Raw genomic sequence first — 144179 nt, 5'->3', positions numbered from 1 at the left:
TGGCTCAGTGCAGAGATGTTCCAATTATAGTTGCAATTATATTTTATCTGCGTCACAAAGGATGGAAGGCAGCGATGGGATAGTTTTCTGTGTTTACTTCTTGTGAACTTTGATGGCATTAGACAACCTGAGGCTTTTGGACATCGATCAAACACCGACAAGTGACGCAAATAACACCGATCATCTTGTAACAGTGCAATGTTCATCTGGAAAAGGGTCCTTATGAATGTAAGTCTGACATCTAGTATCTTTCTAAACTAGGAAAAGGCAACAGTGTCCTACTCTGAGACAATAGAATTAAAATAAAGAACTTCCAAGATCCCCGTCCTTTGAGTATCCATGAGCTGTGCTGCAAGCTCATCCAAGCAACCAACATCCTGTTACCAGGGACGTCCATGACCTGATGGGTTGGACCTTGGTTGGTGGAGTCAGGGAGACCTACACGACATTAGATAGAAAAACGAAACGTTGTGAATGACCGTTAAGGCTCTGACCAAATGGTGGATTCAAACCCAGAATCTTCTTACTGGCAGGCAACAGTGCAAACCACTGTTGCACTATGCTCCCCAGAGATATAATTATGACTTAGAATACTGCAGGAGTGCGGCGCAGCTTTAGGTGCTACAGACCACAACTTCTGAGATGATGTTGATGGAAAGGGGGAAAAATACACAAGGTTGAACTCTAAAGACTTTGTGGTTTGAGTTCTTGTGTCTATCTCAGCTGACGTCTTTATTTATTTAACTTTTTTCCCCTCCTTAGATTACCTGAAGACCTGTTTGTTCAGGATATCCCCCATGTTTTTCAGGTAGAGATTAACATTTAAGTGTCTTTCCTTTGAAATCTTTTACAATTTTTCTGCCCAAAATCTGTGTTGAGCTCACTCTGAATACATTTTTCATGTTGCTATATTATGTTGTTGTTCCACAGACGTTTGTAGCCATGCCCGTGAATGGTGTGGGCCAAACATGAGAGTTTGTTCATATCGCAGCGTGAGACCTGTTTTTTTTGTTCGACGCTTCCACTGCGAGTAGCGCTTTTAGCTCCCGTTAGTGTGGATGAAAGCCCAACATGAAGAAAAATATGCAATTTTAAATTTATCCACATTAGTGTGGACATAGCCTCAGAGACAGAATGACAGCGGGGGAGAAAATCAGACAGTGAGGTGCTGAAATCTCCCTGGAGACTGATAGAGAGGAGACAGTTTCTACTTATTCCTCCTTGTCTGACCTTTCCTTCACCCTCTTGTCCCCACACCCCCCGCCACCCTCTTTGTCTTACTCGGCAGAGCACACACACTTTCTGTCCACACACAACTCCAGCATGCAGTGACACATAGCCTACAGCACACTGGGTAAATACATGACAACCACACAATAGACTGAGGGAAAGGATGCAAACATGCCGTTTTGTCAGCAATTGTTTGTGTATGTTTGGATGCAGTTATTGTGTTGCCAGCTGGTTTTCGTAGCTGCCAGGTTTCTCACAGCTGGCTGAGCTCGTTTTCAGCTGCGACCCACACCAGTGGTTCCACTTTGCAATCACCACCTCTAAAGGACTTCATGAAGCCCCATTAGATGGACTGGGAGTGCATGTCTTTATAAGGGTTTCATAAAACAAAACAATGATTTCTCTACACGATCCATTTTTTATTACTCGTTTTTCATCTTTATGCTCTGTTGAGGCCTAAAACTAAAATCATAGACATCCAGAGATACAGACAAGGAACTGTGTCACAGAGGATTGAATGGTTGGCACTGTTTCTGTTGACTGTCATATCTATTTTTTTCAATAGTCTATAGCACATTTAAACAACAGCAGTTGACCCAAACTGATTTAGATGATTTTTGTTTTGTTGTGTGTTAACTAAGTACTGTGGAAAGTAAAACTTGCAGGGATTAGTGGTGCAAATTGATGATCCATTCATAAACCATGACACACTGCTCTCGCCTACGTAAGCTGCCTTTATAGGTTAAAATATTAGTATCGTTAATGACACTAGCAATACTGCAACACCAGTATATGTATATGTCAGGAGGGATTTTGGCCCACTCTTCACAGAAACTCGCTTTTTTTGCTGCTTGGCAACTAAAAAGCTGCAGCTTCCTCCACAGATTTTTGATGGGACTGAGGTCTGGAAACTGGTTACCCAACACCATGACCTTAATGTGATTCTTCTATAGCCGCTCCTTTGTTGCCTTTGTTGTCGCCTACTTTGTTTGGCAGTATGTTTTAGGTCATTGTCATGCTGGAAAACCCCTTCACAACTCATCTTCAGTGTTATGAGTGAGGGAAGGAAGCTCTTGTCCAAGACTTTACAGAACATGGTCCTGTCCATTGGCCCCTCAATGCGGTGAAGTCGTCCTGTAACCTTAGCAGAAAACAGCTGAAATGCATAATGTTTCCACCACAGTGCTTGACTGTGAGGATGGTGTTCTTTGGATCATACTCAGCATTTCTCTTACTCATAACATGGTGGGTCAAGTTGATGCCAAAGAGCTTTATTTTGGCTTCATCTGACCACAGCACTTTCTCCCAAATCTTCTCTGAATCATTTAGATCTTTATCGGCAAACTTAAGACAGGCTGGTAAATGTGCAAATGATTATTATCAGATACTTATTTCCTGCAGAGTACAATCTAAAAGTGACTTACCATGAGCAAACATTCGTCCATCTTTCAAAGCTAATTGAATGTGCTTAGTCCATCCAAAACAATGTAATCAGTGGTAGAAATTCAAACCCTGAGGAAGTTAGTGAAGGCAGAAATTTTTGTAGAAATAAAAATGACAAACTTGATGAAAACTGTGTAAGATGTTTTCATTTCGACAGACTTGCAGTGAAGCCCACATAGATCTGCACCACACAGTGTGCACGGCTTGACTTTGCAGGCTGTCATTATTTATTTATTTTTGTTTTATTCCTTATTCATGGCCCTGAGAGGATGATTCCAAATGATTTCAGTTAACTCACGTCTATCGCATCATCAGGCTATGGATAATCTAACAACCTGAAGATATCACTTTGTGAATTTAATGTTTTAACCTGCAATCAAAATATTCAGCTGCCGACTATTCATTGGCTATTTATGGCTGGTTAACTTAGAATATGTGTACGGTTTTCCTCGAGTCTCTTTTGTTTTACTTTTGTCTGACTTTTTCCTGCACTGCATCTGAATGCATTTTTAATTACTGTGGTTGCATCTTAGCATGACTCCTACAGCACTTGTGATTTTATTTGGGGTATGCAACACTTTCATATTATCAAACAAAATGAACATAAAAGCCTGACTTAACTTTAGTTTGTAAAAAGCAAAGTGGTCACAGTGCTATCCTCAAGCATGACCAGTGCACGCAGTGTCTTTTGAAAAGCTTCATTTTTATTCCACAGCCTGGTAATAAGGTCTGCATAAGCTGCGTTTCACTCATGCTGACTGCATCATTGACTTTCTGCTCCCACATTTCCCCCACTGTTCAGCTCCTGAGATATACTCTGGAACAGTTGATTGTCTTTCCTTCCTTCTCTCCCCCTCTCCTCCGTGATCTCGCTTCATTCATTCCCCACCTCCCCCTCTTCCTGTTCGCTCTCCTTGGCCTTGATATCAAATAAAGATGAAGGTGTTGGTCTAATCGACATTGTTGCCAATGAATCATTTAGCAGTGTTAGTCTAACATTCCTGATTCCAGGTCAGTGCTTTTCAATACACATCCCTCTGCCAGCAGGGTTTAGCCTGGTTCAGCCTGTAGGCTGCAGACTGGCAGTGCTGCGTCTCTGCTGCCGCTGCCAACCGGCAAACCCCGACTGTCCCTCAGGCACTGACCCCCCGATGTGTGCAGGCATTTCCCCGCTGGAGCACAGAAACGCTGACGGGGGTGGGATGTTTTGGAAAGAAACATGCATTTACCCCTCTGGTTTGTTTGGGTCAGATTAATGCTTTTGTGCAAATCACATCTCCAGTTATTTAGTTCCACCCACAAGCAAAGTTAGAATCTGTAGCTGTCATTGCAGCTTGTTTTTCAGGGATGTTAGATGTGTTATATGCTTTGTGTGTGCTGTGTTACACTACAGTACTTTTCATTCTTAGGTTACACACACTTGCTATAAAGATGTTTCCCTTTTATTCCACTGGACTGTACAGGAAGCTGTGAGCTTGTCTGTGACTTTACAATGTGTGTATCCATGCTTTTTGGCAAATTGAAAGGGTTTTGCACAGAGTAGGCGTAATGAGCTATAGCTTCAGCCAACTCTGTTTTCACATTTTGGATCTTTCAGTTGAGTTGCACTGTTTTCTGCATTTTCTTTCTTTCTTTTTTTAACTCATGTCTTCTGTGGATGTTTTCTTTTGGGACAAAACATTTTCAAATTAAAATTGGCATACCAAATTTTGAAGAATAGCAGTTGTGATTTATTTATTATTTTACACACACAGTGAAAATATAGTGGCTAAATTCCTCAATAGCTTTTCTTAGTCTTACATATTCGTGTAATTTTCAAAGTAGTAAATGAAAGAAGTGGATCATGAAATTGTGCTTTCATTAGTGCTCCATACCTGTCTGTTACTGCCTCACTGTTTACATTTAATCTAGTTATTATACAGCTTTGTGCATACAAATAGAATTAGCGATTCAATTATGTTGTGTATTTGAGTTTGTGCGTTTGTGGTCTTGTGTGAGAGTGTGTTTTTTGCAAGTGCGCTGCAGTGTAGCAGCCAGAGAAAGTAGGTCAGGAGAGAAGGCCTCCTTAGAAGACGATGTGAACTTGTCACCTTGAATTGCGTTAGTGGCTGCTGAGGGAAGAGAGGGAGAAAGACAGTCACATGTGCATGTGTCCTCAATGGCTTCATTTAGTTTAAACATGCCATCATATACTGCCACTGAAAAATACACCTTAGCATCATTTCTGCCTACAAGCTGGTCGTTAATATTTGTTAAATGTCTTTAGCAAGAGTTTCAGTTAACAAAGTGTCACTGCTGGTTAGAACACAGTCTAAACTCTGTCACAAAGTAATAACCTGAACATAGTCAGTGTTGGAGAATGTGCCTCATTCATGTTTTTCTTGGACACTCCTGTATTTTCTTCCTATTGGTTTTGGTAAAAGAGATAAAGTCAATAATCCGTCCACTGATAAAGTTTAACTGATTAACTGAGTTTAGTGTTGTTTATTTGGGGAATGTGCCGACCTCAGCAATCTTTCAACAGATAAAAACAGTTCAGAGAAACTGAAATGGAGCAGCTGACCTTCTCTCTGAGACTTGAGAGTATATGGTTTTAAAAGTGCCAGGAAAATCGATATCAGGAGTTTATGAAACATAATTTATTTTTTAAAAAAGTACTTTCGTTTGTCTGTTTTTTATGACTGCAAACACTAACTGAGACCTGGGACAACCCCTAAATTTGATAACTGGAAGAAAATAGATTGTTACTGTTGGATGTTTAATTGTGCACAACTGATGAAAAATTGTTAGCTTCACACCAAAACAGACTTTTTGTTTTTATCAGTGACGCTTAAGGAATATGTTAAATGGATTTTCCTCCCAATGAAATGCTTGTTGACCCACGATTTGCTTCTTTTTTTAAAAATTCTTTTAGTCCTGTATTGTTTAGCAGCTAGCAGGCATCTTTCCTGGTGCAAAGCTATGTTATTGGTGAACTGCGGCCAACTGAAATCATTGGATGAACAGTTGAACAGGTTTGTTCAACTTTTTGCCTCTTATAGGTCATTATGGCTCCCAACTACTTTCTATAGATAACATTTTTTTTATTCATTTCAGTAATGTCAGTTTGAGTTATAGTTAAAAAAACATTTCAACAAATCAGTTACTTTGTAACAAAATTCTTTTTACAACTCAGTGTTCTACTTTATCTAATAGCAACCTTAAATTTTTATCAGCTACAGTATGATCTACATGTACAGTGAGTTTGAGAGGTCAAATGCACTGCAACTTACAACTGCTTCAAAAACTGTCACACAGGCACACACACACACACACACACACACACACACACACACACACACACACACACACACCAACCAAAGTTGGATTATACACAACAGGAATGAAATAAATGCCACAAAAACCAACCAAAAACTGTTTTGGGGAGACAGGACTGTGACAGAATAGCTGAAGAAGAGACAAGCTCACAGTAAATGGCTAACAGCAAGCATGTAACTACAGTATTACATGAATCATGCGATTAGAACGCAGATTATCTGCATCTTTTTTCTCCCTGCTAATACAAATTTGTTTTCTTCTTTAAACACATCTTAAGGAATCCTTTGTATCTTTTGGTTTCTTTCACTTAAGCAGCTCTTCCTTCGTCCATCATCGTCTACTCAAGAACACTTCCGTTGGGTTTTGTGAGATTCTGTTTTTTTCTGGCTTTCATGTAGATTTATTCAAATTCCATTGTGTGTTTTTTCTATTTGCTGGTGTTGCAGTGCATTTGAACTCTCGGCCACCATACTAATTACCTTTTAGATGAATGTTTCAGGGATTTAGCCTTCAGATATCCAGACTACAATATCCTGTTCTGCATTTTAAGCCTTGCATTAATAGTGCACTTAGAGAATAATTTACTCTGAATGCAGATACATTATAAACTCTAAGTCATCTTCAGATAAGCTGATAGTTCTGAGGCTGCATTTCAATCAGGGTGTTCCTCATTTGTTCATCACTGGGACTATTTACCTGCATGCAGCCAAACATGATGGATCATTAGTTGTCAGCTCAGACAACTAATGGACAACAAACAAACACTCAGCATCAAAATCTAACTCCATTAACAGGTTTAGTCTTGTAGTTTTAGCAAAGTTTAAACAAAATACATAATGATGTGATGACTGTTGAATCATTTTAATGGGAACACAAAGAAAAATACTCACCATATTATAGTATAATAACATATTAACACCGATTGCATCGGATACTATGTGATTGCTGTGTGTCTGATGCATTTATATATTTGGGCGGAAATTATTACAAGAAATAAAGAGAAGGTAATATTTTGAAAATGAAGGAAAAAAGAATGATGGCGCTACAAATATTGGAAAATTAGGAAGTAACGTGAGATCTTTGGATGCTGAAAGTACAGATGTGCAGAAAGTGGATACAGATCAAGGAAAGAAAATAGAATTGGCAAGATGAGGAGGGGCACATGCTCATCTCATGCCCCACATAAGCACACTAAAGGAAATGTTTGAACTTTTCGGTGAGTGAATGTCCCATGTTCATCGTGTGTAACGAGAGTCCCTGTGCATAGCTGACTTGGTTTTGTCATCAGGATATGAACATGGTAAATCCATTAAAGTAAAGGTCACTAGGTAATGGACATCCTGCAAGTGAGCTCAGTGCAGCTGAACAGGATTGGAGAAAAGCACCAGAATCTTCATGATCTCTCGATGGTTCCATTTTAAAACATAAGTGTATGGCACTAATCTTAATAGATACCTTTAGATGCAAGCTGAAGCTGATGTGCTGATGATGAGACCTTCTTCCTTCTATTGTTTGTGATTGTTTTTTTAACATAGTAAGAGATCTAAGGAGCTTTGAAAGAAAAGCGCCAGGACTTCCTTCAGTTTCTTAAAGATGTTTCACTTCTCATCCGAGAAGCTTCTTCAGTTCTTCCTGTTGACAATGTCTGTGTGACTGGGGCCTTATTCACGTTATCCTGAATTGCCATATATCACATCATGGAGGACAAGTTAATGTCACATGGTTAGCTTTTTCTTTCTGTTACGAACAGAAAGACTACAAAAAATCTTCCTGTGCTATTTGCAAACTGTCCTGACAGTGTAAGAGGACTGCAAAGAATTGTGGCTTATTCATGTGTTACTAATGACCACAGTTTAATGGCATTATTTCTTTGCAGTAAATTATACACTAAGAAATAATAAATCTCAAAAGGTGTAATATTTTCCCATAAAACTATAAAAGTACGGGTGGGAGTCTAACTCAGTGCATTGAGCAGGCGACCGCATGCCATGCCTTTCCTGTCCTCTGGTCACTGTGTCTATCAAATAAAAAGCTGAAAAAGGCCAAAAAAACTAAACTATAAACGCACACACAGAAAAACAGTTGCTTGAATAACCTGTAGTTACACTTTGCTAACAAAACTGCTTTGTCCATCTATGAGCTTTTGGTGTCCTTGTTTACATAGTTTATTAGTTTGCCTTTTTTTCACTACATGAATACATGAACGTGCAGAAGCTTGAGAAACTCCAAATGCGCAAACTCTGCAGCTGAATCTTGATCTACAACAGAGTTAACTTTAGACCTATCAGCAACAAAGTCAAACTAATCTATATTTTTTAAAAATGAAAGAAAAAGGAGATGGTTTCAATTCAATTCAATTTTATAGTGCCAAACCACAACAACACTCACCTCAAGGCACTTTATACTGTAGTGTAAAGAATAACAGTGGGAAGGAAAAACTTCCTTTTAACAGGAAGAAACCTCTGACAGAACCAGGCTCAGAGAGGGACAGCCATCTGCTACAGCCGGCTGTAGGTGAGTGGAAGGAGACAGGACAAAGAGACACCGTGGACAAGAGCCAGAGTTTAACTAATGATTCAATGCCAAATGGTGTATAAATACTGAGAGTTTTTAACTAAACTAGGAGAATAAGCAATAAATATTTAGATTAAGGGTCTTATTGTTCATTAATCACAGGTTTCAGTAAACACCACTTTCTGTTCACAGAAGTATTCTTGAGCACAAAAACCAACCACAGTTATGGCTTTCTGTTACCATAGTGATTAGATTTAGACTATGATGTACTCATTTACATAGAAGCCATCAGCCATGTAAGGCATTGCTGGGTAAAAGTACTTTGCACATGGAGACCAGAGGATAAAGCCTCTCTCTGCTGGGTTTAAAAATTTGCAGTGTATGTTGAAGCTCTGGACTAAATCCTAGATTATTGAGGCTAATAAGGAGAGGGAGCTAAACCCATCCGACTTGCTCGTGCACAAAAAAACAATCAAGTCAAATTTGGTAAAAAATTTGACTTGAAAAAAGCAAAGGAGAGTGGAGAAAAATGATAAAAGGGGAAATAGAAGGGAAGGAAGAAATAGAGAATTATGTTTTCAGATAAAACTCCATTGAGAGTCCGATGCAGCTCAGCTAATCAGCGTCATGACTACAAAACAATAAGAGGTTCATGCCTGACATGCATCTCTCCGAGTTGGGGTGAAAAGATAATGAGTTTAAGGAGCATCTGGAGTGATGTGGATGCTGTACCGGTGTGTTGATGGCAAAGAGGAAGCTGAAGACGAAGGAGAGGCTGTCAATTTCCTGGTTGGCCTACACTCCTACCCTCATGGATGGATGGATGCATATGAAGATATCATTTTGAATCTTTTTTATGGTTATGCATTTTACAAATTCACAATGCTGCCAAAAACAGCTATAATTTGCAACTGTGTGACATTAACAATGTGTTTATTAATACACTGTATATGTTTATCCTTACACAAAATTATTAAACCAAAATGAATTCAGTTAAACAAAACAAAAAAATCCACCCCAATAATGGTAAACAGACACATTAATTATAGAAACTTGCTGGTTACATAAAAGGTCAGTTCAGGCAAAGGATGTCACTTCTCATTGATTTTCAGCTCTGAGCAGTGATGACATCCTATAATAAAACTGTCTGATCCTTGTCTCTTCATCAACATCTTTCACTTGCTTATAAAAGCAGAACTATAACACACATCATAAGATTTGTGTAGCATGTTTTGCAGGCATGTCAAGATAAAGATGGGGCATGATAAAATAGATAAACCAGTGGAATATAATAAATGAAATATAAGACAACAATTCATAAAATGTCAGATGCCAGGCTTTTAGTATATTTAATCAGAGATGGCAAACGAGATGAAAGCAGAACATAAAATGAAGAATAGAAAATAATACTTTATCTGGGGAAGCACAGTGCTGTAATCATTGTGTGGTGGCAAGAAGAATGTGAAACATTTTTATGAAACAAACTGCAAAACAATATAAAACTTCTCAAATTCCCAAAAAGTTAATAAAAACAGAATGAAATGATTTGTGAATATCATAAACATATTTCACAGTAAAAAGTAGAAGACATATCAAATGTTTAAACTGAGAAAATGTGCCATTATAAGAAAATCATTTTGAACTGACGACAGCATCACTCCCCAGAGAAGTTGGGACAGGGCGATGTTTACTACGGCGTAACATCCCCTCTGCTTTTAACATCAGTCTGTAGACGTCGGGGAACTGGGGAGGAGCTGCTGGACCTTTGGGAGTGAAATGTTCCCATTCTTGTCTGATATAGTATTCTAACTGCTCGGCAGTCCAGAGTCGTCTTTGTCATAATAAAATGCTTTTAATTGGTGAAAAGTCTGGACTGCAGGTCAGTCAGGTCAGCACCAACACATGAAGCCAGTATGCAGTTTAGCATGGCGAAATACTCAAGGTCTTCTCTGAAAAGGCCTTGCATATGGATGGAAGCATATGTTGCTATAAAACTTTAAACCTTTGATCATTGATGGTGCCTTTCCAGATGTGCAAGCTGGCAATTCCATAGGCACCAATGGATCTCTATATCATCAGACAGGCATTTGAGCCAAGCTCCTTAATTCAAAGATTTGGCATCCATGTTTTTCAAAAGAATTCAGATTTCAATTTGTCTGAACACAGAGCAGTTTGCCACTTCACTTCAGTCTATTTTAAACGAGCTTTAGGCCAGAAAAGACAGTAGCATGTCTGGCTATATTCATTCATATATGGCTTCTTTTTCGCATGATAGAGCTTTAACCTGCGTTTGTGGATGGCGCAGTCATCTGTTTTCACAACAGTGATTTGTGAAAGTGTTCCTGAGCCCATGCAGTGATTTCCTGGACAGAATCATTTTTAATGCAGGGCCTCCTGAGGGCCCAAACATCACAGGTGTCCAATCTTGATTTCTGGCCTTGTCTCTTGCAGACAGAGATTTCTCCAGATTCTCAAATTCTTTCGATGATATTATGTAGTGTAAATTATAAGATCGTTATAAGAATTATAAGAATTATGAGATCGTTAAAGTTTTTGCAATTTTATGTAGAGAAACAGTATTCTGAAATTTTACACAGCATCTCAGATTTTTGGGGGGTTAGAAAGATAGAAGGAAAGTAATTGGAGAAATTAAATAACTCAAAATAAAATGTTCAATTCTAATACTTGGTTGAAAACTCTTTGCTGGCAATGACAGGCTGAATTCTTGAACTTATGGAAATCACCAGATGCTTGATTTCCTCTTGTTTAATGTTATGCCAGGCCTTTACTGCAGCAGCATTCAGTTGCTGTTTATTTGCGGGCCTTGCTGTCCAAAAATGTGGCTTCAACAAGTGTAATGCTCAGTTGGGTTAAAATCAGGTGACTGACTTGGCCATTCAAAAATATTCCACTTCTTTGCTTTAATAAACTCATTGGTTGCTTTAGCTGTATGTTTTGGGTCATTCTCCATCTGTATTATAAAACGCTGCCCAATCAATTTGACTGCATTTAGCTTGATTTGAGCAGACAGTATGTCTCTGAACACTGTGCTGTGTCACATCAGCAATAAACACCAGTGTCCCAGTGCTACTGGTGGCCATGCACACCCAAGTCATCCCACTGACCTCCGCCATGTTTTACAGATGATGTGGTATGCTTTGGATCATGAGCTGTTCCACGCCTTCACCATACTATTTTCCTGCCAGTCTGGTAGATGTGGATCTTGGTTTCATCTGTCCAAAGAAAGTTTTTCCAGAACTGTCCTGACTTCTTTGACTGACAAAGTTTGACTGACTTGAGCACAGCACCTTAATCCAACTCCAGGCTTTTAATCTTTAATTGATAATGACATAATAAAGGAATTGCCCAAACCTGCACATGAAATAGCCTTTGATTCAAATGTCCAATTACCTTTGGTCCCTTTAGGGTTGCACATTTTGTGGTCTCAAACTCTCAAACCCTTCATTCAACTTAAATGTGGACACCCTCAAATGAAAACTGTGAGTCTACACATTATGTCCATGTGCATTATATAACTATAACTGGAATATGTTTTAGGAAACAAGTAAAAAAAAGCTTTAGATGCAGGTGTTGCTGTCCAAATATATATGGACCTAACTGTATAACATTAGCTGTTCTCACACATTTAGTTCACGTTTTTTTATTCCTTGTTTATCTCAGACATGCCACATCTTAAGCCTCTTAAAATGGGAAACTAAATAGTTTAAAAAATGGTTGTAACTCCTAAACATTTGATGCACAACTTGTACTTTCCCAGATCAGGTTTACACCAGGCAGCATGATGGTGGAGTCAACAATCTCGCCTTTCAGCAAAAAGCTTCCTGTTTCATATCTTCTGTGGAGTTTGCATGTAGCCCATGTGTCTGTGTGGGTTTCCTCCCACTTCCTTCCAGAGCTGAAAAACTTGCTTACTTAAAGTGTATAGAATAAAGTGCTGTATGAATGGACTGCTCAAATGTGACTTGTAGTCTAAAGCAGCGGTCCTCTGGACTGGTTTATGTCCGACAATATTTTTACGGACTGGCCTTTAAGGTGTCACGGATAAATACAACCAAATAAAACCAGTAGTGGTACCAAACAAAAGAAGATTTATTCATAACACACGGGAAAAGACCCATGGAAACCGAGCTAACAATAAAAACGATTAAAAAATAACGCTAAAAACCGATAAAACCATGAATTTCACACCCGAGCCTGAACCCTCACAGCCCGGCACCAAACAACAACAGACCGGTACCGGTCCGTGGCCCGAGGGCTGGGGACCGCTGGTCTAAAGTCAGTAAGGCTGGAAAAGAGCTCTGTAAATGTGAGTATATTACATAGTTTAAAAAAGAAAAATAGACGAAAGTTGACGGTTCTCATAGTAAATTTGAAAAACAGTGGCACTGACATTGATTTACGGGCTTACTTTACATTAACATTACCTTTGCTGCTGTATCAGTTACTGTATGGACCACTTTGTGAATTCAACTGTTTTTTGTTTGTTTTTTTGCTTCCGTACTTCATCTCATCGCATCTTAAATTGTTGTCTCTTATTCTTCCTCTCATCGCAGTCTTTCTCAGCAGCAACCCTCTGTTTAAACATCAATAACATTAAAAGGAATTCCTAATGTTGACATTCAGCTTGATCAAAGCCTGAATGAATGCTGTTCATGGCAGTCTGGATCAATTAGTGAAATTCAACACTGTTTACTCCTTCCAATTACTTCCTGGGCCCTCAGAGAGCAGTATCTCAGGAGAAAGGGTAATTTGGATCACGGGAATGAACATTAGAGCTGCTTCCCTGCTGTTGAAATCTAGGTAAAACTGCTCAGTGCCTAAAACAGTCACTTGGAAAAGTTTTTATGGTGTGAAAAGAACATACAGGCAAAACCTTATGCTGTTTACTTGCAGAAAACATCCATATGTCCTGATTCAACATTTCCTTGGTGGATACAGTTTAGGCATTCAGCACTAATGTTTTTCCCTCTGGTTCAGGAAGCACTGAGAGTCATCTGAATCAATAGGACAGAACCTGTTACTCCCCATTAGCAATGCTGTGTATGTATGAGCACTAATTAGCCTCCATTACCTTGGATAAGAGCTGCACAGAGAGGAGAGCATCAAATTTTAATGAGCCTCTTGTAGCCGCACTGAATATTTGCTGTGTTTTAAGTGCAGCATCTACTGTAACTCTCTCTCTCCGTCTCTCTTTCTCGCTCTCTCACTCACACACTGCTGCTGCTTTCAGATAAATAAGCAAGTCAGTCGATACAAGTGATATTAGGTCAAGGGAAAACATGATGTCCACTTAAGTAGGCCTGTTTGTCTCTGGCTCTAAGCCACTTGTAAGATACACGTATAAAAACACTGGTTGAGTTTGAAACAATCGTGCTTGCTCTCTGGTGCTTTTCGTATTATAATCCACTAAATGAGGAACTGGATTGGAGTCAAAAAACACAGAAATTATTCTCACCGAGCCAATCCATTTTTGGATATCTTTGGCTAACCCATGTAACAAGTGTAGAAAAGCATAAATCCAACTGTTAAAGCTGAAGAAAGTTTTGGAAACATGTAAAAGCACCTAAAAGTTTAATCTATTATCTACTAGCGAGGAGAACTGGACATCACTAAGTGTTGTATCAGGCTGATGAGCCCCAAACGTTTACTGGATGAGTCACGTTTTTATATTTTCCTGATTTTGGTTCTTACCCCTCTTCCTCTATGATACAGATTAAGTGCAGAATTCTTGCTTTTTCTTTACTCAGTGTAATCTTTCATGCTGTCAGGTGGGGGACATTTGTGACAAGGGAAGTCAAAAACAATAAATTCTTGTCTTTGTAACTTTTCTGTAGCGAGATGGATTGAAATTGCCTTTCTTTCTATTTCATGCCTTGTTGAAACACAGAATAATATAAGCATCAGTTAACAAAGCTCCGTTTCAGTCTATTAATATCAGGGTGATTTCTGGTGCTAGTGCTCATGCACCAATAACTTCTCTCTCCTGCTTAAAAAAAACAATACCATAGTTCAACTGTGCAAGGAGTTTGTCACAACATGTAGCTCCCTATGAGAGAGTCAACTAAAGTGGTGCAATCATGGGACCTTTATGTCAGCATGGAGGAGTTCTGGGTGGATAGATGGGTTAACAAAAACCAGTAGAGTTCTTTTTTTCCCAGCATTGAAGAATGAGTCAGTGTTCACTTCTAACCATGACTGTCCACTAGTCTGTGTGTTGACGAGTCATTGGGAGACCTAAAAACGACTACTGATGTGATATCTTTGCCCTCTCTCACCTCAAGCTCTCATTTTAACCCAAAGAAAACTCACCACTCCTGCTTTGCTGACTGTTTGATCTGCTAACCTGCAATAAAGCTGTTAAACTTATACCTTTCGTGGCCTGTGTTTGAGTAAAGACGCTGTCTGAGCCATAACAACGTGTTTCCTGTTTCAAGCCACAGTCAGCTTTTATTTTAACCTATGTCGTTTTATTTGAACTGTAACAATGACAACAAAGGACTTTAGTTTTAACCCACTGCTAATTTTATCCAAGTTGTTTCTGTGTTTAAGTCTATCTAAACTGAGACATAAATAAAATGCAATATCTAACTCAGAAAATACTCCTTGCTCCTCCTACCCGGCTTCCTGTTGCATTAAGCAAACAGAGTGCCATAGATTGTTTTCTTGTAATTGTCATGAGCACAATACATTTGCTAAAATTCACCAATGAGAGAAATGGTACTGTGCGATATAAGGCAGGCAGAGAATCAAGAGGCTTTAGTGGTTAAATCTAGCATGGAAAAAAAGGTTCTGCTGTTTGACAGAGTGCAAGAATCCAGGAAGCTGAATCCTTTTTAAAAAAAGAAAAAGAAAAAAGAGCCCAAGGCGACAGCTACAAATGTCATGTTTTGTCAGACTATCTAAAACAGACCAAAACACAAAGGCCATACGTGCACAATGATACAAAATAGAGAAGTCCTTGGATTTCCAAGTCAGAGATTCGGAGATCCCTTGGAGGGTTTACAGTCCCTGATAAATGATTCAGATTCTGGTGATCATTTCAGCACAGGGATAATAGTATTTTCCTTTATTTTGCCTTTTAACCTAAAGGGAAAAGTAAATACCTCCTCATTTATGAAAAATGACTAGCATTGCAGATTTGCTGAAAATAAAAAATACTGAGCACATTTTATTTTCAGCTTTTTCAAATATCTGATTGCCCAGCCATTGAATTGTACCATCTTAACCCAATTTCTCTGATTATCAGAATGTATGTGATGCAGTTAAGACTGATCAACTAAAACTCAGTTTACTTTAACTAATCTCTATAATTCCCCATCTCTAACTCTATAAGACTTGTGATATTTGAGGCCTCTGCTATGGAGACTTCTGGAGTGTTTGATGAGGATCTGATGAACCCTCACACAGAGCCACACACACTTCAGACAGACAGAGCGTCTGCCTCTTGGGTCGCTAATGGACACAGAGAGCAGCAGAGATCAATACAGCCAGACGCGCTGCTGTCGGAGAGAGAGAGGAAGAGGAAGTGGTCTAACAGGAGCAGATTAATGAGTTCTGGTGGTGGCTTTAGTTAGTATTGTATGTTGTCTCCAAGCAGCAACGTCCGCAGCTAAAAAATTATGGTAATAAGAAAATACCAAGATATGCACCCATGGTATTGATTTGAAAATACTACATCACCTCATTCTTGAGTTATAGCATTCACAAACTGTGGTGTCCACGGTGCCCAACCTTTTACAAAACTCAAAAAATTAAGAGCCATCATTTTTGTCTACATAAAGATCAAAACTATTATCACTATTACCATTTTTGAAAACACCATTTTGATTTTATCTAATGTAGTACGATTCTATTCTTAGAAACTGCAACAGGTCATCCAACTAATGAGACTGTTTTTAAGGCAAGACTCTAATCTGTACCCACCTGAATTAAGGTTTGCGAATGTGAAAATGATCAACTACGTTTGCAAACAGCATATCAGGGGCTTACTAACCAAGCTTGCTAGCCAAGTGTGCTAGCTTGGACTGTGCTAAGATAGCTAGCACAGTCAGACAACTGTGCTAGCTAGCTTAGCCGTTAAAGAAAAACAAATACAATGGCCACAGGCAAAAATCCAAACTCAGTGCTATATAACAGGAGTTAACAAACAAACACCTACATCCATCCATTGAGTGAATTGAACATAACTAAAACTTTTTAATTCTTAACCTGTATCATTAGTAATCAAGGTATAAAAATCTCATTTCAGTTGTTAACCAAGACTACTTTTTGACTCCTGTAGGTTTCTTTTTCTTTTTTTTAATTTATTTATTCATATGCCTTTAAAACATTTAATACTTAACCTACTGTCCTCCTTCAGTGCTTCCTCTTGTCATTTAGCTTTTTGCAATCAAGTAAAGTTCAACACTGCTTGTCTCTTAGAGGCCTGAAACTTGTTTTCAACATCCAATTCATCAGTGGGGGGAAAAAAGAGAGCGAGAACCTCCCAGATTAGCTTTTTAATAGCCTGCAAACCCCTTAATTTAATTTGTTTGTTGAGGAGACAGAAGCCCGTAGGAGGACTGAGGCTTTGAGCAGCAGTGACACGTACAGTTCAGCAGGAGATTTTGACCACCAAACAGTTTTCCGGGGGAACATTAATTATCTTCATATGCCAGTGCACCCTGCTTGTCTTATGTATGGCTATCAGAGAAAAAGATGAAAGTCATTACTCTGAATGATGAGTTTGTGTTCGCCTGGTTTACACAGGAGTTCAATTACAGCACATAGAGCTACTTTCAGCTAATGTTTTCTGAAGACAAACAAACCTCCAACTTAATGAGCAGCTCGCTAGAACAAATTTGAACTAAATTGAATTAGGCCTTGTGCTGATGCGGCCCGAGCTGAGCGTTGCACAGGCTCGGTCGTTCGTCAGTGCCACAGAAGTGATGACATTAACGTGACTTAAAAAACAAAACTCGCCGTGTAACAAGCTCAGGACCTAGTTATGAAATGCGCAATATAATTACGAGTCATTTTAAATCTCATGACAATTATTGTTAGCTATTATCAACCACACAAAGCAGCAGCCACTTTACAGATGGACTGGAGGCTACTTCCATTTGTCACTGTCACACACACACACAAAGAAAAACATATACACACACGCACACACACGCAAACAGACATCAATAGGCATGTACTCACAGCTAAAAGGATGTATAGTGTAATACACAAAACCTAATTTAGCGTTTTGTGTGGCAGGCTCATTTACTCTGAAGGCCAGCAACACAACAATCCTGGATTTGGAGGTGACGAAATTTTGGGAAAATTTTGGTTAAATAGTAGAAAGTTTCTTATTTTTAGGCTGGCGAAAACAAAGAATGGTAGAATTGTTGTTCTGGTCAATAATGAACTAAACAGTATTTATAGACAAGCAGAAGTCAACATAAGACCAACATTTTCATGCATACAGCAGTTTGACTGACAACCACATAAATGTAAATCTGCATGTAAAACATTTCTATTTATTTCTGATATTGTTGCGAGCCAAGCCGGCTAAACAACAGCATCTGATAATGGAGTCTGCAAAAGCTGAGTGCAGATTTGATAAAATTTGAAACTGGTTAAAAGGATACCCGTTTTTATTTTTAGTGATTCTTCTAACCATGACTGTAACAAAAGGTTTCAAATGAGGCCTTAAACCTGGTGTGTGTTCTCCTCAGTACTAGCCAATACATAAAAATGAGGCTTTCATGAAATCACTGAATAAACATGTATTTGAAAAAGAATGAATTTACAGTTCAGTATTGAATATTACATAAACTACATACATACATAAAAAGTTTAGTTGACTCTTTTTAAGGTATGCCCCAATAAATTTACTTTAGTAAGTTCATTATTTTAAGTCATAAATTGGTTTTTAAATGTTTTAAATGTAATGTTTCAAAAAGAAATAAAAGCATCAGAAAACAAACAAATAAAAAACACAATTTGTTAAATTTTGTGCACAATGTAAGTGCAAGAACAACCTGTCAGCAACTGATAAAAGACAAAGATAGTTTACTTTTTTTGTCTTTTCTTAGATTCTAAATCAGGCATTATGTCAGACTAAAGACGAATATCCTTAAAGTTGACTGCCATGTAACTGAAATAAATAAGTAAAATTAAATGATATTTTCTTAGAAGGACTTAATGTGCTATTTAAGTTAGTAGGGATGTTTTTAAATAATTAAGTTTACATTAATTAATTTATTTAATTAATTGAGTGTTTGGGTTTACAAAGAGGAAACATCTGGATAAGTGTGCCATTTGTATGGGCCTTATTTCTCCAGGGGTAGCAGGGGTGATTTTAATGTTACTGCCCTGGTCAGTCATTTTAACCAAGACTGGAGCACATATGGGTGTAAATGTCCACTTGGGAGTGATAATTAAAGCAAAGTCATAGTATTTGATCAATTTAGTCCTTTTAATTTCGTTTTTAGCCACCCTGTGTTCCTTTCTTTTTCTTAACATAATATAGTTTCCTCATGGTTGCTTTTAAGCCCACTCCAAACGAATTTGCAATTAGAGCATCTGCCTTGATTCTTTTTTTAAATGTGCAAAATGAATACAGAGAACTTGACTTTGCTAGTCCTCCTTTTATTTAAATACCATTAAGAGACGGTCTTGTTTTTTGGGGGGGGGGGGGGGTTGTAAGGCAAGAACATCCTCCTCTATTTTAGCAACCAGTGTAAAATTTGGCTTTTATGTGAACAGGAAACAGAGTTGTTCTTACCAGACCCATATAGGCTTATTTAAGGAACCAAAGAATACAACCCCCCTCCCGACAAACTCATCAAACAGGCTTTTTTAATGTCCTTTGCAGGTAAATACCGTCCTCCCCTGGCCTTAACTGTTTTTCTGAAGTGCACAGGTCCCTATAACAAAGAAGAGATAAGATTTGTGGTGGAAATATTTCAAGCCCCAGCTACTACAGAGGATGCTCGGCACAACTAAACCAATTTTCAGGTTGTTGTTCAGAAAAATCTTCGCCCAAACTGAAAAACTGGAACAAAAGGAAAGCAGATAAATCTCTTCCTTTGAATCGTATTTGATCCGTCCGGTTAAGAAGCGGGACTCGCAGTCAAGTTCCTCTGTTGATGTCAGCTCCTTCTCTCCTTCACATTCCTGCTGCCTGTCACTGTGTTTTAAAGCAGCCGGGCTCGCTATTCAGTGGCTCTCATTTACACATTTTTATGTCTGCATTATCAGACAACTTGATGAGCGAAAAAACTGTGATTAAACACAGCTCATAAATTGTATGTGTTAACCAGTCAAACAGTAAACCCCGTTCTGCTGCAGTGATGAATCAGTCAAATTGCTGCTATCATCAGAAATCATCTGACGAATCGAACCTGCAGTAAAAGAGACTTTGCGCTGATCTCCGGGTGGTCTCTTTTGGCTCCAATAATGTCAAACCATTGCATTTTCCTCTGGTCTTCTGTGTACTCTCAGCCCTGATCTCTGTCTTCATATCTGCGTTTACCTGTGTCCTGTACATTTTTACCTGTGTCCTGTACATTACCTGTGTCTTATACATTTTGTACAGGACACAGGTAAACAGAATTTGTTTCATGCAGATCTTAACACAAGCTTGTCCTCTTTATTTTGAAACCACAAAGCAAACACACGCACACACAAAAAAAACCCTCACAGACATTTATAACTGCATCCATGGATACTGTCGACTAGGTAACAGGAAAAAAGCTTGATCACTGGTTTGTTCATTACAGAGGAGAGGCATAGAAATGCTTTAAGAAATAGCATTGAGGGTTGTTTAGTCCTATTAATGTAAATTCTGGTAGTTTATTTAATGTTCTTTTTTTCAGCCCCTCCAAAAACAACAAGACCCCAGAATACATTTTTAAATAAATGAAGAGCAATCATTTTTGAAGTGATCTCTCCATCACTGGGGGCTTCCTGCAGACATCCTGTGTGTGTAGGTGTGTGTTTTGTTGGTGGATACACTCACCTTCACCCATTTCCTTGACCCAGTTTCAGCGCTGTGTCTCTGCTGAACCTTTTTTAAAGCTGAAATCCCATTTAAATCCCCTCCAACCCCAGCCCCCCAACATCACTGACCTTCTCTATTGCCCCTTCCCACACACACACACACACACACACACACACACACAGAGAGAGAGAGAGAGGGAGAGAGGGGGGGGGAAACAGGCACTGCATGTTGTCCTCGTTCTGCCTGGCTTCACCAAAGAATTTGGACAGAACACTTGAATTATTCAGTATCACCCCTCCTTCACACACACACACACACACACACACACAACGCTGCTCCATCTTCAGGTCTTCCATAGTTCTGAAGTAAATTAAACTCAGGGTAGAAAAAAATATGAATAACTCCACGGATTAAAGTGTTTTTGTCTGTTCACTTACATTTTTAAAAATCTTTTTACTCGTCCTCTTTCTCTCTCTGTTAAATGACAGAGTACATGCACGAGAGATTTTTGAGCTAAATTGTCGAGAATGTTATTTAGCTGCATTATATATGCAAAATTAGAAATATATATATGTGTGTAGCATTAAAATGCCTTCCACAGCTTGTAGAGACACAAAAATGAATGAATACATAATTCGACACAATAAAGATGCTCATTACATGCGTAATGGTGACAGTTATTTTGTAAGCCTAAAATAATGTCGAGCTGGCAGACCTTGGCAGAGAAGATATAAAACCACATGCTATGAATAACTATGAATTAACATAATTAGTCAACTGAAACTTTTTTGTTTTAGTACTTAAAGTTCCTTCTTTAGAAAGTGCTTCTCAGTTAATCAAGTATGCTTCTCCAGAGCTTTTTAAATACAGCAGCCACTCTTAAAGTGGCCCGCAGGTGCACGAGAAGATGACCTTGAAGGAGAGACGGGCCAGATTTAAATGAAACAAGCTCTTTGATTTCTTTGGACCGTTTCCCTTTAGATCACCTCTTTTGAAAAGGAGTTGAAAAAGTGCTTTGATATCTTTCTCTAAAGGAGATCACTGTTGTTCCTCCTTGATGCCCGTCCGGTTGTTTTGAACTGACATTGCTACAACAAAGAAAAAAATCCTTAAACAATCAACCTGCATGATGGCGCGTTGTGTAAGTTACAACAACTTGGTTTTCCCTGGAGTTGGAGGGGATGCTGTGAGCAGCATGTGGGGAAGGGGAACCGCGTAGCATTGAGCCTGTTTGCAAATTTGAAGATCATTGGTCGAGGCAGATGTTGGTGTGATTTATCTCTATAGGAATAGAATTGTATTGAATTAAATTCACTGTTCTATTTGTTACATCAGTGGATTCATCAGAGACAAATATAATGGAGCTAGCTGGTTAGTATGCTAACTTCACAATACGCTGAGGTCTTCAACATAAATGCAGAACTGTTCTTTCTTTAATCATTTTGGTTAAATTCTGAATGCTTACTGAAGAATCATAAAATTTGTTCTTAAACATATCGTCAGTTTTATGATTATAGATCTAGTTTATCAGCGTGTGTCACACTGCGGTCTGTTGATCGTTTGGTAGACCCCCAGAAAGATACCCTCGGAAACAAACATCAACAGTCACATAAGAAGATTCCTGTCATCCAGAGTCTGTTATTTAGCTTTTCTTGTGTGGTTAACATAGATCACACTGCTTTAAATCCCCATACTTTGAAACAACAGCGGACCCAAATGAACCAGAGAACAGGCTCTTAGTGTAGTTATTCATGGTAATCCATATTAGTGGACTAATTTTCATTTAAAGCCAAAGTGAAAATTTTGTCTTAATTTGGAAAAAAAAGGGAACATTCTCCAAGCACTTTGGGAGTTAGCTATACTCGTGCTGTTGTGCTGTCTTGTCATCTTTGTCCCTTGACATGTTTTTTTCTTTCTTTAGTGTAACTCTCTCTCTCTGTCTCTGGGTTGTTATTTTGGTTTGGTTTCTTCCCCTAGGCCAAGCTTATCAGACAGACCCTGAAGTATTGACGCCAAAATCCCAGTCTAGTTTCTATGCACTGCTCAGCAGGTGGCTACACACACACACACACACACACACACACAACACACACAGAAACAGATTTCAATGGTGATGTCCTAAGGGACAACAGCAAAAGAAAAAAATATAAAAAAATAATACCACTGCAGCCTCGCTCATATGGAATTAAAGAGCTTTCCGTCTTCTGTTTCAGATTCTTCTTTAACCTCCAGCTATCCTTCTAACAAGACAGATTTTATAGCCTGTGGTCCATCTTAACAGGCACACACACACACACACACACACACACTCACAGATACCTATTAGATTAATGTTTTGCTGTGAAAAGCTGCACTTCACCCCTGGGCTGATGAACGTTCTGCCAGCTTATGGCTCAAATATAATTACATTTACTGTAGAATATAGGAGCAAATGTTTTTAATTCTTAACACAGAACAGCTCCAAGCTACAACAATAGTTGTGTTTCATGTCAGGCTCTTATACCTTCAGAGCTCTGACATAAGCAGGGTTGTGAGGGTTAGAAGGAGAGAGCAATGAGCCAAATGTGTAAAGAAAAATTTCATGTTTGAGATTTCTTTTTGTCCGGCTTCAAATTTTCTTTCCTTTAGTTGCGTGGCATTACTTCATTTATGTGGAGTTTTCTGTTGTACAGTCATGGTAGTGGCAGTTATGTTTTAGGACATGATAAAATAATTTTAAAATCAAGTAAATACAACCTTAAATGAGTAAGAACATGACTTAATTAATACTTAAATAATAAACATTAAATATTGCAACGTCTTCATCAATTAAAAATAAAATTGTCAAAATGTAACCATTGTTAGCAGCATTACTCCTAATTACTATGAAAGTAATAAGGGTGCACTTTTTCTGCATTTTGGTTTAGTTTTGATTAATACACGAGAAATTACTGATTAATACATGAGAAGTATTGCAATATGTCATATTTTGTTGTTCTTGTGAGGTTTTATGTACCTAATTTTGAAACCTGCTATGTAATCGTTTCTGCAAGTCAAAGACATATTAGTTGTTTTTTTTTGTTTTCTTGTTTTAATCATTTTTGCTGATTTATTCAAGTCCTGAATATTAGTCATTATACAAGAAAAGCAAGTAATGTTGCCAAGCCTGCATTCAGAAAATACAATGTGTTCATATGCATCTGAGAAGCAGATGGTTTTATATCCTGATAGTGTCTTTCTTAGAGCTGTGGCAGATATTCAGGCAAAGATACCAAAATAAAAGCTAACTACCTGTGGCATTTATTCAAATGAATTACAGATGGCACAGAGGAGATAAGAAATCTGTAGAGTCTGTCTGGTGTCCTCATCTAAACACAGCAGTGTTGGCGAACAGTTCAGAGGAGATGAACTGTTTGCTTTCAGTACTGCTACAAAGGATGGTGCAGGTATCGTAACTGTCAGTACAAATCAATAAAGATTCCATATGTTAGATTTTTCTTCTCGCTTTTCTTGAAATTACAATATCAATAATATATTGTTTTCTTGTTTTGCAGAAAATGCAAGAGCCAATATAGCGTTAAGCTGAAAACATAGAAATAAATATATGTAATAAAATCAGCAGTTTAAGTGCCTGGTATAAAAACCACCCACAAGGCTCATTACTTTTAAATAGCCCCCCCCCCCCCTTTTTTGGTCCATTATGCCGCTTTTTACCACCTCTACAGCTCTGCGCCAACAAACTGTTTGGGAAATAACAATGTTACCTCTTTTACACACAGTGCTTTAGTGCAAGTAGTTTTTTTGTTGTTTTTTACAATTGCTGGATAAATGAGATTTAGTTATCTGCAGTGTTGGGCAAGTTACTTTGAAATAGTAATTCAATTATAGTTACTAGTTACTTCTACAAAAAAGTAACTGAGTTAGTAACTGAGTTACAATATTCTAAAAGTAATTAATTACTTGGAAAAGTAACTATTGCGTTACTTAAAAAAAAAACAAAGAACATTTAACCCTCTGGGGTCCAGGGTATAATTGGCCATTTTTTTTACTACTCTTGATTTTCTCTCCACATTTTACCTTTAAAAACTATTTACTTTGCCTTGTTTGGTATCATTCTTTTTAGCACAACCTCACGTGTCTGAATTTAAAGTTATGTTCTCATTTTGTCATACTGTATAACCAGAATTGATCTAAAATCAGACAAAAAACATAAAATCACAGTAGAAAAAGTTATATTTTTACTGTAACAACCATAAACATGTTTAATGAATCATATTTCATAACTTCAAATGCAAATATTAATTGTCAATTTTAAAATCATATGCACAAGTTTTGCAAACAACAAAGTTATTTGCATCTATTTACTTTTTACCCCTTTTTAAAATAACCATTTCAAACTATTTACAGAACAATCAGCTGTTCTTCGATAAGATGCCACAAATTATTTGTGCCACTCCAAAAACTAGTTTGTGTCCACTATAAAGGAGAACATCACAGCCTGATACCTGCAGGTCTGACAGCAGCAGGTGTATCACTGCTGTTTCTACCTGGAGACAGCAGTCGCCTCATTGTTCTGACACACAACACAAAAGTATCCACAACACTACACACTAACTACACAAGACAACACATTAACTACACACTCCAAACACGCTAAACGTCACAAATCTCACATCTCAAAACTCTCTCTCTCTCTTTTCCTGCTCTCTCTCTCTCTCTCTCTCTCTCTCTCTCTCTCTCTCTCTCTCTTTCTCTCGTCACTCCTAAAACTTTGTTTTGTTTTTTGCTCATAAGCAGAGAGTGCTTGCTAGCGCTAACGTGGCGAAACTATTGAGGAAAAAACGCTGCGTATATATTGTTGATCATGACTCTGGTTTTACGTGGCCTATCGACACAATTTAAAAACTGGCACCTTGTTGTTTTGTCTTTAAGTGGTCATGTGATTGACTTACCACGACTACTTTATTCTTCCTCAGTCAAACAGCAGCACACATGCGATTGTTTTGCCTCCTTAGCTCCAGGTGTTGTGCTAGACCAGTGGTTCCCAAACTTTTTTGCCAGGCCCCCCCCTTTTTACAAGAAAAATGTTCGCGCCCCCCACCACCTAACCCCCTCGCACAAACACATCCTGCAAACACACACACCCATATTTTGCTCCATTGCGGTTTATTTCACACCTCAAACATTTAGTAAACAATTAACCAAATACAAGTAAACGGCAATAAATTACAGGTAGCAATAAAATATACTACTAACTCTTTTACGCTACGTCCACACCTGCACCGGTATTTTTGAAAACGCAGCTGTTTCTATGCGTTTGGGCTTTTCGTCAACACGTAAACGGCGTTTCGATTCACCGAAAACGGAGATTATTTAAAACTCCTTTTTGCGTTTATGTGTGGACGAGGATTACAGAGTTCATCGCATAACGTCAAAGGTATGTGCCTCTTTTCACCTCACGCTGTGGGCCACGTACATTCGTACCTTATTGTTTACATGAGATGAATTGCAGAATGGCAGATAGAGACAAAATACTGTTACTGTTAATCTGACTATCTTCAGGTTTTACACGCTTACATATACACACGCAGTTACTGTCCCTCTATTTAGAAAGGCAGAGGCGTCACGGTGTAATTATTTTACGTGTAGTTGGTGTTTTTCCTGTGTAATAATTTTCAACATTGCTGTCAATACATTTTTCAAAAAATGCCTCTCTGTGCAAAATGGGTTTAAACACATAAACAGCTGTGGGATCCTGTTTGTCCGTGATTTGAACCGGGGGAACAAAGTACGGCAGGATCAGCCTGATATTATTTGTATCCCACTGTAACTTTACTGCATAAAGAGCTAACATGTCCAAAATGCCAGGAGTAGTTAGTTATTACAAGAAGTGTTTGTGAACTAAAAATCAAGAATGTGGGATCCTGTTTGTCCGTGATTTGGAGAGCACAGCGCTGCTCCCGACGCAGGGAAACTAATTCTGCAGGGGAGACCTACCTTGGCACTTGTGCAGGTGAAGCCAAAGGGAAGATATGCTTCACCATATTTTCTAGTCTTTGGCTTGGAAGGAAGTTGGTTTGGAAACATATTTGGCGATGCTTCATCTCCTGCTTTGCGTTTGTGTGGGAGCCCCGTCAAAAACCTGTCCACAGTGTCCAAGCGCTCTTTTTTTTTTTTTTCTTTTCATACCGCGCTCCCCCCCTGCAATGGCTCTGCGCCCCCCCCTAGGGGGCGGGCCCCACACTTTGGGAACCTCTGTGCTAGACAGTGATCGTGATTACCGTCCGTGCGGGAGCGCGCAGCTGCTTAAAGCTGTAGCGTCCAGATTACTTACAGCTACTTCCGTGCAGCTGATATAAGATGGGTAAACTGAACACAGCTTCAACCGTCTGTTTGTTGAAAAATAGTAACGGACCGCGTTTCCTTGTTAGTAACTGTAACGCCGTTGTAACGATAGGAATAGTAATTAGTTAGATTACTCGTTACTGAAAAAAGTAACGGCGTTAGTAACGCCGTTACTTGTAACGCCGTTATTCCCATCACTGGTTATCTGACACAGTATGAGATAATATGCAGCAAATGGTTGGATGCATCTGTTGTTTCGAAGCAGGTACAGAGGAGCCACCAAACTTTATTACATTTAAGGACACCACTCATTAATTGCTCACTGGGTCTACTACGGTCTAAAATTTAAGGGGAGATCATCAATCATCTGTCTTCCTTTACCTCGATACTGATACACCGTATGCCGCAATCAGTGCTTTCTATATTTTCTATTCCCAAGAGAGACTTCCGTGCCAGGACCTCAAGCAGCAGAGGAATTAGTAAGAGAGGAGGACGATACATGAGATATGAACCGAAAGACGGATGAGAGGATGGAAGGATAGATGGAGATGGAGTACAGACAGGAGGTGAGGAGGCGGGAAGCAGTTTGGGAGCTTTCAGACTGCACAGCGAAGAGTTTCAGAGGGGCAAATAGGCATGTGTGTTCAAGTTGTGTCTATCCATGTGGGAAGCTCAACTGTGTGTGTGTGTAGGTGCGTGTGTCTACAGTATGTGAGTGGGTGGATACAGTATGTGCAGTAAGGTTTGTGGTTCACAGAAGTCTGGAGAAAAGCTGCAGAAACACAAAACCAGAGAAAATTATTTTAGAGTATTTGAAACAAAATTGTGTGTGTGTGTTTTTTTAAATACAACCACACATGCTTTGCTTTCAGGCTGGTTTCTGCTTGACATGACCTTCAGTGAAGAGGGAAGCAAAGTCTTCCGGTAACATGATGTCATCTCTGAATAAAACATGCCGAAGCAGAGCAATAGTTCTCCACTGGAAGAATGATCTCATCGTTTTAAAGCAAAAAAAAAAAAAAAAAAAATCTTCTGCTTGACACAAAAAGATTTTAACACCACCGTCATCACACCGTATCACATCTTCAAATATACTGTGACTTCATTTAAAATGCATTTAAAATGCAATAGCAACTCGCACACACTTGGACCCATTATGCACACACATTGTAATTGCAGAATGACTCATAACCCATCATCAAAACTTAATGGTGCACTCGCTGACTGTGTCAGACATTTTTAAAGGGTTCAACAGCTGCACCCGATCTTTGAATGCATGCCCATGGGTGAAGTTAAAAAGCTAAAAATGCTGTTTCTAGTCTTCATGCTAAGCCAGACTTTTGTCCTGTATATCAATCAGACACACGTGAAACATCTGCTGGTATTATTGGAGACATGATGTTTAAATCTTGTCCACCTTCCTATCCTATACAAACAGTATTAGTTGTTTTCGCTGGCTGAATTTTGTTCGAAGGCAACTTTTTTTTCCAGTGAAACAGGCACAGATGGTGGTCGGGGTTGATGGTGGGCTTGCAAAGCCCTGAAGAGACTGGACTGCAGGTGAGTCCCTCCAGTGGTTCAGTGTTAAATAACGCATTCTGTCCCTCATCTATGTATTAAACCATTACGTCAATACATTTCTGTGAGCAGTTAAATACCATATTTTTTGGACCTTAAGGCGCACCAGATTATAAGGCGCACTGTCGATGAACGAGTCTGTTTTCATACATAAGGCGCACTGGATTATAAAGCGCATTAAGTGAAACAAAACAGTCAGATAAGTCAAACTTTACTCAACTTCGTCTTGCTTCCTCCACTTCCGTACCATTGATTGATTAATGTTGAATTCTCTCGCAGCTGCTCCATTCCCATGTTGTTGCAGTATATTAATGACTAACCTGGTATTGTGGATGGATTATCTCAGTTGTTCTCCTGACTGAAGTTTGGTCCGTTTACAGCATCCTGCCATGCGATTGCATTTGTCCCTTACCATCGGGAACCCTCATGTTAACTTTTATCGAGTGGAAAAAAGTTAGCGTTCATCCTCCAGCTTCACTGTGTTTATGTTATGCTAACATAGCTGTGTCGCTAGCGATCACGTAGCACACCATTACCAGCTAGCCCAACTTCAGTAACCCTACAAACGTCACTGCTGTTTAGGTTTCTGTCTTCATTTATGTTGGAAGTGATAGCAGAGCTGTACGTTTTCATTTTTTCAGAAATCTCTCATTCAGAACATGCTGTATCATGTTTAGGTGGAAACTAGCGAGCTAACTTCCTGCTAACTTCTAACTCCATTAAATTTAATAAATTCTATTTTCATGGATGCCTGGATGTTAAACTCAATTGTTACACCTGGTAAAGCAGCAACACTGATCATTTTATTAAAGATGAAAGAATTTAGACAGTTTTTAACTCTCAGTGATGCTGCAGTGTTCGCTTGACTTTGGGACCTGAAGAGGACGGCATTTTGGACCCAGATTACTCTGCGAGGCTCCTGACTACGCTAGCCGTAATGCTCCGACAATCCATCAAGCGGTGCAGCTTCGTAGCTTACCAAAGTCGAACTAAAACATTTTTTGACAGATTTTTGAGCGCCGTGTACCACATAAAATCGGTTCGAGGTCAGTAAGCACAACCAGAATTCATACATAAGGCCCACTGGATTATAAGGGGCATTGTCAATTTTTGAGAAAACTGAAGGATTTTAAGTGCGCCTTATAGTGCGGAAAATATGGTAATTGAAGTCACTAATAATGTGGATAATGTGCTGTGCGTATTATAAAATAGAAAAAATACATGTTCACTTGATGTATTGCAGTGTGACGGTTAGCACTGTCACCTCATAGGTTTGAATTCGCAGGCTGACTGGTGCCTTTCTGTTGCGCTGGAGTTTATATCGTCTCCTTGTGCCTGCGTGGGATCTCCAGCTTTCTCCTATAGTCCAAAGACAAGTATGTTAGGTTAGCTGATGATATGAAATTGGCTATAGGTGTGATCAGTTGCCCATGTTAGCCCTGCAATAGACTGGCAGTCTTTTCAGGTCTTACCCTGCCTTTAAAACCTCTGACAGCGGGGATATCCTCCAGCCCCACGGTTGCCCTGACCCTAATCATAGGAAAATGAGTGGGTGGATATATTGTCGATATGCTTAGTGTGAAAGTGTTTATGACTCACCTTCTGAGTACTGGAAGTGTTTCTCATTATATAAAAAAAATAACTCATGTTTGCATTTCCTTTCAATGTATTTGTTGTTCATGTTTATTTAGAAAGGGGTGACATGTGAACTGCAACTAATAAAGAACAATTTGCATGGCTTTGTTTGGGAGAATATTTGAAAGAACAGGGGAATTGCACACCAGTCCCTCTTTGTAGTACCACTCACACGCACACACAAAACCAGTAATGACCATGGAAGCATAATGTGCAGCCAGCTCGCTCATTCTTTCTGCAACAATGGCATCATAAAATTATCCATGAGTGATTTGAAATCATCCTCAAGCCCAAAACTGTGCAGGTGCAAACAGACTGAATGTTTACAGCACCACATCATAACAAATTTTAAGAAAGGGTGAAGAAAAATCATTTAAATTTTCCGAAAAAAAGTCATTTATGCTTGGAAAGTTGGCATCTACACCTTCTCAGTCATTTTCATCGCTGATCATTTTAATCAAACTAATGAGAGCAAAGAGGAGAAACTGAACATGCAGTAATTACAGGAGAACATCACGACCTCCTGCGTGCACACCCCGAGCACAGGAAGTGACACGTGAGAGCAGGCAGTGGTTAATTACTATTGGTCCTCCATTGCTGTCCCACCGGGCGTCAGCCTCTGTCGCTCCCGATGCTAAAATAATTAATGCTGTCGCCGTCATACCCGGTCCCTGTAGCCATGGCAATGAGAAGATTTTCCCCCAGGAGCCCTCCCGGTTGTCAAGCAGCAGTTAGTCAATGAGGAGAGTCAGTGAGTGTCTGAGTGAATATACCGTTCAGCAGTGATTGTTCTGAGTGATTTGAGGAATGGCTTAAAGCTGCAGGTACCAGCTGGCTTCAGTGAAGTCAGGTTCTTTGTCTTTTAGAAGGCAATTTGAAAATTTGAAACAATCTACTGCATCTTATTAGCTAAGAATCATCTTGGGATGCAGAATGAGAGTCAAAGCAAAACATCTTTCGACTCAACTCACTGAGTTTCCAACACTCAGCCGGATACTGATTGAAAACTGCTTTCGACAGTCTGTAACAGTCCTGAAATGAAATACTCCATGTAAGCACTGGATACTTTGGATTTTACTCCTGTGTTTTAGTTTTATAATGCTTCCATTATATTTACAGTGATAAAAGACAGCTTTCAGGCCAAACAGTGTAACTGTGAAACCTCCATTTAACCTGGCTTTTGACCAGCTTTGTTCTCCTTTGCTGATTAATAGTTTTTAAAGGACCTGAAATTTAAAAATTTTTGTGAGCTTTCAGTCCAAAACTTCACCACTGTGAAATATTATTGCGAAGTTAATTGGATTCTCTGTCAGTGCCAGACGAAAAGATTTTGTCTGGAAAATCTGGCCTGCATTGTTGACGATAGCTGAACACAAAGAGAAGTCTCATTCAGTGAAGTTTCTGCTAAAGTTTACAGGATCTTGTTCCTTCGCTACTGCAAATTAACACATCAGAAAGAGAAACCTTCAGGAGCAGGAACAACAGTTAGGCAAACCTAACTTTAGCTTGTTAGCTGTCTTACAGGAGCTACCCATTCATTTTCTTCTGTTTATCCATTTTGGGGTTGTAGAGAGAAGGGTGGAGGGAGGGTGGGGAGCCTGTCCCAGCTATCACGGAACAGGAGGCAGGGTAGACCCTGGACAGCTTCCCAGACAAACAATGTTCACATCCACACATAGATAGATTTATATATTTTGCTTCACCTTTTATTCTTCCTCTTCATTGCACCTGGCTCAGTTCGGCTGTCTCAGTTTCCCCATTGGTGACTCTCTGTTAACCTCCTGAGCCCCAGCGCCTCCTCCTCTTCATTACAGGCTTACCCTGTAAGCAAAAAGGCTCCTTTATACTCTTTTATTTGTTGGAAATAAAACCTTGTTTGCATGACTATTCTAGCCTTCTGTGTACCTTGTTAAGCTGTGACAATGGTGCCAGGGCGTCAGGCATAGGGAAACTACAGTAAAAGGAGGTGCAGTTATATATAGCTCCATGTTAATTGCACTCTTTTCTCATTGTGTCATGCATGTTATGGGCTTCTGCACACTACATCAAGATCACCCCACCATCAGTTACATATATATATCTGTGGTGCAACATATATATGCCGCTCAGTAGGTAAGAGATCCTGTTTCTGAACCATTACAAGATGTATTTAAACTGCTCATCTACTGTCTGCACTTGCTGTGTTACTGCCTCCAAAAGATTGTTATACGTCGTTGCTTCTGTGATCATTTTAGAGAAACTGAGCTTCTATCCTCTTAAAACCACTGCCAAGACAAAGCCTTCCCACACCAAAAGTGGACAATGGTGCCCACACTGACCGAAGACACTGCAACATGTTCTCAAGAGAGCGTCTCCAGTCTGAGTCACATTAGCAGATCTTGTTCCGTCTGTGATAATCTTGCACCATTTCAAGTCACATTGACTGTCATTCTTCTTCCCCACAGTAATCTCCTACAATCTTCCCATGATGTCCTCCATGTTGTCCTCTTCCTCCTCTGCTTTCATATCCGTCAACTGCATTAGCTTTTATGGATTGCACTGAAATGATTATACGGCCAAACAATTTGTGACAATGCACTTGAAAAAGATTATAGGATACATGACAAGCGCATGTGTGTGTGCGCATGTGCACGTGTGTGGATCAGAAGTTGTCCTGTGGTCCTCTGTTTTCTACTGGACCCTCTAATCCTTTTAAATCGGCTTTGTTAATCCCACTTTCTTCTCACAGCGGCCGTGACTTCATGCAGGCACATACAAGCGTTCTCACTCCTGTGCATGCGAGCTGTGTTTTCTTCACGTTTCAAAACGACCTTTTTAGATTTGTTAGTTTATAAATAGAGAGTTCCCTCTTTTTATATAATATACATGAAAAGTACTTGATGGAAACTTGTATGCATGTTCAAGCACCAAAGGTTTTCCAGCAGAACATTGTATTATTTAAAAAAAAGAATTACATCATTCTAAAGCACAGATCAGTCAGTTATAACACTGAACAAAAGTTTTAGGTAGTTCACCTGAGGAGGATTCTAACATATCACACAATACCAACACAAAGAGATGGATTTTTAAAAAATCTTTTTAATTTCATTTTGAAGCATGACAATCCCAGAAGTGCTGTTAAAGTCTATCTTCAGCTACATAAAATAAGAGATCTGTCAGCAGATATTATCTAACTGTCATGGACAGGAGGAGAGAGGAAATGAGACAACCTAAATCCACTGGAAGAGCTGCTAAGTGCTCCTAAACGCTTAAACTCCCTACCTGCCAAAATCTTGAAAGACTGAGCAAAGACGCACCAAAGCTGATCTGTGCTGTTTTTAAAGGGTGGCATCGAATAATGGTAAACAATCATAATTTTGTAAAAACCATTCATACCTTTATGATTAACTTTTACAAACATAGTTAATTAATGTAGGTTCAGAAACAATATACTGATTGTTAATGACCACTAGTTAATAATAACACTCAATTATGGTTCAGTCACAGTGGAGTAAAAAATTAAGATGGCAGCCTCTCTGTGCCCATGACTGAACTGATCTTTTTGGGTTTGGCTACCAATTGTAATTATCTTTTAATTACAAGGTGACTCCACAGATCGGATTACCAATCACGAGTGATTACGATCACTTTTGGACAGACTGGCGAAAGGTTTGCAAATAACTGCCTAATCTAATATACAAATGCAGACTGCCAATAAAAGATAGATAGATAGATAGATAGATAGATAGATAGATAGATAGATAGATAGATAGATAGATAGATAGATAGATAGATAGATAGATAGATAGATAAAATCAAGGTTGTTTGTGGAAGCATTTCTGTTCCAAACTTTACAAATCTGTTGCTGTTTACATTAAAATGACTTAATTTTCACCTATTTAACACAGTGAATTGAATTGCAAACAATGCACGTTATTGGCAACCCAATCAGTTGCAGACTGATTGGAGACTAATTCTGGCTTATTGCCCTTTTATCATCATCTTGATGCTCCAAAGTTACTTTTTAAAGACTGAGTGGTCGCAGACCTAGTCTACGAAGCAACCATATCAAAGGTAGTGAGATCGCAAGTTCATTGTATACGGTCACAGTAATTTTGGTCATGCTCTGCACTTCCTAGTGCATTTTGAAATAAGTTTTAATTTGTTATCTAAAATTATTCTTAGTAAGCTTATTTGCCACTGCAGCGATATCCTATACTTGATGTACTGCACCTATAAGATGATGCGATGCGATCACATGTCAGAGCCCATGTTTTTAGAGCTCTTGCCATAAAGACAAAGCATAAGAAAGAGAAGAGCAGCCATGTTTTAAGAGACAGAGAAACACTGTTTCTATGTGTGTGTGGCATCTTTTTAATTTAGAGTCTGTTAAAAGTGTTAAGACTTTGGAGGAAAGAAACTTTTTTTGGCATTGCATGTATGACATGGACTAAATGGACGCCATCACCAGCACTCACCAGAACATGCACTCACACGCCACACTTTTCCAGTGCCATGTTCAAAAGCATGCTTGAAAGTCATCCATGCAATTAGCCAGACATCTAGCCATTACGACATGTCATCAGGAGCAAGAAGAACAGCTTGTAATTATGAGCTTCTTAATATATATATATTTGCTTATTTCCCTTCTGTGAGACAGTTCTTGTGCTACCACGGGGATTTTTTACAATTTTATTTTAGTTTTTAAGTTTTGCAACTTTGCCCTGTTTCACCTTCACCAAATCACTCTCAGATATTCCCTGCAACTCACCCACCGCCCCCTTCCCAAAGATCTGTTTATGAAGGCAGAGTCTTTGAACCCCAGCAGTCTTTATAGTTCAGAGGCTGTGAGGTGGCAGCTGATAATGTCAGTGCTAATGATACTTCAACCTGGTAAACAGTCAAAACACTTCGGCACTGCCAGCTCACTGAGGCCAAGGTGGCGGCGGTACTGAATTCTAATTTCGGAGAAGTTAGGTGGGGTGAATGTTTGAAGATTGCAACGAAAGAAGGGGGTAGTGCTTTCAGAATCATAAATGTATTCATGGGAAAACAAAGATGAATCAGACAAACAGCCCAAAGTTGCGATGCTTTTGAGTTGCTGCAGAAGTGACTAGAGAGAGTGTAACCCCAGGGACAGAAACCACGGGAAGCTCCCTTTTTCCAACTCAAATCCTGAGGATTGAAATGAAGAGAGAAAGGAGATTATAATGAGAGCTGTGTTTTGGGGGGATTTCTTTGCATGCAGCTGTGTCCCGTCTCCGGCTCCTGCCCCTGTGAGGGTAGAAGCTCGCCCTTAAGGGCTGAAGGTCAGGGGGGGTGAACCTGCACGTCCCAAATTTTACAGTCTGTAGAGGATTCACTGTTATTGTCAGTTCATGCCTTGGGCCCTCTACACACAATCGGTAAAATGAGCAGTGTTCACCACAGGGTGTGTGGAGTCATTTTAGGTCACCATTGTGCGGGACTGACGCGGCGTAGTCATCCTTCAAAGATCATGTTATGAAACAAAGAAAAACCTGTTTTGTTTGTCCTGCATGACATGAACCCAGCGTCTCATTGACTGTGCATTAAAAGCTGTCTCAGATTCAGGTCAGGGGTGAAGATCACTGAACACTGAGTGCAGTGGTGAGGTGAACTTATTTGCATTGGAAAAAACAAAACAGCAGATGAACCATGAAGTAAACCTGAATCTGCACAGAGAGCATCTCAGTGAGATGTTAGATTTTTATTGGTGCTTCTTTGATTTTTTTGTAGCTAAAGCGCTGCTCAAACTTGTGACATATCCTGTATTCAGTCCTACTCCTCTTCCTCTCTGACTGCTTAGTTCAGGTTCTTTGTCTTTCGAAGGAATTCACCCTTTTCAGCTGCTTCCTTCGGTCTTCAGAGATGTCTTCCTACAGGCTGCTGCTGCGAAGCTGCTATCTAGTTATTTCAGGTTTCTGGATTCGCTGTGTGTATTTCTGCCTCATATTTATCTACAGTCAATTTATGCCACGATTTAACCTAGTTTTCTACTCCCATGTTAGTTCTACTGTTCTTCACAATTAGTGTTCAACACTAACTGGCTGTTAGTTAGCAATTAGCGTCCTCTCCCACAGTAAAACGCTCTGGTAATAACTGTTGGTGTCTTTCCTCTCTCCCATCTGAAAAAATACATAAATACATCAAAGCAATTCAATTAGATGCCCACGAAACACAAAAGAGAGATTATAAAATTAAGCAAATAAGGCTTCAGTAAATAGGCAAGTTCATCACAGGCTGGGTAATTAGGAGTATTTTTGAATGGATTTTGAATCCAACCCTCAAAGTGTTGCTGACTTGCTGCTGTCCTGCCATCCTGTTCTAAAAAATAATCAATTAAATAATACAGTGTAAATATTAAAATCCAATGTGTGATTTAAGTCATCCCTTATTTATTTTTAGGAGCATATTCAATCATGTAAAATAAGCTGTTGTTAAAGACTCAGTGTTTTATTCTTATTGGGTCTTTTGCACATTGTAAAGCAGGTTGCATGAACTCTCCAGCCTCAACCCTAAAGTGATTGTGCAGCTGTAAGGTCTACACCAGGTGTCCACATGAAGCTCTTTCCAAATGATTTTGAGCTCCATTTTTGTGAAATGTTATGTCTGTCATGTGAAAATGGTCAGACTGCAGCAGTTTCACATGCTTTCGTACTCAGATGGAGGAATTTTTCTTTGATTCCCATTTACAAAACTTAAATAGGCCGCACGCAATGCCGCCTTCAGACGGTGCTGCTTTTATGAGAGCTGCACTCATTACCCACAGACCCGATTAATAATGATTTATCTCCCGCTCCTGCTCGCAGGTTGAAGGATTCACTGTGTAGAAGAAATCTGAGAAAAGACAAATATATAAGGGCAAATAAATAACCTGCCAGAAACACACGAAACTGATAAGAGACACAGATTTAGTGTAAAAAAAGTTAAAGTTATGGGTAATAACGGTGCTTTCAGACTTTCAGAGAAGAAAATGTCAACATATTTGCAGCCTGGGGGCAAAAAACCCAGATCAAGAGCTACTGTCTTTTTATCTTCCAGTGCAAAATGCAAACACTGAAGCGGTTGGCAGTTATAGAGCAATTAGAGCGAGGATAAATCAATACCTCGCAGAATACGACACAGTGAAAAGGTTTCCTTTCACACAAGCCATGAAGTATTACGCTAGGTTAAGAAAAATATTTAGTGATGAGAGATGTGAACTGTAGGTTGGTAATTACGCTGCAGGGAGCTCACGATCAATAATCCCTGTCAGAACTGTTTATATAGCAGGAATACAAATATGTGCCAGTAACATGTTTAATGCAGAGTTCCGATCCTGGGTCAGGCCACGTGCTTATAATCAAATGCATTTGATTAACCGATCATCAGCGTGATCAGTTAATACATGTGAGCAGCTCTGTAAAAACACAGGTTTTAGCAGTTTGCTGATCTGGAGCATTCAGGTGTGTGTTAACACAAGGCCACCATCTTCCCACGAGCGGACATCCCAGCAAATACACCCCAAGGTCAGACCGTGCAACAATCAGAAAAACTACAAAACCAAATGAAAAGTCTCAATATCTCAGACTCTACAGGCCTCAGGTAGCATGTTAAGTGTTAAAGTTCATGGCAGTACTGGTTTGTTTGGAAAAGTTTCCAAGAGGACGTCTCTTCTCTCTACTGAGAAGATGGCAGCACAGCTTGGGTTTGCAAAGTTGCATCTGGACATAACAACAAGACTTCTGCAACAAATGAAACCAAAGTGGAGAGTTTTTACAATTATTGCACAGTGCACAAAACATACAGTCATATAGAAAACCATTACTTCCAGTTATTGCTGCTAAAGCTGGTTATACAAGCATTGAATCATGGGAAATACCTAGTCCTGTGACCACTGGGACTGCATAGATGACTGGCGCTCATAATGTCTTGTTTGGCAAGTGGTTACACCCACCAACCTAAAAAAAATAGATTACACCTTAATTGTTTGATTTAAAGAAGCAAAACTACAAAAATTGTGTCTTTGTTTGATAAATTATGGTCCCTAACTGTACATCAGCAGGAAACACAGTGGCACCATGTAAAAAAAAATAGTAGATGGAAAAACAAGACTTCCCATTTTCAAAGAAAAAGTAAGTCTGCAAACAGATTTTTCTTTTTTTCCACTTAGTTTTTGGACTCAGTATGAGTATAAAATGATAACGTGACCCTGCAGCCTTCACAGTGCAGTATGTTGGGGCTGGGAAATGGGGGGAGTTCTGTGGCATTTTGTTAAGTTGGTGATTGGCCACAGCGGGAGCTGATTGATTCAATTAAACCAACACCTGCTGTGACATATGAACTCCATTCTAGCTATTCCCAGCCAAATGGTAATTATGTTGCATGTGAGACACACACACACACACACACACACATTCCTTATACATCAAAATTATTTTGAGAACTTACAATATAATCTCTCTTTCATTGTTTGCACTGAAATAAATCAAGCTCATACACTCGAGTAATCCTTATAGTTGGTCCTTTTTAACCGACTGCACTGTTTCTTTCGGTTGAATTAGTCTGACAGCACAGACAGAGAAATGTTACAGCTGACAAAATTTTGCTTTTTTTGCTTTTTATTGGTGCAATGCAAATGTTAACCTTTTCCAAGCACTTGATTTATTTAATGAAGAAACATTTCCCGGCTGTACCTACTACAGTCAAATCTAAACACGTGTCTGTAGCAGGCTGATATTTCTCCCTACTTGCTTATAAAACAGGCAGTAATCATAAAGGATAAAGCCGGTATTATTTTTCTGCGTTTTCTTGCTTTTAACAGGAGCTCCTTTCATTCAAATATAATGCACCGGATGATATGTAACATTATTACGTGGATGCTAATCTGCTGCTAAAAACCCTATAGATTTTAATATTGCAATAACAGTTTATTAAAAACAGCCTATATTAGACATTAGGGCTATGTCAAACGTGGTGAGCGTGTTCTTATCCACTGCTGTGGGACTTATTCATTAGCTTGTAATGTGTTTGGGCAGTAGTTGAGCTCTGTGGCAGAATTGGGAATTAGCTATATGAGATAAGAGAAGATTACTGTATTGTCTCTGGTAGGAGAAAATCATCCTGCATTGGGCAACAAAATACACAGCAACAAATATCAAGACAAAAACTCCAAATGGGTACACTTTCATTAAAAACAGACCTTAGAATAAATAATTAATATCCAATAATTACCTTAAAGCCTCTTTACTTCTCTGTTGTTCAGTCACAGGCTGAACTCTGTTTCAGACTTTGGCTATGCAGGAAACACTCGATAACAAGATCATTGTTTAACTGTTATAAAGAGATTTGTTGATTAAAAGGGGTAGATTTCAAAATGAGTTAAAATATCACCCTGATAGCACTTGAATACTAAAAGTACTCCTTGCAATGCACATCTGGGTGTTGCTATTTTAAGCTTTAAGTGAAGTGAAGGTGGTACTTCCACCTCTGCAAATAATTTTCGCACACAGGTGAGGATTGCACCAAAGGTCTGAAAATAATGATCACCCTCTCAATATAGGCCACATTAGCATCACATTAACCTTTGGGAAGTGTGTGTGTGTGTGTGTGTGTGTGTGTGTTCAGAAAGAGTTTGAGGAGAAAGGGGTCAAATATTTTTCTCCTCCTCCTCTCTTTACATCTTCTTCTACACACATACCTTTATTACTTTCCTCTTTTCTAATTTATTTCTCTCCTCCTAATATTCCTCTTTTATATAAAGGTTGACTGAGTTAAGCCCACAGTAATGGCTGACTGACACTTCTGTGGTCAGTCATTGTGGAGCTTTGTAGAGATGAAGCTACGTAAAGTGGTTGATGAAGTTTCCAGCAGTCATGCTTTTTGGTGGTGATAATAAACTTTTGGTTCCTGGTGTTTTACATGTGATGCCATCCATGATCCAAATAAATAAACTTTTTTCCCTCCTCCTGACCCAGAAGGAAAAAAGTGTGTTTGTTTAGGTTTTTTTTTAAACATTTGTCCCTCAGGTTTTTGGACTCTCTCACACCCATTTATTACAACTATGATGATTATTGCTTATACTGAAGTAATGGCTGTTTCTCTCAATGACCCAGTCACGCACTGTGACATTAAAGTAGCTCTAATTTTCATGGTAGTTTCATTTTCAACTAAAAATCCAAAACAAACACATCACATAAAAGTTCTAAATTGATTTATATGTCAATATAAGGAAATAAGGATTTGATCCACAAGCAAAACCTGACTTGGTGGAGAGGAAAGTTTAAGCCTCATCTTAAAATCTCCTGGACCCAAATTGGGAGCCGATTCCAGCGGTTCCTCCCACTCTAGTTTTGAAAACTCTAGGAACTCCAAGTATCCCTATATCCAGATCCCATTGGGATAATATGATCCTTTGTAAGTGAGAAGAAGCATTTTTAATTCAATTGTGAATCTAACAGGAAGCCAGTGGGGGAAGAAAAAGCTATCATGGGGGAAATATGATCTCTTGTTCTAGGCTCTGTTAGTGCTCTCACTTCAGTGTTTTGAATCAACTGGAGGCATTTTAGGGAGCTTTTAGAACAGCCTGATAAATAAAAAAGGAATGCTACTGAACAACCTGAGAACAACACCTAGAAACTGTTATAGCAGTGTGTAAAATTGACTATTAATTAAAAGCAGAATATTGTACACTTCTTTAGGAAGCCTGGCATTCAGATGGGTAGATATTGCCGGTAGGCACCACAGAAGCAACATGTTTACCTCCCTGGATTTAATGAAAGCCATGCAGAGCCCTGTACCAGTCATCTTAAATGAACAACAATAACAAATAACGGCAATACCTGAAGATTTTATGTCGCAATTGTATTCATTACTTGTTTTGAAAGCTGACTAAATATAATTTGGATTCATAAAGTTTGAAGAAGCATGGCTCCACAGGTGTTCTTGATGTGTAAATACTGCTTATAATGTAAGAATCTGTTTCTCTATAGCTGTGCCAAGAAACATTATTGAAAGCAATAGTGAAAAATGTATTCCAATATCAAACCACTGTGTGTGAAAAAAGTGTCACTACTGTCAACTATTGGATCATGGCTACCAAAGCTTGTTTACTTTTGGTAGCCATGAACGACCGTGAACAACCTTCAGCCAAGAGAGGCTGAAGGTTGTTCAAACACACCATTTTTTAAGTGAAACTGTTTGCTGAATTTAAAAACACCTTTAAACCCAAATCTGAGTTTATTTTTCTTTGTTTTGTACAAAAAACTGAAAAGCTTGATTCTAAATATATCCTTGCTGCCATTTCTTTCTGGGTCTCACTTTTCTCTTCATGGAACATCTAGGGAGTGATTACACCTCCATCTCTCTCTGTCAAACTGAGACTCAAAGTCACACCCTAGTTTCACACACGCACGCATGCACACACACACACACACACACACACACACACACACAGAGGGGGATGTCAGTATGTTTCTGGTGCAATGAACTGTCCTTGTGTGTCTGACTGACAGCTATCTCACTGTCAGTAAATATGGGATTTATGGAGTACAGTAACTGGCCTCGGGCGCCACATTAGACTATATTAATCCATCACACATTTATATGGCTGCAACTGACAAAATAAGGCAACGTGTAAAATTCTTTTTTTTGCCCTCTGGCTTTAACTCAATCAATAAAATGTTCCTTTTTTGTGGAAATCGGTTTAAGGTTGATAGTTTGATTTAGAGAAAAAAAAGATTGAACATGAACTTCACACTGCAACAGCTGAACATGGTGTAACTTTGAAAAATCTCATCAGACAGTAGCATTAATTACAGTCGCATCAGTTTATCCAAGATGAGATGCGATGTGGAGTCATTTCATGTTTTTCTTTTTTTTTTTCTTGTGAATTTCACTGTGTAAGTATTTGAAAAATCGCTCATATCTACTCTAAAGTAGTGCTGTCAGCGTTAATCTTGTTAAAATGACGTTAACGCCATAACTGCATTAACGCAGTAAATCTCTGTGAGTGAGTTAGTGCGGATCGTCCCGTGCGTGGGGCTGCACGGCGCTAGCATTAACGAGCTAACCGCGCTAACGCGTTGATGCGGTGCAGCCCCACGCACTGGGCAATCCACGCATACTCACTAACGGAGATTTGCCATGTTAATTTGGTTATGGCGTTAACGTTATTTTAACGAGATTAATGCTGACAGCACTAGTCTAAAGTGATAGCAGACCTGAATGTCACCTTCAGATGGAAACTAGCGGGATAACTTCTTGCTAACTACAAACACCATTAAACTTCATAAATCCTCTTTTTTGTGGATGACTGGGTGTAAAACATTATTGCAACAGGAGCGCAGCCACACTGAACATTTGATTAGAGATGAAGGAATCTGGGCTATATTTAATTGTGATACCACAGTGTTTGCCTGATTGTGAGAACCGAAAAGAGTTTGCACCTGGAAATGGCTAAAAACGTCAGACTTCAGAGGTGGATTGGCCCCACCCACCACCCATATTGGATATGTGAAAGAAAATGGATGGATAATTTTTATACCTTCTTTCACCTTTTAAACAAAGAAATATGCACATGAGAATCATAGCAGAATAATAAAGACGTATTTTATGGATGAAAGTATCAAAGTTAGAGCTCCTAATGCTTCAGTTCACGTGTTTTCTGTCCTGTTCCCAAATCCAAGTAGCCAGCCATGAAGTAAACCTTTACAAACATTTATGAAACAATGGATTGTTCTAAAGAGCCGATTTGAAAATTCTACTGTAATAGGATGCCAGTGTTGGGACAAGCCAGAAATGTATTCCCTTCTAGAGATTCCACGATCGACTGTAAGTGGTAGTATTGCAAAGTGGTAACATATAGCAACTATAACTCAGCCACAAATTTACAGAGTGTTGAGGCACATAGTGCATAAAAGTCGCCAACGCTTTGTTGACTCAGACCTCTGGCATTAACATCAGCACAAACACTGCGCCCCAAGAGCTTCACGGCATGGCTTTCCATGGCCGAGCAGCTCCTGGAGGTGTAATGTGTAGGTGGCCCAGTACTTTGTCCATGTAGTGTATCTTGAATGCTCATGCTGCTATTACATTTAAAAACTGCCATTCATTCATGTGTCTGTGTGCACGTCTGTGTGTGTGTGTGCATGTTTGTGTATGTGTGTATGTGTGTGTGTGTGTGTGTGTGTGTGTGTCCATCTTCCCTCCTCTCTTCTCCCTCACAGTTTTAAGCCAGTGCTGAGCCACTAATGGAGGACAAGCCTGTTAGAGCAACACGCCATGCTATACTGACAACACACAAGGGATACACACACACACACACACACACACACACACACACACACAGAAAAAAAGATATCGCACAAAAATCCCCCCAAATACGGAGGACATATAAATGCAGACAGCAACTATTTACTTCTACAAGAGCTGCACACAAACCCGACTACACAGCCTCACACGCATCCCAGCAGAGTACACCACCATGGCAACAGCCTCCAAAGAGTTAATCTATTCAGCGATGCAGCAACCACCTCTCAGTGCGAGCAGTGCGCCCAATTCTACCTTCATTTGTTTGTCAGTCCTCCTGAAGGTGACGAGAAACCAGCAGAACAGACGTTTCATATGTTGTTCGAACAGCAGCATCATACAGCACAGTTTTATTCTGAGGAACAAAGTTCTTCACACCACAGGAAGATGGGCACCGTTATAAACAGTGTTGGGACTAACGCGTTATTAAGTAACGCGTTACAGTAACTACGTTATTATTGTGGTAACGAGCACGGTAACTAGTTATTATGCCAAAACCAGGAACGCGTTACTCGTTACTGGGATTTAGATAGGCTCGTTACTCGTTACTTCGTGTGGTGGATATCGCGGAGCTTCCACAGATTCAGTAACATTAGCAAGTGGTGGAAGCCAGCAGGTGGATGAAGGAAAAAGGAGGCAAGAGGAGAGACCCGAAGCGGCCACCGGTCCGCGTGTCAGGTGAACTGAACTTCAGGTAAGAAGTTATGACCTGCAGTCTATCTGGGTCAGATATAAACCAAGTTTAGGTGGAGTTTATTTTCGGTATGCTGACATTTTCGTACTGCGTGCTAGCTAGCATGACGGAGTTTCTATACAGCTGGGTGGGTGCTATGTTACTGATGTTGAACTTTATTTTGTTCATACGGTTAATTATTAGAGTTGCCAACCGTCCCGTAAAAAAACAGAATCGTCTCGTATTCAGAGAAAATATTACGCGTTTTCGTACTGAGGTGAAAAGGAACACAGTTTGTCCCGGACTTCAGCTACAATGAAAAAGACACAAAGCTGAAGCTGCACAGCTGCCTCTTCTTCTCTCTCATTCTCTCCCGTTTCTACTTCAATCACGAAACTGATCAATGATCAGCTGATCGGCTTTTCTCTCTTGTTTATTTATCGCCCACTTTGCGCCAGAAAGAGGAAACCAGCGGATGTCGCGTTAAACAACAGCAGCACGTTTAAGCTTGATCAGCTGTTGTTAGAATTTATTTAATATTAATTTCTAGTATCAGCTGATGTTTGCTGGAGCCACAGCTGTAAAGCTGCTGGTCATGATATCGGTTTGGTTATCTGGTGAGAGGGAAACATGAAGATGAAACCAGGAGATGTCCTTACTGAATCATCAGAGCTGAACAGGTGATGGAGAAACAGGTTTACCTTTTAGGTGACATGAATGAGTTGAAGGGAAGTTATGAACTGTTTCTGAGAGACAAATAACACCAGCATCCTTTTCTATGTAGCTGACAGCTGGTAACTGTGCAGGGGCGGGTCTAGCAAAGTTTTGCCAGGGGGCCAGGTAGGGCACTAACAGGGAAAGGGGGGCACATGAAATAGTTTTCTTTCTTATTCTCATTTAAAATGTCTCGCTTTTAAAAAAATAATTATCTGAGTCTTACAACAAACAATTGATAGATTGATACATATATACCATCAGAACAGTGTACATCACTGTCACAACAGTGTTTATTTTCATTCAAAGGCTTTATGATTTTTCCTATAATGGCGGGCCGGTCTCTAGTCAAAATGCCCGGGACGATTTTTTTGTCCCAGTCCAGCCCTGTATGCAGCTCATCTGCAGTCTGGTGTTACCTACATCTTCCTATTCAGAAGGCACAATTTCCAAGTTCTGAGTACAATCAAAAGCACCACGACTGCAGTTTTTGTGTTGGATGTAAAAAGCAGGCTAGAATCATGGCGGCGGTCAACGACGGTCCAGGCGTGGGATTTCTCTCGTGGAAATGTGCACATTATTTTTTCCTTTCTGTTGGTAGGTGGCACAGTGCACTTGTGGCAAGTAAGCAAGCTAGAAGACTGACAATCTTGCTGGGTATCCAGTTACGGAAGCAACACATTAACAAGAGAATTCTGAGTAAAACCAAAGTTACTTTCCCTAGTAACTAGTTACTTTGAAAGTAACGAGTAACTTGAAGTAACTGAGTTACTTTTTTAGAGAAGTAACTAGTAATGTAACTAAGTTACTAATTTAAAGTAACTTACCCAACACTGGTTATAAATGCTGCTGAAGAAATTCCCGATGTGTAGCAGCAGTGTGAAAATATACATGTAGGCTTTGAGACACTGTTGCAATCCTTTAACACACATCACACATGAACATATATGCGCATTTAATGCAAGTACTACAATGAGAAAAATTGATTTCACACTACCTTTTTTTATTTTTATGTTTTGCCATGTCATGTGTATGTTTCCATGGACACCAGGACAAACATTTACCTCCAGATCATCAGTTATTTGTTAAAGGTCATTTTCTAATTTTAACTTGAAATGCCAAATTCAATATCTGACTTCCACAGTAATGAAAAACTCAGTCATCATCAGAATGACTCATCAATGCATTCTCGCTTTTGTCCTATAAAGTGTCTGTTTACCTTTGTGACAGTCATAGCTTACTCAAATATAACTGGTCAATATATGATAGTGGACTATAAACGGAAACCAGGATGTTTACGGCTCTGTTGTCAACCGGTTCTGCATTTTAATATGCAGACATCACCGTATAGCAATTATCATCATCTGGAAAACAGGAACTTTGCTTCAGTTACTTCCATGTACACACACTAATTCTACGATGGAGACGGAAAGTTTGGATGATGTCTTCCCTCTTTAATGCTCACAGCTCCAGGGAGGGAAATGTGGGCTTTCTTTGAGGTGAGAAACAATAAGTTGCTCTTTCTATTCTTTTCACAAGCCTGGCCAAAATTTATTTCTGCCCATCTGACACTAGTTAGGACCTCAGGGTTTCAGTACACTTTTATCTCTGAGATGTGGGATGCTAGACAGTTAAAAAAAAGGGGGGGTAGTGACAGAAGAGGGGGGAGGAGGGGGAGGCGAGTAGGAGAGAAAGAAGAGAGGATGTGAAAAAGGAAGGAGGGTTTCAGACACAGCAGTGTGTTAACGGGAGCCAAGCATGGCAAATTGGACTGAATTTTCCGCCCGTGTGATTTCAATACACAAACCCAGGCGTACATAACCATGTTTAATAAGCGCCGCGCTAATGCATTGTATAATCTTCTCTAAATTAATATGTTAGACACAATTGCCTGGTAATTAATTTCTGTCACAGCATATCCAAATGAGAAGATTTATTCAGATCTGTCAATCATAATCTCCGGGGCCTGAGGCAGATTATTGCCCAGTGCAATGTGCTTTTGCAAGGATGATGATACGGTTATATGTGGTGGTATATGTCCAGTATGTATAAACATCCATTACCGGGGGTTTTAAAGAGCCCGTGAAGTGGGCTGGTCATCAAATGAAGGTCATTGTGGTGACGGGATGAAGGGAAAGGCAGCAGCCTTTTGTTTTATGGCTTCATAAAGAACATAATGTCTCTATGGGCTCCTTAGCCATCCAACATCCACCCACCATTCAGTTTCATGGCTTTTCCTTTCCCACACTTGTGTTTCTTCCTCATTGTTTCCTAAGATTCCCTTCAGATAAAAACGGCAGCTACAGTCCACAAAGAGATAAGCTTCAACACTCACATATTTTCATTTCTGCAAATGAAGTCTTAAGTCTTTCTGCCCTAAAGCAGTAACTAGTGAATAATAACAGAGGGTGAAGGAAACTTACATATTCACTTTATTGTTAAGTTTTGTGAGATTTGGGAGGATTTCTAATCCGCCTAAGTGCTGTTTTGGATTATATTGTGTGGTAATTTCTCAAAAGACAATTTTTAACTTGGCCTCTTTCCTCAATATTTTATATATATTGAGTGATAGGAAATCATACTTAATTGAGCTTTCTATAGGTATTAAACAAGAGGCACTCCAAGAGTGCAAACCACCGCTAAGGCATCTCACTTTCTGAGCAGGATTTTCTTACTACTACGACACTTACTATACTGTGTGTAATACTCAGTGTTGGTCAAGTTACTTGCAAATAGTAACTTGACTATTTGCAAGTAATAGTCAAGTTACTATTTGTCTTCACAGACAAATAGTAATTAGTTACTAATTACTGATTACTTCACCAAGAAAGTAATCCTGTTACTTTACTGATTACTTATTTTCAAAAGCACGATACACAACCTGAATAGGTTATAAAGCAATGGACCTTTCAGCCCAATTCTATTTTTTCTGTATAATCCATCATATAAAATTGAATCAAATTAAAATTTTAATTTTAAAATTTTAAAATTGTTTTATTAGTTTTAATCTTTTACCTTTATGCATCAAGCAAAAATTAACTTTGACTTGAAGAAATTTGTTTAACATTTAAACCTATTTTCTACATATTCCAGCATATAAAATAAAATTTTTTTGGTTTACACTCACTCTTTCAAATAGATGCAAGTAAAACAGTAAAAAAATAAATAAAATAAAAGATTCAGTCCTGTTGCTCTTAAATCTATTGTCACCTGTTTAGCAGAAGTGGGCCCGGTGGAGTTTTGCCACAGCAGTCATGTCAGTGGGAGGATCCGGGGGTTTCTCTGTGAATTTCACATTCCCGTGGCAGCGTGCTAGGTGCTTGCTCAGATTTGAAGTTTAATTTTTCACCGCAGAAAGAAGTTTTCTTCCCACACAGAGTGTACAACAGACGCTAATGTTTTTGTCACTTTTTACAGACTCAAACTCAAAGTAATGTGAGTACTTCCACGCTTTAAACGCTGCATGGTCGTACTCTCTCCCGCATATCCACACGTGTGTTGCTGCCACGGACGTCATCGTCATGAGACACTCTCACAAACAAAACCACAGTTTCGTAACGCAGTAATGCAGCATGCTTACGCAAAGTAACAGTAATCTAATTACCTTTTTTGCGATAGTAATCCTTTACTCATTACTTGAAAAAAGTAATCGGATTACAGTATCACGTCACTTTTAACGCGTTACTGCCCATCTCTGGTAAGACTGTATTTTGTATGTTTTCATTCTGTTTTCTTTGTTCTTTTTAAAAATACCTTGAGAAGTTTGTAGTGCAGTAAAAATCAGATAAGTGTAGCATGACTGATGTTTACCTTGATTACACAAAAATTATGTAGGAGAATGTAATGTAGGTATTGATTTATAAAACTGGGCATGAATAACGAGCTTATTATGTAACATTTTACTGCAGTATATTTCTAACTAAATATAGCAGCTCATTGTCTTTGTTTTGACCATACTTTCGTATTGATGCAACACATTTTGGGGTCAACTTGTCAACTCATAAGGCACACGTGAAATAGAAAGCTGAAGTCAGAGGTCAAATGTGACATGATGCCCAGATGTAAACTATAATTAAATATTTAGAATCCCCATATACCAGGATCATTTCCCAAATGTTGACAGTACAAACAAAGGTAGTAAGACTTTTAAGCATAATTTTGAAGATAAAAGACATTTTATGAAAGTTTGATTGTATGTGACCCCAAAGAAGAGGTCAGAGGTCAAATGTAACGTGATATTTTCAATCTTTATCCAGTAGAATCATAGTTTCTAAGTTGTTTCTAAGTTTTAAGACTTTCTTGTCAAGTTTTGACCAATAAAACATTAAGTTGACCTTGCAGACCTTGGTGGATATAAGCCAAATTTGAATGAACTGTAACTATGACCTCACTCTACACCCCAACAAAGTTTTATCAGAATTCATTTAAAACGTTTTGAGCTATTGTGTTTACAGACAGAATACTGCGCATGCATGCAAACACTATAAAAAGAAATGTTCGTCTTCGTGGAACTATTAAATATATTACAACCAGACTACAGAAATGACCTTGAACTTTTACTCCCTGCATGCTCCAAATGTTCAGTTATAACCAATTCAGGCTGAAGGCTAATCCAGAATTTATGCTAAACTCTCTGTTCGCCTTTCTGTCTTTCCCTGTTTTTCCGCATGCTCAGCTACATTACCAGCAGTTGTCTCACTGCTTTACCTATGAGTTGTTTTTTTTCTCTTTTTTTTTTAGCAAACATTAAGTCACTAATAATCGCAGTGTTAAGGGCAATTTCTCTCACCAAGGCAGCCAATCATGTCTGAGAGTAAACATTCTGCAGAGACAAGGACTAAACTCGCTCATTTAACTTTAATCACTGTGCCATTATTTGTTATGCTGGAATGATTATAATTTTAATTGTCTAATATAATTGATCAATTAATCACTTGGGTTAATCACCGAGTGAATCTAATTGTGCTGCTTCTGTAGATGTGAGAATTTTCTTTCTTTTTTTATATATATGTTTTTTTTTTTCATTAATGCAATATACGTTTAATCCACTGGGGATTGAAATAAGACCAAAAAGTGTTTGGGGTGGGATTTATTGACTAAATCACTGCCTGCCTGGTTTTAAACCCTCTAATTGGTAATGAATGCATGGTCATGGTCCCCTCGTGCACCCGGGGCCATCTTGCTTTCCTTTTTTTCTCCCCCTCCCTCCTGGTGTTGCTACTCACCACTTCCTGCTGGATTCCTGGTTGGCATAACTGCTCATCATCATCTAATCAGCTACCTGCACTATGTGAGGACTTTTCTTCCACCCACTCTCTGCCTAATCGTTGTGGAAATCGTCACCGGCAGCAACTTTTAGAGTCGCCTCATGTTTACTTTCGAATGTGAATAAAACATTTTTAAGTCTAGCAGTTCTGGCTCAAAACCTTAACAGCCCTATTTAATAGTAACTAAGCTGAAAATAGGCAACAGACAACTGTTCCCCAATTGCTAGAAAATGATAGTCATTGCGCCTGCTGTGCATAATACTCTCACACACACATAGCCAAACAATATATCACTTTTTAACTGTTTCCACATCCCTGGCGCTTGCATACACACACATACACGCGTGCACACACAAACATGCACGTACACACAAGCCTGCAGGCATGTGGTTTTTCTTTATTAAAAACCAGAAAGCACAATTAGCTGCAGAATATGCTTAACCCTGTATCGCTCCCTCAGCTCGAGGATATATTGCTTCTTCTTCTCCATTATTAAAAAAATAACAGATGAGCGGAGGAGGGGAGCAGACAGGAAATATCACAGTTTCATGTTTAGCAAGTGGAGGCTGGGAAATGTGTTGTGGTGGAAAGACTGCACGTGTCCATATAGTATAAGGCGCAGGCATTACATGTGAAATATGACAATGAAGACAGTTATTGCTCGACCGTAGAGGTCCGTGAGCTACGGCGGTGTCTGCCCCTCACTGACTGACATGGAAATGTGTATGTGTGACAGTCTCATGGCAGTTTTTCAACCTGATGTCGTATCCCTGAAACTGCAACCATTAAAATGGTGTCATTTCTGCTTCCACTGGCCTGCTTTCCGCACTTATACTGTATTGTGCATCTTTTTTTTTTGCATAATCAGAGAAACTGCATTTTGTTTTATTAATTATTAGAAATTAGACATTGAAAATTTGTTTTTTTCATAAACAAAATACAGCAAAGTGCATAAAAACGCTTCTTCCACAGTGAGTTTCCGTCCTGTCTCCCTCCCCTTCTCCTCACCCACAGCCAGTCGCAGCAGGTGGCTGCCTCTCCCTGACAAATTTCTATCTGTTAAAGGGGAGTTTTTCCTTCCCACTGTTGCCATGTGCTTACCCATAGGGGGTCGTCTGGTTGTTGGGTTTATCCTGCAATATAAAAGGCCTTGAAGCAGCTGTTGTTGTCGAGGTTCTGCTGCATGGCAGATAGGATATGGACGCAGGACTCGGAAAACAGTAGGTAAACTCAAAAAGCAGCTTTAATGACGAGTACTTTCAAACAATACAAATCAAAAGCACAGCTGGAGTAAGGGATCCAAAACTAGGAAACTTAGGGGAAGCACAGAACAAAGGACCACACAGCCTAGATGGATGATGTGACAATGAACAGAGGGGGAATATAAACACACCAGATAACGAGGGAAATGGGGAACAGGTGAAAACATGGCTCAAGACAATTAACCTAATGAGCCAGATGGGAAGTAAACATAGACACGAGACTTAGAAAACAACCACTGTCAAAATAAACCAGGAAGTAACAAATATGGAGTAGGAACACACAGCACAATGCCAGTATACACAAAAGGAAACACTGGTGAGAACTGGGAGCTCCAGCCAAAAACATGGCAATAATTAACAAAACAGCTCTAAATAATCCTCAAAAATTCTAATAAAAAAAACAAAACCACAGAACTACAGAGACCCTGGGACCATGTCAGCTGTTGTGTTTTGGCACTATGTGAATAAAATTGAATTAAACTGAATTCAAATAGAGACAAAACTTTACTTCCCTAGATTAATACATAAAAAATACACAAATTCCACGTTTCTGTCACATTTACTCCATAACTTTGTCTAGAACTCTCTTAATTATGCAGTCACATTCTGCATACTTCTTTTGCCTTTAATTTAGTGGCACCCAAAAGGAAATTTAGCACCACAATCTGTTCATCTTAGTGTGCCCAATTTATAATATTGACAGCAGTGGAAAGAAAAAAAAAGCATTTTTAATAGATGATAGATCTGCTGGAAATTCTGGAGAAAATTCTCTCTGCATTTGACTGAAAAGATAATTACACACACACAAACCCACTGCCCTAAGTTTGGTAAGTAGTTAAGAAAATTGATGAGTGGATGGATTATAAGAGTAAAAACATATGAAGTCAAATGTTTTTGAATTAAAGAGTCATTTTTGGTTTCTTTTGCTGTTCACTAGGCAAAGGCGCTCATGGCTTGTTTTGAAGCCTTCAGACCACCTTGTTGCTCACGGTTCACAGCTTGTGGTTTCACCCCAGGTTCTCTCTGGTGCACAGAAATGTTCTGCTGCATCGTGATGTTTGGTTCAGTGATCCAGCTGTGACTCTCACAGCAGAACATGGTGTCTGTGTCGCCTCCTTCTGCCAGAGCCATACAGACAGCCATGTTTGTGCGCTATTTGGTGTGTAGTCCACCTTGAATCGGGAAGTTTTTTGAGATGCACTCCACTCTGCGGGGAGGAGGACTGTGTGTGTGTGAGGAGTATCCCAGGAGAGAGAAGAGCACCGAGACCTCAGGCCCACCCCAGGGTTATACAAAAATCTGTTGCTCTACTTTTTCATTCTTAACTTTTTCAGGCATGCTCTGATTTTTCATGTCAGTCATTAGATTTCTTTTGGCCATTTCCCAACTTTGCCAAGATAAAATTGTACAATAAGATTAGTTGCAAGAAGATAATTGTTGATCTTCTCATTTATTTGCTGCCGGTTTCTTGAAGTTTCTTTAAAAAGACTGGCATTACTTCTGGCAAGCTAAGCTCACTACCAGCTCACATTAAATGGTGGCAGGTTAAATATCTCCCATAGGGAACACCATTTAAGCTACTTTAGCCTATAGATGATGGACGTCTGAAAGATACTTTGCAACCCACCTACATCCTAATCAGTGTGATATCTGCTGTCATTCATGCCTGCTCTTTGACATATTTAGGTCTTAGTATTTGATTCCCTGTCTCTGTCTCTTCCTCTGGAATAGGGAGGTCCTACAGCCGATCTATACTGCTAAATATAAATTACTGCTGGTGGAAATAACAATCCTCTTTTCACTATAGTGTGACTGAAATGACATCACAAATACAGACAGATCGTATTGTATCATTTAAAAGGTAAGACACTGTGCTGATGTGGTCAACCTTCTTCTGTACCTTCCTAAATGGGCTTAGAATAGAAAAATGCTTTTCACGAATCCTGAGCGTAAATGTCAGTGTAATTTTGGACATTTAGTGTTTTCTTTGAAATGTTTGTTTCCAGGATGGAACGATTGTACAGGATACATCTTTAATGACTTTACAAATCAAAACTTGGGTAGACAAGTTTGAATTTATTTTAGATTTTCTATCATTTACACAGGATTAAAATTATACATGCAGGCTCTAATGTAACACCTCCACTAATATTTGGTTCAATGCTAATTTGAGGTGAAGCTGAAGTATTTGGAGGGAGCCATCTTTGTCTGACAGTAAAACTTTTCTTCATGTGAGCAGCTGCAAATTTTAGTCGTGTTGATTTTGAAGCAGAGTCTTCTTTCTTGGGCTGCACTCGCTTAGTCCATGGTGACATAAATGGTAAATGGACTGATTCTTATATGGCATTTTTCTACTCTACCTGAGCACCCAAAGCACTTTGAACAACATGCCCCTTCACCCACTCACACCTACTCATACAGGCACTGTTTTTACATGTGTAACTGCTTTCTATCAAACAATCTCACACATTTATACTTCGATGGATGCATCGCAGAGCAAGCTGGGCTACAGCCACCCCATATAAATATAAAACTCACTTTACAGTGGTGAGTGACGGTGGTTCTCCAGCAGTTTCCAATTGATGGCAGGCTTGAGGCTTGGTGGTTTCTGGGTTGTTCCTGAGCATCCTAACCAATTTCCTCTCATTTGAGGGAGACAGTTTGGGTCTTTTTCCAGACTCAAACTGTCAAATATGTTGAACTAATGATCGCAGAGTTGTTTAGAAACAGCTTCCAGAGACCTTCCTAACTTGTGTAAATCTACAGTTCTTTTTCTTAGATCTTTCTTGGACTTTCCTTTTTTTTTTGCAGTTTATAGATTTCACTATGCAAAGTAAACTAGACTTTGGCCCTCTCACCACAGTGTTAGATATGTAAATATACCTTCTTAAAGCATGGGGCTTTACACCAGCCAGCAGTAGGCTCTTGGATGAGTGATGAAATGTCAATAAAGAAAATTAAAAGGTTCTTGTTGCCTCAGTGCAGATCCTGCAGCAGCCACCAATCAAAACCCTGGATCAAATTTTTACCTTCCTCACTGACATCTTGATTATTTCTGCTTCTTCTTTTTACAAATGCACTCTGAGCTTTCAGACCTTACCCGACAGCGGTGGTGTGAGAGCACAAAAGTTGATTTGCACCATTGTGACAATAGTGCAGGTACCAGTCTACTGAATTTACAACTACCAAGTGGTCAGTGCGCGTCCTGCCTCCTGCACGCTCCACCCAGATGGCACTCTAGCCTAAACCAAAAGGAATCCTCCCAGTAGTGAGAAGTTGAATGACAGGAAATGTCTTTTCCTGTGCGATACATTTTAGAACAAGAAACTTTGGACAATGACGGTTCTCCTGACATTTACCAGTGAAAACACAAGTAACTACCAGCATGGAGGCTTTTCTGAGTTTCTAAAGGTATAAAATGAATGTGAAGTCAACATAAATGTCTAATGCAAAATCTTAAAATGTTTATTTTTTTAGACTTACTCTTCCTCTGATAGTTTTGTAGTTCTGTATTTTTTAATCATTTAAGTCTGGTAATGATTACAAATGTCATCCTTGAAAGCATGAAGTTCCAGTGCAGTGAAACAATCCTTTTTTCCTCCTTCCCCTCCCATTACAATGCTTTTTGCCAAAACAACACAATAATAAGATTACAACACTGAGTGTGTGTGGAACTAGGAAGCAATGCCCAGATTTTAAAAGGCTGTGCGTAGGCAAAAATGCAGCCCACACACACACACACACACACACACACACTTTCTCTCTGTTTTTTCCTTTGTTTTCTCCTCTTATGGAGCTTGGTAATTTTAGCCAGAAACTGAAAACATGAAATGTAACCACTTAGATTCATCTCGCCACTAAATGATTTCTCTCTCTTTTCTATTTTCTTTTTCTTTTTTATTCTTATTATTTTCCATTTCTTTGATTTTCCTGTTTTCTGTTGTTCTCCATCCTTTTTACAACAACAGAAGAAGAAAGCAAAGTGCAGCTGTAACTTTAATGGTAACAGTACAGGCAGCAGATGTGGTGAAAGCAGCATTGAGTTGAAGTGATTCAAAGTAAACATGGTAATGATTCTTTTATTCTGTTGTTTAATTGCATGCAAATCTTCTGAGGGCATCTTATAGAGGGTCAGTAGTATATTGATCCATACTCCTCCACCCCCAGCCCCCTGCTCTCTGACTCCTGCTCCTTCCTCCCTTCCTTCAGTGGCAGGCAGAGCTGTGAAAATCAATCGGGAAAGTGTCCTGAAACAGCTGATCTAGAAGCCATCTGGCCCTTGTATTCCTCCGAGACGAGCCGCGGGTCTCCAGAGATGAGACACGCCGAGAAGAAGCGGGGAGAGAGCAAGAAGACGCACAAGCGCACAAAGCAAGTGTTAACTGGATGCCACGTAAATCCTCACTATGTGGCTGTTACATAAGAAAGAGAACAGGTGGAAGCAATCTAAGCTTATTTCAGGAACATTTGATCTGGCCCTTCACTCATTTAGCTGTGGGATGAGCATGAAATCGATTTAGTGGAAAATAACCTGCTCTACTGGGATTTCGATTTTGCACTATTCTGTCTTACCATGACTTAGATGAACACGTTCAAGTAATTTTGCATGATGTTCTTGTTTCAGCACACTGTCCGTCAGTTTCAGATCATTCCTGACTCCTTCTTTATCAGAGCCAATCTTTACATCCATGTTTGGATTTCAAATTTCTGACCTTTAGTGACCTCAGTGTTATTTATTAAGGCTGATTATCAATCTGTCACATTTACATGCAGTCAGGGGTGAATCTACAGGGGGGCAAGGGGGGGCAACTGCCCCTCCAGTAAAGCCCCCTCTTTACAAGGTAAAATACTTGTAAAAACTAATTGCTTGTTTGTCCAAAAGCCTCTTATAGTTTTCTTTTTCTTAGAAGAGATAATGATACAATAAATAATTTTAAAATGTTTTTGTGGATATTTTGTTGCCTCCATTTACATATAGGGGATTTTTACATACTTCTCTGAAGTGGTATGTGCCACCCTCCCTAGACATCTTGGCTCTCCTTTGCACCACATTTTCTAGATCCGCCACTGCCAGCAGTTACTGTCATTTGTCACAGTAGCTAGAGAAGAAGGAAAATGGAAGAGAAGTGGAGGAACTGACAGGAGGTAAGTGATGGAAAAACAAAGAAAGAAATTAAACAGAGAAGAGAGGAAGAATGTGACAAAAGATCCAATCATCCTGTGAGAAAAACTGCCCATAGTGGTTTTATAAAACGGTGCTCCCCATCAAACACTTTCAGAGCGTGGAAATTATTTCTGCCATCTGATCCTTTAAAAGCTTATAACAAGTCAAGCGGATCTCGTCTGTCGGATCCTGAAGCCTGAAGACAGACAGTTACTTCAGTTTTCAATAGTAATAATAAAAAAAGTCATTCATATCAAATAGATCACAATGAACATTAGACACAGAAACAGTAAAACACCATTTATATTTGATTATGGGTTTTTTTTTCTCTCTCTAAGCTCTTAAATTTACAAAATGATGCTTTCAGAGCCTTCACGACTCATTTTTATAAATATTACGTTTATTTTATTTTATTTATCAAATTTGGTTTGATTTCTCTAAATCTATCTATCCACAGGGTACTGCGTGCTCCAGCATATTGTTTCAGAAGTGATTTACATATAATTTGCACTATTCATACCCAACTAGAACAAGTTGCTGGAGGAGTGGCCTAAGGTTCACCTGAAGCCAATCAGAATACTGCATACTGAATAATATTTAAAGCAAGCAATGGCTGCAGCTGGGTGAAGAGGTTTGCATAGTGGTTTTATGGAGTCTCGTCCAGTCTTATGTTCAGGACCTGATGCTGCACAGGTGAGACTTATAGAGGAGGTATGGATGCACCATGTGTTTCAAAAGCTGCATACTCTCCTGTAAACACTCAATCAAAAATATCTTAGGAAGGGAAACTGAAGTGTAGAGTGCAGGCAAAGTGTTTTTGAAGAAGTGCGTGTTAAACTGTGAAGGTTATATTCAATGTGTAGAAAAAAAGTGTAAAATGTAGCTTTATTTTAACTAAAAAAAACAACAACATGTAAACTGATCAGGTGGGTGGATGGCGCTGAGCTCTCCCCTCTGCATCAGTGCTCTCTGTGTAGACGTCGCCACATGAAAACCACATGGAAGCTTCTCTGCGGTGAAGCTGTCACACCACCAAAGAAAATACAAACACACACACATTTTTATTTTCACACCTCATCCCATTACTCATGCTAGTTCCACTTCTTTCTGCAGTTTCATAGGGCGGCTTACATCATGTTGTCACTGTTTCCTCGCAGCGGCGGTGGCAGCAGCACTCGTGGTTTCTCTACTCTCAGCTTGTGCAGTCTGTAATGACTGAGAGTGGAATGCTGGCGCTTTTATATAGGCCTCTAAAAATAACTCACCCCTCACTTCCATCTACAGCCGGACTGACAGCCCGCTCCAGCCAATAGCGACTCTGAATCCCCTGAATGCTCCGCCCCTCTCGCGCTTTCTCCTCGCCTCCTTAATTGGACGCCAGTGACATCATCAACCCTATTTACCTTATAAGGTCACGCATGAAATTGACTGACAGGTGGCTCCTCCTCTGCTCCCCTCCCCTCTCGCACCGGTCGCTTGGAATTGCAGCGGGGTCCAGTCTGCTGCTGGAGGAGCAAACCTGGCAACCTGGCAGCTTGTACTGAGACCGATTGGCAATCTGGCAATGCGGAAATAGATCTGGCACCCCCCAAGCCAGGACTGAGGAGAGAGGCGTGACAGAGCGAGCGGAGAGGAGACGGGATAGCACTGACAGAGATCAAATTAGCAACTCTTCTTTCCCTCTCAGCTTTTTGTTTTTCTTTTTTTCATTAAAGTGCTCAGGTGCGCTCATCCGCACCAGTTTTGGGCTTTTTTAAATTTTTTGTTTTGTTTTTGGGGGTTTTTGTTTTCTAAAATTTGTTTCTTTAATCTGTCAAGTGTGAGGAGAAGAAAGAAGAAGTGCGTTTCTATCGTTTGGATTCTGGACTTCTTTACTGACTTCTTCTTTTTTTTCTTTTTTTTTTCGAGCATGGATGTGTTGGCGAATTACAGTATTTTCCAGGAACTCCAACTCGTCCACGACACTGGTTATTTCTCTGCGATGCCTTCCCTGGAGGAGAACTGGCAGCAGGTCAGAGACGATGCGTGTTTCTCTTCTTTTCCGGGAAACTGACGGGCTTAGAAACTGGGATGCGTGCGCTGGGTTGCTGTTTTCCGCGTGTGCCTGTAGTGTTTTGCACCAGCGGAGCGCTCATGAGCGCCAGCGAGAGCCCCGTGTAGTTGCGTCTTTTTTTTTCTCTTTGCTCACATGGAGCACGGCGAGGTTCGTTGACAGGAGAAAACACGCACACGCATGGGAAACAGGCGCGGGTGGGGGGAATAAGCATGGAGCTTTACGCACTAATAGCACTAATAGCCAAACAGTATCCCCCCCAAAAAATGCGTAAAAACCCTCTAGTCATACCAATGATCCCTTCCATTCTCTTTAACCACACTTTCGGCTTCATTAAAGCATCTTATTAACCATTTAAAAGCAGAAGCATGACGCTATTGCTCCGTGAAATCCACCGCTATGATTTTGAACTTAAATGTGAGAAACATGTGGCCACATCCTGGGTATGCATAGTGCCAACGTTTGAATGCTGTGGATGAAACTCTGAAAGTGAAAAATGTCGCTTCCGTCTAATTTTTGCTTGTAGTTGTGATGATGATGGCTTTTTTCCACGAGGCAGAGAGAAAGGGATCGACATTCAGTTTGTCAGATGAGAAGCAGATGAGGATGCTTTACCCTTTTAAAGTTACTCCAGTGTTGTTTTTAACGCTAGACTGAAACGTCTGAGCGCTCTTATGTAGTTTTAAAATTGACTTTTTTTTGGTAACTATACTGGGAAACCTTGATTGATCTGCGCTGTTGTAGACTGTGGGCAAAATTGTAGGCTGTCACTGATGTAACTGACAGGGTCAGACGCGAAGTGAAGGTGAAAGTGAAATTTGTGTCTTTGCAGTCTGAGCCCATGATGGAACATTTAGGTGTCTGAATCCGAGAGCGTGATGCCGCTTTAGTGTGGCTGACGTGATCGATGGATCAGATATGTTTGGACTAACACGCACACGCGCACACACACACACACACTGGAGGAGAGTGGGGAGCTGTGGAAAATGGACACATGCTTAATAGCAAGTGACTTGTTCTTAAATAATATATCCACATCTGCCACTGTTTGTTTGCAGATAATCCTGTTGAATTATGCATTATGCACGTCACCCTCTATAGAACATACAGTGGACCCTTCATGCGAGCCCGCAGACTATTTTATAACATTTTTATTCAAACGTAAAACCTTCATTTTCATAGCATGAAACAGATAAAACGCGATTTTCTCTGCGCGGAGTACGTACAGCCACGCGAGTTTTGTGGTCTGTGGGTCCACCAAAAAAATGAAACATGTACCACATCTTTCATTTTTTTCTGTTTCACACACAGAGGCGATGTTTAAAAGGCTAAGCAACACAGTATATTGTATGGGTCATGTTTTATGATTTGCTAACCAATCACAGGGTGATATTTTCACTTAAGTTTTCCCTGCTTGAACTTGAGAAATGGAAATTTCTGTTAATTGGAATCCACCTTACAGCCTCTTGTAAGTGTGTGGAGTGCCTTTATATGAAATCTAATGTTCAGTAAATCAGTCCATCAAAAATGCCCCAGTGGACCCCTGCATGGCACAGTCTACTCCGACAACGCTGGTTTGCTCTGTTTCATGTATTTGAGTAGGGCTGAACCATGATGATTCCCACGGTGCTGAATGAAGCCCAAACTGCGGTTCTCCTCTATGACTGTCTTACTGACACAAATTCACAATGTCTCATCCTATTTTTAGTGCACACACTTCCAGCCACAGTAACCTATTTTTTCTGTCTGTTATATCGTTAATTGATTAAGAGTGTTGAGGAGGAAAACTAATTAGGACTAGTCTGGTGAGTTGGAGCAGTCTTTATTCCTGTTTGCTGGCCAGGCCAACGTGTCTTGGACACCTGAGTTATTGATTTGCTTGCAAATATTTGCTTGGATATCTGGGGCAAAAATAAAAAATAAAGGTTAATACATACATAAAACACACACACACACAGCAACAAAAGCAATACCATCTAGGGTAAATAAAATAGTTGCCACACAAAAAGAGCTGACGCTGCCCTCTGCTGAGCAGTTTTACCCCCTCCCAATGTACTTCACACTGGGGTAAAATTTGTACTGTTTGTTGTTTTTCTTTGCCATTGAAGTATATGTGGTGTCTTCATACCAAGAATCATAGTTACATGTTCATTCTTGTGTTAAAAACTGAGCATATGAAAGTCCTTAACTGTACGTGCAAGGTAATGCACACAGTAATCAGGTTAATTAGGGTGATCAAGAGATTTTTTTTAAAGCTTTTCCAAGACAGAAGCGCTAACTTGATGCTAAATGCAACAGAAATGTAGTCTTTCATTACTTAGCTTACAAGACTTCATATCTACAGTATTACTGAGCCAGTCTAAAGCAGACTCTTCTAATTAGCTCGCTCCTGTTATGACTAGTTAGCTTTGAGCAACTTCCTGCCAATCAGCAGGACTGGTTAGTAATAACATATAAATTAATCAGTAGGGTTTTTTGCAGTGATTGTTCCAAACATGCTTAGCCTAGCCTATCACCAATACTTAAGGCAAAGTTGCCTTCCAAGTTATCAAAGTTATAACATGTACATGTCTCATTAGCTTTAAATACTGAAGTCTCTTGTAGTTAATGAGCAAATAGCAAGCTACATAGCTTAGAGCTACTTTTTGACGTACAAAGCAGTTGCTGTTGTTTTCTTAACAGGAACATTTTAAATGAAAAGAAGGCTAACTTCAAGCTTTTTCTTTTGGTGGAAGCTAGCAGTTTTCACCTGCTCACAGTGTTTGTGCTAAGCTATGCTAGCAACCTCCCTGACCTCTCTCTACACAGAACACACAGAAACAATTGCAAATACTATTTTATGCCTCCAGGTAAGACATTCAAACAGCATCCAAAATATTAAGAATTTATTTACTTACCCTGCGGCTGTGTAGCCGTACAAACAGCTATGTGAGAGTTCATATTCATCAAAGGGAGCGTTTTTGATTGAAAACTCGGTTTTCATTGTGGAAAGCGCTGGGTGATTATGGATGGAAGGCCAAAGCTTCGAAAGAGGGAGGAAAGAAAATGTAAATGTGTTTTTGTCGAATTCATCTGCACAAGTGGCGACGCAGAGGGGAGAAAGACAAACATACACACACATAAAGCAGGCACACCCACGTTTTTTTTTTCCACTCTTGTTCCTTCTGTCTTCTTCTATCCCCTTATTCACTCCATCACACACACACACACACACACACACACACACACACACACGCTTGGCTGGCATGCACTAATGGAAAGCTGTGGTCTGGCAGGACTCATCCCGCCACTTTCGACAGTAATTGGCCGTTTTCTGTCAGATGGACGGAACAACACACACGCACAGACACACACTCAGGCAAACAACACACACAAGGAAGCAGATTTGTGGATGTCATTTATCTTTCCTGACTGTCCCTGTTCCTGGTCTTTGTTTCCTCATACAGGCCTCTTTTATCAGGCTCTTTGCATCATGGCTAAACATGTGGAAAACACACTCTCGCTCTCTCTCTCCTGCCTATCCGCCTTAGTGCCTCTGACAGTATTGAGCCCATGGTCTGTGTGTAATTGCTGCATCTTTGCAGGTTTGGGATGATGTGATGGGCTTTAGGGATTTGTGAGTGTGTGCCGAGTGGCTCAAGGATCAAATAGCAAATGCAGGCTCCCCAATTAGATGTAATCCATTTATTTCAAAGCAAGGCTACGCCAAAATCTGATGAATGAGGGGGAAAATGGACACAGTGAGAAAAGAAGGACGACGAAAGTGAACCCTGGAGCAGACGCTTAGGTTTCATGTGGTTACTGTAAATCTGCGTTTACAGTCTAATACGCTATGTCGACAATCTTTGCAGGTGTCAAGCCTATTCCAACGCCCAACGGTGCTTTTAACTGGCCGACTCGCACGGTCTCTTTCCCATCTCATCCCTTAGTTTACATGCTCTGTGTGTCCATAATTCCTTTCAGGCTGATTGATTTATTTGCTGTGGTACCATTACAGCACTATGCTGGCCCAGCAAGCTCAGTGTCACTGAGATACAGTGTCTCCATTAGGCCAGTCTACAACCCGGTATCTTTTTCAGGGATGCTGTCTGCCAGTGTTGTGCCTGTGTGTGTAGATTTAACCATGAAACATAGCTTTGTCCAATCAGTCGCTGCCTTTTCAAAATGAATCCTCAGAAATCTAACCTTTGCTTGCCTTAATATGAAATAATAAAATTCAGAAGCAGAGATTCAAATCATAAAATGTATTAGCAATACTCGTGAACATCAAAAATCACGTCAGTAATAATTGACCGAGTCGGCTCGAAAACTTGTCTTTCTTCTCATCTTCTCGGTAACCTGTTAACCTACTGCATGGACCATTACATGAACCCCTTTTTCTGTCTATGTCTCTTTCTCACTCCCATCTTTGTCTCTCTGTGTCTGCCTGTGGCTTGGGGCAGGCCCGGGGAAGTTTGACAAGATAATGAATTGCCATGCATGCTGCAGTTTTTCACATTTCACAGCCCAGTAACTCTGTATGTGGCGGTGGAGGAAAGAATGGAGGGGACGGAGAGGCAGCGAGACACAGAGTGAGAGGAAAGGATGAGAGAGACACCAGAAGACAGATAAAGTGCATAAAGGCAGATGAAAGTTAGTCAGAGAGAAGAGAAGATGTTTGTCCATCGCCTTTCTGCTCTCATCTTCTTTTTGTCTGTGTCATTTCCCGGCGTGTGTTAATGCAGATACACACACACACACACAGTTATGTAATTGTATGTGGAACACAGCTGCTTCCTCATAGTCGCAAAAAGAAGATGAGTGAGAAAAAAAAACAAAGGAATGAAGAGAAAAAGACAGAGACAACAGAACAGAGAAATTTAGCTGTGGCTTGTGTAATGCCTGATTCAAATGTCGGAAAATCTACTTTAAAAAAAAAAGCCACTTAAAATGGAATTCATAAGTTCTATTCAATTCAGTTTTATTTATATAGCGACAAATGACAAGAACAGTCACCTCAAGATGCTTTATATTGTAAGATAAAGACATTAGAATAATACAGATACATTGATGAGCCCCGATGAGTAAGCACTTGGTGACAGTGGGAAGGAAGAACTCCCGTTTAACAGGAAGAAGCCTCTAGGAGAACCAGTTTCAGGGAGAGACAGTTATCTCTAATAACCGGCTGGGGGAGTTAGAGGAGGGAGACGCACTGTGGAAGAGAGCCAGAGATGAAGAATAAAAATTGTGATATTTTGGTTACAGCTTTTAATGCATAACATTAGTTAATGTTCTTTTGTCCTTACAGTTCATCCCTTTCACCTCTTTTTCTCTTTTTAGGCTAAGCTTACTTATTAACACATCTTAACCCGACAGTGTTTTGCTGTTCATCCAGCATCCATCCTTTAGTCTAGAGGGAAACAGATCAGGCATTATGATCACGTGCCTAACATTGTGTTAGTCCCCCTTTTTTCTGCCAAAACACCTCAGACTCCGCAAGGCATGGACTCCACTAGACCAGTGAAGGTGTGCCAAGATGTTAGCAACAGATCCTTTAAGCCCTGTAAGTTGTGAGGTGGAGGCTCCGTGAATCGGACTAGTTTGTCCAGCACATCCTACAGATGCTCGATTGGATTGAAATCTGGGGATTTTGAATGCCAAGTCAATACCTCAAAGTCATTCCTAAAACATTTCTGCTTTGTGGCAAGGTTCATTATCCAGGTACATTATCATTAGCTTTCCACAGTACTCTTCATGGAATGAAAGGGGTACATGGTCTGCAGAAATGCTTAGGTAGGTGGTACATGTCAAAATAACACCCACATGGATGGCAGGACCCAAGGATTCCCAGCAGAATATTGCCCATAGTATCACACTGCCTCTGCTTCCTTGCCTTCTTTCTATAGTGTGTCCTGGTCCCAGGTAAGAAACACACTTGCTCTCGGCAGTCCATATGATGCAAAAGAAAACATGATTCATCAGATCAGGCCACCTTTTTTCATTGCTCCGTGGTCCAGTGTTGATGCTCAAGTGCCCAATGTTGGTGTTTTCAGTGGCCAGCTTGGGCATCATGACTGCTCTGTGACTATGCAACCCCATAAGCAACAAACTGTGATCCACTGTGTATTCTGACACCTTTCTATCAGAACCAGCATCACCTTTTTTGACAGCTTGAGCTACAGTAGCTCATCTTTTGAATCGGTCGGTACAGCCTTCACTCCTCACATGCGCCAGTGAGCCTTGTGTCACCAGTAGGTCCTGGTGTACACTCTTCCAGTTCCAGTGGACCAGACCAGAATTCTCCTGTGATGGAAGATTGTGTTACTGGAAATTAAACCAAAAGCAGCTGTGACTTCCACGATATATAAAACGTGATCGCTCCAGCTGAATTGTGTTAGTGCTTCTGTCAATTTTCATACGTCTCTTACACTTCTTTTTTTGACACCTTTGCTGATATTGTAGCTGTCAGAAATATTTCACATCTGCAGCTACAACTTTTAGAAGCACCAGACTTCATCGTGTTAATGCGAGTGTTTCCATTCCTAACTGAAACTTGCCATGCTCAGACTGATTGGCAGAAGCCCTGTTTGACTTCATTTTTCATCCTGGCGACTAGTCGAGGCTGACCTACTATTAGCCCTCTGCATGCTGGGATGGACTACCCGGGAATTTTATGGTACAGCGGCTGTGTCTGTTTGCGTAGGTATTTGCCTATGCAGAAGAGTTGTTTGCAGTCCTCCAAAAAACCAACAGTGCGTAGCTCGGCATAGATGATGCTGTGCGTTTGGGTGAAATGCTGATTGGGTGAAAAAGTGACACTTTTCGTTGTTCTTAACACTCCGTTTCACTTCAGCTCTTCTCCTCAGCTGGCTGAAGGACCAAAACCATCACAGCACAGTTGTTTGTGACAATACGCTGGTGTTCTGCAAAGAGTGGAAGGCAAACATGTAAAATTTGAAAGCAGATGATTAAAAGGAACACCGCTATGAAAGTCTGACACAGTCACAGTTAGGAAGTACTTGCAGATATTACAATCCAGTGACCGGCACAAATCAGAGAAGCATTTAAGGCTGTAACAGTAAACAGAGGCATTGAGACACAAGCACACTGCTCCACTTCTTACAGTGTGGAAGCTGGTGCCAATTCTGCCTTCAATATGAGCCGCTCTAATCACTGCATTCATTCACTTTCGTTTTTATCGTGCTCCAAACACACACAGTTATTGTCTTTTCCTCATAATTTGAAATCACTCGAGTCAAACACACACACACACACACAGGCACTTGCCCGGGAACCCATAATTCAGTAAGTGAATAAGGCATTCAGTCTACGGTGGCAGAGATTAGATAAGAAAGTGAGCAGTCAGACTGCCGCGGCAGGAAAGCAGAACAAATGAACTGCACTCGTGATGGAGAGAGCTTATACTGTGAAAGCCATAGCCCTGATCTTTCAAGATGAGTGGTTTTCTATGGAGGGCAACTCTCCAGCAGTATTCACCATGGAGCGCGATTACTACAGTTTACAAGGAGATTTACCCATTCATATCTCCATGCTTCAAGCACACAGTGGGAATGTGCTATTGTGTAGTGAATCATCCTATTATATGTCATGTGTTGCATATATATCGATTTCCCACTTGCTTTTTTGTGGTATTTTAGGATCGGTTCTTGTCTGCTGCACTACCTGCCTTCAGATCTGAAGAGCTATCGGTTTCCTGTGGCTCTGGTGGAGAGAGCACTGGAAGCAGTGGGAGACTGGGTGCTAAGATGCTAAGTTAACAACACGCTTTGCAGCACTGAAGGTGCTAAGATGGTACGCCTGAGAACAGCCTGCAATTTATAACCATTTAAATTGTATATAATTGTGTTGTGTAGGACATCAGAACTAAGAAAACAAAAGCTGATTATTTAAATAGACCCCATCAAATTAACTGTACTGATGTTGTGTCTGGTTCCCATTGCCTTCTCTTACAATTTCTCCTGTGAATCGTGAGCTTACATCTATCATCATTTAATTATAGCTTGATCTGACACCTGAAAACTTTATGACTCCATCCTCAGTAACTGATAGCGCTGTTATCTTTCAATAAGCAGATTTTTACATTAGAAAAATATGTCAGTTTAATTGCAAAGCAGCTCTTTCTGTCAGATGCTTAAATGGATTACAGGATACAGTGTATCGCAATAATTACAATAAGCAGGTCTGTTTTTTTAGCTTCTTTCCTTTCTGCTTTTAGAATGGAGTTTGCAGATAAATGCACTTGTATTCAGGACGTTATTTGAAAATAGAAAAAACCCAGGAGGGTCTGATTTTATCCGCTTTTATTAAGAGAAGTCCTCGTGGTGATCACAGGCTGAGCTCGGGTGAGAGGCACTCTCACATGCACACACACACACACACACAGGTGTGTTGTATTGTGTATATGTTTGTGTCTCCACATCCTGCTGAGCTAGTGTTTGCAGACCAATTGGCTCAGGGATAAAGACTTGTGACCTGGCATCCATCCAGGCCTCTTATTCTTTACTCAGCCATCTCTCCTTCTCTCTCTCTGCCTACCCCCCCCCTCTTCCAGACGCCTCTTTGTTTATGCACATTTTGAATTTGCACATTTAAAATGGAAGTGCAATGCTAGGAATTCGAGGAAATGCCTCACTTTTGCGAAAAGGGTTTTTCCGCTGGACCGAGGTGGAAAAGTTGATAAAGTTGTCATATAAAGGCAGACATAAACCTATTTTTCCAAATAAACAATGACACTCTAGGGCCAGCTTCCTCTTCCCCCTTTGTTCTTCTGTTTTTTTCTCCTTTATTACTACAAAAGTGGAACGTTGGTAGAAATCCCAAAAAGAGCAGCTAACAAAAACATGCCGTGTTTGGCCAGAGGAAGTAAAACATGTTTTGCGCACTGAAAGCAGCAGCACTGAAATGTCATGATCTTCCAGAAGTGCCGCTGCAGCTCTTTTATAATGTGATTTTCTGGGAGTCTCCCTTTTATTTTAGCCAATAAATGCACAAAATTTCATATTTTACTTTTGACTGTATGGCACTATTTTCCAGATTTCTTTTTAGTTTCTAGCCTTTAGTTTGTACTCAGCCTCCTGGGTGCTCACATGCAGTGAGTGTGTGTTTGTGTGTGTGCGTTTGGGCAATGACATCATTCCTAGTGTGCAGAGGATGTTGACAGTGGCTGAGGAAATGAGTGTATGTGTGTGCTAGCTTGCCAAGGCCAACAGCTGGCAGTACACCATCCAGGAAGGACTTACACATGCATGCATCGCCATTGATTTCACAAAGATTTCATATAATAGAGTGAAGACTTACACCAAAATATGTCTTTCAAATGTGCCAATAGATTTTTTATTAAATTGTAACTCAGTCTGTTAGTTAAAAAAACCCAACAATTTATGAAGTTATGTAAGAAAACAATTCTCACTTTGGGCCCAGAATGTTCCAAAAAAATATCCCTCAACAGATGAGACCAGCAACACTAGCCTGAACCATTGATGCACGACAGGATGGATCCATTCTTTCAAGGCTCGTCAGAGAAAACACTGGTTTTGCCCAGTTTTTGTTCTTAAGTTCTTAAGAATCGTAACCTCAGTTTCCTGTTTTTAACAGGAGTGGGACCTGGTGTGGTCTTTTGCTGCTATAGTCCATCTTCTTCAAAGTTTGACATGTTAAGTGTTGGTTGTAACAAGTTGTTATTTGAGTCGCTGTTGCCTTCCAAGCAGCTCGAAGAACTCTGGCATTGACAAGACGTTTTTTCTCCAGAAAACTGCTGCTCACTGTATATTTTTTTTTTTGACTTTATAAACCCGAGAGATGGTTATGTGGGAAAATCTCAGCAGATCAGCAGTTTTGGAAGTACTCTGAATACTGAAATACAAGCATGCTACGTTGAAAGTCACTTAAATTGAATAGTCTTCCCCATTTTGCTTGAATATAGTCAGATTTACCCTGATTTATATTAAATCGATTATACGCACTTTCAGTTACTCAAAAGATCATCACAGGTGGCCGTTTGGCTCCAGCTTTGAATATGTGGACTCCAGCAAGTTGAATTATTTTATCTGACACTGAGGCATGAAACAGCTGGAACAATGGAGGAGCAATAACAGAAGAAGAAATAAGAGTGTGCAGTCTTTTTATTTTACACAGAGACCACGAATTGGTGTTATTCCTATTGATTTTACTTCACTTCTCTGCAAACCCCAAATCCCACCTACACCGGCGCATTGGAGTGACTACACATCAGTGTCAACTTATGGACTATATCTACACTTGTTCGCTTCTTTTCACAAGTGGACAGCTGCGATCCATGGCCATTTACGCCTTTGTCAGTCACGTGTCTTTAAAGTACCCAGCTGACCACTTATGTTCAAGGTCAAAGGGCACCATCCTCAGTTACTGTATGTTGTTGTGCCACCAATCAAGCTCAGAGACGGCCTGGCAAAAACTAAATGTTTGAGACTAATGTACATGTGCAGGTTCATCCAGCTGTTGAAGGAAAGTCCTTTGCAACAACCACCTCGGTTGGTTAATGACAGATTATTCCCGACATCTTCTTGTTCGGGTTTCACCAGAGCACATTAGAGTTCATCACATATCTCTGCCATCTGACATTTGTTTGTTGCATATGAGGGTGGCTGGCAAAAATCTATTAGCATGATTTCACTAAAATAGTATATGAATGGCACATTTATAGCAGGGCAATTTTTAGTCCAGATTAACAACATATATTTGAACATAATCTGAATAGAACTGTTTTTTAGAAACTTTGTAGATAAAAAAATAAAACTAAAATATTAAATAGTTAGCAAACCCCACTTAAAGCCACTGTTAAAATGTGTCCGTATGAAGTTTTTATTAGGGATTTCAGGCCATAATAAAGTATACCAGCACAGCTCTGTGTGTGTGTGTGTGTGTGTGTGTGTGTGTGGGTATGACTGTGATGTCTGTGTTGAGGCTGAGACAGAGTTGAAGTGGGGACGGATCGTGCGAGGGTTTCGGTGCGCCTTTATGCATGCATGATTGGTGTGTGAGTGAGTGCGCAGAGCGGGACAGTAAATGGGTCAGATGCAGTGGAGGGGGATGACCTTGGGAATTTGTCTTGTTTTTCTTCACGACTGTACTCTTTGTCTTGGGTTAGGGCTGGGGGGGTTGGGGGGTGTGGTGGGAGGTAAGACAACTCAGAAACAATAGATGCACCAGAGCTACGCAAAGCTGACTGAACTGTTTCCACAAAGCTGGAAACATGTCGACTGTGTAGAACTGTGTGTTGTAGCATTGAGATTTCCTTTAACTTTGAGTACAGTGAAGAAGAGACGCAGACCATCGTTTCACAAACTGAAGATGGGGTTTCACATCTCAGCAGTCTTGTTGTGCTGAAGTAAATCTAAACCCGGTCTCATTCTCCCTCTACCTGCTTTTACTTTAAATTACAGCTAAATAAAACTAAATAAAAAAAACTATGAGTACATGATTTCAATTTCATTTTAAAACAGCCGTGTTGGCTTTTTTTATTTCACGTTTGCATCTTCTCAAATAACTACTAAACATGAACAAAAATCCAGAGCCATCAATGTAAAATTTCTGAGTCATTAAGTTGACTTCTTGTCGTTACCATGTAATCATGTTTTGAATGATAATGTTTCAGTTTGGGACTGAAATATAACTGACTGGTTCATTTAGCAAAGCTTAATCATAGACTATCATAGACTGCATATAAATGATGGGCAAAGACTCGGTGATGTCACCCCATTCGTTTGTGAACTTTGTGTATTAACAACAAATGGAAGCATGCTTGAGTAACAAGGCACATCCATAGACTGAATGGATGCATTGTCTGATCTGCTAATTAGTGCTAACGTATAAATAATGCTAGAAGAGCAAAAAATTAAACATTTGCACATTTAACTCAAATTAGCAGCTTGCTAGCAACCAAAGCAATCAAGAAGAGGGTTGCTTTTTCATGCAGCACTGTAAACCTCTAACTAGTTTCATGCTAGTAACTGCTAGCAACCTCCAGTGTGGAGTGCTAGCACACTCCACACTGGAGTTACCAAGGTGTTACAGACCAGTCTCCACGTCTGTGTCTTTAAGGCCTAAATCTCTACGTACCAACCAATGTGGGTTAAGCAAATATCAAAAGTAAATCTATTCATAATAGTGTTCGAGCAACACCATTTTTCAGTGTTCGTTAAAAATAGCAGGCGTTGAATCGGGCCAGCTGTGCTGCTGTAAGTGGACAAATACTTGTGTTGTCTGGTGAAACACTGCAATGCTTGCTATAAGGGGATATGTGGGTCGCCAGCTATTTTAATCCACAATGTTGCCAGGAATACCTGGGGGAATAGACAAGTGCTGCAGTGTGTGTGTGTGTGTGTGTGAGTACATGTGTACCCAATCCATATATACATGTGCATGTAGACGGCCAAGGACAGAGAAGAGACAGGCAGTTTATGTCTGAGAAAACGTGTGGAATTAGAGGAAAGTCTCTTCATTTCTTCATTTTTAAAATGTGTCAAATAAGTTTACAGATGTTTTAATGATGTGCGTACATCCAGTGGTAAGGTTTTGGAAAATGGGCTTATTTTTGCTGTTTTATGTTCTTATAAGCTTTTCAGTTTGGGGCTGTTGGTCTGGTTAATATGGAAGAGGATTAGGGGCACTGGGAAAAAAAAAACTGGGAACGTCTTTTTGTTTTCTTCTTTTCCAGAATCCTGAGAAAAAAGTCAGAATTCTGAGAAAAAAAGTCAGAATTCTAAAAACAAAAGGTCAAAATCCTGAGAAAAAAGTCAAAATTCTGAGAAAAAAAAAGTCAAAATTCTGAGATTAAAGTCAGAATTCTGAGAAAAAAAGTCAGAATTCTAAAAAAAAAAAAGGTCAGAATCCTGAGGAAAAAAGTCAAAATTTGAAAAAAAAGTCAAAATTCTGAGATTAAAGTCAGAATTCTGAGAAAAAAAGTCAGAATTCTAAAAAAAAAAAAGGTCAGAATCCTGAGAAAAAAGTCAGAATTCTGAGAAAAAAAGTCAAAATTCTGAGATTAAAGTCAGAATTCTGAGGAAAAAAAGTCAGAATTCTAAAAACAAAAGGTCAGAATCCTGAGAAAAAAGTCAGAATTCTGGGAAAAAAAAAATCAAAATTCTGAGATTAAAGTCAGAATTCTGAGAAAAAAAGTCAGAATTCTAAAAAAAAAAAAAGGTCAGAATCCTGAGAAAAAAGTCAGAATTCTGAGAAAAAAAGTCAAAATTCTGAGGTTAAACTCAGAATTCTGACTTTTTTTCCCCAGAATTCTGTAGAAGAAAAAAAAGACGTGCCCACGTTTTTTTCTTCCAGTGGCCTTAATCCACCTCCATAGATTAATCATCACTGAAAGTTAGAAAATAAAAGCATACTTTCTTTTTTTTTGCTTTTTTATCTATAGATCAGTTAATCAGTGAATATAATCATTAAATCAATCAGTCCTATTTTAAAAAACGGAGTCTTACCAGTGTAGACCAATGTAGCAGTACTACAAGGTGTTACAGCGAAAACAGCTTGGAGCCAAAATTATGACCCAAGATGGATTTTCCGATTCATACATGACCTCTGTTTCCATCCAGATCAAAGGAAAATTAACTTTGATGCCAACTGAAGACATGATGTGTGTGTGTCTGAGTGCAAGTGAGGGAAAGAGGGAAGACATCTGAATTATTCAGGGATGAACTGCAGGACACAGGAAAGTGGAGAAACAGAGTGTTTCTCTTTTACCCCCAAGACTTTGTAATATAGAGAGGATTTTATCAGCCTGGTCTGTAAACCACACAGACACACACACACACAGACACACACACACAGGCATGTATGAGTCATGCGTACACCCGCCTGGCTTTTCCAGCAAGGCCAATGAGATCACTGACTACCTCAAAATACAAAAACCTCTGGAGGTAAAAAACAGAGACAGAGACCCCAGCGAAGAAAAGAAAAAGTGTGATGACAGTAGCAGCTTCCCTGGAGTCATAAATGCACACACACACTCACAATCTCATACATGTATCCTCCCTGATGGCTTTCTAGTGAAAAACTTTCCTCTAACATTAAACCTGTAGCAATAACTTTTATTGTTAAAGTAGCTGCCATGTAAAAGAGAGAAACATGAAACCAGTGCAGTATGGATAGACTACTTTAAGGTGTTTTTATTATCATTAATAATCAGCAAAACAGTATTAATGTTCATTTTTAATGCCTTGATCTCATCTGTGTTAAAAGGCAAACACCCATGGGTAAATGCAAAATGCAAAATCTTAACAGGTGCTGAATGAACAAAAACCAATCTATCAGCGCTCCAGCACTCCCAGTTACATATAAAATGTATTTAATATACTTTGGCAATAAGAAAAGATGTATGCGTTTCCTCAGAAAGCCCATGGCTGAATTTACATGGACACATCTGTAGCAGGGATGCAAGTATTAGCATTAAGAAGGCTCTTCATTCTCCCAGGATGAGGTTTGAAATATCTTTTTCATGTGTTGAGATCCTGCTGGTACTAGTATCAGTGCAGAAAAGAAGCTTTCTCGTACACAGTACCTGAACACAGAGAGTAACGGGGGAAAACTAAAAGCTGAGCGAAGAACCCTAACAAACCCCCGTGGGCACCAGGGCTCCCTGAATCGTTTGGGAAAATAATGTGAGTCACGATCTCAAAGGAACTCACCACCTGTGCCCTCCACACCCATCATTAAAACGCTTAATATGGAGTTGGTGTTTATGACACTAAATATCTGTGCTTTTGTTTTATTCAAAACCCGTCCCAAAGCAAGAATATTCAAGTTACAGCCAACGAGCAGAAGGCTGATACTGAAAACAACCCGAAAAGAGCTGAAAACAGTCGTTCGCTATAACTGGTGCATTTAAAAAACGAAAGTAAAAATAGGAAAATGAAAAGTTTCCTCCGCCTGTCAGCGCAGTGAAAGCAGAATGGAAACACGCTGGATGTCTCGGCGTGGTAGGTGGTGGTTGCTCCGCTGTTGCAGCACTTTGGTGATTTTGGTTAATTTATGCGCTCTGGGATGAGATTCTGATAAAAATCTGTTTGGAGCTTCTTGAAGTCGTAACAGTGTTATAAATGATTCAGTGCGATAAGATGTATTGTTTTTGAAGCTCGTGGTGTTTTTAATCTATCCAGTCTGTTACCCACCCCCACCCCCGCTCACAGTTTGTGCTGTAATAAAGCAAAAACAACATCATGCTTTATGAAATTGTCTGACATCATGTTAGTGATTACATATTCAGGTTCAGACCAACTCAGCTGCTAATCCTGATATCCTAAGCACTCTCTTTGATATATTTACATTTAGCGCAGACAATGAAATGAAACAAGCAGAAAATAAAGGAAGGGATCAGCTGCTGTTGCGTCTTAATGGATTGACCCTTTCTGTGTATGAGGGTGTGTGTGTGTATGAGGGTGTGTGTGTGTGTGTGAGGGTGTGTGTGTGATGGGATGGGATGGAGGAGGGATGATGTGGGGGATGAGGTCATAGTGAAGTGTGAGCATGCGTGACTCTTTGTGTGTGTGAAATAAAGGCGGCTGAAAGTGAGTGTGTGTGTATAAATGATGACTTCATTCGTTATGCATTTATTTATGATCAGTGTTAGGTGTGTGCGTGTGTGTGTGTGTGTGCGTGCGTGAGGGCGTGTGTGTGTTTACCACTTTGAAGGCTAAGAAAAAAAAGAACAAAGAGAATTTTCTAGTCTTATCGCAGCGATTTTGGACGCTGAGGTCATAACTTACATCTTTATTTCATAAACAAAAAGTCACTTTATCACATTTTTATTTTACTCTGCTCATATCAGATACGGTTGCTTAGGACACTTCTCACAAAACTTCAAAACACAAGGAAGCTACTGCATGATTCCTCGTCCAATAATATGATGCATTACCTGTTTCTGTTGGTTGCTGTTAAACAAAGGAAGTCACGATCACACGTCCCTTATGATGCTTATTGTGAATTTGACATCTATGTGCCTGAAAGAAAAAGAGCTTTTTTCAGTTTTGCTTGAGCTTCTGTGTGTGAATAAAGACGTGTGAAGGCCCAAAACTGCAGTGCTGCGTGTCCAGATTTAGTGCCACGTGGCAAAAGTTTATTGATTATGATCAGCTGTTCACCGTTCACATTTCTATAAACTCATTTCAAGCTCAGATGAATCTGATAAATTGGGGATTTTGATATTTTCATGTTGTGAGTGATGCAAATCTAATTGGAACGATCTAGATGGTGGAACTAGTTTCTCAGTTGTTTTACATCCTGAAGGATGTGTTCACTTTGAATGGACCATACATGCTTATATAATCCTTTTATGGTTTTTTTTCATGTTGCAGCGAGCCTTGTCTGTATCATTTCCTATTTGATTGACTTTATGCTCGTTTTTTAATTTGTTGGCAGCAGTGCCACTATTAAAGTTTGCTTTTTCCATCAACAGTTCAAGATGTGAAAGCTAAGTGGAAACTCTGTTTTCCTCTGTTATCGAGCGTGAAGCGGCAGCATGTGTTTGCCAGGTGATGTCTGAGTCAGAGCACAGATGTGAACCCAGATGTGCTTTGCTTTATGAAAAGGACAGAAAGACAGTTTTGGATGAAAGACTTAACATTTTCGCAAACTGGAGGAGCGGTTGGAGGCGTGCTTAGGCTTCTATAACTTTGGTTCTCAGAGTTTGGCTCTTGTTTTTCGATCAGACTGTGCCGAAATCAGGGTAGCGGCTTATGTCGAGATGGAGCGCTGCGTTACAAATACGCGCGCTCGGATTTTCCAGACGGTTCGAGTGTTGACTTAAAGCTTCTCGCTCTCCTCCTCTTTGATCTGTAAACAGTTCAAACAGCATCATCGGCAGGTCAGCGGTGTTGTTGACTCGCTGGCGCTGATAGACATCAGCAATTCCTCTGCGCACTCGCCCTGTTAGCCTTGCTTTTATAAGTGCAAGGAAATGTGTGTCTAAGTAAACAGGGGAGGGGGTCTGTCTTCTCTACTTGTAGCAGTACATTTAAACAGAACCCTCCTCCCTTCTTCCAGCAGATTAATTATAAAGGTTATAAAAGGACAAACAACAATCAGTCAGTCCTTCGAGATGATTAGCTCTTGGTGTCCAGCTCGGCCAGTCGATTAGTGGCCACACAGAACAATTTTCTCTTATCCAGCTTGCCTGCAAATAGATGCTTCCCGGCAGATGACTTTCAGCTGTGATTCCTGTAGATTTGTTTACAATGCAAACTACTGTTGGAGTGCAGCTCCCACTGAGGTGAGAGCACAGCACTAACGCACACGTCAGCAACTGTGGAACAAGCACAAGTTTTACCCATGTAACCATAGCTACATGAAACTGATATGAATACTGCTGAACTGTTTGTAAGATGGTTACCTATTTGTGTGTGTGCGTGTGTGTGTGTGTGTGTGTCTGAGGAATAAGCAGTCCTGTTAGGATCAAAGACTTGCTGTGAGGAGTGAGTTTAAAACTGTTCTTTTATAAGATGAAGACATGTTCAGTAGTGCAGGCATGAAGTAACAAAGTTATAAGTTCTAATTCAGACATTGCAGAGCTGTTGATGTGACCTGGCTGAGTGCATCCAACTAATTTTCTGTGTGTGTGTGTGTGTGTGTGTGTGTGTGTGTGTGTGTGTGTGTGTGTGTGTGTGTGTTTTCTTTTGTTCTGCTCCCTCTCCTCCCATCTCTCGTCACGTCTTTGTTTCACTGATGTTCACCCTGCCGGCTGCTATTCGTTGGCCTTCACATCGCTCTGAGCAATGAAGATTAGCTTGACACATGGGACATGGACACACACACACACACACACACGATCGAGGGTCTTATAACAAGCTGTTAACCCCCATTTATAAGTGTGGCCTGCATATCAGCTCAGTGAAAGGGAGTGTAATCCCTGCCGGACGATTTAATGGTAATCTCCATATCCTGAATAGATTACGTACACACACACACACACACACACACACACACACACACACACACACACACACACACACACACACGCACGTTTGCAACGAGATACCTCCTTTTCATCCCGCACTTCTGTACTTTATTTACTCTACCCCTTGCTCGTCTCTGTCTGTGTTTCGGGTTATTAAGAGTTTAGGATGCTTCTTTCTTCTTCCCGGCTGCTTGTCGTTGTGACGGTGTTCATAGAGTTTCAAACAGCTCTGATGTCTTTTTATAGAACTTTTGCCTTTTTGTGTTTTGGTAACCAACAGTACAGAAATGACAAGAAGCATGCAAAGTCTTTGCTGTCACCAGTCATGCGGAGGGCATCGATGACTTTTATGTATTTGATTGATTCAGCTTTATTTTTAGAATGATTACCATCTGCAAACTGTGACACAGTTTACACGATCTCTCCAAACGCGGGATGACGCCTAAATTATAGTTTCCACTTTTACACGAGGGGCCATAAGTGCCCGAATCAGTGCTCCAGATACACAACTGTGGTACCTTATGTGTCATCAACTGTGTGAACTCGTGAGTGTATGCAAACTCGTGTATAAACAGAACAGTGTTTATGCACTAGAAGACTTCCAACATCTCTGTGTATTTAGGCTGAAATCAGGTCAACAAAAGACCCCCAAGAAAGAAGATCAAATGCAGCCTCTTATTGCGTTGGCACACTGGCTGGACTAACGGGGTTTGCTAGAATTACACGTCTATAGGCAAGCACAGGGTCCTGGAAATAGATAACTTTGTGATGTTTCCTTTTATATATTCAGTTGTCTGTTAAGATGAAGGATGTACTAATGCTGTGATACTGTAGTAATTTAATAGATTACCGATCGTATCAGACAACTGTGCAGGATTTTACCATCTTATTAGCATGCAAGCCTACAAGCTCATAGATGTGTTAGTTAAAGTGAACTGAACAACTCTCTCGTTCTACACTTTAATGCAGACTTTTGGCTAACAGATGCCTCAAATATCTTTAAATATTATCTTAACTACTCAAAGTTAGAAGTGCTTTTATGAATAATTCCTAATTTATGTCATGTGATGTAATATAAAGGCTGCCAGACATACACACAGTCAAACTTCCATTACTTGAAAATATAATTGTTTAAATGGCTCCAGAAGCAAAATCCAAAATGTTAATTACAGAGTTCTTGGTGTTAGATCCTTCAGTTTAGTTTACTCCATCTTTTTCAGTCCGATTTCTGTGCTCTGACCTTCAGACGTGCGGTTCTGTCAGCAGTTAGGAGGCTGTTGTTGGCACTGCTGATACACACATACACATACAGTATACACCCAGCAATCATTAAAGGAATGTATTCCTCAGACTGCAGGCTGTCAGCAATATACCAGGAATACATCAGGGGTAAAAGTCAGCATGTGTGCCTTAGTATATATGTGTGTGTAAGGACACACGCAAATACACGTGCACACCCACACACACCCACAGCACCACAATGCTGACATCATATATAAACACCATCATCATGAAGAACATCATTTAACAGCTTGTGGTGTGTGAGAGTGATGTGTGGGTGATAAAATCAGGCTTGTTGTTCAGAGTAGCAGCCATTTGAACTAAATGAGCATCAGCAACAATAACCTCATTTAACTGAGTGAGAAATGGGTGATGAGCGACAGCTCACCAAATAACTGCAGGGTGAGCTAATGAGCTCTCTGCCAGTGTGGCGTTTTTAAAAAGAAAGTTGGAGCTGCAGCTGGAAAAGAATGGATTTATAATTTTCTGTTTTATTTATGCATTAGTTTATAGCTCGCTCACTCCAGGGTGGGGATACAGTCGCGTCGCTGGTTTGTGCGAGCGCAGGGCCACGTCTGCTTGTTCACATTAATAAACTGAAGAATTAGCAAGAGAAAAATAATAATGGGGAACTGAAACTGTCTTGGAGCGGATTAACCTTTCTGTGAGTGCTTTTAATCGCTTATCCAACTATAGGTAACGTGAAGGGTCTTTTGTATAATATTAGCTGACTGTCTTTGCAATCACTTTCACATACTTAATTTTGTGTCTTTTTAAAGTGTCAGAAGGTTCAATAAACACACCAGTTTAAATATTTCTGGCAGTTATTTCATGGTTCAGGCTTTACAGGGTTAATCAGTGTCTTCATTAAAGATACAAAGATTAAAGTGGCAGTCGTCACTCTACAGTAACAGTACTTGAAGATACTCTGTTGTGGCTCATTTCTTTCATTTTGAAGCTGTTCCTGCTGCTTGTGTAAAGTCACTTGTCCTTGGGAAAACAAGTACTATAACCTCTCACCTCTCCAAATCCCTCAGCTTAGGGAACACTAAGGTGGTATGGTCTCGGATAGGTTTGTAGTCTTAGGCTTTGTTACATGTAACACTGGCCCTGCCCTTTGACAGCATCTGCAGGACTCAGGTGGCTCAGCCCGACGCTTTCGCTCCTTTTTCGTGACACCGACACGGCATAGAAAAATGTCCGTGAACTCGGTCACGCAATGCAGATCGCCCTCCAGGACCCTCCTCAGTGGGACAGGAAAGTAAAGGGCACGCTCAGCACAGCTTGACTGACCTTAAACAGGCGTGTAGTTCACACACACACACACACATACTCAGTTATAGATGGGTTGTCATATTGTCACACACCGTAGAAAATGCGGCAGTAATATCAGCATTTTCCAAAGCAGGGCTCAAAGCAGTGCTACCTGCTGACAGCAGCTGATAATGGACTCAAACTCACCGCAATCTACAAAGCACAAGTATAAAAGTTTCACATATAATTTGCATACTTATCATGATTGGGCCAGCTGCCATTCACATATTGCAGTGTGTTTTTCACGCGCCTTAATAAACCTGCTGTAGATGGCTGTAGAAGATATAATGTGCGAGTGTGTGTGGGTTGTTTTTTTTCCTTTTTTACTCATAGAGTCACATGCATGCAGTCTCGTCCCGAGCTAGTTGGCAGGAATTCAGGCTCATACGTCAGCATTACTGCTCCACTCCGGAGGGTTCATTGGGTTCGTTGCAGCGTAGTTCAGCAAAGCTGGCGGATACACAAACGATCTTTGTGGGCCGCAGCTTCATTTTTTCATTGATTGTGATTCAGATTTTCTTTTATTTGATGGATCTATAGTATATACGGTAATAATGAGGAGTTCTTTTGAAAAAATATATAATCATATGCATATATATGCAAAGGAGAGTCTCTTATAAAGAACTTTCATATATCATTCTGTACTGAAGGTTTTATGCAATTTCAACCTCTTAGACGCCATTTATTAAGCCACATTTTATACACTTTGATGCAGGCATTGTGTACGTGCTTTATATTTACAGTACACAAACTGTATGTACTGTATTACAAAAGTTCAGTCAGTGGTGCTACAGTCAAGGGAAGATTGTGCAGTAATTCATATATCGAGGTATGTCTTTTCTCAGGTTTTAACACGTCCATGGAAACCATGAGGCGTGGAAATTACACATTCCTGTTCTTCTATGTGCATTTATGAAAAGTCAGTGGTGGTTAGGTGGCATTGAGACCCTGGCACAGAGCAGAGGAGGCTACAATCACAATAATTATGACACTGATTGAGTTGGAGCTGGGGTGGAGGCAGGCTGCAAAGCAGGGTGCATGTTTGCAGATGCGCAGTGACTGCGGGCAGGCTAAAGTGACTTAAACAGTGGTGCTTATATAAGATTTGCCAATTAGCTGCATAGAAGGCTCTCAGGTGAGCCATCGGCTGATATGGGCCACCTGTTGCCATGCTCAAATTTTAAGGCTGTACTGCACACATCACACATTAAAGCATAATTGTACACATAACTGAGCCCACATAATTGTCCATAATTTCTTCTAAAGTGCTCTGAATTTAAGAAAAAAAGTACTAGAACACATCAAGTCTGACTGCAGGTAATTTTTCCTTTTGGTTGATAAAAACATGAAAAGTTCTACCTGAATAGGCTTATTCAGTCACCATCACCGACATTATGCACGCACAAAATGCACTTGTGTGAAAATTAGTCCAGTATGTTTTTTTTACACAGTTTCATAGATGTAATATTCATTTGAAACCAGATGACATCAGTGATTAAAAATGGCATAAATCCTTTTCTTTCTTTAATTATCCTCAATTCATCTTAAAAAAACAGGCAACATCACACAAAAAAATGTCTCTTTTAATATTTCTCTCACCAGTATTCATCTGTGTAACATCTCCCAACTCGATACAGTTAAATCCTTTCACAAACAGCGGCATAGCACCAATTGATTCGGACCAGAGAAGAGCCAGGGGGCAGATTTCCGACCTGGTCCCAGAGTGTCTCGGCCTTGACAGACAGGGGAGGGGACAAATGAGACAGTGTCAATATTGAAACAGGCTAATGGGCTAATGAATGTGGAGAGTTCTGCCTAATGTTCCCAACAGAGCTTCTAGCAAAACCATTAAAGCACTTTTATATGAGTAGACAGGCACAATGCAGTAACTCGATTTATGGGGTACTTTCATGGTCAATTAGGATTGGAGAGAGAGGAGAAAGGCCTGATAGGGGAGGTTAGTGTGCGAGCGTGTGTGCGTGTGTTCTTGTGTGCGATATGAGCTTATTAGCTTTAGACAGGGTTACGCCTGTTTTTGTCAATATTTTCCTGAGCTGCACTACTTGTGATTGTGCCAGTGCGGTCATGCTGTTCACAAATGTGATCAGCAGATAGACTGAACACCCGCACAATAAATTTTCTGACAATCAAAGGTCATAATCCCTGTCATATAAAAGGTAGTCATGTGACGGGGCAGTTTTAAGGATTAATATCAGTGAAAATAGTCACCGGGGAATACTGCAGACCTCAGTATGTCGGACTGGATAATAAAGCCTGACATTATTTTTATGAAATCTGATCTCCCCGTGGAACCGTCTTATCACCTTCTTTATTACTTCTTGCACAGCTGGCTGCAGGTGTGACCAAATGTCCTTTAATCTTCAAATATGTCCGGATGATTCGGCCCTCGGGGGTCGTATATAAAATTTTAAAGATCTGACCTGGAGAGATGAGCTGGCCGATTAAATCTCAGCGCCAGTAAAAACAAAAATGTGATTATGGATCTAAAAGAAAATGTGTTCTTTGCTTAAAAGTAATCCAGTGCAAGGAGAATAAGTAACAGATCCTATAAAATGCACTTAACAGAAACCATGACAACTGGTTTATAAATTTTCTTAGGGCCGTCGCTTTCAGATGAAAACAGCAGTGAGGTCTTTCAGAGGAAGCTGCCTCAGCATTATGAAAAAAAAAGAAAACAAAGATTTGGGACAGTTCATTTGTGGTGGAAACCTGACCTAAATCTGACCCAACTAAACCTAAACAGCTGCTGTTGGCAAGTGCTAACGTTATGCAGAGGAGCAAAATTAGTTGCCACCAGCTAGCCAGAGAAGTTTGGTAATCATGGACTAGAAGCAACAAAGTATAAATTTGGACAAATAGGACCTTCTGTAGGACCTTATTCCTCTTAGATTGCCCAAGGCACGGTGAACCAAGTTAACATTCTCAAACAGAAACAAAGAGTAGAGGAAGTCAGCAGATCAGAGCAAATAAAATGCAGTTTAAAAAAGAACTGCCTGAAATACTGAAATGCTTTGTGACCAAAGCTTGAAAAAAGAAAGTACTCAAATAGATGTGGTGGTAGCTCAGTGACATGCTGACTGTGTGTGCCCTCAGGTGCTTACGGGACATTAGGTTAATGTAGTTGACTCACTGGAAGTACGCTTTTTGGAGTAGGGCATGGCGGGGCTTACCTAAAACTGGTGATAGTGAGACAGCTCAACAGTTTGCGGCTGGTCGCAAAAGCGAACTTGTCACAGCTCATGTCAAAACAAATCTCCCTGCAGCACAAGAGCCCCGCAGTTGAACAGATTTTGAAAGAACACATTACAGCATAGGGCAGTTCTATATTAAGAATGGATGTGGTTTAGTACTGCGATTGCTTCCATTAGACTAGGAAACAATAGTTGCTCATGTTAATGCTCCACAGAATTCTGCAGGCAACGTCAAGGTGGCTGTGGCACTTGAGGTAACGCTGGTACTAACTGGAAGGTTGGTGGTTCAATCATGGCTGCTCCAGTCTGCATGCCAAGGTGATATTGGGCAAGTTTCTGAAGCCAAGGTTGGTCCTGATACATTACCTGATTGTCAATACCTGGGGTACCAGAGCCCAAATCAAGCGTCAACAAAAACAGTAAGATCTTTGTCAAGTTTTCGTGAGTGCAACCCACATACTCAACTTGCTGCTCAACTCACAAATGCATTTTCCTTACAGATGTGGCACCATTTATTGACAAGTAATCGACCAAACTCATATTTCCTTACTTCTTGTGTTAAGTTTAGTTTCTGTGTACACAGTTGGAATCACAGACTGATTTAGCATATGCAAAACCAAAATTACAAGATCTTAAAATTGACGATTGTATGTGTTTTTTGTTAGTAATAGTGACAGCTTCCATCCCTAAATGTAAATGTATCATCACCATCAGCCCTGACAAATTATGGGAATGGCCAATTCATTAAACCTGAGTACATGTGCACACGTCTTTCGGTATTCTGAGTCATGCACATGCTGCTCTCTGTTTCACGCGCACACAAAGAAACTCTCAACCTATGCATCATTTCTCTGTTGTGTTACTGCAGTTTTCCTGAGAGAGTTGTTGCAGCAGGCAGAGTCAGCGGAGGATATATTTAGTTTGCTGAAAAAGAATCGAGTTGTACAGTTTCCCCCCGCCACCCTCTCTCGCCTTCTCACAATACATTCACAGAAAAAACGTTTGAATGAAACGGTTCATTGGTTTTAACAGCAGCTTAATGGGAAGCCCTAATGACTCAATGAACCCTGCAGGGTGAATCACAACATAGACCTCGGCAGGGGGTTATCGCTGTTCATGTGCTCATTTCAATTTAAAAGTTCATCAAATACAAGATAAACAACTGTCCGTATTATTAACGTAAATAATATTATATCGCAAGAAATCTTTGCTATCTCGCCATGTCTTGCTGTTGCAGTCACATGCAACTCTGGATGTTAACAAGATGTCCTGTCTTGTAGCAAACACCAATTAATTGTAGAATATGGACAGAAAAACATGGCGCTGTTGTTAGCTTTTCAGAAAGGCTGATGAAATCCTTTTTCAGGCTAACAGCAAACATGCTAATGATGAAGCTTTACTGCACAGCCAGCACTGAACACATTACCATTGATTTAGGGTCATGTTTATATCCATATGATTAATTATTGTCCAATATTCATTGCCCTTAAGGTCTGTATATCTTCATTTTCTTAATTACCAGTTGCCGGACCTTCGTTCGATTAGCTATCCAGAATCATCCGTCATTTCATGCTAGGCAGTTAGCGTACAGTTAGCATGTACAGTAAGCTGTATTACCTTTCAGTTAACTTCAGAGATTTCCTTTGTGTGGGCTCATAGGTTTGGGCCCATGATGTTTTTGTATCAAATCTCAGCAGCTGCAAGCTAATTTTTCTGGAATAATTTGTCGAGTTCAGAAAAGATTTTAATGCCATGATGAGAAAAGTAGCTAACTCTTTCACTGACAAAGCTAATTTTCTCAGTTGCTGTTAATTTGCAATGTAAATTTACACTAATTTACATTGATGTAAATTGGCGTAAGAAGTGGGGTAAAAGTCAGCAGCTTAAATGTAAATGAATACATTTGTGATGTCCAAACCATAAAGTATTTAATCTAACCTTAAACATTATGTTCTTTATATTCACATCATTGTTTGTTCTCCACCGGGAGCTGCGTGAAGCTTCTATCAAAGCTCTTGGCATAAGTGACTCTTTAGCTATCACATTTACTCTTTTTAAAGTTCTGGAGTCAATGGCTTTCCTAAAGTCAAGTGTTGCACAATCACTTTCAGGGTGTGGCTCTCAAGCTGTAGTGTTAATCAAAGAGAACGAAGGCCCTCAGAGAGAAAAACCACTCAGTGCTTCAAGTATCTCAGTTACTGTTTGGCTAATAAAAAGGGTATTTACATGAGAAAAAACATGGGTAAGCTTTATTCAGTGCTTTATTCTCAAATTAAATAGGAGCAGGCTTTAATGATCCCTGTGGGGGAAATCGAGTCACTGTGGCAGAATACTGGAATGAGATGCAGCAAAGACAATAGAATATAAATAAGAATGTCGTTAATGGGGGATTCAGATATAAATATCTTTCAGTACACGTGCATAACAGAAAAGAGAAAATACTTATTTGGGGGGGGGGGACTTCAGATACAAAAACACTGAAAGAAACGCGTGGGTTCTTTCAGCTTTTCCCTAAAAAGCTGAAAGAACCCACACCACTTAAAGGTTACACGGCTGTCTCGGTGTGCATTTATCTGCGTGTATATGCATGCATGTGTGCGAATGTAACGTGTGGACAGCTACCCCATAATTTTTCCAGCCTGGACAAATGCCTCATGGTGGAGGACAGGCCGCCCGACATGAGTAATGACCTGCAGACACAGAGAGAGAGAGAGAGAGCAGCTTCATTAACAGAAAGCACAACAGACAGAGGAACAGATGATTCTGCCACAGATTTCAATCCCTCCATCTTAGCCAATTAATGAAATAGCTAGAACACACACACGCACACACACACACACACACACACACACACACTGTCATATACAGACTGAGGGAGACAAAGGGAGACAAAGGCCATAAGCCTGGTTAAGCATTATTAAATTATTCCTCAAATTAAAAGGCTGTACCTGCCCTGTCCTTTTAGAGCTCCCTCTCTCCCTTTTTCCTCTCTCTTTCTGTGTGTGTGTGTGTGTGTGTGTGTGTGTGTGTGTGAGATTAAGCTGTTAATTAATTTTATGTCCTTGTATTTAATTACCACGGGCAGTGAAAATGGCGCTTGTGTGAGTGTGTGTGTATTTATTTGAAAGACAACGAGATGATGAGTGTGTTCTGGTGAGCGTCTGTTATGACAGTTTGGAGTGCAAAAATCCCACACATACATACATACACATATACACACACACACACTGTATTCTGAGGGCTTTAACTGTTTAACTTGTGTGTCCACGGCATCATTTTGAAGTGCGTCACAGCTCAGGTGATACTGGTTACTGTTGTGAGTTAAACTGAAGGTTAAGGTGTTTTTTGCTTCTCCTGTAAATAAGTGTAGCAATTGTGTAGCAGTGATATCAATGGTGGGATATATTTGTTACTCTTAGTGTCATGATGTGGAGCAGTGTGCACATCTAGACTTAATGACTCAGAGATAACAGCGAGCAGACCACAGCCTAAAGTTACAGTCTTTAAATTGGAGTTGATTGGATATACGATCTGTTTTGGGGGGTTTTTTGACACCTTCACTGCAGTAAAGCCCATAAATCTCTATAATTTTTTATTTAAGTTCTATACAAAAATCCATAAAAGGCTTTTGGCTGTTTTGTTTTTTATTTATTTGTGGCTCTGCAGCCAGAGTGCATATGGAAAAACTCAAAAAAAGCAATCATACTTAATAATTATCAGTTAAAGTTGAAGGCAGGATTTGCTTTAATGCTTGTAAGTTAAAAAAAAAAAGAAGTAGAAGAAGAATGAGATTCTTCAAATGTTAAGAAATAGGCAGAGGGAGACATAAAGCGGGGGCGAGAACGAGAAACCGGAGAGGCTGAGACGGCTAAAGAGAAGTGGAAGACAAGTGGAGCAGGTGACCTTTGCTTTGTGAATGAGAAAGGAAGGAGTAAAATGTGCGCGATGAAGAGAGAGCGAGGGAGAGAGAACGAGGGAGTTTATAGAGGTGAGAGGGAGGAGAGGGAGGAGAGACGGGCTGCTCAAAGGCATGAAAAGATGGAGAGAATAGAGGGAAGATGGAATTAGAGGGAGAGAGAGCAGTTACACAGCAGGAGAGTCTGAGTGCTCTCCTCCATCAGAGACCGTTGATTAAAATTTCATTGGCTGAGGCTGGAGGTCAGAGGTGATGCGGTGTGTGTGTGCGTGTGTGCATCTGTGTGTGAGCGCTAAAAGCTTAGAGCCTCCCGCCTTCATGCACTCGCTCACTCCGGCGCTCTCTCTCGCTCTCATTGGCTAATTACATTTCTTTGTCTCGTTCTTTGGAGCTCACTGCTTTTTAATTTCCTCTCAGCTGTTCGAGTCATCTCTTTCGATCTGTCTTATGTTAGATTAAACATGGCCGTTTGCGTTACTTGTTTTTGCCACTAGTGACTAGCCCAACCCAAGAATTTATAGTATATATCTGCATAAACAACAACAGTTTGAATGCTATAATTTAAACTCTGGCAATACAGAAATAATTTTTTTAAGCATATTTCAAATTCTGCTCTAGTGGGGTTGTTGCAAATTTACAACTAAACAATTAAAACCAAAAAAAAACAATATACATTTGTAGCAATCCCTGACTGGCTGAGCTGTGTTTTTCTACCTTAACCTTCGCCCAGACTTTGATCCGAGCGATTTTCACTCATGTCGCCTTGTTCTTCCGTCGGGTCTCGTCTCTATTAACCTCTTTTGTTGAAGCCTCCTCCTGCTTTTCAAATCAGACCCCACAGGACTCTCTGTTTATCGTGCTGCGTTTTCAATCAAGGCGGAGTGAGAGGATAGCTGAATGCACTAACACCACACACAGGTGTTCGCACAAACACAGTCGGCTCTGTCACTGTAGCAGTATTGAGTGGTGTCTTTTTTTTTCTTTGCTCATTAGTGTGTGTGTGTGTGTGTGTGTGTGTGTGCTTGGTAGGATGAACCTGAACCCTCTTTTGGACTTACTGCCAGTAATCAGTGGTGTTTGTGGATTTGATGGTGTCTTAAGATGTGAGAGCTGTGTGGGAGGAGCCTCGATCCTCAAGCAGAAAAAAGCATTTTTATACACAGTTCCTAGGCAACTATGCTGCATTAGTATTACAAATTGTGAGATTGGTTATTAATTGATTTATGTGTTATGATTCTAATAAATATATGCAATAAATAAATAAGTTATATACATAAAGATTCAAGTTGTGCTACCAGAATGAAAGTCTCCATCCTTCAGCTTTCCCTTTACCAGTAAAGGTAAAGGCTTCCTGCTGCTTCAGTTAAGTAAAAGTGTATGAAATCCCACCCACTGATATTAAAATAAAGAAATGAATTGAGGTTTTTGTAAGACTTCTTAAAAGTCAGATGGCTTTTGCGTTCTAATATTTTACCTCTGCGACACACATGAGATACGTCAGAACGGCGACCCGGTCAGAGAGGCTTCACTGCTATTGGAAACAGTTGCAGTGTTGTTATTGGAAGCAGAGGCATGTGGGGATGGTCACCATCCAGCAGTTTTGGCTCATTACTGCAGCTGGCCAGTGCAGCGCAGGCATGAGGAAACTGGTGTCTCCAAAATGGCAGCTGTCTGTGTGCATGCTGAGGTGCAGACTGCATTATTTATACTGCTGTGTTACACTTCATAGCGCAATGGTTTGGACCACGTCTGCTCATATAGATTTAGTCTGGGATTATTATTTTAGTTTTTCTTTTTAGGAAATTATCAAATCGAACAGTACAAAGTGGCATGCCAGAAGATGTTGTGCTATCCTGACCTCAGCTACATCTGTGATACTGACTGTGAGCCAGGCCTTATCGCAGCATCAGTGTTGGACCTCGCTAATGCTCTTGTAACTGAACGGGATCAAATTTGCAGAGCCAGGCTCAGAAATCATGTGGCAGGAGTGAACCTAGAAGAGTTTTGGCTGTTACAGCAGCACGTGAATATGCATGGCATTGAAATTACATCTATGACCACTTATGTGGGATGTTCAGGTGTCCACATATTTTATTTACTTATTTATTTGGAGACTGTATTAGCTGCATGATTAGCATAAAAATAACCAAAACCAGTCACGGCAGATGGCTAACCTCTGGGCCTGATTCTGCCTGAGGTTTCTTCCTGTTAAAGAGGAGTTTTTCGTTCCCATTGTCACCAAGAGCTTGCTTGCTATGCTTGTTGGGAGTTTCGCCGTAGGATCTTTACAAAGGACCTTGAGCTGACCGGTGTTGTGATTTGGCGCTATATAAATAAAATAAAATAGCTGTTTTAGGTGTTCAGATGAAAAGTCAAGCTGTTCCATCCCTCACCATTCTCACCCTCACCCGGTTAGTAATGCTCCTCGTTCAACAATCTTAGACTCTTGTCCAAGTTTCACATTTTTAAGATTGAAGATTTACTAAATTGCCACACTAAATTAAAAGAAATGATTCTGGAAGGTTGTCGAAGGATCTTTTTTTGGCCGCATCACCACCATCGCCGAGTTATAAACCGTAACTCCGTGCAGACACGGCTGGAATAAGCATCGCATCGCACAAGCTCGGCTTCAGTCTCCAACGAAACGTCAAGCACGCATCTACTCTGCCGACACTGAAGCTTTGATATTGCGCGCAAGCACTCTCGAGCACGAGGCGTCTCATATTCACACACATCAGTTAAAAGTCATTATGCTCTTCTCACTCTCACAAACATGCACATCCTCTGTGTACACAGTCACATCAGCAAATTAACTGAATAAAGAGCCTCTTTTTGCCTTTTCTTTTGAGTGGCTAATTAGCCATCAGAGCCCGCTGCGTGGAGAGACCGAGATCCATCAAGAGGTAGCGCTTCAAAGAGCAGTTTATGGGAGCCAAAGCACTTTAATTAGGACCTCTTTGTATGAGAAAGTAAAGAGAAAAACATAAATTGAAGCCAAAAGCTGTATAATGTGGAGGGGAATAAACATATTGGAATACACGCGCAGATAAAGAGAGACAGGAACCAACTGGAAGGATCAGACCGGAGAAAGTGTTTTACAGCAACATGAGAGGAAACTGATTCCACAATCCGGAGCGGCAGTAACAGTCTGCGGGGAGGTTTACACGAGAGTAGCTGTCGCACCACTATATTTATGGTGACTAATGTGAGGAAGCACAGAAAACACTGGGCTTTACTGAGACTGAGGCGAGAACAATCATGCAAACCCTGGGTTCTTTTAAACCAGAAGCATTAGAAAAAGAAAAAGCAGCAAACTTTAAAATGATCACATCACCCAGGTGGTTGCTTTGCATTCACGTACCTGAAGCAGACATTTGGAGTGGATATATTGGCTATACCCAACATGTTTTATATCATTGTGTTTATCTGGGAATTTGTGTGTAAGGATGTAAGAGCTACAAGCAAATACAAGAACCAGGTTTCACTGGTGAATCCATCAGGTATGGACACGGTGCAGGAGCTGGAATGTGGACAACTAATATGGCTACTCAGCTTATCACAAGAAATAATGCCTCTCTTTGACAAAAAGGCTGTTTTTTGTTGTTGTTTTTTAAAATTTTTTACCTAACCTCCACATTTGCATCATGTGATTCGCAGCATGTTTATCCCCTGCTGACTGAGCTGCTGCTCTGCATTCTGTCTGTCATTAGACAGATGTCTTTACCCTCGCAATGGGACCAAACAATAAATAAATAAATACAAGGGTTTTTTTAAGAGTTCGACTTTAAGGAGACTTTGTGTTTTTAGTGCCCCTGATTTGCTTGTTCATTCTATTAAGAGGTTTTAACTGAGATTCCTGGTATAACGTGTGTGTGTGTGTGTGTGTGTGTGTGTGTGTGTCGCCTGCTGACATCCGTGATAATAATGGTCACATCATGCCCTCTTTGCTCTCTACTGCTCCATCAAAAAATTTGTTTGGAAAATAAACCGGGCAGATTTGAGAATTTGCAAAACGATGCTTCATTTGACTCGACTAATCGATGACAGAGTGTGTAAAAGATTGTGTGGTGGTGTCACCCGCCAACTAGTCAGTGCCTGGTTGTTGCATGTTGTGTATCTTAATCAGTTTCAGTGCTTTGTGAAATCTAAAGCCTCGTAGGGCAAAGAGCCTTTCGTATTTGTCGTGGCGTTCAGTCAGCCATTGACCACATGCGAGGCAGATCGTTGTTGGAAGTATCACTTTACAGAATAACATAAATGGCTGCATTTCACCATTGTCCTAATGGAAATGTTGGTAATAGTCAGATAACCGTGCGCGTGTAAACACAGACGGAGCATCTCCTGCTGAATCCACTTTAGTCTGTTTGTTGAGCTGCGTCCTCGATGATCCTTTGTCTGTCAAAAGCTCTTAGCGCTTCCATCCAAAGCCCTCTGCTTTCTGCATTCATTATTAATGGACCTCAGCAGGCTGAGGACACACACACAGAGGCAGGACCTGCATATTAGTGCTAGCTTTTTTAGAAGAGATGTTAAATCAGGCACTCAGCTACAAAGGGAAAATAGAGGATTCAAGGGGGACAAAGATTGAATTTTTTTTTTCCGATTGTTTTTGTTTCATTCGATCACGTGGAGCACATCCACTCGCTGATCTCACTCCAATGCGCTGCAGTTGATTTTACAGATAAATAAATTGTAGAATCTCGGAACGGCTTTCAAATAAATTGGTCCGTGCTCACGGCAGCGGCGCCCCCCATATTTGCCCCTAACCTCGTTTGACTTGACTACTTTGAATCTTACTTCATTTACTTCAATGAAGGAACACTACAAAAAGCTAAATGAACAGTGTGTCCAGCAGAGCTGCTGCTTCTGGAAGTATTTCTTCCAAATTCACAGAAACACCTGACAATCTGAATCATTCAACACTGTTTGTAAATTATTGAGGCTCCTTTGCTAATGATAAGAAGCCAATCTGTAGCTCTACCGTCGCATTAGCACATTTACAGTGACATTTATTACCTGTCGTACTTGTTCGCAAAGCCCAGCTGTATTTAAGTAAATAGCTGCTGATCAGAAACTCCATCCTGCAGTGAGTTTTTTGGCTTTGTCCTGCAAAGGTTTTAACTTTTGTTAAGAGATTTTCTTCTGCTCTGTGTTTCATTGTTTGCACTGATGATTCAACAAGGAGAGTTTCGTTGTAAAATCCACGCTGAGCATGTGTGTGTCTATGTGTGTGTGTGTGTGTTTGTATGTGTTATTCGATGTGACCTTTCTCCATATGGTGTGGGACTAAGCAGGGAAACAGGAGGTGAGCCCTGCACATGCTATCAGTCTGAGCTGTTAGCCAGCATCCACAGTCACACACACACACACACACACACACACACACACACACACACACTATGCTGCAGGCCCAACATGTCATTGTTACCTGATATTCATGGTGTGTAGGAGAGACAGATGAAGGAGAAGGTCATGTGTGTGATGTCAGAGGCGGCGCGTTCAATGCTGGCCGTGGGTTTGATTGCCGCTCGCTCTTCTTGCACAGCCTCGGGCTCCCTCTACCCTCTGTCCTCCCCACCCACCTCCCACTATCGTCAGCATCGGTCCAGCCCCCACCAGGAGACACGCAGACCTTTCTATTTTTGATTTCTAGTCCAAGATAAAACAATAGTACAGCATGCTCTCAGAAATCACTGACAGAGGCTGTATTTACAGTATCAAAGCAAGCTAATATTAACGGCTCGGCGGCTGTGTTCGAGGATGATGAATTATGTATGTAACACATACAGTACAGCAGCCAAACTTTATTCTGCTGAGACCTGGAAAGGATAACAGTGTTTTACTGAAAATCTTGCAAAACTTTTCTTTTTATCTCTAGTAATACTTTGCATGTACTCTGCAAGCTTTAAGAGCCTAATCCCTCAGGATGAAGGCATAATCTCCAGTAATATTAACAAACACACAAACAAAGAAGCCCATAAATTCAGAGCTACTCATTTAGATGACCTTTACGACTAGATATCGTCTTAAGCCCGTTGAGTTATAAAATGTTAATAAAATCAACTCAGACAGACTCGATTTTTTTAATAAAGAAGCAAAAGCACAGAAAAAAAAAAGGTTAAAAAGTAGGGCCTGTCATGAGAATATGAAAATATTGTCTCTCCATTCAGTTTTCATCAAACGTTGTGTTGTCACATTTGTCAAATCCATGTGGAGATGGAGGAAAAAGGTTTTTTTAAGCATTTCCAAACTCATTTCATACTGTTAATAATAAGTAATTGTTTCTCCCAGTCGCTCATGCTGGGGGTGTCATTAGGATTAAACCAGGATTGCACCAAGCTCTCCAGCATCTGCCAGATTCTGCTGTAAAACTTAAAATCTCAGCAACTAAACTCAGAAGCCGTTCTTAATGTCCAGTCAGAACAACAAAAATCAAGAACGGTAAATTAAGTTTAAATTACCACATTTATTGGTTTGGTTTATTTAGAAATTAAAAAATTAAATGCTTTCTCTAAGATCCAAAGCCATCTCAAGTAACCTCTTTCATTAACTTTCTAATCGTTGAAGGTGACTAATGTGTCATTTCATTATTTTTTCTTGTAGAGCTTCCTGTTGTTGTAATCATTATTCCAATATCCAGGCATGAGGCTCTTTTATCTCACCATAAAACAGTTGGCAGCCTGAGTTTCCATTTGCTTCCTGATCCATTAGCGGTACCTAATCTTTAAACGGAGATATAACAGACCCTTTAGCATGCCCTGCTCTGTTGTGTTGCACACAGCAATGAATGAGTTGAACACAAATGCTAACAAAACAAAGCAACTGTCTGGACAAAAGGCGAACAAGAAGGTTTTTTCCTCGCAGCACTAGTAGCTTTGCAAAAGTCATTGTTGCAAGATGTCGGTACAAACATGCTTATCATTTTCAAGTTTCTTTATGGAAGCCCCCCCAACCCCACCCCCGAAGAAATATCTTTGATTTTTATTCAAATGCAAATGTGCATCCTTAGGGGGGAAAGGGCATTCTTTTAAACAGAAGGGGAAAAAGGGAAAAGAAAGACGGAGAGGAAGTTCAGCTTATCACCACTCAACAGATGTTGTGACTAAATGTGTTGGTTTGTCTCATCACTCAGGCTGAGCGAAGTAAAGCTCCAGAGCCGGCCCGTCTGAATGGACGGAGTCAACCAGCTGCAGCTAAAACACACACACACACACACACATTTATCTAGTAGCTGTAATTTGCTTCAATGACAGAGGTGGAAGGAGCCAGAGGATCAGGATGAGAACTTTGAGGCTGCCAAAGGCCGTTGGCCAAACGCAGGAAATTCATTTTCCAAGAGGAGACATTAAATGCATCATGCAGCGGGACAGACAGTGCCACAGCCAGGTAGCTTTCAGAAAGTGCTGAGTGGACAGAGTGGGGCACTTTTGACAGAAAGAAAAAAGATCAAAACATTGTTTAGTTCCTGTGACACCGAACAGCAATATACCAGTGTCCAGGCATCCAGTGTTTACTGTTTCCCAGTTAAGCATCCCATTTTGTGGATGGTGTTCATAAACTTTTCACCTTTCTGAGGAAAATAATTCCAATAGAAGTTAAAGAATAGAGACAAAGGTGGAAAGACTAAAAGAAAAGCAAACTCATGCCATAGAAATGTTCTTTATAGTTCTTTATAGAGAGTAAACGTCCTCAGTGCCCCCAAAATTATGCACATTAATTTAATTTAGTTAATTTACTGCTTGTTACCGCAGTATGATTGAGTTCGATGAGAGACTGAGCTGAAGGGAAGCTACAATTGAGTCCAAATTAGCTTCTGTTGTTTAAAGTTGTGTATTGAAAGATGTGTCACCAATATGAAAAAGTAAACTACAGAGAGCAAAAACATTTGCTCATGAAAACAGGATCAGATTTGACTTTGAGCTGTCACGAAATCCGTCCTTAAGTATTTTCAGGATTAAATTTCCAAACCAAAAGTGCCTTATTATTGTAAACATGAAAGACTGTGATAAGACATCATAAAAATGCAGCTGCTGCTTTGAGCTCCTATGGTCTGACATCTGGTTTGTATCCGTTTCTGTATTCAGTAATATGTACTTATCAGTGTTTCTCCTTTTACCCTCTTTTTACTCTTTAATGAAGGCTGTTTTTTTAGCTAACCCCCATATTAGCACGTGTGTGAGCTTTACTTGTATCTCTTTGGATCATGCTCCTCTATAGGTGGTACACATGTCTTCTTTTTCATGCCTGAACATGCAGGCCGGATTTCGGCAGTAACCTGTGTTGCAGGTCGGAACATTCAAAGCAACAACAAGATCAATCGAACAGCTTCTCTGAGACCTGAAAAGTGCAGTTGGTAGTTTTTTAGCAGAGACCAAACAAGAATCGCAGAAACCATAAAAGTTTTCAGAGGAGAAGTGCAGCCTCGCAGTAGTAAAAGTAGGTTAGTGACTGGAAGGTTTTTGGCTCAGATCCCTTGAGATAATGTGGCAGGTGCCCTTGACCGAGGCACCGAAGGCTGGCAGACCAACAACTGTGGTGATGGTGCTCTGCTGCCAACAGCAAGTGAACAGTGGTTTTAAAAAAAGTGCAGATGTCTCTGTTGTTGCTTGATAAATAAAGAATTTTAGGATCACTCGCTTATTTTTCCTTATTTTTTCCCCTCCTCGTCTCCATTATTTCCTCTGTTTCTTTCTTGGACTTGTCCTCTTGTCATCTGACTTCCCTTCTTTTCCCTGTCTTGCGATATAACGTCCATGGTTGGTTGATTTGGGTGAGCGGGGGTGGGAACAGGAAAGGCTTCCACAGTTCAGGGCTCCAGAGAGCTTGGCCGGGCAGCAGCAATCAATCACAGGCTAAATCCCTCCTCTCTCAGGACCGCCGTGTGCCAGGTAACATGGTCAACAGCTGCAGAGAAATATTAAGCCTACAGCAGGTACCTGAACTTAAATAGACTGGTAAACAAGGTCTCTGAAATGTCTACAGTTTGGAGAAACGTACTGAGTATAGCAATGTGCAAAAAAACAAGCAAAAAAATCACGCCAGGCAGTGCATTGGCTGTTTGTTCAAATATTTGACGCCAAACTTTTTCATGCACGAAAATAATAACTGTCCTTACTTTATGTCAGCAGTAAAAGCACCAGGATAGGCAAAAATCTCAAGGTGGTCAGTTGTGGATACGAGAAAATTTACTTTTTTAAACTCTTTATCACACAAGTGTCATAGAGGTCAGCAGGACTTATTTAGGATTTTTCATCTTTAGAAAAGCATTTGAATTTCTCTCTTGCCCAAAGTGACTGAGGAGTTACAGTCATGTGAAGTGCACCGGAGGGGCTGATTTTTCTGTGTGCTTGTGAATGCCTTGTGTTGCTTTGGTACACCGTAAACCTCCGTAAAGCTTGTCCTCTCTTCTTTCCAAAACCCTTTGAGTTTTAGCACTAACGGTAACAGTTACAGTCGTTTAAACAGCGTTCATAAAATGGGAAACTTGTGTTATAATCCTGGATAAACTGTGATAACCAACTGTTTTTTTAAAGGTATACAAATATTGACCCTCGGTTTGTGCTTCTCTTGCAGACGTGTCTAGAGTTGGAGCGGTATCTACAGACCGAGCCCAAGCGACTCTCAGAGCTCTTTGACGATGAGCTGGACTGTCTCTTAACGCCGGCGTTTATGCAGGGGGGTGACAGCGATGAAGACCTGATGGACCCCCTCCTTCCCAGCCTCCCTGACCAGCCCAGTCCACCTTCGCTACTTGTGACCCTCCCGAAGGTGCAGGCCAAAATTCTACACGTTCCCAATCCCAACAAGAGCCAGACAGCAGCTGGGGCTGAAACCCTCACAGGCAAGGAGCAAGTTCTCGGAGGAGTCAGTGCCGCTCAGCTTAGTGCCGCTGTCACTTCCCTAACACCGCCATCATCACCGGAGCTTGGCCGACACCTTATTAAGCCCACACAGACGCTCACTGCAACAGCAGACGGTACATTAACGCTCAAACTGGTGGCAAAGAAGGTGGGATTAGGGGCGGCTAAGCTGGTAGCAGCGCGAGCGTTACCATCCCCACCAGGCCGAGGAGGAGCGCTCAGTGACAGCGAGCAGGGAGGGGTGGGAAGTCTGGCAGGAGACGTACCAGAGAACAAGAAGAGAGTCCACCGGTGCCAGTTTAATGGCTGCAGGAAGGTTTACACCAAGAGCTCCCACCTGAAGGCACATCAGAGGACCCACACAGGTAAAACCTTAATTGCATTCCCAGGAATTCAATTCACGATGCCACTGGTGTTTCTGATGAACTTTAAGTTTTCCACGTGGCGTCTTTTCCTGCAGTTTGAAAGCATGCAAGAACTTGTAAAACACGACACTGAAAGCATTTTGATCAGTGCACAGAGTGGGCTCAAAGTTGTCACTGTGAAATGCTCCCCATGATTTTAGTACAGTGCAGTACAGAGACGTGGAAACTAAGAAGTTTCGGACAAACGTCGGCTTATGCCTGACAGTTTAACTGACCTCGGTTAGTGAAGCAGAAGAAAAGTACAAGTCTGACTGGCAAGGGAGGGAAGAGGTGTTGTCTGATGATGTCTGTGGGTTAGAAGCTTCTGATTTTGAATTAAAGACTCTAGCCTGGAGCTGGAAGCTTTGAGTAAGGCTTAGCGTGCTGTTTTATGATGTTTCACACTATGATTTGGTTGAGTTTCCGCAGAAATCTGCAAAGAAAACATCTGATGCATTTTTAAAAGAGATTAAAAGCTCTTTTCTTCTTCTTGTGCTTCTCAGATGATCCTCCAGAATTATTCATTTGCTTCTTGATATCACCTCAGTGCCAGAAAGGCCCTGCCTCAGTAATTGCCTGATGATTGATAGACTGGTAGTAAATTACTTTGCGAATTCAGCCGTGTCCAACTGGGTCTGACGTGCAGCTTTAGCTGCTTACTGCAGCTGCCCCATCTGTGACCCTCAAACAGAACACACGCTGGCTAATGCGACCAGGAAGGGGCAGGGAGCTGCGAGTTTTCTGTAGTGAAAGCATGAGGAGACAGGCTTTGGCTTGTTGAAGTAGACTCATAATCAAAGATGGATTTGACTGATGTAGCCTAAGATGAATAAACTTTATATTTCTTGTATTTTACTCTGTAATAATCCATCTGTATAGGTCACAAAGTACATTATGACAGAGAAGCAGATCCATGTTTCTGAAGGTTATTCAGATTTAACAGATTTTGCATTTTACCAAGACATTTATCATTAGTCATAACAAATAATAGATAAATAACAGAAATATGGTATTTACGGCTTATAAATACCTGACTCATCCCTGGATCATTTAGCTCCAGGGTAGAAACCCATTCCACAAAACTCTCTGCACCTCAGCATCCACTAACCCCACTCTGTGATTTTACGTGGCCAAACACTTCATGGCTGAGTTGCTGTTGCTCCTGAGAGCCCCCCATTCTTTCAGAAATGTTTGGAAAAGCGGTCTGCACGCCTAGTTGCTTGATTTTATACACCTCCGGTCAGGGAAGTAATTGGAACAGATGAATTCAATGATTTGGGTGGGTGAGTGAATACTTTTGGCAGCATAGTGTATCTCTAGTTTTACTGACAGGAACCAGTGCATGGTGGATTTTCACAACAAATCCACTCATCAGTTTCGAGGTAACAAAAAAAAGCCTCCTGGATTTAAAAACTTCTGCCTGAGTGACTCGGGCTGAACCCATCATTTATCTGCAGCACAGGGGATGTGCAGATTTGTACCACCTGAAGGTAGCATTATTCAACTTTAGCTTTAACCACACCATCATTTACTGTAGCGGTTTATGTCCTCCGGTTGTCATCATACAGTGTTAGCAGTTTCACCAGGATCACAGTACGTAGCCTGAAGCCTTCGTCTGTATTAATACCGGCAACTTTGGCATCATAAATCCAGCGTGTTACAGGCTTATATGATCCTCAGCAACCATTGCATGGCTTTAAGTATAGCATTACATTCCAGGGCAGCACCTGGCATAGCTGGGGGAACCCACCACTGTAGCTTTATTGTAGCTAATCCAGAGTGGAGCCGCTAGTTTTCTGGTGCCCTGACCGCGAGCTCGGGTATCTTTAATCTTCTGATTATTCCACAGACGAGTCATGCTAACCAACGATGAGCTTTTAAAGGCAGAATCATTCACTGTGGGAAAAAAAAGACGAAGAGGACACCCTGAAGACACAGTAGCTTCCACACTCTGTACGTGTGTGTGCGCGCGTGTGTGTGGCATAAATGTGGGGGTGGTGTATTCCCTCCCGATGTGTTCATTACAAGCGCAGTGCTGTGGTTTAATTAGCTTAATCCTCTTTTTGGGTTATTATAACCATAAATCATTGAACATACATGTAGGGAGGGATTAGCATAGCAGAAACTACAGGGAGGAGCAGCAGTAGAAAGCCTGCACAGTGTCAATACACTTACTGTCACATAGTGCACACCAGAGGCCATTAGAAACATCATTATATTGAGGTCTGTCAGCGGCTATGCTGCACGTGTGCTTCATTTCCTTTTTTTTTATAGAAAACGTATTAAAGCGTTCATACTGAAAACAATTTCTCCCTTTTTTCCCTTTCTTATATGGAAATGTTCAATTAGGGGTGAGCAGAAACATTAATAGATGCAACAGATAGACGCAAATGAATTCACTTAATCTGTAAAGTGCCCAGCCGGCGCTGATCTGAGTCGCAGCCAGGGTTTTTCTAGTTCTCCACTGTTTTACTTTTCAGTTTCTTGGATGTGGTTGGATCTTTAAAAGCAGTGCACAGCTAATTGTATCACTTTGCACTTCAACATAATATACTTAACTACATATTTGGCAGCCAAGTTAGCAGGATAGTTGGCCAGTTTTGGAAAGAGGCTTTGTCTTTCAAAAGTCTTTGCTGCACATTTTTGAAGGAGCACGAGCTCAGTGTGGAGGAGTTTTGTTCTACAGCCAAAAAAGTAAATGAATAAATACATAAGAGCAATAAAATATGTGGATTTGCATGCATTACTTTGCAGCTCGCTGGAATGCGGATTGTCATTATCATCTTATGCCTAGCTTCTGCAAGGCAATCAGTCAAAATCCTTCCTAACTTAATTTAGTTACAATTATTAATGCATTGTTTGATTAAACAAAGTAATAAAAGATACATTGGCTGAACCAGTGTAAGCATATATCACTGGTGTCTTTTTTTTGTATAAAATAGAGAAGCAAACAGCAGTGAGTCAATCAGACCAACGTCAAACTGCAGAAACGCCCGTTTGTCAGCCACAGGCTACATAAGCTCAGCAAGAGAAGAAGAGAAAAGAAAATGGTAGTTAAAGTGAAAATGAATTTCTCAGCAGTCTCCAGCACCTCACTCAGTGTAACAGCAGCCTAACCAAACCTGTGTGAGTGATTTAGTGCAAGTTAGCAGGTATGTTGCGCTAACTGAATCTTTCACGGTATCCGAGCGATGCGGCTGCAGCAACAGAAATAGTTAATGAAGCGAATGAATAGCAGCCTTGTTACAGCCGTAAAGTGTACAGATAAACTCAGTGTGCAATAAAGTAGCTCCTGGAAGTATTTTTACTGAGGAGGAGAGGAGAACGACAAAAAAAGTCAGTATGTAACCTTAAACGGGGGGAGTATATAACCAACTGACGTATTATAGAATGGTAAATAAATTATGAATTATATAAATTGCATTATACCTTTTCTATTATACCTGTGTAACCAGAGCACAGAATGTCACTGCCAACCAACCACCAGGTACAATGTGCAACAAATACCTTTATAAGTGAGCTGTATCAATAGTGGTGATCCTGAACTGTTTACAATATTAGAATTTGTGCGTTTTTACCAAGATAACATTTTTCATTTTGAAGTAGTACAGTTATAATACAGTTTGAAATAGTACAGAAATAGTACAATAGTATAGTTCATATCAGAATGTCGTAAGATTCGGTAAGCATGTAGTTACCTGTGTTTGCCTGTCGTTTGTAGAATTAGTTCTTTCTTGGAAACATTAAGCAATAGAATTGTTTAAATAAAATAAAAATTCACCTCCATCAGTTTTTTTTTTTACAAAACAAAATTAACCAGGGTGACACTTCGGCTGGCCACGTTTCACCCAGACTGGGTCCTGAACTTGTCAACATTTTCAAGTTCATCACAGGCGGGTGTAGGTGACAGTGTGTAAATGCAGAGTCAGACACTCCTTAACAGTCCCATCAGACATGCAGCAGTTCCTCAACAACAAATCAGTAGGTTACAGTTTCATGTAGTTAAGGAGAGGCGTTATTTTCCACTCGGGTCTGTGTGGTACGGAAACTTCTTTAGCATACTGCTGTAGCTTGCTTGAGTCACAGCATTCGAGAGCAGTGGGACCGCATTAACATTTGTGAAGCTTTCCATGGAAATGAGGTGCATGTTCAATAAAATCTGCAAAACCTCATAATGATGATGCTTGTATTGTGCGACTCAATATTACGTGATGTGAGGTGTATTCTGTCTGTGTTCTGTCATGCAGGTTAAAACACTGGTCACTCCGGTTTAAGTCGAGACCTCCACTCTCCCCCCCCACCTCCACCCCCACCCAATATAGGTGACACCACAACCTCATGTGGAGTCAGGAGAAACCCTGCTGCAACCTCTCGACATCCCCATAGAATCAAAACTCCAACCTGTCTCTCTCTCTCTCACTCTCTCTCCCTTTTGCTTATTCAGTTTGGGTTGCCAAGCAACTGCATCACACTCTTCCATAATTGGTTGGTGGCTGGTGGATTGTCCATGCCTGTTAATCTCTCTCCGAGTCTCTCTCTCTCTCTCTCTCTCTCCCTCTCTCTCTCTTTCTTTCTCACACACACACACACACACACACCACTACCCCCCCTTCTCTCTTCTCTCTTTCTCTCAGTTGCTAGGTGACTTTATCATGCATCCTTGCCTTGCCGTGCTATAATTGGCTGGCGTCATGGTTGCTGTGGCGTCAGGCCCAAGCTGGCCTTGCTTCATTCCTCTAACACTGTGTGTGTGCTATGTGTGTGTGTGTGTGTGTGTGTGTGTGTGTGTGTGTGTGTGTGTGTGTGTGTGTATTTGAGGGGGGTCCTATTGAAGGAAGACGAGGGGCTCGGGCCAATTACAGAAAACGAGTGTGAAACGGCAGCCTGTCTGGCACCTGCGGCCCGCACTCATACCCCGTATCACACACACACTCTCAAGCACATACATGTAGGTTGAGATTGTAACATTTCTTCAACAGGCCTAGAGGATAAGCTGCCAAGTGCTTTTCTATTCTATGTAGAAAATATTGGTCCCATAGTCAGACCACAGAGGACTCTGAGTAGTGAAGTAGAAGGATTCACACATCCAGATACTGCTGCTGAACATGGGTGGTATTTTGGTTCTTTGCAGAGCTTGAAGTAATCTGCTGTAGAATCACATGTACTCACATTTTTTACAGCTGTGCCAGAGCTGTAACAAAGACTTATGAACCCCTGAGGGAAATAGAAATATTTACTGGTAAAAGGTATATATATATATATATATATGTGTGTGTGTGTGTATATATGGACACAGTGCGATGCAAAAACACTGAGAAACCCATTATTTCTTTATTATTTGCTAGGAAACTGTATTGAAATGTATTTAAACCTGTTAACACATATATTATAGAAATACAGCATATAACAGAAAAACAGAGTTTGTACACTTCTAACATTAAATATGATTGTTTATGACCACCGTTACTCTTCAACAAAGCATGAACTCTCTTTGGCAGCTTTCTTGTAATTTCTGTAATTAGTCTTCAGGAATATGTTGGGTTTTTTTGTTCTGTTCTCTGTCAAGATGATCCCACACTCCTTCAATAATGTTGAGATCAATCGACTTCTGGTGGAGTGAAGAATGGAGTAGGCGCATATATCGTGCTTTTCCGCACTGACCTGAAAACCATCGCTTTTTTCCGTCCCAGACTTGATCGGTTTCTTATTCAAATGAACAGTATTTCTTTGAAAAGCTCCATGGCCTCTGGAACCAGGCTGACAAAATAAAAAGACAACAAAAGAAATGACTCGCCTTCCTCAGCTAGCCAGATGAGCATGCCCGCCTTGGCCAGCTTACTGGAGGAGCACCAACAGTCCATATCAACGACCGTGTCCTCCATCATTAAAGCAGCGCTTGCCTCTCTTAAAGCTAATCTGGACACGGACAAGCTACACTGACTGACCTGAAGACCAAAGCCAGCTTGACAGAAGAACGCATCCAGGCCTCGAAGCATCATGTGCCACCATATTTCAAGCTTGTGCTAAACTCAAGAACAAGAATATTGACTTAGATGAACGTAGTTGCCGGAACAACATCAGGATTATTGGCCTGTCAGAGTTCATCAAGAGACCCCGACCCTCAACTTTTTTCTCTAAAGTCCCGATAAAGATATTTGGGGACCAAGTGCTGCAGACTACACCAGAGCTGAATCGTGCCCAGTGCACCCTCGTTCCCAAACCATGACAGGGGGACTAGACCGGGCCCGTGATCATGTTTAATCGACACCAAACTAAAGAGTTGGCCTGTAAATGGAGGAATGACTTGAAGTACAGAGTCAGTGTTGGGTTGAGGAGCAGAATGAGAGAGTTGGTTTATCCAGTCATTATTTCCAGAGATCCAGAGAGAAGCGGCGGGCAGAAGGGCAGGCAGGTGAGGTGAACGCGGCCAAAGCATGTAGCCTGAATGGATGAGTGGTGACGGACAACCAGTGAAGGTTATGGAGCCTGAGCAGGTGAGTAGTGGCAGATGACCACCGAAGCGAACTGCAGGTGAGTTAAATATTGTTCCAGGAATGGCAAAAACAAAGTAGAGACACAAGGAAACAGGAGTTAGAATACGAAGAGGCAAATAACAACAAGAGAGAGAAGAGCTGAGTTACCACGATAGGAGTAGCTGACGGACTGGCGATGAGTGGAAGGCTGCGGTGACCTGCTGACTGCCACTGATGGAATCGCAGACGGGTGATGCAGGTCTGGAAACAAGCCAACACGAAAAAACATACCAAAACAGCAGACACTCTCTCAGAACACGACACATCTACCATAGATTTCTTTCTTCTTTCTTTTTTTTTTAGTTCCGCCACTTCTTCTTTTGTCCTACACTTGTCCAGCTCCCTCAAATCTTTCAAGAACACACTGCACACCATGGCAAGATGTGCCATGTTTTCAGCTAATAGCCCTTTGATTTTTACCTTGTTGGTCCAAAGTCTTTTTTAAGTGTTGTTCACATATTTTAAAGTACCTGTCCAGTTTAGGTGGCATTTTGAATTAGATAGTCAAACGCTCTAAATCTATTCAAAACTAGTCTGATCCAGTCCAAGTGCCTGGTTTTACTTTTGGCATCTGACATAATTGGTCTGGAAATGTTCAGGGTGTTTTTGTTTCATCACAGCTCATGGGCTGCTGTCCTGTGATATATGCACTTATGCATTTATTCAAGTGGCCTCGTGAGAGTTTAATTTACAAGGAGTGAAATGCAGTAGCTTGTATTTTAAATGAGCTGCTCTTATGTTTTTTAGTCAAACCTCCTTCTACTATCTATGCTACCTTCAGTCATTGCCAATTCTCAGACTAAATGAATAAATGCATTTTACACCAAAGCCATCAGCATAATTTCTAAATCAGAAACTGCACTGATTCATTCATAAAACGCCTTTAAATCTTCATATAGTCCAGTTATAGCAGTACCATTGGTAGATGTGCTATGTGAACCCTACTAGGTCCAACCAACAAGATGTACTGTCTCAAGACATGTGGTGTCACTTATGGAAACAAACTCCTGCATTATAGTGAACTCCTAATGATAAAACACAATGAAATACAGATGGCAGCTGCAGAAGTTTGGAGAGATGAGATTACCCTGCTCTGAGCCCCCCGAGACACTCTGTCCACAGTGATCCACAACACATCAGAAACTGCGGTGGTTAAGAAGAGCTGTCGCTAAAAATTTACAGCAGAGAGACGGGAACGAAACCCAGATCCCTGTTGTGGGAATCTGCGTCAGGCTGCATGAGATTTGACTGGAGAATTTGAATATGCAAATCCTGGAGAGCAGAGCTCGTGATCTGGAATTAATTTAGTCCAACTGAAACTGCAGTCATGTTGTGTCTACGGAGAAAAGACGCCGCCGATCAAAGAGACGCGCTAACTGTGGGGAAATAAAGGGGAAGAAGGGCATCATTCACAGTCGGATGTTCCTGTAGCACAACATCTTTTACTTCTCGTTGCATCACCTTGCTGTCAGAGCGGCTCGCCACCTCACATCCTGGTCCGCGTGAAGGTGTACTTTCTTGTAGTTGTACTATACTGCAGCAATGATTCAAGGTGATGAATTGAGACAATTAAAGTTCATGAAAAAATTATAAGACAGAGACGTTATGGCCTGCAGTAAGACTGGGGACATAAAAAGCAAAAAAAGATAAATAACCTGAGAGAAAGGAAGGAAGCTGTATATGTAAAAATGTCTGAAATTTTAATGTTTCTTTCAACTACTCAGATTTAATTTTCAAACCAGATTGCCATTTCAACTCACGCAGTTCTTTGCTAGGCACCTAAAATGGTACCTTAGTGGGCAACCTGGTAAACAAACCATTTAGTCGTCTTTCATGCTGCCCGCATTCTTCACTCCTCAGCCCGTCAGAAGCGAGCAACTTAGCGTCTCACCAACATCATTTCAGTTAAGGCAGAATCTGTCGTTCCTCCAGCAGTTACTTTGTCTCAATCTTGCTCAAGCTTTTCATCATTTTTTTCTGGCTCTGACACAAGAGGATGATGATGATTAAAGTGAACCCCGCCAACAAAATTCTGATTGGTTTTATTTTATTTTTTTATTTTTTTTTGCAATTACAGAGACAGTACCAGCGAGCGTAACATCAGACTTATTTGAATCACTGACAAAGCCAAGTTGTGGGTGGGTCTGGCACCAGGTTTTTTTTCTTTTTCTTTTACATATATGCATGAGACTAGTTTCTCCATCTTGGCTTTGTGTATTTCTAGTCTGATTTTCCAGGTTGAAAATTTTAAATTTTGATGGCAGTGACAGCTGAGTTTCAGGTCCATGTTGTGTACCACTCGGGCTTCACGTTAGTTCCACTTAGCTCTGAATTGGTGCGTGTTTGTGTTTGTCTCCTTAAGAAGATTGGTGTGTGCTGTGATGAGAGTAGAGGGGCTGCAGGGACATCTGGCTAACTGACTGTAAGCTGCTGTATTACTTCCCATTAAGAGTCATTAAGACCCCAATTATAGTTACCACCCCACAGTTCACACGCACACACACCGGGGGTCTGCAATTACATTCAGACAGTCTTTTTTTCCCTCTTCTGCACAGGGTGCAGTGGAGAAAACCCAGTTTTGGTTTATGTTTAAAAGCATTGTCTTTAAATACTGGACTGAAGCAGGAGGAGCGCTGAAACAAAAATAAAAGTTCAAGGTCATCTGCAAAAATAATGAGCCTCCCTGAGCTTTTATCACAAGCCAAAATCCTTCAACAAAACACAGCATATGGACATTAGATAACTAGTAAGCAGCTATCAAACTACTTTAGTTTTTAAACCAGCACCGCTACAAGTCCAAGGCACTGATGAAATGAAAGAGCAATCCACGCTAACTGAACTCTTGGGTTATGCCAGAAGAAAACTTCTGAGTTCAGCCTGCCTAATGTACAGAACAGAGACACAAAGATACTAAAGCAACATTTACTTTATCCAGAAACGATCTTTAGCACTGATGCTATTAGGAGCCTAAGTATGAATTCATGTCCGAAGGAGATAAACAAAGCAGTTGTTCATGTACACTTCTGAAACTCTGTTTTAACATAGCTAAATACTCATTTTATTTATTTATTTATTTATTTTTGTGGAAGTTTGCAGGGGGATTTTGTTAGAAGGCCCAGATTCCCTGCTTTATCTGCTCATCCCGCATAGACGCACGGAGAGAGAGAAATCTCATACAAGCATGTACGCAGTCGGACATCTTCAGGTCCCATCTGAAGGCAGTCTGCTCCTGCACACCACACACACACACACACCTCTCAGCGTAATACACACACGCACAGCTGGAAGGCTTTCTATCATGGAGAGATAACTACAGGCTGAGAACAATAGACCATCTCTTCTCCCATCTGGTGAACCGGGGGATGAAACTTCATTTACATTTCAGACCCACCCCAACCCACCTCAGGGCGTGCATATGTGTTCATGTATGTGTGTGTGTGTGTGTGTGTGTATGGTGGGATGGAGGTGGTGGGTTTGTGGGGTAATAGAGGGAACAAAACGAGATTCATTTCAGGGTGAATTTGGGATTATGAATTAACACGCCGCTGTGCTGAAAGACTTCATTTACAGCTAATTGAGTGTGTTGGCTCATTGAAATGGCTGTTGTGTTAAAACTTGTCTGCCTGGCTGGCCTCTGGGCTGTCTGGGTGTGTGTGTGTGTGTGTGTGTGTGTGTGTGTGTGTGTTTGGAAAAAGCCAGGGGTGGTAACCTGTACATTAGCGAACAGCTGTAGTTTAGACGTGTGAAATTAGATGTAAAAATGATTATAAAATGTGACACCTTCTCCCTCTCTCTTCCTCTCTGTCTCTCCTTTGCAGGTGAAAAGCCCTACAAGTGCTCATGGGAGGGCTGCGAATGGCGCTTTGCCCGCAGTGACGAGTTGACACGACACTACCGCAAACACACCGGAGCGAAGCCATTCAAGTGCAACCACTGCGACAGGTAAACGGATAGGCGGCACAAACACAGCAAACACACAGTGCAGTTTACATTTGGAGGACTCTGATGTCCTATATCTGGCCGGGATAAAAAATAGCTTTTAATATACAAGCCAAAGAGTTGTGTATCTGTAAGGTTTTGTTTGCAACTAATTATTTCCAGTTTGTTTTTGGTCATTGTGACACATTTCTATGTATAACTTAGCACTAATTAGCAGGTATCTCTTCCTGTGCGAACCACCCATACAGTCAGTTGATGCACCCTGCAAAACAAATTAGCTTCCTTAGTTGACTGCACACTACTGTCTTATCCAAATATGGTCTCTTCTGCCTTCATAAAGAACAGAGATGTTATTCCATTGAGCTGATTCAGTGTTTCAGTGTAACCCATGACATGACCAATGTCATGGTTTCTGGCATTCTTGAAGGCTTCTTCTGTCAAGTCAAGATGCCTAGTGAAAAAAATGACTGTTTCCCTCGTTAGGTTCCACCAAAAACCTCTAAATCCATTGATTGTTAGTCGTACTTTCACTTACTTAGAACTTCCTCCTACGCTGAGCAGCGCATCGGGGAGCTAACGATCTCCATTGTCGGTCAGCATCGACTGCTTTGGCTTAATCCTAGGCGATGTCGACAGTTTTCAGATCATCAATAAACGTTTGACGCCATGTGATCTTTGGTCAGCCTCGCTTTCGCTTGCCAGTGCGCGGGAACCATGTAATGGCAATCTTAGCCGGGCGATAAGGGGGTAGACGTAGAATATGGGCCGCAAAGCGGAAGTGCCTTTTTGCAACAACATCGGCTAAAGGGCGGGTGCCTGCTCTTCGTTCGTTATCCAGTCCCGGTAGGAAGGTCTCAGGATTCGCCGCAGGCCGCGTTGTACGTTCAAGCAGTCCAAAACTTAGATGAAGACCTATTCATTTGTCTTCAAGTTGAAGCACAGCTTTATCAGTTTGAGTCAGAGCCATCTAGTACACATTCATCAACATTGGGAAAATGGCACTATAAACCTTCTCACAGAAGAGGTGAGATCACTGATGTAAGTGTATCAAAACTAAGATAACGTATTAGTCTTTCACTAGTAGGTTAACAGTTTAGTACTAATACTATACTAAGCTAGGCTTGGACCTTGACTCTTGAGATCCATTTTCCCAGCCTCAACAGTTTGCTAGCCAACCATATTTGCAACAGCTGGTACCTAAGGGCACGTTTAAGGTCTGAGCATTAGCCTGTGATGGAACCATTTATATTAGTTCTTCCTATCAGCTTTTGTTGTTGTTGTTGTTGGTTTGTTTTTTTAATTGCTATAGTTTCCAAAAAAGATGTTTCCAGTGTGTAAAGTCATGATTATACTCCATTTTGGGCACAGACACAGATAGTTGGAGATATGACAGCGGAGCAGTCATTCCTGTTATACTTCTGTGAAGTTCGCTTTAAATCCTCCACCTGGGGCGGATGAGTACTTGGTGCATTGTATATATAAAAAACAGACCCTCACGCTCACGTCTGATGATGAAATATAAATCATTTGGACATGAGTGGACCCCGGTGGATTCACGTATTTGAAAAGTGTAACTGAGACCATTTAGCACATTGAGTGTAGGCTAAATATATCACAGAGATATATTATCAGAATCACTGAAAATGATCAAAGTGGCATTTGGTAAGACAAGAGCTGCTAATGAGTTTTCTACTTTTCATGCTCACTGTCAAATGCAGGAAAAGTTGGCTACAATATCACAGTGCTTTACTAAAATGACCTCTGAACATTGCTGGCTGTCAGCTGATCTCAGGCAAATTTTAAAAGTTAAAAAATAAATAACATATTTTTCCTGCAATTACTGTAGATCCAAACTTTAACAAATTTTACCTTCTTTTATTACAAACAAGGGGGTAATAAGCACAAATATTAAATGCCGAGAAGAGATTTTAAAGGAACGTGAGCAGCTGTGTGCAAGAGGAGTTCAAGTGACAACAGGATAAAGTGTCAGAATGAAGATTCACGACTTTATTTTATAGCATCCTTAATTTAATGGTAAAATATGATGTATTGCTAAATTAAGTCAGTTCCCAGTGGAATACATGTTAGTACTAACTTGTAGGTCATGTTATGTATTAAATTGTACTTTCTGTGTGTGTGTTGATCCTGCTTTACCAACTCATGTCTGATGTGGACAGAGGAAAACAAAAGAGAAGCAGATGAAGGGGCGTACGCTCTCCTGCTAGAAAACAACCAGGGATGTGTTTGTGAGTCTGTTGAGAGTCATCTTGTCACTGTTTTGTGTTTGCTTCTTAGAGGAGAGAGAGTGTGTGTGTTTGAAAGTGTGTGTGCTTACTCATGCTTCTGTGCTGGCAGTTAAATGGATTCTGGCTATTGGCAAGCAGGCTACAGCTAATTGAGTGGCACCAGATGCCAGCTCCACTTTAACATTCACTCTCTCTGAATGTGTATGCGCCTGTAATACCTTTCAAATGAAAGAAACACACGCACACACGCAAACTTTTGCCCTAGAGACAGTGTAATTGGCTGTTGTGGGTTCTCTCTAGTTAGGATTTTAGACATAAACCCCCCCAGAAACCTGCTGGAAAGCTTCCTAATCCAGACTGAGAGCTGGGACTGTATTAGCTCTTTTCTGGCACATGCATAAATGCACAAACACAGTATGCAGACACCTCACACTCGCATGCATATTGAGCGCAAAGATGTTTAGATGCAAAGTCATATCGACTTGCATGAATATTTAAATGTCCGGGCGTATAAACGCAACACTTTTGACACACAATGGCGCAGACGTAAGCCGATTCAGTCGGAAGCACAGCTGAGGCTCTACCTGAAGTGAGGGCTTTCAGTGCGCGAGGTAAGGGCGCCGTTCATCCGCACTGACGCAGATGTTTGCTGAGGCTCTCCAAAGTGAGTCATCAATGCAAAGCATGAACGGCCACATCGAAAAAATAGCAGCTGCTTTGATTAAAAGTCCTTGCCTTTAAATATAACTACAGACATGGATTCAGACTCTTTGTGCAGCAGGCGCTGTGCATGTTTTCCATCTTTAGGTAACAGTTTGAATTTGTCCAACACTTCCTTTTTTCTTTTTCTTTTTGTTAATCTTAAACAACGTCACTGCTTTTCAGAGCAACTCGTCTTACTCGTGTTTTCACGTCTTCCTTTTTGGCTTTTTAGTGTTCAAATTACAAGGTTAACATAGCGAGCACCCTGATCTGTACAGTAGTGGACAAACGCACACACAGACACACACATCTGTGGTGGGTGGAGCCAGCCAAATATTACCATGAGAATGGCAAGAAGTGGCAGGCATGGAGAAGTTAACATTAGCTAGAATGTTCAATCTGACACAATTTCTCCTGGGGAAACAGACACACATACACACGGCGGTCTGTTATTAATCCCGCCTAATCAAGCGGGGACCCCCCGATGTTTCCTTGGAGCTGGACAGAGGAGGTGGGGGGGGAAAAAGAGGAGGAGAAAGGGAGAAAGGAGAGTTTTGAGGAGGAAACAAGGGAGTGGGGGGTTACCAGCTGGTCCTGAGACTCCACCCCCCCAACATTGACAAAGTAACTTACATGGCCATCTGTCCAGCCACACGCAGACACACACACACACACACACACACACACACAGACTGGTGCAGGTGTACAGTAGGTACCACACGGCGAGCTTAGAGCTGAGGGGAAACACTAGACCACAAAGCAACAAGGAGCAAAGTTCAGCTGCACCCTCACTCCGCGCTAGATTTTAGGTGAATTAACAGCTGGTCCACGATACAGAAAACCTACAGCAAAGACAGCAAAAAACCAAAGAAAAGAAAAAAATACAAGAAGTAGTAGTCTTCTTCTGGCATGAGTTTAAAAGCTGACTTTTCTTTTTTTTTTAGACGTACACGTTTTGTTTCAACAGCATCCAGCAACCTTGACTAAATGCGTAGTAGTGCGTTGGTAAAGTCTGCAAGCAAAATTGAATCCTGTGGACTGAAAGGCCAAAACTAGAGAGAGAGAAAGAAAATGACTTTTATTAAAATCAACTTAGAAGGATCTCACACAGGAGCAGAGATGAAAAAGCAAAAGTGGCTGACAGATGGTGTGACTCAAAACAATCGTCAGAGGGATTTAATGACACCCAGTAGGAAGCGGCAGGTTTACGATTCTAGCGAATGCGGTTGGCATCTTATCCTAGTCAACCTGTTGTTGGCGTCTCTCTGCATCAAACACTGTTGCTTCATGGAACAGTGTTTCTCTTATTTTCTAATTTTTTGTTGTTTTTACTGTCAAACCTTGAAGTAGAGATTATTATTTTATTAGAGCTGGGGAGCAGAGGGTTGTATGAGAAAACAGCAATATACGTAGAATGTATCAGAGCCCATCACTCGCCCCTTGGTGAAAGTGTCTGATCACTTATTTTGCTTTGAGCTGATTGGCTTTCAGTTCATATTGGGATCTTCTTTTTTTGCTATTTTCATCTGGCTTTCTAGCAGCTTACCCAGCTCAAGGCAGCACACAACTTAGCGTCCTTCAAATGAGGTTTGCTGAAGAATCTAAAGGCTGAAATTCAGAGAATAAATCTCAGCAGAAGCAGGTCGTGCTGGAGTTTAACGATTTGGGTGTTTGGCTGTGTCTGGTTGTCTCTATCTGGAACGAACAACAACCTACCTATACACACAACACACACGTGCACACGCTCGCACAAAGAATAGGCTTGACTAATTAATAATGAATAAAGCCTCTGGCAAATTGAATTTTTAATTTTCTCATTTAAGTCTCGCCCACATTTTGTTTTGCCTTTCCTTTAGTCATATCGTTTGTGATTTGTTTTATACTGGATGTTCAACTTTAATGTCCTCGCAATTAATAAAGTACCGGCAATAAAATGAAAATACTTGTGACGCTGTCAGTTTAATATTATGTATCGACAGCACCTGGTTTTGTGTCCCTCTCTCGCATCAGGTGCAGCCAGTATTAAGTTAAATGGTCCGGCATCAGAAAGCACTGCCAGCCTGTCTGCATTAGTGTCCATGTTCACGGTGCATATCTAATTAGTTTCTACAGTACTGTTTTACTCTGAGCTGGAGGACTGACTTCAGCTTCAGAGGTCTGGCTGTGATTTATGGCGGTGTTTGAGTCACATTTAGGAAATCACTGAGGCTGGCTCGGCCTCTATTCATCTTTACATCACGGTTTCACTGGTGTGACCCGGTGAAGCGAGAGCACTTAAATTCACCGTGGTGTTGAAATGAAGTACTGTGCTTCTCTACTTGTAGATTTGTGGTTAAGTAGTAATCTAGCTCTCTTTCTTCTTCTCTTAGTCTGTCTCTGTCTGGATGCATGTTGAAATCTTACTCTTACCTCTAATTCAGATGCGACTCTCTACAAAGAGCTTTTGGAGTTGTCAAAACCATGTTTAAGAAAGTATCTATTTGAATTTATCCTATAGACTGCAAAATGAATCGTTTGAAATTCAGTGTTTGGAACTGTACATGAAACCAATATTCATTCATTCATTTCTTTACCACTTATCCAGTTCAGGGTCATTGGGACTGTGGCCTGTTCCAAAGGTAATTCCCTCTTGGGTACATGTTTCTCCATCACCTTAAACAGACTTGGATAAACTGCAATAATACTGGTTAAATGCTAACATTTGGTAAAGAAAAGAAAAGAAAAAATTATTACCTATATGTCGGAGAAATCTGATGCTGATTTGTTGTTGAAAAAAAAGAAAAGGTTGAGAATTTTACAACTTAGAATAACGGAAAATTCCCGTATTTTGAAATAACAATTTTGCGTGATCATCAAAGTTGTTCTACTGATAAAATTATTTCCATCAGTGGTGGAACACTGATAACTAATTCCATTGCTATTGTATATTCATACATCTGAAAAAGTGCTGCAGGCCTGGCTAGTCATAGTGATAAAGATAACTTGGTACTTTGCATCATTGGTCACGTAGGACTGAAGTTCTAATACTGCAGAGAAAGTGTTGCTTTCAGTAGAGAAACACAGGATAACACAGTAGAGGCTGGGTAGTTCTGTGACTTTAGGTTTCAAGTATTCCTTGTAAATACACAGAAAAGTATTTTAGTGGACTTTGAGGTCTGTAGACTTGATGCTTTTCATTTGACGTCCTCGCATCCCCTCTGCCATCATTGAAGAAACTTCCAAACTCTTAAATGCATCTCATGGAGACAAGCAGCACAGAGGCTTCTTACAGCACAGAAATAAGTGTGTTCTTCCTCCCCCCTCTCTCTCTCCCCTCCTTATCCTTTCTGGGAGAAGCTGTAACCTAAGGAGGAGAAACTAGCAGAGACATTAGCATAGTGGGGGTTATCATCAGGGTGCGAAAAGTGTGGAGATTTTCCAGCAAGTACACATTGCCGGTGGGAAGTTCAAGGAGCCTGTGATTATAGGGATTTTCCAAAAATTACACAGAGCCAGTGGGTATTTCAGGGGCCTGGGACTGTGGCTTATTCTCAGATAATAAACAGAGCCGGTGGCATCAATTAGCAACACTTGCCAACCTGATGCATTGTGGTTATTTTAGTGCGAATATACAACGAAAGAGGGCTAATTGAGCCTTTGCACAGCTGCACATTTGTCATTTATATAACTCGTTTTTTTTTATTCATTTTTAAAAATTCATCTTCTGCTTTGCCCAAGCTCTCATTTCACATGCATATTTCATGCTTTTCTTTGGATATTAAAAGGAACATTTCTATGTTTCTCCGCAGGTGTTTCTCTAGGTCGGATCACCTGGCCTTGCACATGAAGAGGCACATCTGAAGGACAAGAAGAAAAGAAAAGGAGCAGGAGGAGCACGAGGAGGAAGAGGAGGAGCAGAAGGAGAAATAGGAGGAGAGATAGGAGGACAGAAGGATGGGCAGCCATGCTATCGGCTGCCCGTGTCATATCCCCCCCCCCGCCCCTCCCCCAATCCAAACACCAGTAGGCTCAAACAGCCATCGGGGGGAAAGTTGGGCAGGAGGAAAAAACGAGGAGTAGCTAGATTGTTGTTTTTCTTTAAAATTACACACTCACGTTTGCAATAGTAAACACTTCACACACACACCCGTCTTTGAAAGCATCACCCCGGTGAACCCCGGACACTCTCATGCAGCTCTGGGGGCTTGGACACTGCCAGACCAACATGTACTCAACTTGCTTGACAAAACATTATACCGCCTTCTTTCTTTTTTTTCTTTTTTTTGAGACTTTCTCCGTAGTCAGTGTGTTAAACTTATCGAGTCACTTGAGCAGAAACTTTTAAATATCCATGTAGTCAGCTGTTAGTGCTTTACCGGCTTTTGAAATCAGATATTCGACTGTTTTTCTTTTTCAGCTCTTTTGCTCTTTTCTTATCGACGTTTCTCATACACGGAACACACGGAACCATCACCTGCCGCAGTCAGCTCCAGTACTCATTGTGAAGAAAACAACAATGCCAAATCTGCAGGAGAGAGACTGTACGGATCGACTCCCAGCACGGCTGACAATCGAACCCAGGGCCCGGGACACCGCTGGTGCGCCCACGGGGCCTCGGTCAGCGGGTGCCGCTGCAGCTCTCAGGCTCTCCTCCAGTGGGTGTTTTGCATCTCTCACCTTCACCGAGATGCCTGCCGCCTCCGCAGGCCATCTGACAGAAATGCGCAGCGACACTTTCTTCCCTTTTTTTCTACTTAGAGGACGATAATTCTTCTTCTTATTGTTATTTAAAAAAAAAAAAAAGAATGACACTTTTTTTTTCTCTCTGTGAGGAAAAAAATGTCCTAAAACTCACAGCAATGTGTTTGAGAAGAAAAAAACTAAAAAAAAAAAAAAAAACTAAAAAAAAAATCTAAGATGACTTTAACAGAATGTGTGGGATGAGAAGGAGAGCGTTGTTGGTCTTTATAATCCCCATGTGCACCGACTCTGCATCTGCAGACTGCAAGAAATCAGTGGATGAACAAACAACAGAATCACACAGACTCTCAGAAAAGGGGTTTGTGCGTGTGCTTTTTTTTTTTTTGGACTAAAATAAAAAGCAGAAAGCAGAGAGGTCTTCATTTGTGTGCTGCTCTTTCTGCCCTGTGACTCCCTGCAGCTGAAAAACAAAACCTTGTTATGACCTCTGTGGTCTCGTACTCTACAGCAGCCGGGCAGAGGATTGCTTAAAAACTGGAAATATGTTTCTTGGTTATTTGTTTTTCTTTTGTGTTTTTTTTTTTTTTTCTTTTTCATTCTGATTCCGAAAGTCATCCTCGAGCGCTTTCACAGACTCTGAGATCTCATCTCCCTGGCAGCACTGCGGGGCGAGAATGGAAGCTCAAGAGCTGCTTTTTGGTTATTCACGTGGAACTAAAGATGCCAGCCGACCTTTGTGTGGTGGCTCTGAATAGACACGGTCACATCGACCCGTCAAATTTTGCCTGTTTCATATCCACTGACTGCACTGACTTTTTTTTTTAATTCTTTCCAATGTTATCTGTGCTTTTTCCTTTTTCTATGGCGAAAAAATAAGGATAAAAGGAACACAAAGGAAAAAAAAATCATAAAAGACTTGGAAAAAAAACAACACAAAAACAATTCTGTCTCACTCTACACGCTGCATACAGAACAAGCACACATGCTCCGTCAACACACACACACACACACTTACACTGCAGTTCTTACGCTCACGGCTCCTCTTGAGATAAGACTAATAAGATTTAGGAAAATAATTATTAAACTAATGAACAGAGTTGGGGGAAACAACACACACTGCATGGCAGGCTTTGTTGCAAACGCACACACTAGCTCATGAACACACATGCACGCACGCACGCACACTCTTCCTGGAATTATATGTTCTGCTCCCAAATCTTTTTTCACAGTAGGAATTTAGCAACTGTTGTTTAGCAGAAGAGTATCTTAGCTCTCGGCTGGAGGTAACAAATGATTCCAAATCCTTTGAAGTGAGAAATCAGCTTGTTCTCAGTTCCAACAATCACCCACATATCCCTCACTACAGCTTGTGCCTCTCATTTAATCAGCGTTTTTTCTGGTTTTTGGTCGTTTTTTTTTTTTAACTTCAGAGACTTTGGTTACGTTGTTGGTTACAGTTGAGTCAGTTCGGTCAATGTTTTCATCGGAAATAATCGTAAGAAAGCAGCTGCTGCAGATCTTAAACATTAAACCAGCAGCAGGCGTGTAGTATTATTATTAAAGATGGTTTATGCTCGTGGGAAAAAGTGCTTCAAGATGACAAAATTGCCTGAAGCGTTCAGGATAACCCCTGATGTAGCCTGAAAATTGAAGCTGTTAGCTAGACTGTTAGGGGATATCAAAGCTTACGGTGCAGAAATTCCAGCTCTGGTTTTGATCTGGCAAATCAAATTTATTTTCCAACTTGATGGTACTGTGTAAAAACTGTGTTATTTTTGTCAAAATACTCAGCACCCACAACCATATACATGTGTCCGTTTCATGCTATTTGGCTGATTTAACACACGCAGTAAGGTTTGAATCACCTGAGGTTCATAATGTGCGATGAAAACACTGACTTTTATCTGTGCAATGAAAGTAATCACCAACAATTTAAATGTAAAAAAAACAGAAAAGAAAAAAAGATGGATCTTAGAAAACTGAGGTAAACGCATATCCACAATGCCTGCTTCCTTTGCTCAATAGTTGACGGTAAAAAAAAAATTAAATAAAAAAAAAAATGCACTCGCCTTGCAATCGGGGCACTCGGCACCGACAGACGCTACCGCTGCATCCGCCCACCACCACCCACTGTATATGCCCCGCAGCTCGTGCAAACAGTCCATTATTCACTGCTACTGACTGGGTGCAGTTGGGGTGAGGGTGCAGGTTCCTAAAGCTGGCAGGAGGTTTTCACATCCCAGTGTACCCAGTCATCGTGCCAGTTGGTTTTGCCAGCCTTCATTAGGTGAAACAGCGAAAACATTCCCTTCCGATGGGGAATGTGGGGGGGTTTATGGTGCAGCTTCGAACAATCGATACCAAAAACCTCCAGCGTGGAACTGCCCTTCAGCCACGGGCAGAGTCTCACCGCTCAGGAGAGATCAGTGGGAGACCGCCTCCGTATGAATTCTGTGTATCTAGCGGCAGCTTTCGCTATTAACTCTCTCTCTTTCTAAATATGATAAAGCAGCTCGTGTTGGAGGCGAATCCGGTGTTTCACTTTTGATTTCATTTGCCCCGTTTGCTGGTTTCCGTTACAGAAGCTGTGTCGATGGTCGTGTTCATCGTTCTTGGATAATGCAAAGTCATGCCGTCGGCGTCGAGGCATGCAAAGAGGCCCTCCCATACAACGTACAATCATAGAGGGATCAGGATTGTAGCACTTTTGTGAGGCTTTTGATGGCATGAATGTGTTTATGTGTGCATGTATGTGTCCCTGTTAGGCATACTGTGATGGGAAGCAGTCATTCAGCAAAGAGGTTTATAACTGACTTTTTAAACTGCTAAACAAGTGTGCAGCTGTGTGAGGGAAGAACTGGTCGATGCATTTGCTGTTGGATTTTTTTCTTTGGTCAAAGCAATGGCTGACAATGTGTTTATTAGGGTTTTTTTCTTTTTCTTTCCTTTTGACCCTTCAATTATTCATTCATCCACGCATACAAGTCATTGAGCTTGATGACTTGCATCGCATTAAAGAGATGCTAAGTCATGCCTTGCACTACGCAGGTTTATCTTAAACCATGTAAAATCAGCCTGCCTGACAGATTAGTTGGCATTCGGTTCAAATTATTTGGAAGACGGCTGTCGTTTATATGTTTAACTATAAAAAAAAATCAATTAGTCGTTTTTGTGCTTATCTATAAAAATAGGAAGCAGCATTTTGCATTCACGCTAATTTAAACTTGACTTAAATTGATCTTTTACAAACTTTGAATTAAAAATGCTAAAAAGCAAAAACATTGAGCTTAAAGGATTCTCTAAGAGGATTTGCCGCTTTGAGCACATTCCTGTGTTGGTTTTGAGCAGTTGTGCCACTCGCCACACAGGCAAAAAAGCTAAATTGTTTGTTACAAAAACAAAATTAAAGATTGTAGTGCTTGCCAGCATGAAGCGATTGCAACTCACAGTTCATCTCCTCGTAAATCATAACCCCTCCTGACATTCGACAGATCACAAAGTCACTTCAGATACAAATTCACATTTCATTCCCTTCATGTCTGAGCCTGTCAAAGCAGGTTTTCTGTCACAGTGTTGCCCGGGTCTCCTGTCGTCTCTCAGGCTCCTCCAGGCCCGGCTAGCTGCCGTCCCACAGCTCTGATTAGCATTAACTCTCGGGTCCTCTTCTCAAGTTGCAGTTCAGCTAATGAGATAGCTCTGGGTCACAGGGAAATTGAGTGGTCTGGAGAAAGAGAAAAAAAAAACCAACAACAGGGACCTTGAGCCCGACTTGCACCCAGTGGACACATTTGATGTACAACAAACAGAAAGTCCTGTTAGCGCAAAGAAATATCAGGAGATGGTGAGATACTCACTGAAGAGGCTGAACTTTCATGGAAAAAAACGGATTTAAAAAAAATCATTTACCTACATGAATATCCAGATCATTAAATCAGCCATTGCATTTTATCTCATGGATTACAGATAAAATAAATTACCATTATCTGCAAAGTCCCAACAGATATTTAATCCACTCCACGTCCCCCGGTCCTCCCCCGTGGTTCACAGTTAGTGCCATTCTAATTTCCCTCTCTCCCTCCATCCTCACCCCATCTCTCCCTTTCTGTCCACAGCAGTTGTCCATGCACTATCAGCTGCGGGAATGCTGAATGCACACTTTACACGTTTTGCCCAAAGATTTGCATATCTGCAAGTTAACTGCTGTGAATGTAGTAGATGTAGTGGAAAGAGCTGAGATGCAGAGGTGCAGAAAAGGAGTGATGGATGGACGGTGGGAGGAGAGGGACTGTTGATCTTACATAACTGTTCCTGTTAAAGCTTAATTACCGGTATGCTCCAATGCTTCATGCTTCATAACATTCTCGGTCCTCTCGTCTACTGTCAGCTGGAGCCGAACTCATTGTTCACAAATGTAAAATAACGTCTTCATGGTCTTATAGGGTGCCTGGTATAGTGGCGCTAGCAGCTTAAGCAGGAGTGAAGTAGCTTTAGTTTAAGTTAGCTTCTTAGCACACTGCAGATAGCACTGTCAAGTCTCATTTAAAAGTCAAGGTGGGCTTGAGTCTTTGGGAATGTTTAACCATTATATAAGCAACTTCAGACAGGTTTTCCATTCCCTTTCATTAAATGGATAGAGTTTAGGGAGAATCGGGAGAATTTGCTGAAGGTGGTTTCACACTGGAAGAAGAGTCTGAATCTTGTTAGCTCTCTAAAAGCCTTGGTTATGTTAATGGGAATAAACCTTTTCTCAGACAAAGAAAAGTTACTAATTCTAAATTTAGTGACCTGAAATTCAGTTTTAGATGATTAGCCTGTTAATGCTGTTTAAATTAAGCGTAAGCTTTGTCAATAAGAGAGCAATAGCTATGTATATAGCTAGTATTCGCTGGCTAAATAGCTAGCTAGCACTAGCTATGTATAATGCTAGTGGTTTTATACCAAAAAGCACTAGCTATATAAAAACATATGTAGCTAGAGAACTAGCTTGCGAGCACTGATTATGTACAAGTGTAAAAGCATAAAAGCAGACCAGTAGAGTTAGAAAAAGGCATCAAAACCAGTGTAAAAACAACCTTCAGACATTCTCTGTAGCCACAGTTAGTTGTTTAGACACAGTCCTTTGAGGGATAAGGCTTCAGTTTTCACAGTTTTCCACCATATCGTCCTGATGAAGGATTGTCACTTCTGGCAGCTTTTGTAAATAGCGTGAGATCTTTCATGCAGACCGCTCTGTCTGTAATTAACCATATGTGGCGAACAGCATCGCTCAGACATTTCAGCGTTTCTATAGATCTGCTTTAGTTCTTGCAAACATTGCACTACATGATCATACTTAGCTATTGCACTCATGTGCGCGCACTGCTAGCATAGTCTGTTGGAGCACTCTGTCAAATATCCACTTAACATTTGTTACATGACCAGGATGCACATGGCCACCAAGAACTATTTTCCACAGGTCACCTTGCAGCAGATCAGACTGACATATCTGCTTAAAACTCCAGTTAAATGCCTTTTTCATCACTCTATCTCTGGAGGAATATGTCGTACTCTGAAAACACTCAGTCATGCTGTGACTTGGTTGAACTTTCTTGGTATCAGTGGCATCCCAGAGTGACGCTGTCTGTAACTACTGTGTTTGTCCATGCTTGATGTGTCAGTATATAAGAGATTCACAGATCTTAACCCTTCTCCTTGTGTCTGTATGTTTCACTTCACCTACACCAAACCCTCTCTACCAAAACCACAACCATCAGAGCCCTCTGGGACCCAACACGCTCATAGATATCCAGCTGTTCTGAGAAGTATTCTCAAGAGCTATGCAGCTTGGGATCCCCAAGCAGTTCTTTGGTGAGACTGCAATAACTTTTCAACTTTACCAGCTTAATGTCCTCACTGGGTACAGTTTTGTTTTTTTGTTTTTTTCAAAGGACCCATCCTTGTAGGTGCTTTCCACACTCTGTCAGTTCATCTGCTTAGTTGGCCTGATGCCTGATGCTTTTAGTTAACAGACTCCTTCTTGGAGTCTGTCCTGTTCTGTCAGTATGTATGTGGCAAAAGGATTGGTACCAAAGAATTAGGTTTCTCTGCTATATTGTTATGGGAAATAGTGCCCTGTCACATCCAAGGTAATATTTGTTTCACTGACTAACAAGTTTGCATTGAAATATTTGATTTTTGGCACATTATTTTTTTAGGGTATCAAATGTTTAGTCCAGAATGGCTACTGTCTGTTTAAAATGTTTTAAAAATGTGATTATATGACAGTTTTATGCAATCAGATGCAACCTATACAATCTTTATTTTAGTTACAGTCACTTATGAAGACTTCCCATCAACATTTTCAGTCTACAAAAGTCTATAGCTTTAGCAGTCTGTCACCCCCTGCCTCAACCCTTCCTTAGAGATTACATTTCTGAAATAGTACAGCAAAATGATTTTGAAGGAAATATAACGTAATTGTTAAAATGATGCAATCATGCTGCCAGGCAACCTAAAATCTTTCTTAGATCAAGTGCCAGACAGAAACCTTAGCTTTCAGAAAAGATCTCACTTGTTCAAAGTGACTGTGTATTTATATCCCTTTGTTGTAAGTAACATGGTAGAAATGACATGCACTTTCCAAGTATTGCCGTCCACGCTAACAGAAAGCTTATTTGGTTCCAATCCTTATGCCACATATCGTGTGGCCAATCTAATATTTGTATTAACTTTAAGTGGTATTTCAGCACCTTTGTATGACCCACTGTGTGTACTCAAACCACAGCTGTTGAGGGATCCCACTTATATATTTTCTGGGATGAATGGACATGTAGAAAAGTGAATTAAGACAAGCAGATGTGTTTTCACCATCACGACATCCTTCTCACCTGCCCTGCAAGGGCTCTGTAACTCCGTTCATATCAACCTTGGATCCATGACCCTTCACTCCACCCCGCCCTCCTCTCTTCTCTCACTGTCACCTCTGTTGAGTTGAGTTTCTTTTCAGTTCTCTTGTTTTACTTACGATTTTTTGCTGTACAAAGTGTTTAAAATATTATTTGTATTATATGATGTTAGTATGGTAATGTTCTTTATTAAGGAAGAAGAAAATTTATTTTTGTTACTGGTCTGTTTCATAATTCTTTTCTAAATTGGTATTGTAAGATATCTATGCAAGAACTGTTAAGTGGAGCATTTTTATTTAAGAATGTAATATGTGTAATAAATGGTAGAATCTGCTTTTGGCTCGTTTCGGTTTTCTTCAGTCAAACCTCACATAAGTGTTTAACATTCATGAAGATATTCAAAGCAAAAAGTGATCCCATCTGGTGAAGTTCAACATTAAAATGAAAAATACGGCACCGAAAATTCATCACGTTATTTGCATGCTGTTACCAATGCCTGGAAATGTTTGGTCATCTCCCAACACGCCTGGTTAAGAAACAAACACAGTGATACTTGATGCAGGATTCAGCATGAATGCACATTAATGTTGCTGTTTAATTATAGTAGTAATTATTGCTGTAATGACAAATATACTGAACAATGAAATAACTTTTATCTTTTCTTTAATATTCTTTTGGTTATTCCTATTACAAGCTGAACATTGTGACCCAAACTGAATCGCCAATGACATCAACATAAAATAAAATAAAGTTTTTTATTTAGTTATTTATTTTGCGCAATCTGATACTGATATGCTACTGGAAACAGGAATGCATTTATGTGCTGAAGGACTAAAACAGATGGTGTTATGAGCTGATAATTCAGTCCTAACTCCTAGAATAAAAAGTTTGTTTTACAACTTTTTATTTCTAAGTAATTAATGCCACGATTAAATTCGTTGAATAAATTGGTTGGGTGACCAAACAAAAAAGTAGTGGGGGGTTCTCTGATGGCCTTTTTACTCCTTACAGAGGCTAAATGGTTTAGGTTAACCCACACTCTGTGAAAACAGCCCGAGGGCTGATGAAATACAATCAAAAATGAAAGGAAAGAAAGGGCAAGAAGGGAAAGTAAACTGAGGGAAGCCAAATGTTAACAACACAACTTAACACCATGAAATGCCTTAATTTCAGTAACAGCCAGAGAGAGCTAGCACCAGCAGGTGACGTGCCAGGAGGCTCAGTTCACTTCACTTTAATTTGTATAACACCAAATCACAATAGCAGTCGCCTCAAGACACTTTATATTACAAGGTATAATATTGAGTTGTTGGTTCAATTATTTGTTCAAAACCCGTCTAACAATGTGTGAGAGGTCAAGAAAGGAAGGGTGCCCGCAGAGACTGCTTATGTATGGGGCCCCGAATTCTGTACTGTGCCCCTGTACCTGCGTATAACGCACACGTTTGGCTTGCTGCGGGTGTCAAAATGACATTTTTACTGTGCACTTTGTGATTCACACACACAAAAAGGGATTTATGTCAGGCTAGTGTAGCTGAGGGAAGAAGAAAAAGCAAAGAAAAGATTTGTCTCGACAACAAACAGCAGATATAAGAAAAAACTATTGTTTGTTTACATTACAGATTTATCTTCCGATTTCATTTTAGGATCCATCAAATAGGAGAAAACAAAAAAATATTTCATCACAGTTTTTCTAAAAACTCGGTATGATGTCTTTAAACCTCGTTTTTCCCGATCAGTTGAAGGAAAATCCAACACAATGTACCACAGTGCAGAAAAGCTGTTCCTTGATAATGTCAGAAACGTTTGTGAATAATAATTTTTCTCTCTGGAAACTCTTTCAGTCTGTGACTGCTCAGCAGCAGATTCTAACGAACCGACCGAGGAAACAACAGCCATCCATCCATCCTTAAGAGAATCAAACAGACGTTTCTTATTTAATTTTAGCTTGCAGGAAAAATAAAATCCCCTGGTACAGGATGCCCCTGGGCCGCTCTGGGTCTGTTGGATTTCAGTCACCTTTTTTCATAGTCTGAATCTGGCTTTCACATTTGCAGTGCAGGTGTGGGATGATTTCCTTTTACTTTGAAATAAACATCATTTCTCCAATATAACTCTTGAGATTTCCATATTATGTACCCCATAAAGCTCAATGCAGTTGTAAAAACCAGCGAAATCCTCTTCTGTTAAAGGGTTCGGTTCCAGAGCACTTTGACAAGGCAGGCAAAAAAGAAAAAATTTTCTACAAAATGACTGAAATCACCCCGGTGTGGCCAGCCAGATGTAATTATGAGTAACATGGTAGCACATTACTCCTGCGTAATGGTCATTTAAGGCAGATGGACACATCCTGTCAGGCCGCAGGCGAGAGCACAGACGTATGGAGGAACAATGGCACGTAGCTGCGACAGAACAGCTCATAGTCTCAACACTGGTGATAATTTCGCTCTTTATTACAAATTAAAACAATCTCATGAATATCTATTGCGCCCCTCCTGGTAAATGGCTTCATGGTTTTTAATTAGAGCTAACTTGTCAGTGACTGAGCTGACACAAACTGATGTCATGCGGACTAAATGAGGTAATCAAATAATTAATGGCTAACTAGGGATCAATTAAGCAGAAGATACGGTGCTCATAGAAAGCATATCTGCTCTGTTAGTTTGTCCTCTTACATAGAAATTGCCAGTTAACTAATTAAAAGGGACCAAAGTGTGATTGTATTTTCCTGGCAGGACAGACTTGACGCTCATTCCTTGGATTTAAATCATCTTAACAGGTCTTTTACTGTAAATACAGACTTGGCACTTTTACATTTGCCCATGTTTTCTTTGCTTACAGAGCACTGACGATGAAGACATCTCAGCGGAGCCAACACGGAGGATTATTATCATTTCTCAGCAGTGGGCTGTGTTGGCTGAAAATGGGAATTCACAATGCTGATTAGTGTGGGCATTTTGAAGTTTTGCAAGCTTATTCACTTCTTGTCAGAGGTGGGGAAGGGAGGCGAGCGAGCTGTTTATAATCTTATTCAGCAGCATTAGCCCGTGTAGTGGTGGTGTAGTGTTTACAGAAACAGCAACCATCAGCCTTTCTTAACAGCAGAAATAAACAGAAATGTGGTGAATTGCCCCATAGCACGCTCTATACTTATCTCCCAGAAGGACCGTGTCAGCTCATTTAAGTGACTCTTAGACCCAACTGCCCACCAGCAGCCACCCAGTATAATGCTGCTTTGTACTAAAAGAGGAAATCATCACAACAGCTGTGCACAGAACAACAGCAGCAGATTTAAAATTATTCATGATGGTGGAAAACAAGCTGAAATAGTATGAATGCAAGTGCATTTTTAATTTTTAAAAAAAGCATGCTGAGTTTAAGTAACTCATCATGCTTAGGAACGTCACTCAGTATTGCACAATTATCCAAAACCTTTAGTTTACTTTCAATGTTATGTTTCACTGCTGCTCAAATGCTAGCTTTATACGCTGTCTAGTACTGACAGACCAGCAATTGCTGTCCAACCTCTGGCCACTTTAGTGCAGCAGAAAGAAGATCTGGCAAGCAACACTGCTATGTAAGTATTTAGATTGAAAATGAGAGGTTCAGCAACAAGGAGTAGCTGTTATTACTGTTATACTGTGAGGACGAGGCAACGGAAACACTTCACAGAATGTGGAAGAAACACTGCCCGAGATCGCCACACCCTTCTTTTTAGCTCCCACTTCAAGTAAAACCAGTGTGTCATCAATTCCTGTAATGACACAGAACTTAAATCATAACAGGCAGAAAAATCTGATGTGTATGTGTTTTTTTGTTCTTTATATAAAGAGCCAGTGTAATTAGACCAGGTCTCACCCTGTTCTAAAACATGTTAAATCTGCGATATTACGCCAGGTTGTATAAAAGCACTGCCTACTGACCTGCCAGGGTTTTGCTGTTTGTTTGGTTGTTTGATTTTTTTGGAAAAAGGCGGCATAATTCACAAAGATCCAAGGATTTTGGTGTACAAAGCTACACACACACCTTTGGCTTTACTTCACAACTAACTGTAGGCAGTATGAGATCTAGATTCTAATCTTTATAAGCAAGCAACATTTCAAAGCACGTTTTGAACTTTGAACATACATTTTTTTTCCTTACTTACCAGTGTGAATCACTATTTTTTATTTACTTTTACCTACTTTTACTTGATTTACTGTTTATTACTCATAGACCGATGAATGTTGCCTGGCTTGCAAGTGAAAGTACGAACTGTCTCACTGTCAACAAACAGACTTGTAATTATGATGATAATGTTATGAACTACTCTGTATACATAGTATTTATTTATTGTCATTTGCTTGCATTTTTGAGCACCGATGTGGGACAATACCCCAGCTTCATTGTACTGATGTACAAAGTGTGACCGTGCAATGACAGTAAAGAATGAAGAGAGATGAAGCATGTATGCTTGTCAGCCTTTATGATTGGTCATATAGACCCAATGGCTTTTTTTTTACATGATTTAGAAACCCTTCATTTTCCTAATGAGTTGGTAAAGACCGCCATGACACCACTTAGAGTGATTGCAGTTGTTCGGATTAGTGAAGTTAGGTAATGAAAAGATACGAGTCAACTGAACTTGCACAACGCTCTTAGTCAACCTCAAAATGTGCCGTCTTCTTGCCCCTCATATCTGCTCCATTCCAACTAAGCAATGACTGAGATGCAGGGAATACACAAGTTTTTTTGTTTTTATTTCAATAATATTAATATAATAAAGTTCTATTTTACTTTGTAGCCATGGTCAAAACTGTGTCTCGAAGACTGTGGCTGTGATTTCAAAGATGTTCATACAGGTAATGCTTGCAAATTGAGTTAGTTATGAACTTTTAGCGACAGACAGTAGTTACAGTTCTCTACCACGCTGCATGCTTGTCTCCTTAAATAATATGTTAGCACTGAAGCTTTGCAGCGTTTCTCAGCTCTTTGTCTCAGAGCTGGAGTCTAATAGAAAGGAGTCAGCCTGGTGTGAAATTTGCCAGAGTAAGTGTGTTGATGCATATTATGGGAGCTGCAGTAAGAAGCATGACATTCGTTTTCATTTGTTTATACAGAAACCGGCCTTGGTGACACGAGAAAGTGAATTCTGATTGCTCAACAAAAAGGAAACACGCTGTAAATTTTTGAAGTAAGCGTTTCCTACGTGGTCAGAGTTTGATGAAAATATATTAGCACAAATGTCATTTCTGTGTGCTCGGCTGACAGGTCCGAGACTTGTTAGCCTAGCTTGTAGCATAAAAAGAAAGCACACAAAGAGACTGCTATAATGAATGTACCCTCAACCGATCATCTTTTTTTCACATGGCATGTCAGGGCACTGCCTATGCCAGAAACTATAGCGCAAATGACATAAGTCTGTCAGGCAAAGCTAGTCAGTCCATATTGAACTTCATATTATAAAGCATGTTTACAACCTGGTTTAAAAACAGGGGTTATTTTTTTTTTGGGGGGGGGGGTTATAGCTCATCCATCTGAAAACTGGAGTTAGAGGTGTGGTTGACTTGATTGGAAGGTGTCCCGACACATTCAGCTGTAGCCTGTTGGCGTCTACTAGACCCCACTTCCACTAATTGGAGTCTCTGAAGCTGTTTGTGCTGTCGGTGCCTTTGGAGCATTTTAATAGGATTATCTGACAAATACTGGGGCTTATTTCAAGGTACCATCAGCCCAAGAAGTTTCTGCTGCAGTTCGAAAGATCTTTGGTGTGAGAAGAAGACACAAATGTCTTGGGGCTTTAGTGTAAATCAAATATGCAAAGCTGCCCGTGTTAGCGACTCCTTGTAAATAAGGGATCAGCCGAAAATAGCTTTGTGTTTTTGTATTGTACTTGTATAACTTATAAACAATCGATAATGAATTGGCTGATAACTTATCGCCCACCCTCTCGTGGAAATATGATCACCTCTGGCTGAAAAATGTATGAAACCAGTGGGTGATGTCACAGTGGCTAAATCTGATCTTTGTAACGTGGATGTTGTTTAGGATCAGGAATCAGTGCATCCTGCCACTGTGTCCAGCTGCATTCAGTAAACAAATACCACCAATCCTATTAGTAGGACTGATGCAAGAGGATCATACATGTGTTGTACAGATATTGTACAATATGGACGGGACAAAAGACACACTGTGGAAGAGAGCCAGAGATTAATAATAACTAATGATTCAATGCATTAAACATGTAGACAGCAAAAACAACTGAGTGGAGAGAACACAAGTAAAATACTTTTAAATATCCCGGGAACCACAAGTAAGAGACTGTACTACAAAGCACGTTTGACATAGCCAGGGTTTCCCTGCATTAAGCTTGACAAAACCTAAAAGCCCATTTCGAGATATTTGGTCTCAGAACTGTGGTTATCAGCTTTCTTTGCTAAACCACAGAAATCAGACAAGTGGTCTTCTTGCCTAGAGAAACAATGATGTGTGAAGTACCAGTGACAGGACGCTGTCTGCTGTGGAAGCTGCCATTTAGCTATTAAACCTCAAACATCACTTGTACCAGGTAAAGCTTGATTAGTAATTTTCATCCATACACTGAGGTGCATCACACAGAAACAGGTGGTAGCAACACAAAATACAGATAAAATACTAGAATTATATTCACCAGAACTAAAGCACAAACATGTTGGGCCAGCTGTGGAACACTGCTAACCATGATATTTATCAGGTACTCTCGTTTATAATGTTCTGAAAGTCATCGACATCTTAAAAATCTGTTTTTTCTACTTGTGCATCGGAATGACGTCAAAGGAAGTGGCCCTAATCACTGGAACACAACTCTGCCTGTGAGCACAGCAGACCCGCCCACCTGCTCTTCAAACCTTCTGTTTAGGAGGGGCAACCAATCCAAAGACAGCTTAACTTAGCATAACTTAGCTTAACTTAAGGAGAAACCCTTGAAGCCCTCGAGTGCTTTCTGTCACATTTCAATCCTGCTTATAGAACCAAATGACTGAGTGTGCATCAGAAGTTAGTGATGGTGGACTGTGCTTATGCAGCTACATCTGCAAAAACCAGAAACTATTCTGATGGTTATTAAACCACATCTTTGGTGATATATACTGAGGTGTCAAAACATATCAATTCGGGTACAGGGGAGGTTGTCATATGTTGTCTTTATGGGGCATGAAATGCAAAGGATGAACTGACCACAACTTTTTAAATAGTGCTTAAGTTTCTGTGGGCTCTACCTTTTTCTTCAGGACTGTTGGAAACACGTGATGATACTAACTCTTCATAGATTAACAACTGGCGAGCAGATGGAATTAACTGCAGAAAAAAACAGCTGGGTTGTGGGCAGTAATAGGCAGTGAGCGATATCAGTCCATTTACAGTTTTAAAAGTTAATAGTTAAAAATAATGTGAAACATTAGTAAAAGTCTTTTGACCAGATGCTCTGTAGCTTGAAGGTCAGTTTGACCTTTAAACTTTAGAGGTCAATTCCACCCAACTTTTTCTAAGCTATACTAACAGTTTGTTTAATAAAATACTCCTTTGGCCTGCGGAGGAGTATCTTGCCCTTGTAAAGTGTTTGCAGTCAATAAATGAACCCGGAGCTCCCACTGTGTTGCCCTTGGACAGGTGTGTTTCTCTGCTATTGGTCTCCTGGTGCTCTGGTTCATCTCTCGCTGCCAGACTCAATACAGCGCCTGCCAGCTTCTGAAGGTGGGAACTCTGATTAGCTGTGACTCTGTCTTCCTAAGTTTTAAACACAAGCTTGGTGAAGGAGTCAAGGTTGACAGCATCTAACTGCTCGTCTCTTGGTTTGAGTTTTGCCCAGTCATTATATTCTGATACAAAAGTGTTCTCTAGATTTTTGCAACACCATTTATTCCTTTCATACATATGGAAGCGTGCCTGTATAATAAGGATGCTAACAGTGGGAGAAAAAAGGGTCAAACAACTTCTCTGAGACTTTAGCGGCTAACTATGCAGAGGCCAAAGGTCAGGAGTGTGTACTCCCATGGGCCACTGGAGCAGAGAGAAGTGGTCTGTGTAAATTCTGTCTTTACATGTTCAGATAGATGAACTAATTACAGTGAGTGTCTGCAGAGGTCTACAGGCAATCAAGTCTTTACCTTATCTGCTGCTTACAGCCACTCAGGAGGTCAAACACACATTAGCCTGCTATCACTGCTAATCTCTGTCTCCCTGTCAGTCTCTTCTTCCTCCTCACTCCACTTCAATAGCTCTCTCACACTCTCTTGCAGAGACACACACCTAAACACACGCACATACATGGTGCGTGAATGTCATTCGAAAGGCCAGGTTGTCTTTGGTTTCCTGCAAAATGATCTTTTTTTTTTAGCTAATTTCTGATTTCTTTTAGTTAAATTTACAGGTTTTCTGTTAATGCAAGCAGCTTTCAACCGGAGGATTTTTCACATGCACGGTAAAGGGGCCTAAATTTTATCTGAAACTTAAAGGTTTCCACAGTAAAATACTTTTAATAAGAAAAAAAAGGATAACCTGTGGGCTCTTTCACTGCAGAGCGTCTGCTCTCACCGGAGCATCAGTCTGAAAGGGTCTCAGTCTTCTGTGCAGGAAACATACGAACCACATTAGTTAAAAATTATAGTCATCATCAGTGAAAGCAAAAAAATTCTTCCTACATTTAATCCCAAGGTAATTTTGTGTCCTCATCTTTCTTTTTTCTTTAAATTTTTAAAAATGAATTAAAAATATAAAGATTTCATTTTTAATTTTTGTATTTGCACAGTATTGTTATACTCTTCTCCTTCCACCTTGCACAGGACGAACAGCCAGAAGCTGAACACACAGCTCAAATAAGGCTCCCGCGAATGACAAGGTAAAATTGAGATTTGATATGGTGCCATTACAGGTTTATCTAGAACAGTAATCTTGGAAATTGTCCTCTTTGTGCAGACGATGAGCGCGACATGTTCTGCTTATTACAGAGAGTCAAATATCGAGCAGTGATGTTTCTACCTCCATTTCTCTGTCTCAGTCAGAGCTGCTGCTGTTTGGTTGACTTTATCACTGGCTGTACTGTAAAGCTTTAAATTATTCAGTGCATGCCAAGATCCAGAGAGAGAGAGAGAGAGAGACAGAGGGAGAGAGAGGGAAGAGGGCGAGGTGCTGTCTTCAACAACAGCCTCTATTTTCTCCTCTTCCGTCTCGCTGCACATCAGTTCAGACAGTGTTTACCAGAATAAACCCTGTCCTCCTTCCTCTTCTCTCCTGTCTTCTGGGTGGTTTCTTATTCCTTGTTTTTCTGTGGAGATGAATCCATAGCCAGCAGAAGTGGTAACTTTACTCAGCAGCTGTGGATTATCTACATATACGCTTATCAGAACTTAAATGACTGTAATGCAATTCATAATGCTTTCTCATGGACTGGCATTGAGATCTGGAGGTCAAAACATCATTGCAACCTACCAATGGACATAGCAATGGACACTACATGGAACGGCAGTGCATGCCTGAGAAAACTTAATTTCCTCAGGGATTATTAAAGTGTTCTGATTCCTATTTTCCAAGTGTTTCAAACCATCGACATTTAGACCACTGCAGACATATAAACTGCAGTAACACATAACAACCATTGGAAATTAAAAGCACAGTAAACATTCAATTCAATTCAGTTTTATTTATAAAATTGCCTCGAGGCACTTTATATTGTAAGGTAAGACCCCACAATAATACAAAGAAAACAGAGAAAACCACACCGATCATATGACCCCTTTAAGGCAAGCACTTTGGTGACAATGAGAAGGAAAAACTCCCTTTTAAGAAGAAGAAATGTCAAGAACCAGGCTCAAGGAGGGGCAACCATCTGTCGGGAGCAGTTGGAGTGAGGAGAGGATGATAATATGAAGATATGCCTTATTACTTAATTGCCAGCTTATTGTCAAAAAACAGCTAAATCATAACTAATAATGTGTACTAGCTAGTTTATAACTGAGTTGTAAACCATCTATAACGATTAACTGGATATAAATAGATAAAAACTGTAACATTATTATTGTTATTAGTTATAATTGCTAATATATAGTGTTCTTTAGCAATTTTTGGTACACTCTGTCCAGCCCTTGATTTCATCACAGGGCTGACGTGGACAAACGGGCTTACATTCACTCCTGCTGCTAATTCATAGCCACCAATTTACTTAACGTGCACGTTCATGTGGAGCAAACACTGTGTTCAGCTAAGATTTGGTGTAAACATAGACGTCATTGCACAGCAGATCAGCTAAAACATGTGAAAATGTGAAATTTGTCTACAAACAAATTTGCTTGAAAAAGCAAAAACAAGCTAAACTTACAAGGTACTGCCCGTTCTGCTATAAGCACCAAACTGTATTTGAGAAACTTACAAACTATATTCTAAAGTGTTCTGTGCCCTGTGGTACTTTCGGCTGAATCGATAACTGTATTTGAGCAGAAGCTTGTGGTCCATCATGGAAATGAAACTCTCTCACTCTGTAGCCACAGTGTGCACAACACTGGACATCACTTTAATGATGGTGGGGCTTTGAAGGGAAGAGTCTTCTTCACCAAGGCCAGGATTTCTTTAAGACTTGTCGATTCTCAGCTTGCTTTACTTTCCCTAATGGACTCGGTGCTAGCGCTGTTGCAGAGGTTAGAGCCTGTAGGTTCTAAAGAAACACGGGAATTTTCCTTTAATCAAAAAGGTAATGATTCTCATCAGACTCTAGCCTTTGATAAAAGACCTGAAAGAGCACTGTGAATTCCTCCTGTCTGTGCAGTTAAAAGCCTCGAGCTCTTTGTGTCTCTTCTGTCAGTCTGTAATCATCAAACTTGAAACAGTGTAAAAAAAAAAGAGGAAACCAAAGAGCTACTGAAGGACCCGTTTCTCCTCACAGGAAGATGGTTGAAGGGAAACAGGCATTTCTTTCTAGACAGAGTTGGTTTCACAAGCTTGAGCTTTAGAAGCTCATCATGCCAACATTTTCTAGCTGCAGAGGATAACATGTGCCAAAGGGCAGTTAGCAAAGTGGACTCAAAAGCAAAATGCAAAGCAGACCAAGTCAAGGTTCAGAGGATTTATTAACAACAGCAACAGGACAACAGGATTCCAGAGGACAGTTTGGTTTACGGGGACTGGTGTTACTGACAGAGAGAAGTTAAGGTAATCTAAGTGAGTCCACAGACAAGAATGTTCCAGATTTTGTGTGTCGTGTCTGAGGCATGTGTGATTGCTTAATTGATCGATCGGAGGACTCTTAGAAGGGACCGCTGGTCTGATTGAGTCTGGTGAACAGAGTCGTAGGAGGGCGAGCAGGCAGGTGAGTTGATGTGGCGAGATCTCAGATAAAGGACTCAACAGAGGGAGGACCAGCTCGGCGGGGGGACAGGTGGGACAGGTATGTTAATCTGGAGAAGGAGCCGCTCTTTGGTCTAACAGGGAAACTCAAGGAAGACAAACCGTTTGACAATTTGTCCAGATTTTAAACACTGTGTGTGTGTGTGTGTGTGTGTGTGTGTGTGTATGTGTGAGTGTGTGTGTGTGTGTGTGTGTGTGTGTGTGTGTGTGTGTGTGTGTGTGTGTGTGTGTGTGTGTGTGTGTGTGTGTGTGTGTGTGTGTGTGTGTGTGTGTGTGTGTGTGTGTGTGTGTGTGTGTGTGTGTGTGTGTGTGTGTGTGTGTGTGTGTGAGAGAGAGAGAGAGAGAGAGAGAGAGAGAGCAAGAGCGAGTCCATTTGTCTGTTTTCTGCACCTGGTGCTTCCTGTGTGTCGGCCCTCACTGAAGAGGAAAAGGAAGAGGAAGCATGCTCTACCACACACAAACACACAGAGCGATTCGGTTCATATGCATACATGATCCTCTGCTTCTGAGTCAGGGTCTCCGGTCTCAGGTCAGCATTGGAGGATCTGCTCTGATAGAACTGGAACAAAGAGCACAACAACACAAATCTCCACAACACAACTGTTTTCCATCAGAATAATCAAGGCTGATGCAAGGTACTGAAAAAAGTGAAATCTTAAAGAACCCTCTTTAGCTGGACTAACTCAACAAATGAGTTCTTTTTTATTTTGCTAGACTGTTATTTCAGCAAAATACTGTGTACGGTCTGCTCAAGAGACAAACAGGAAGAGATTAGTCCTACTAATATGACATATAAGTTGAGCACACAAGTAATTTTCAAGACTTCAAGAAAGAAGAGAAGTATTATCAGAGTTTATAATGCCAATAACTTGTATACAGTTCTGAATTCCTGCTTCCTCGATCACTTACAGTAACAAAATAAGGAGACCCAAATACAAAAATGTGCACAAATCTTAATTTTGCTTTGTGCAAATGATTTTTGAACTACTAAACATACACTGGGCAATACATACAAAATGCATATTCAGATGTAAAGAAATGGAACTTCATTCATATTTCAAAACATAACAAATATCAGTGTGGCCCTTTAACTCTCTAAAGTTGACTCAGGATTTAAAAGCAAAGACTGTCAGGCTTCTGACCTCGTGCGACCTCAGAGCAGAGAATTCATGAGAAACTACAAGAACAGAGCGACACAACTTTAAAGGGAAAACGTTTAAACATCATTTCCTTTTTAAGGTCAGCATTTCAGGAACTGAAAGCTAACCATCTTGATTCATCTCTGGCCTGTGAACCAGAGATACAGCTTTGCAGCAAGGCTTTCAGTTCCAAGACATTTATTTGATTTGCATATTGTGTTTTTGTTTTGTTTTTTTTAACAAAATTAGTTTAACGGAGTTTCAACAGTAATAAACACATATCGGTTTAATTGTCCGGTCAGTGTGTGAGCTGTTGGTGCATGTGTGTGCCGTCCGTCTGTCCTTGCTGTGTCCAGCGGTGACAGCAGAAGCTTTGGTCCTGTCACTGCTCATAGTTGCTTCACATCCACAGCGCTCACAACGTGTCAGCGTTTCTTTTCCACATGGAGGCCAGTGGGGCATCATTACCATCTGGCTATAAGGCTATACCGATGTCAAATATAGGCCAGTGAACACACATACACACACACGCACACGTGCACACACTTACACACCGATCATCCAGACAGTTTGCTGTTAGCGCTTGGAGAGCAACAGGGAGAAGGAGGCAATGTGGAAGAGAAGCGGGCCTCTGTGACAGTCCGTCCAAAGCTGACCGCCAGCACTCTGGTGGCAGTTGGCCTGGTTCCTTCTCAGTGCTCTGTGACATTCCCTCAATCAGCACTGCAACACACACACACACACACACACACACACACACACACAAATGGAGCTTCCAGCGGGCCTCATTGTCTCACTAGACGATCCATATGAGTCACACTGCCCCTACAGCTCCCAGAAAAAAACACACACACTAATTTGTCCCTTATTTTCACTAACAATAAAGATCAACACTTGTAGTCAAAATAAGCTCTTTACAGGCTACATACAAGGGCATGATTTCCCCTTGCAGTGGGTATTTCCTCCTCACTTGTCAAAATCCGCTTTTTGTCTGCTTCCCTTTCCACAGTTTCTGTGAGACTGGTCCCTCTTACTGCCAGAAACAACAGTATTATGAGACTAGAAAATATGATAGCCATCGTGTTTGTGGCTCATTGCTTTACGATTTTGATGAAGAACACTACTTGCTCAAAGGTGACTCCTGTGAATGTCAGACAGTTCAAAAAGAGAAAACACACAGGGACACTAGCAATATGAAGATGTTAGTGTAGCTCGTATAAACCTTTCAGAAGCTCCAAAGTTGTCTCCTTAATAGAAACTCACCAGTCATTTTGTCTGGTATGAATGTTCAACTGCTCGTCAGTGCAATTAAGCATGTAGACAACCTGCTGGTGTTCAAACCAAGCATTGGGATGAGGAAGAAAGATCTGAGAATGTCAGAAATTGCTGTTCTACTCAGATTTTCCTGCCCATCTCCAGGATTTACATAGAAGTGGACAAAAAAGAGAAACTATCCAATGAGCAGCAGTTCTGTTGGCTGATGCCAGAGGTCAGAAAAGGACGATCAGACTGTTTTAATCTAACAGAAAAGAAATAGTAACTAATTTAAGCACTTAGAACAAACCAGATATGCTGAAGAGCATCTCTGAATGCACAACAAATCAACCCCTGAAGCAGAAGGAATACAGCACCACCACTGTCAGGACACTGATGCTATAGTTTGCACTGACTCACACTGGACCACAGAAGTTTGGAAAAACGTTGCCTGGTCTGATAAGCCTCAATTTCTACTCAAACATTTGGATGGCAGGGTCAGAACTGGGTGTAAACAGCATGAAAGCATGAATCCATAATGCCTTGTATCAGTGGCTCGGGCTGATGCTGGTAGGGTGATTGCGTGGGGGCAAGCTTTGGGCCCCTTTGTACAAACTGAGCATTGTTTTCACAGCCTACTTGAGTATTGTTGGTAGGCTGACTATGACCATTCCTTTACAACCACAGTGCACCCATCTGCTTTCAACAGGATAACGCAGCATGTCACTGCTCTCAGATCATGTCAAACTGGGTTCTAGGACATGACAATGAGTTTACTGTAGATGTCCTCCAAAGTCACCACATCTCAATCCAGTATAAATAAATTGTCTGGTGAGTGAATTTCAATATGTCATTTGGATTAGATTTTTTAAGCAGAAAGATTATAAAATGACTCATTTGAAGTTTTGTTAGTGAAGTCTGGCCGGAAAATATTTATAATCAGTGTAGCCTTTAAATGAAGGTTTATCTCAATTCAGTGTTACTTACAGAGTGTCAGTACCGAACAAAAACTCCAGGGGGCACTCCCTGATGTGCGCTAATCACTATCATGTTATAAACAATCTGACAAGCAACAAAAATAACAACTATGAAAATATTACTCTATAAATGGCAGAGGCCATGTTTAATTTGGTGGCCGTAGGTGGCCGCCCCTGCCTGAGCCTGGTTCTCCTGGAGGTTTCTTCCTGTTTAAAGGGGAGCTTTTCCTTCCCACTGTTGCCAAGTAGTTGCTTATATGGGGTTGTCTGATTGTTGGGGATTTCTCTGTATTATTGTAGAGTCTTTACCTTACAATATGAAGCACACTGAGGCAGCTGTTGTTGCAATTTGGCACTTGAATTGAATTGAATTATAACACCCAACACCAAGTTGGCTGGTTATGAAGTGTTAATACTGTAGCTAGCTAGCTGGTTGAGTGTTGGTGCCCCAACTCTGACTCTCAATCAGTCATGGTCAGAAGAGCTGGACACATTATCTGAGTTAACTAATGCTAAACAAACAAAGGAATTAGTTTATTCAAGTTCAACTTTATCCAAGTGTCTCTGTCACAGTTAAGGTTGGACTAAAAGCATTTAGTATTGTATTTAGTTGTTATTATCTGCTCCACTCACCACTATCTTGCTTTTTCCCTGTCCTCTGTTTTTTTCTCCTCTTGCTTTTCTCACTACCCATTTTATGAGGTAATAACTGCCCACTGAGCCTGCTGGTTGGTGGACGATATGGCGGTATGTACACGAATGCTATGGCCATTCAATAGGCTTTTATTTGTTTGTTTGTTTGGCGCTGGACAGAAAGTAGTGGGCTTAACAGAGCTTGTTTGCTGAAAAGAGTTGCCTGCTGTTGCCGTAAACAATGTTGACGAGCGTTATGAGACTGAAGCAGTAAATGTGTCATAAAACCTAAAGCACTCGCCAAAAAAGGCCCGAACAGCTACACTGAGCTGTGGGATTATCTGATCGCCACTTTTGCTCAATTCACTGAAAAATATTGATTAGTGGAGCTTTTAAGTAACGGTGCATTTGCATATTTTTTCATGTGAAATTCTCATATTTCTTCGCTCAGCCAGTAATCTCGTTGTATTTTAGCTCGCCGCTTCTCTGGGATCAAACCAAGCGGAATGATTAAATGTCGCATATATTTAGCAGAAAACCAGGTGATGTGCGTGGCTATCATATATAAATTATTTTTCGTATAACTGGTAGAAAACAGATGAATCCACAGCACTTGTTATCCCTGGTGAGTTTCACCTTGCCCAGCAGTCTTCTGAGAGCTGTTGGTCTCATTAATCTCGTTTTCTCTCCCCTGCCTGCTTTCCACTCTTTTTTTCCCCTTTTTTTCCTCCCTCATCCCTCGCTCCTCCTCTCTCCTTTGCAGACAATGATCCAATTAGCTGCTAGCTGCCATGGCACCAGTTGCCTGCAGATGTCGGATGTCTGTGTGTGTGTGTGTGTCTGAATGCGTGTGTATTTGTGTAGCTGCCTCAGTAATTACCAGTCTGATGCTCCTGCAGCTCAGTAACCTTGTTCTGCATTCTGACTCCATGCCTTCCACTGCTGGGTGAGGACTGTGGTTTGAAAGGTACATATAAAGCTGTGAAGCATTCCTATAGCTTTAATCGAGTACTGAAGTCACGGATGAGCACCCACATTAATTCAGAGTAGAGCAACAAGTGCAAACACCATGTCAACTGTTGTTACATTTAAAAGCAGACTGGTCATTGGGGCACAGACTGGTGGCCTGACAAGCTGTTTGGCCTCAAGTGTCGGGCTGAAAGATATGAGTAAATTAAAGGGAAATAGATACAGGTCAGCTGAAGCCACTCACACGAGTTCACTGCTATACAAAACTAAAATGTGCAAAAGTCTTGAGCTACACCTCGTTTCTTTACATTTTCCTTGGAAAATGGGAAATAGGTGTAGGATTGTATTAAAATATGTGCTATAATAAAGTATATAAGACAATTTATACAATTTATACACTTTATACAATTCTAACGAGCTTGAAAGTCAATATTTCTTCAAGTAGTTTTCACAAAATAGTACTCTGGGCCTCTTGGGGGACACTCTGTACTGTTCTCTGTCAAGAAGATCCCACAATAATGCTAAGGTTCAGACTGTGGGGAGGCCAATCCACGACTTATAGCACTCCATATGGTTGATCGGGGAACAATGAAGAATGTGCCATGCCTGTCAGTCAAAAAAGCAACATTAAATGGCCCTAAAATCACATAATCTGATGCAGTAACCATGGTAGCAGAGAAAAATGTTATGTAATCTGATAGGGACATAGGAGAGACAGAGGTGCAGTGGTTAGCACTGCTGGCAAAACGTTTCAGAGTGCAAGTCAGCTGAGCTAGGCTCCAGCTCCAGTATAGCCCTGTGTTGGATGAGAGGCTAAGAAGAGATGAAGAAACTTCTCTCTTTAAACTGCTCCATTAAAGTTTGCTGTACCATCAGAGCTACAAGGGCTTTCAACCAAAGCTTGTAGGATGTTCATGCATTTTTATATTTTGTTTCTTAAGAGTCACAGTTTTCGGCTAAAATCAACAAAGATTTATGCATGTTTCTGTTTTTCTTATTTAAGAATATAAAGCACTACAGCAGGAAATCTGGACACTAAAATCAATTACTTTAATATCATTTAGACTGCATTATTATATTGTGCCTCTCCTTATTGGAGCTGTGCATTCATGTCTCTGCTCCACTGTTGTCAGCTCTGTTTTATGGAAATTACATCTCTGTGCTCTTAGTTTGCAAGAAGTGATGATGCTGCCTGAACTGTTTTTTTATATAATCAATATAATGAGAAAATGTGCAAAGTTTCAAAATCTTCATAGCAACATATCCGTAAATGCTGACGGACAATATACAGTATGCCATTTATATTCCATAGAATATTTGTTTCTGGCAGCTAAAGCATGATTAATGCCAGTCACTTTACTCGGTTAAGTTTTAAGGCATGGATGATGCAGATTGATGCCGGTATCACTCACTTACATGTGGTGGAGCTGCTCTAACGTTGGAGACTTTTAGCAGAAAATCCTTCTCTGACAGTCTGGAGAGGCCTCCTCTCACAGATGCTTTGGTGTTAGCATTTCAGACATGCAGCTGTCGAAAAAGCAGCGTAGCATGATGTTCTTTTGTTACGAGAAGACTAATTTTAATCAGCTGGAAATAGAAATTCTCCATCCCGTCCACACTTTATGTCTTTCTTCCAAACGTATGATGTCAAATCCACATTTCCTTCACTTCCAGTAATAAGAGTTTTATAGAGACAAGTTTGATATGATCAGATCAATGCTTATCCTTGTATCTTTGAATGAGGAGCAAACCTATTACTCGTGTTTTGCCCTTGTAGAAAATGGTCCAGATAACAAACAGATAAAATACTTCCTTATGGGTCGGCCCTGCACGGCCGACTGTTGTCCCAGCTCAAAGTTTGATTCCAGTCTAGGATTAGTCTTCTCCCAACACTGACTTGTATTTCAATAACCTGCTGGTAGATACTTTTCATGACTGGAGAATACCTGCTGCCAGAAGTTGTCATGGTGTAACCAGACACATATTCCATTCTCCACCTGTCCAGCAGATGTCCTCAGTGTGTCTCCACCTTTCTCTGTAACTTATGTTTCCCCGCACATCTGCTGCATATATAACTGTTGGTCTGCTCCAGAGTACGATTGATTTATCCCTGCCTCTCAGTATCCTGTTACCAATGGTTACTTGTAACCGTACTGAGGCACAAGGACATGTTTGCTCCTTTATATTCAGTTTTCTGTCAAGATGCTGCCACACTGCTTCAATAATGTTGAGGTTCAGGCTCTGTGGAGGCCAATCCGTGACTGATCGTGTTCCATTGTGTGTTTTTTTTACTAATAAGGAAAGCTCTTACCTGCATTGTCACTGTGTTTGCCATTGTCAAGCTGAAAAATGGCACCTCTATTGTGTTTTACAGATGGCTGTAGGCACAGTACTGCAAATATATATTAAAAACTTATTAAACCCTATTCAGTTTTTGCTTTGTACTTTATAATCCACTCCTCTCATGTGATATGAACATGCATTAAAAAACACTGTTTTGGTCTCCATTGAGAGGCAGGGTACATCTGTTCAAGAGGAGCGTTTTTGAAAAGCTCGGGTACCTTCTGCACACTGAGCGATGATTGGAGGCCTAACTGGAGAGAAAATGATCATTTTAAAGCGCATCTGTGTTATTGTGTACATGATCACAATGTTTTATGTTTTTTTGTGTTTGAACACGCATTGCTGATTTATTATCAGTCACTCCTCTCTGCCCTCTCCGTGCTTTGTTGTCCCCCTTTTGGTCTCCATCCTCTGGGCCTTTTCATCAGGGTCCCCGGGTCGAAGGGAGCAGCAGCTGCACGAGGCTGTTTAGCATCCTGAGGGTTTGACCTCTGACCTTTATGTTACAGCACTCAATTTAACACGGCAAAATGAGTGAAGACACCGCACAGAAGAGCTGGCAGGATCAATGAGGGAACATGTCTGGAATTTAGCTGCAGTGCTTCATCTTCATACAGAAAGCATGGTGAGCTTTTATAGTCACATAACAATTTTGTATTTGGTGATGAAGCTTTCAGTACTGATAAATATTATTTAGTGCTTTGTTTCATTGTTAAACAAAGCCATGTGTCTGACAGACAGCTTAAGCCAATATTTATATGAATAGTGAGGGAAAAATTTCTAAGTGCTAAACTTTGCACAGACAAACAGGAGATGAAAGGACATGAAAAGTTCAACTTTAATTTGTTTTCTCTTTTTTTACATAATGCAAAGGGAAGGTTTTGCAGGGCACACTTACATACAGAGTCTGCATTGAGGTGATTTGACAAGAATTTAGACCACACAACACAAATAGAGGGGAATCCACATTTGCACGAGTTAAAATATATTAGCTCTGGTGAAAAATTTATTGTGACTGTGCTTCTCACACAGACTGTAGATTCTTGTGATACCACAGATAATCAGGACTGAAGGCCGAGCTTACTGATGCAGTTTTAATGCAAGACAAAAAATAGAGGGGTTGCAGAAATGTGAGCAAGCATTTAATTGTGAAGGCCTTTACACAACAAAAGAGTAACATCCGTGCAAATATTATGTTCATTAAAAATATTTTGGGGACTGACCTAGTCTTAATGCAGGCATCCACACGGACCGAGTAATTTTGCAAGATGAATTTGCAACATTTATTTTTCGAATCAAGCTCGTTTTGTCAGATTTTTCGCATTCAAATAATTAGATCTGAACAATCAGACCACTGCATTTGCCAACAAGTGTGCTCATAGCACAAAATCCACACCGCAATTAAAGCAGCATATGTTAGGTAATAAGACTCATTTAAAGTGTAGTTCTTTTTCTAGATTTGCTAGCTCTGTGTTTGCCTGTATTTTGCTAAGGTGATGCTTTCAGATAAATTCTAATGTCAGCAAGCTAACATGCTATCAGTGGCTACAGATTTATAGCTGAGAGTTTAGCTGCAGCATTAAGAGTCATTCCTTTTCGTTTAATTTTTTTCTTCGTAGCAATATTAGTATTATTATTATTAGTTCAACCGAAGATGACTCTTTATTTTTCAAATGGTTAAATAATTCATTTAATCATAAAATGAATCAGAAGACAAATATATTCTAAGAAAGAAATTGGAGTGCAGAACCATTTTTCTTTTGTCTCTGCTTTTTATGCAATTCACGAAACCTTTGGATTCATCTCACAGTCCTACAGAGGCCCACACTTGAAAGCCCTCTCTCAAGTATATACGCCTGAGGCCTTAGTTTATATTGGCGACGTCACACACCTCATCAGTGGCCAAGTGTTCTTTAAATATCTCTCTGCCTTGCCTTAAGATGTTCAAATTTTAAACAGCTACTAAGAAATGTGTTCAGAAGGAAAACCTGATACTTTTCTGGAGTTTTGATAAACCTAGAGAATTAAAACCACGATTCAGTATACTGTAGAAATGAGGCCACACTTTAGTAATGGTGAAAGGGTAAATATTTTTGTTAGGCATATCAAGTTCACTAAATGCAGCTCGGCCTTGTTTGACTTGATTCCACTCAAGCTTTCAGAGAACTGGACCATGTAGGTGATGTGAGATTTTGCGTGCAAGCAAAATCTCACATGAAATATTGGAAATGTAACGTAAAACAGAGAAAATCCTGATTTTAGTGAGCGTGCACATCTATGTTCGACATGTCTTTGTTTCCTTATGCATGCAGGTGAACGTGTGTGTGTGTGAGAGAGAGAGGGGTTTAGTGTTTACCAGGTGTGGATCCTGCAGAGACACAACAAATGCACAGATGGCCAGAGTCTCCAGAGTCTCCAGAGTCTTTCATATGCACATGTGTAAACAGCATCATGCAGCAGGCATGCGAACTGTCTGCCATATTTTTATTATTTTTCATACTTTTTAAAAAATCTGCCTTAATTGAAAAAGTTTTAGATGACAAAAGAAGTTTATGTGAAAACAACAGTTAGATGTTCTGAGGGAAGGTTTCCAAAACTCTCGTTTTTAATCTGAATCGGTTTCTGAAAACACACATTGGTTTAAAAGTCTTTTGTTTGGGAGGGAATTTGGAAAACTGAGATTTGTCAGATCTGGTGGTTTTAACTTCATGATGTTGCAGTTTTCTGTAGCAGTTGTTAGCTCTATGCAGATATATTTCTGCATATTTTATATATATGTCAATAACTTCTTTGGCATTCAGTGAATATCAGTAAAATATATTTCCATTAGGATGATGTTTTCAATAAATTCCTCTACAATACACTGAACCTGACAGGCCACGGACATAACCAGGTTTAAACTGAACACCCATGATTATCAGGGTATTAAAAATACCTCAATTTAACTTTCAGTCAAATATTAAGAAAAAAACCATTTATGCCAAGGTTATGGTCACATTGGTTATTCCATGCACAAAGTCATGTCTTCACAGTGCCAGTAACCATTTACACTCGCACCTGGGCTCTGCCTCTCTGCGGTCTTCTAACCACAGATGTTGCTGCCCAGAAAAAGAAAAAAAAAAAAAACTTCACAGGTGGAACAGAAGAAGTGAAAACTGGAAACAAAGCGATCACAGAGGGGTTTGTAAAGGGTTTATTTGCAGAAGGTTTTTGCCTCTTGCAGCAGTTTCCATCTGTCCATCTCTGTCCTCCTGCACTGATCATGGGCGCCTATAGAGACCTCAACCCCAGGCTACAAAAATCAGGACGTTCCCAACAAGGCAAAACAACACCAAAGCACCCCACGCGCCCAAAGTTGTGACCTCATTTTTGGCACACCCGATCAAGCGCAAGGATAACACCAGCAAAAATAATTTGCCTGTTAATAACTAGGCATAAGCTTTATTACAGCACTGCAGGACTTTATATATGTAATCTTTGTTTCTCCACTTCTTTATTGTTTCTATAAGAAACAACAAAGAAAAAAATACCTGTGAATGCCGACACAGATGATTGTTGCTAACTAAGGAAAGAAGAATCAGCTGAGGGAAACATCAGGTTAAGTCACACCTGATCAACAGTCAGACTCGACTTCATCGTATACAACTCATCGTACAACAGACGTGTTACTCTGGACTATGGGAAATGATTAGCTCTCACTGCTGTGCTCTAAAGTCTTTAATTAACATGTCTGTGTGACAGCGGAGCATGCGTGTGTGTGTGTGTGTGTGTGTGTGTGTGTGTGTGTCTATGTGTGTCTTTGTGTGCGTGCGTGCTGGCAAAGAAGTGTGAAATTCGCTAATTAACATGACCACCCTTTGATCCGGGGAGAACACACATATGACATCTGAGTTGGGGTGAGCTGGAAGGATGGGAGGATTCCTGGAAATTTGTGTGCATATATGTGTGTGTGTGGCTGCGTGTGTGGCTTATTGCTGGATGAGTTCAAGGTTAATTCTCACTTTCATAAGCTGTTATGTAAACCTAAAGGTTACCCAAAGCAAAGCACATAAAAGCAGCAAAAGTGCTCATTTGTGTGCAAACACTGGTTTCGATCCACCTGCTTAACGCCCTAGTGATGATTATAATAACTGCCAAGATGATAGCGCA

The 144179-nt window shown here is 40.5% G+C and overlaps 1 protein-coding gene across 2 annotated transcripts; it reads left to right on the top strand.

Annotated features, from left to right (window-relative positions):
• The first annotated feature begins 57040 nt into the window (after positions 1–57040).
• Positions 57041–121696, top strand: klf7b (Kruppel-like factor 7b). 2 transcript variants are annotated; one of them, XM_039600273.1, is made up of 4 exons: positions 57041–57097; positions 95689–96340; positions 106731–106854; positions 113588–121696. In XM_039600273.1, the coding sequence occupies exons 1-4, from the start codon at positions 57053–57055 to the stop codon at positions 113637–113639; spliced, it is 873 nt and encodes a 290-aa protein (XP_039456207.1). In that variant the 5' UTR covers positions 57041–57052; the 3' UTR covers positions 113640–121696. The 2 variants fall into 2 exon arrangements, with proteins under 2 accessions (XP_039456207.1, XP_031588817.1); XM_031732957.2 differs by lacking the exon at positions 57041–57097 and adding an exon at positions 57923–58415.
• Positions 121697–144179: the final 22483 nt, after the last annotated feature.

The sequence above is a fragment of the Oreochromis aureus genome, linkage group 16 (genome assembly GCF_013358895.1).
Source record: "Oreochromis aureus strain Israel breed Guangdong linkage group 16, ZZ_aureus, whole genome shotgun sequence".
In the NCBI taxonomy this organism is placed as follows: domain Eukaryota; kingdom Metazoa; phylum Chordata; class Actinopteri; order Cichliformes; family Cichlidae; genus Oreochromis; species Oreochromis aureus.
The sequence above is the reverse complement of the archived record's forward strand: the minus strand, read 5'-3'. Positions and strand labels throughout refer to the sequence as shown.

Excerpts from the sequence above, each read along its gene's own strand:
- klf7b (XM_031732957.2), top strand. The coding sequence starts at position 58,314 with ATGGATGTGTTGGCGAATTACAGTATTTTCCAGGAACTCCAACTCGTC. Across the intron at positions 58,416-95,688 it reads TGGAGGAGAACTGGCAGCAG|ACGTGTCTAGAGTTGGAGCG; the intron begins GTCAGAGACGAT and ends CTTCTCTTGCAG. Across the intron at positions 106,855-113,587 it reads AAGTGCAACCACTGCGACAG|GTGTTTCTCTAGGTCGGATC; the intron begins GTAAACGGATAG and ends GTTTCTCCGCAG.